This window comes from Pongo pygmaeus, chromosome 13 (genome assembly GCF_028885625.2).
Source record: "Pongo pygmaeus isolate AG05252 chromosome 13, NHGRI_mPonPyg2-v2.0_pri, whole genome shotgun sequence".
NCBI lineage: Eukaryota > Metazoa > Chordata > Mammalia > Primates > Hominidae > Pongo > Pongo pygmaeus.
Genome location: NC_072386.2, coordinates 82,989,006 through 83,133,184, shown reverse-complemented (window position 1 = coordinate 83,133,184; position 144,179 = coordinate 82,989,006). Strand labels below are relative to the sequence as shown.

At 41.3% G+C, this 144,179-nt stretch overlaps 2 protein-coding genes and 3 pseudogenes across 18 annotated transcripts; 3 read left to right on the top strand and 2 right to left on the bottom strand.

The window, feature by feature from the left end:
* The first annotated feature begins 25,210 nt into the window (after nucleotides 1–25,210).
* Nucleotides 25,211–25,307, top strand: LOC129044823 (small nucleolar RNA U13; annotated as a pseudogene).
* Nucleotides 25,308–53,202: 27,895 nt separating this feature from the next.
* LOC129043643 (putative monooxygenase p33MONOX) lies at nucleotides 53,203–54,420 on the top strand (annotated as a pseudogene).
* Nucleotides 54,421–71,627: 17,207 nt separating this feature from the next.
* Nucleotides 71,628–77,493, bottom strand: LOC129043515 (elongation factor 1-delta-like; annotated as a pseudogene).
* On the bottom strand, nucleotides 73,046–118,623 carry ZNF484 (zinc finger protein 484). Of its 12 annotated transcripts, none has more exons than XM_054500415.2 (6): nucleotides 112,304–112,499; nucleotides 109,525–109,569; nucleotides 96,911–96,936; nucleotides 91,069–91,195; nucleotides 90,688–90,780; nucleotides 73,046–83,396 (listed from the first exon to the last, which is right to left on the bottom strand). In XM_054500415.2, exons 4-6 carry the CDS (start codon nucleotides 91,100–91,102, stop codon nucleotides 81,073–81,075), a joined length of 2,451 nt encoding a protein of 816 aa, XP_054356390.1. In that variant the 5' UTR covers nucleotides 91,103–91,195; nucleotides 96,911–96,936; nucleotides 109,525–109,569; nucleotides 112,304–112,499; the 3' UTR covers nucleotides 73,046–81,072. The 12 variants fall into 12 exon arrangements, with proteins under 12 accessions (XP_054356390.1, XP_063505750.1, XP_063505748.1 ...); XM_063649680.1 differs by having other exon boundaries at nucleotides 73,046–83,415; nucleotides 112,374–112,499; XM_063649678.1 differs by having other exon boundaries at nucleotides 112,374–112,499.
* Nucleotides 116,917–128,496, top strand: LOC129043640 (putative spermatogenesis-associated protein 31C2). 6 transcript variants are annotated; one of them, XM_054500402.1, is made up of 6 exons: nucleotides 117,092–117,309; nucleotides 122,786–122,939; nucleotides 124,102–124,213; nucleotides 124,779–124,839; nucleotides 125,095–125,156; nucleotides 125,859–128,496. In XM_054500402.1, the coding sequence occupies exons 1-6, from the start codon at nucleotides 117,170–117,172 to the stop codon at nucleotides 128,273–128,275; spliced, it is 2,946 nt and encodes a 981-aa protein (XP_054356377.1). In that variant the 5' UTR covers nucleotides 117,092–117,169; the 3' UTR covers nucleotides 128,276–128,496. The 6 variants fall into 6 exon arrangements, with proteins under 6 accessions (XP_054356376.1, XP_054356374.1, XP_054356377.1 ...); XM_054500404.1 differs by lacking the exon at nucleotides 117,092–117,309 and having other exon boundaries at nucleotides 122,702–122,939; nucleotides 125,859–126,335; nucleotides 126,843–128,496; XM_054500399.1 differs by having other exon boundaries at nucleotides 117,085–117,309; nucleotides 125,095–128,496.
* Nucleotides 128,497–144,179: the final 15,683 nt, after the last annotated feature.

The window sequence follows — 144,179 nt, the reverse complement described above, 5'->3', positions numbered from 1 at the left end:
TAACTTCATTTTTACTATTTTAAAAATAAAGACATTTAACCAATTAGATACTAAAGGAAAAGTTGTAGTATCATTGATATTTTGATATATCATCCCCAAAGCTGGAGGTATATATATATATATATATATATAAAATATATATATACATACATATATATATATAGACATGTATACACACACACACACAAACACACACATACATTAGGCCATTTTTTTTGCACTGCCATGAAGGAATACTTGAAACTGGATAATTTATAAAGAAAAAAGGTTTTATTTTAGTTCATGGTTCTGCAGGCTGTATAGAAAGCATAGTACTGGCATCTGCTTCTGGTGAGGGCCTCAGGAAGCTTACAATCATGGCAGAAGGCAAAGGAGGAGCAGATGAGAGAGGGATGGGAGATGCCACACTCTTTTAAACAACCAGGTCTCAGATGAACTCATAGAACGAGAACTCACTCATTACCATTAGGATGGCACCAAACCATTCTCTAGGGATCTGCCCCCATGACTCAAACACCTCCCGCCAGGCCCCACTTCCAACATACGAGATTACAATTCAATAAGAGATTTGAAGGGGACAGACATCCAAACCATATCTATCAATCTATCTGTTATCTGTCTATTATCTATCTATCTATCTATCTATCTATCTATCTATCTATCTATCTACCTATCTATCTATCTATCGAGAGAGAGAGGTGGGTGGGGGGTGAACTTATTTTCAGTTGAGAAAGCATAGACACTGAAGCAACAAAGGAAATAGAACCATAGTATATACAAGAGTTTAAGAGAATTATGAGCTTTATGGTAAAAGAAAAAAAGTAGAAAACTTTTTATTCTTAAATTTGAAAATCTAGGAAATAGATGATTTTCTATTCAAACACAGAAACCTAAGCCAAACAAAGCTGCAAAACAGGTAATTTATTGTATTATATAACTGGGAAGTCCATGGCACTAATAGCTTCAGGCACGGCTAATCCAGCAGTCGAAACCACATTCGCAGGACTGAAAGTCTTCTTGTTTGCTTCTGCCTGGCTATGTTTGTTTCCTTCCTTGTTTCTTTCCTTCCTTCCCTCTTTCTCTCTTTTCCTTTCTTTTCTTCTTTCTGTCTCTTTCTTCTTTCTTCTTTCCTTCCTTCCTTCCTTTTCTTTCTTTTTCTTTCTTTCATTCAAGTTTTGCTCCTTTTGCCCAGGCTGGAGCACAATGGCGTGATCTCGGCTAAATGCAACCTCCGCCTCCTGGGTTCAAGTGATTCTCTTGCCTCAGCCTCCCAAGTAGCTGGGATTACAGGCATGAGCCACCACGCCTGGCTAATTTTGTATTTTTAGTAGAGCCGGGGTTTCTCCATGTTGGTCAGCCTGGTCTCAAACTCTCGGCCTCCCAAAGTGTTGGGATTACAGGCGTGAGCCACTGCGCCCGGCCAGACATGTACTCTTTAAATGACAGCGGTTTAACACAGGCAACTCCAGGCCTACAATGCTTTATAGCCGAAGGTCCTATGTTAATTCCCTTGTTTCAGTTATCTACGTTGTGTAATAAAGCTTCTCAAATTTAATGGTTTAAAAATATATTTGTTTTACTTACAATTCTACAATGTAGATAGGGCTCAGTGGAGACAGTGTACTTTTGCTCCTTTTATCATGAACAACGGCAGCTGAAGGCTGGGAGAGGGGATCACCTAGCTCATTTACATGTCTGGAGCAGGGGAACACTCAATAGCACAGCTCCTCTGGCTTCTCTGTCTCTGTGGGCTCTTTATGTGGTCTCTCCAATATGGTGGCTTGGGAGTAAGTAGCTGGGCTTCTTACACATCAGCTGAAGGCTTCTGAGGTGTATTTCCAGAGAGTGTGAGGTGGGGAAGTGTATCAATGCTTATGTCCTTGCCTGCGAAGACACACAGCATCACTTCTGCCACATTCTATTAATTGAGGCTGTTGCGGGGGCCTGTTCAGGTTTCAGAGGAGGGGAAACAGACCCACCTCTTTTTTTTTTGAGACGGAGTCACTTTGTCACCCAGGCTGGTCTTAAACTCCTGGGCTCAAGTGATCCTCCTGCCTCGGCCTCTCAAAGTGTTGAGATTACACTCACGAACCACTACACCCAACCCAAGCCCATCTCTTAACGAGAGAGTGGCAAGATTCTGGAAAAGCATGTGGGAATTGAAATACTGCTGTAGCCATTTCTAGGAACTACAGTCTCTCACAGTCCCCTTAAAGGACTATGGATTGTCCGTCCTGTTTGAGTCACATGTCTACCCTGTGATGTGTGGTGAGGGTTTAAGACCATCATAAAATCACATGGAGTTTGGGATGGTCAGTTCTCTAGAGAAGTGATGCTGTGTAGGCAAAAAAAAATTTTTAAAAAGAAAGAAAATGAAAAAGAAACATGTTCATTTCAGTGGAAGGTAGTCTTAATTCATTTGTGCTGCTATAAGAAAATATCCGAGACTGGGTAATTTATAACAAAAGAAATTTATTTTCTCTCTTTTTTTTTTTGAGACAGAGTCTCGCTCTGTTGCCCAGGCTGGAGTGCAGTGGTGCAATCTCGGCTCACTGCAACCTCTGCCTCCTGGGTTCAAGCTATTCTCCTGCCTCAGTCTCCCAAGCAGCTGGGACTACAGGCACGTGCCCCCACGCCAGGCTAATTTTTTGCATTTTTAGTAGAGATGGGGTTTCACTGTGTTAGCCAGAATGGTCTCGATCTCCTGACCTCGTGATCCACCTGCCTAGGCCTCCCAAATGCTGGGATTACAGGGATGAGCCAGTGCACCCGCCAGAAATTTATTTTCTCAAAGTTCTAGAGGCTGAAAAGTCCAAGATCAGGGTACTGGTATTTCTTCTACAATTTTTCTGAATAGCTTTTGCTAATTTCTATGCAACTATCTTTTATTATTTGTAGAAGACTCATATATTATAGACATTAATGCTTTGTGTTATACACTGTAAACACTTTCTATGAGTTATTTGTCTTTTTATAAAGGCCTTCTTAAAAACACACACAAAAAACATGAAAAGTAAATGTACAGTTTAGTGTATTACTATAAAGCAAACTTCTTTGTAACCACCACCCAGGTCAAGAACCAGAACTTTCCCAGCCACCCTAAAAGCCCCACCATGTTCCATCTCAGTCACAATTCCCTCCTCCCACATGCCTTTCTCTTCAAAGTAACTACTATCTTGACTTTTATAGTTATCATTTCTTCACATCTTTTTTTTCATTTTACCTTTTAAGTGTGCATCTACAGACACTATAGAATTGTCTGTTATTTACAAGTGATGTCTTTCACATCTCATTTAACCCACTTTCTCCCTCTCATTCATTTTCCTTATAATTTATGTGTTAGATAACCCAGACTGTTTGATTAGTAGAGTTATGGATTTTGTTGATTGCCTGTTTGTAGTGTGGTTCAACATGTTCTCCTGTCCTCTGTGTTGCCCACAGCTACGCAGCTGGATCACGAGACTTGATCATACTCGTATTTGATCCCTTTGGTGATGTTCTCATCACGTATCAGAAGCAATTGGCCCACTGTCTCCCCGGATTCCACATCTGTGGATTCATTCAACTACAGATAGAGCATTAAAAAAAGATATAACAATAAAACAATACAAATAAAAAGCAATAGTATAACAACTATTTACATTGTATTACGTATTATAAGTAATCTGGAGATAATTTTAACTACAGGAAGTTGTATGTAGGTTAAATGCAAATACCATACCATTTTATATAAGGGACTTGAGCAGTTCTTTAAAATTTAAGTTCCAGGATATACATGTAGGACGTGCAGGTTTGTTACATAGGTAAACGTGTGCCATGGTGGTTTGCTACACCTATCAACCTATCACCTAGGTAGTAAGCCCAGCATCCACTAGCTATTCTTCCACATGCTCTCCCTCACCCCGCCCCCGCAACAGGCCCCGGTGTGTGTTTTTCCCCTCCCTGTGCCCATATGTTCTTTGTTCAGTGCCCACTTATAAGTGAGAACATGTGGTGTTTGGTTTTCTGTTCCTGCATTAGTATGCTGAGAATAATGACTTTGAGCTCCATCCATGTCACTGCAAAGGACATGGTCTCATTCCTTTTTTATGGCTGCATAGTATTCCATGGTGTATATGTACCACATTTTCTTTATCCAGTCTATCATTGATGGGCATTTGGGTTGATTCCATGACTTTGCTATTGTGAATAGTGCTGCAATGAACATACACATGCATGTATCTTTATAATAGAATAATTTATATTCCTTTGGGTATATACCTAGTAATGTGATTGCTGGGTCAAATGTTATTTCTGATTCTAGGTCTTTGAAGAATTGCCACACTGTCTTCTACAATGGTTGAACTAATTTACATTCCCACCAACAATGTAAAAGTGTTCCTATTTCTCCATAGCCTCGCCAGCATCTGTTGTTTCTTGACTTTTTAATAATTGCCATTCTGACTGGCATGAGATGGTATCTCATTGAGGTTCTGATTTGCATTTTTTTTTTTTTGAGACAGAGTCTTGCTCTGTCCCCCAGGCTGGAGTGCAGTGGTGGAATCTCAGCTCACTGCAAGCTCTGCCTCCCGGTTCATGCCATTCTCCTACCTCAGCCTCCTGAGTAGCTGGGACTACAGGCACCCGCCACCATGCCTGGCTAATTTTTTTTTTTTTTTTTTTGTATTTTTAGTAGAGACAGGGTTTCACCGTGTTAGCCAGGATGGTCTCGATCTCCTGACCTCGTGATCTGCCTACCTCGGCCTCCCAAAGTGCTGGGATTACAGGCGTGAGCCACCGTGCCCGGCCTATTTGCATTTCTCTAATGATCAGTGATGTTGAGCTTTTGTTCATGTTTATTGGCCACATGTATGTCTTCTTTTAAGAAGTGTCCTCATGTCCTTTGCCCACTTTTTAATGATGTTGTTTTTTCTTGTAAATTTGCTTAAGTTTCTTGTAGATTCTAGATATTAGACCTTTGTCAGATGGATAGATTGCATTTTCTCCCATTTTGTAGGATGTCTATTCACTCTGATGATAGTTCCTTTTGCTGTGCAGAAGCTCTTTAGTTTAATTAGATCCCATTTGTAAGTTTTTGCTTTTGTCACAATTGCTTTTGATGTTTTCATCATGAAATCTTTGCCCATGCCTATGTCCTGAATGGTATTGCCTAGATTTTCTTCTTGGATTTTTATGGTTTTGGGTTTAAGTCTTCAATCCATCTTGAGTTAATTTTTGTATTTTTGTATAAGGTGTAAGGAAGGGATCCAGTTTCAATTTTCTGCATATGGTTCACCATCTATTAAATAGGGAATCGTTTCCCCATTGCTTGTTTTTGTCAGGTTTGTTGAAAATCAGATGGTTCTGAGATCGCTATTCTGTTGCACTGGTCTATGTGTCTGTTTTTGTACCAATATCATGCTGTTTTGGTTAGTGTAGCCTTTTAGTATAGTTTGAATTTGGGTAGTGTGATGCCTCTAGTTTTGTTCTTTTTGCTTAGGATTGTCTTGGCCATACAGGCTCTTTTTTGGTTCCATATGAATTTTAAAGTAGCTTTTTCTATGTCTGTGAAGAATGTCAATGGTAGTTTAATGGGAATAGCATTGAATCTATAAATTACTTTGGGCAGTATGGCCACTTTCACAATATTAATTCTTCCTATCCATGAGCATGGAATGTTTTTCCATTTGCTTGTGTCCTCTCTGATTTCCTTAGGCAGTGGTTTGTAGTTCTTCTTGAAGAGGTCCTTCACTTCCTTTGTTAGCTGTATCCCTAGGTATTTTATTCTCTTTGTAGCATTTGTGAATGGGAGTTCATTCATGATTCGGCTCTCGGCTTGCCTGTTGTTGGTGTCTAGGAATGCTAGTGATTTTTGCATATTGATTTTATATCCTGAGACTTTGCTGAAGTTGCTTATCAGCTTAAGAAGCTTTGGGCTGAGATGATGGGGTTTTCTAGATATAGGATCACGTCATCTGCCAACAGAGACAGTTTGAGACTTCCTCTCTTCATATTTGAATATCTTTTCTTTCTTTCTCTTGCCTGATTTCCCTGGCCAGAACTTCCAATGCTATGTTGAATAGGAGTTGTGAGAGAGGGCATCCTTGTCTTGTGCTGGTTTCCAAGGGGAATGCTTCCAGCTTTTGCCCATTCCGTATAATATTGGCTGAGGGTTTGTCATAAATGGCTCTTGTTATTTTTAGGTATTTTCCGTCAAGACCCAGTGTATTGAGAGTTTTTAACATGAAGCGATGTTGAATTTTATTGAAAGCCTTTTCTGTGTCTATCGAGATAATCATGTGTTTTTTGTCTTCTGTTTATGCAAGGAATTATGTTTACTAATTTGTGTATGTTGAAACAGCCTTGCATTCCAGGGATGAAGCTGACTTGATTGTACTGAATAAGCTTTTTGATGTGCTGCTGGGACTATAGGCACATGCCCCCACACCCAGGTAATTTTTAAATTTTATGTAGAGATGGGGTCTCACTATGTTGCCCAGGCTGGTCTCAAACCCCTGAGCTCAGGCGATCCTCGGCCTCCCACAGTGCTGGGATTATAGGTGTGAGCCACTGTGGCCAACCTAGGGCTTTATAGTGTGGTCTTTCAAGAGACTATAAGGGCTGTTTGGTGTCAAAGCAAGTCCAAACACCAAGAGATAAGAGATCAAAGGCTCTAAAAGCATAGCTAAAAGAGGGAGAAAAATAAATCAAGTGGGCCATGTCCACGGGCATAATCAAATAACCAGAGTTGGTTCTGCTGGATTCATAAGATTTCCCACCCCAAACTGACCAACTGATTCAGCATTTCTAGTCTTCTATCCAATTGTCTGGAGTCATATAGACCCAGTCATAATGCCAGAGAATAAAATCTTCTCTCACATAGGTCTCCAGTTACAGAGTCCTGATCACTGCAACTGGGAAAGCTGAGAACTTTCATTATCTAGCACATTTGCAAAATTCACTGGCCTTAACAAACTGTTCCCCAAACACCTGGCCTGTATGGTCTCCTCTAACCAGCATGTGGCTGTGTCATATTCAGAAAGTGCTTATAGGCTTTTACTTGCCTTGAAAAATACCCATCAACTATCAGAATAGCTATAACCTATCGTGGCTCTGGTAAAATGTTTACTTCAGGGAAACACACAGGCCAATTTGATCAGACTTAATGTTTTAACAAAATCCATCTATCTAAGGAATCTCTCTGGAAAAACAGAAGACTCTTACGAGCAGATCCAAGAAATGGTTCTCTTGGGAAAAAGAAAAAAAGATGTGAAATCCTCCATATCATGGTAGAAGGCAACATGAAATTGGAGTTCACAAATGGGGAACTTACATGTAACCCCAATCTAAAATGGTGGTTTCCAAATGTCTCAGAATTGTGAAACCTTCTTGGATTTTCCTCCCATGCTTTGTCTTTTTTTTTTTTTTTTTTTTTTTTTTGAGACAGAGTGTCGCTCTGTCGCCCAGGCTGGAGTGCAGTGGTGCAATCTCGGCTCACTGCAAGCTCCGCCTCCCAGGTTCACACCATTCTCCTGCCTCAGCCTCCTGAGTAGCTGGTACTACAGGCGCCTGCCACCACGCCTGGCTAATTTTTTGTATTTTTAGTAGAGATGGGGTTTCACCGTGTTAGCCAGGATGGTCTTGATCTCCTGACCTCATGATCTGCCCGCCTCTGCCTCCCAAAGTGCTGGAATTACAGGTGTGAGCCACTGCACCTGGACACTTTGTCGTAAAAGTAATCACATTTAAAACTCATGAACTCTTATTTTTCCATGGACAGGAAGGAGGACGGTTTAGGGATGAAACTGTTCCACCTCAGATCATCAGGCATTAGAGTCTCATAAGGAGCACTCAAACTAGAATCCTCAAATGCACAGTTTTCAAAATAGGGCTTGTGTTCCTATGAGACTCTAATGCTGCTGCTAGTCTGACAGGAGGCAGGACTCAGGTGGTCATGCTCGTTCATCCACAGCTCACCTCCTATTGTGCAGCCAGCTCCTAATAGACCACGGACAGGTACCGGTTAGTGGCCCTGGGGTTGGGGACCCCTGGTCTATAGTCTAGAGAAAAAAAAGAGCAGTGTATAGAAACTGACCCTGAGATGGCTCAGATGTTGAATTTCGTTTAAAAAATACTTTAAAGCAGCTATTTTGTTTTCAGGGTTGTAAGTAAAAATATCATCTTTCTGAGTGAACAGACAAGAAAATTAAAGAAAGGCAAACTACAAGAAAAAGAACAAAATAAAGACTCTAGAACTAAAAAGTATAATACAATTTAAAATTCACTAGATGAGCCTGACAATAGATTGGAGATAGCAGAAGAAATAGCTCATGAATCTGGAGACAGATAAATAGAAATTTTTCTGAAGAACAGAAAGAGAAAATCCAAGTTGAAAAATATTGAACTGAGCTGGGCACAGTGGATCACGTCTGTAATCCCAACAGTTTGGTAGGCCAAGACAGGTGGATCAGTTGAGCCCAGGAGGTCAAGACCAGCCTGGGCAACATGGAGAAACCCCATTATACAAAAAAATACAAAAATTAGCCAGGCATAGTTGTGCACACCTGTAGCCTGTAGTCCCAGCTACTTGGGGGACTCAGGTAGGAGGATCGCCTGAGGCTGGGAGGTTGAGGCTGCAATGAGACATGAGTGCACCACTGCACTCCAGCCTAGGCAACAGAGCAAGACTGTCTCAAAAAAGAAGAAACAAAGAAGGAAAGAAAAAAGAAAGAAAGAAGAAAAAGGAAAGAAGAAGAAAGAAAAAGAGAAAGAAGGAAGGAAGGAAGGGAGGAAGGAAGGGAGGGAGGGGGGAGGGAGGGAAGGGAAAGAAGGGACAGAGAGAGAGAGAGGGAGGGAAGGAAGGGAAAGAGAGAGGGAGGGAGGGATGGATGGGAGGAGGGAGGGAGGGAAAGAGAAAGGGAGGGAACAACATTTCAAAGGCCTATTAATATTTTAAAAGTTTAACATATGTGTAATTGGAGTTGCAGAAAAAGAAAAGAGAGGAATGAGGTCAGAAAAAAAATGAAAAACATAATAGCCTAAAACTTCTCAAGTATTATGAAAAAACGCTGACCTACAGATCCAAGACGTTTATCAAACCCCAAGAAGGGTAAATGCAAAGTAAACCATACCTAGGTACATCATAGGCAAACTGTTAAAAAACAAAGAGAAAGAGAAAATACTGAAGGCAGCCAGAGAAACAAGACACATTATATACAGTGGGGCAAGGATGATAAAAGGAACATAAACAGCCATGTGGGAAACACTGTGTATAGATGACTATGCTCCTAAGATTTTATAGGATCAGTATGATCAGTATGGCATTGTGGTCTGACAATGAGCTTGAAGATAATTGAGGTCACATGTCAGCTTACACCGGGAAAAACCTACACAGTATACAATTTGCAACCTAAGTACACGATTGGATGATGCTGGTGTCTATGCAAAGCTGTGGTGACTAAGTCAAGTCCAGCTGGTCCTTTAGGGGGCTGATGTGATGATGGCTTCTAGTTCTAGCTATATTTGGAAAACTATAATAATAGCTTAGTACCTTTGTGGTGCTTACTATGTGTAAGACTCTGTGTGCTTCACAGGAAAATTAATTTAGCAACTCTGAGTAATTTAGCAACTCTTTTGTGATAGATACTATGATTATCATCCCCATTTGACAGATGAGAAATTGAAGCAGAGAGAGGTTAAGTAAGCTGTGCAAGGTCACATTGGTAGTAAGTAGGAGAAACAAAGATTTAAATTAAAGCAATTAAATTCCAAGGCCTACATCCTTAACTGCTTTTCTACATTGTCTCACAAAAAGTATGAATACAATGGGGTTCTTTTTTTCTTTTTGGAGGGGGACAGGGTCTAGCTCTGTTGCCCAGGCTGAAGTGCAGTCGTATAATCATTGCTCACTGCAGCCTCAAACTCCCGGGCACATGTGATCTTCCTGCCTCAGTCTCCCAAGTAGCTGGGACTACAGGTGTGTGCCACCATGCCCAGCTAATTATTGTATTTTTTTGTAAAGGCAAGTTTTCACTGTGCTGCCCAGGCTGGTCTCAAACTCCTAAGCTCAAGCAATCTGCCTGCCTCAGCCTCCCAAAGTTCTAGCATTGTAGGTGTGAGCCACCACACCTGGCCTAGTGCGATTCTTTTAAAAAGCTTGGAGACTTAGACCCTGCATATATATCTGACATGATCATTTTCTTTTATGCCATTTCTTATTCTTATTGACAAAATGTCAAGCCATGATCAGTAATAACTAAAGACAATGAGTCCACCCAGGACCTGAGAGTAATCCCACCTCAATTAATTATCCTTCATTCAACAATTGTTTTCTGAGCACAATATTATGGGGTTTTCACTGTTTTAAGGGCTAGAAACATATGAGTGAACAAAAGCCATGCCCCTGCCCTCATGAACTAACATTTATACCTCAGTTAGGATTAATTAACTAATTAATTGGCCAGATTAGGAGAAGGAGACATAAGATAAACACCTGAAGAGGTAGAATTCCTGAAAGAGAAAAGGTAACAAGAAAGTAGAGATGAAACATGCCTGAAAAAATGTCACTTACCTTTGCTTTGGCAACAATTTGGAGCTCTATTATCTGTAATTAATTTCAGGCCTGAAGTTGCAGTGACTCTTCCCAGAAGGATGTTATCTGAGTAATACTGCAAAGGGGAACCTCATAGCTCAAGTGTACACTGGGGTGCTCAATGACACATCAATCATCTCCTTTAACACCACTGTTTCAAAATGTAGGTTTTCTTATTATTCATGTATGGTGAGGCCAACAGACCAGGAGATGATTGATATTGAACAGATAATTTGTTACTCACAGTTCCCAAGAGGAGGGGGCATGCCACACCACAGGGAGCCACATGGGGAAGCACCAGGGATGGTCAGGAGGCAGAGGGAGGGAGAGGAAAACATAGGCAAAAATCTTTATTGTGATATCCACAGGAAAAACAAGGTGAGGTAAACAGGTTTAGGATGGGCTAGTTTGAATAACGTTGGTGGGCTCTGGGGTATCTGGGCTGTGTCTGGCACCTAGTTCTGGGGTAATTAGGGCAAGGGATAGTGCCCAAAGTGTTAGAGCCCTGTGTGAGCCGAATAAAGGAGGTGGTTGGGGGTGCAGGCTTTCATTTGGTTGGTTTGCATATAAAAGGTGTGCTCGGGCCAGGCGCGGTGGCTCACGCCTGTAATCCCAGCACTTTGGGAGGCCGAGGCGGGCAGATTGAGAGGTCAGGAGATCGAGACCATCCTGGATAACATGGTGAAACCCCGTCTCTACTAAAAATACAAAAAAATAGCCGGGCGTGGTGGCAGGCTCCTGTAGTCCGAGCTACTCGGGAGGCTGAGGCAGGAGAATGGCGTGAACCCGGGAGGCGGAGTTTGCAGTGAGCCGAGATCGCGCCACTGCACTCTAGCCTGGGCGACAGAGTGAGACTCCATCTCAAAAAAAAAAAAAAAAAAAAAAAAAAAGGTGTGCTCTTGGGAAAGTCGTTTGCTATCTCTAGGAGCTAATTAATCCTGGGAGAGTCTGCCCTCCAGTTTTAGCAAGGCCCCATGATATATAGGCATCGAAAATAAAAAGGCACAATTAATATAACCATTGGCACTTCTGCTGATCTCTGATCTATATATGGTCCCAGCTCTGTCATGATTGGTCTTAGACAAGGTACTTACTGGCTCTGTCACTTTATCTGTTAAATGAGGTGTAATTACCCTTCCACTCTAATACTTGTGGACTCAAATAGTTAATATTGAGTTTATAAATTAATATTTTCTACTTTTAGAATTTAAAGAGAGAGAAAGTAAAATTACTAGTAAGTTACTACTTACATCTCAAAGACAGACCACTAAATCATACCCTAAGTAAAAGAATAATTGCTTTGCTAAATTAAACTCTCACAAAATAAAATAATATAAAATCTCAGTGTATCATACTTAGTGAAATAAAGTAATACGACCTTTCAGTGTGTCATGACATTCCTTTCCAACAAAGATATATCTTACTTGAGGTGACTTCTCAGTCAGCATTACTATCTTCTTTATTTCCATCCACACCTTCTTTCCTTTGACTTCTAATTCAGTAGTGACATGTTTTTCATTTTTGAAGCTTCACTAAATATAAAGGGGCAATGAAAAATTATAAGGAGACTTTTCAAAAAATTACATCTACATCGTTAATTCTTACAGATACCCTCAAAGAGCTACCGAAAAAGCTCAAATTGCATAATTATCACATATTTTCTAATACAATTTGAAACCATCTTCCTAGTAAAACAAAGTTAAACCTTCCCTAGAAGAACACATCTGGAGTCTCTACAACTTTCATACACATTATCTTGCATTTAATAAAAAATTACTACTCAAGCCAAGAGACAGGACTATAGACAAAATACAGAGAAAAAAGTTAAAGAAAACGATAGGTGATAGAGATATTGAAGTTATCAAAACAAAGACTTTAAAATAATAGATGAATGTGTTCAAGAAAATAGAGGAACAGATGACAACAATTAATGAAATGATTTTTAAAATGTCACCATAGAGCTATAATCAATAAAAATAAATCTAATTGCAGCTCTAAAACTAAACAATGCAATAGTTGAAATCAAGATTTTAATAAGCAGAATTATAGCAGAATAAGCTCAGAATAAAGCTGGATTAATAAGCTAGAAGTCAGGTTAATAGAAAATATTCACTTAGAAGTAGAGAAAGAAGAAATGATTTTGAAAATCAAAACTAATGTGGGTTGAACACAGTATAAAAATCTAACGTGAAATTCTAGAGGGGAAAAATACGGAATAGCAATTTGAAGAGGTAATGGACAATAGTTTCTCCAAACTGATGAAAAATATTAACCCACAGATTCAAGGATCTCTATGAGCCCCAGGCAGTGTAAGTGCAAAGAAAACCACTCTAATGCACACAACAGCAAAAATGCTGAAAAACAAAGACAAAGAGAAAACTATAGAAGGAGGCAGAGAAAAAAAGACAAATTAACTAAAGGAACTAAAGTTGAACTAACTTCTGAACATAACTAGTGGGAGCCAGAAGATAACAGAATGATGTTTTTAAAGTGCTAAAAGAAAATAACTCCCAACTTCTACGCCTATGCCCAGTGAAAATATCCTTCAAAAATAAAGACGAAGTCAAGATATTTTGAGACAAACAAAAAAATAGAATTCGACACTTTCATCTCTTCTCAAAAACAAATACTAAAGAGAGTTTTTCAGGTAGAAAAGAAGATTCCAAATAGAAACAGAGAAATAATAAAAGGAATGTGGAACAGCTGAAAGGGCAATACATTATTGAAATGTATTGTATTATCTAAGAATAACAGCAGATATAATAGAGGAGGCTCATTTATCTCTAAGAATTTGAATAATATTTTAATGGCTTACTAACCAAGCAGGAAATATAGGGAATCTGACTTTGGGTTCTTCCTACTACCAAAATGAGTTTAAGCTTTTTTTTTTTTTTTCTTAAAAACACTATTTTTAGAAATATTCTTCTCCAACAGCGGCTATTGTGTATAAATAAAAATATTATTCCAAATTGAAGTTTTTGAATGTAGAAGAAACTGAATGAGGATTAATATATTTTATTGACTCTCTTTCAACCTTTCTCCAAACATGTAAACCTGAAGTTTTCCACAATTTTAAAGACCTATTTCTCTAAAGAATGTTTCATTAAAATCTAGTTAATTCTCGTGTAGGAGAACGGGTTCCCCATCCAGTTACTTCAGAGTACATGTCCAGTGCTTGAACCCTGAAGGCCAGGCCATAAGCCAAGGCCATGGGGCCCAAATGACAAGCAGGTGTCCCTGAGAACCCAAACATCCCAGACCACATCTGAGAATATACCAAGAAAAACTGGTCTCATTGCATGCATTAGGCAAAGAATCAGAAAATCAGCTTAAAAGCAGCTTAGAGACAGGTGGCAGGGTGGCTTTCTGGAGACGTCCTCCTGTTGCCCAGGAGTGCCCCATATGTGAGTCAAAAACAAATAGTGGTCTCATTATACTTGGCCTGATTATTTGCATAAAGTATAGTGAGAACAGTAATTATCCACATGGACTCCTTTTAAGTTGGCTTTGCTAGAACTGTTATAAGGAATTCTAAAGTCAACTTTTTAAAAGCCTTGGGGCCAGAAGCCAAGCCAAGGATTTCCCATTAGACTGTGCTCTTAATATCTGTACCAATTCTTCTCTTTTCAAGTTCTCAAAATATCTTGAGGTTCCTGGGCCTATTAGAAAGTGTCATTCTTTATTTACCACAGGTCAGAAACCTTGTAAAGGAACATTTTAGTCAAGGTACTAGGCCAATCTTTCCAATGGGCTTTTTGTTGGCTCTAAAGTTGACCTCCATTCCTCAGTCTGGTCACTCCAAAACTATGCTGGTCCAATCAAAGCCATGGTAAAATAACCAGTGTCTGATTGTGTCCTGTTACAAAACAAAACAGATCCTTACTAAACTTATGCAAATAATTCTGTTTCCATAAAATATGAATACCCACAAATAGCTTCCAAATTTTGGAGAACTCAGGTAGAGAGAAGAGAAAATTTTGCTCACAAAATAGTTTACTCAATCCTTGTAAGCTATAAGTAATTCAAAAGAATAAGATTTTCTTGATTTTTCTTTAATCAGAATAGCAGCCTTCCAAACAGGATGTTGTTTGTTCACTTCTTCTTCTAAAGAAATGAGAGCTATTTATTGGGCATTGTAGAATCTAGCAGTTCATCACATAGTTCCAGAGGCAGTCCTAGGTTAAAAATATGTTCCCTGCTCATGAGTATCTCCTTCTTCCACTCTGCAGGTAGGCATATCCCATATAAATCATTTCTATCTCATCACGGAACTCTTTTGGGCACTGTTATTTCCATTAGCATAAGGGTAGCTTCAGTTAACATCCCATAGGAAGGCAGTAAATGCCCATCAAGTGGAAATTCTCTAGTCCAAAGTCCCAGGACTTGTTGGGAGGTGCCCACAGGCTTTTGCCATAAGCCCCTGTAAACACTCCACAGAGGGCTATTGATATAGAACTTTTCTCCTTAGTTCAGCTAAAGCAGGGTTCTTGTCACACAACCAGGAAAAGTCAGACACACAAACACTTTGAAGGGTGAGTGGAATGGAATTATTGGGCAAAAAGGAAAAGAAGAAAAAAACTCCCAGCCAAGTGAGAGGGAGTCCTGCTAACGGGTCTCCCACCTCATAGATTGATTCCAGACCACACACACATACAGGAACTGAAGAGACCAGGCTCCTCCCCGCTGCAAATGGCATGAACTTCCCATGGCCCCACCCCATTCTCCCAGTGTGCAGGCAGGTCACAGGTTCTCTGGGGACTCTCCCCCTTACCTGCCTCCTGCATCTATCATTCTCCCCATCTAACTGCCATTAGAATAAGCATAAGGATAAGGATAAGGATAAGGATAAGCATGAAGATCAATCTTAACTGCTTCCTGATGACAGGGGGCTCTGTTTTGGGAAAACACCATCAGATCTCCCTTAGAGGTCTATTTAAGGGTCCCTGGCAGAAGGGGTCATCGTCTGAGGTCATCTTGGGTTGCATGACCAATTGGAGTTTGATGGCCTGAAGGTGAGAAGAGACAAGCTGGATTATTAGAAAACATGTACCAAAATGCAGTAAGGTGGGGGAGGCGGTAAGGACAGTTCAAAAATCCAGAGGCATTTTGCCAGTTTGCACAGGGAGAGGGAGGCCAAAAGCCCGACTCATAAAAATACTTTTACTCCCTTGCTGGCATGTCAGGTTTCTGGGTTCCCTTCCCCCCGAGCCCAATCCTAAGCCAATGAGCTTAAGATTTTGGAAATTAACTCTTCCCAGTTTGGAGGATGCATCTGAGGGTAGTGTCCCATAGTATCAAGACACAATTACCAATCACCCCTGTGAAGAGAGGACAGGGGAGGAAGAAGAAGGCATTTTTTTCAAAGAAGTCTTAGAGGTTCAGGATGCATTTGAATGGGGTACATACTGAAGATGAATGGCTACCCATCTAGAAAGAGGGGAGTGAGTCAACCCAGGTTCCCTTCTCTTCCTAGCAAATACCCAGGGTATGTGAGGGAGAGAAACTGTGGCATTGCTCTTTCTCTCTTTTATCCATATATCTCTGAGTCCTGGCAATCATGACAGGGTGCTGCCCATGGGTGTCAAAGCAGCTTTCACCTATGTTAACAGGGTGACTAGGGAGTGGGAGCACCCACCCTTACCCACCCATATGCCTTATCTCCCCTCCTGTCAGTAGCCTTTGAATTCCCTAGACCTCGTTTATGCCATGGATACTAGAATGACCTTTATCCATCAAAGAGGACGCTTGGCTTAATTGGCAGGAATTAGTCATGCTCATTTGCACTGTATCTTTTAACTTCCATTATCATCTGCCTCTGGATCCCTCAGATCCAATTTTCTCTCCTAGGGCTTTGATCCGAAGCTTAGGATTGAGTTTGAAACCAAAAATGTGTCTTAGGGGGTTGTATAGACTCCTTACCATAAGCTGAATGCTAAGGGAAGCTGTGAGATTGAGTACTTCTCCAACAAGGGAGAGAAAAGGAAGTCTAGTGACACACCCAGATAACTGGTGGCTATAGTTATGCTTGCTAAGATTCAGGTGCATGGGGCTTGGCTTTGGTTAGCTCCCTTGGTCTTGTTTCCCAAAAGGGAAACCTCCAGGTGATAGGCATCCTATTTATTCCCATCAACTGCCAGGATTTGCAGGATAATTGCTCAGAACTAGAATACTGATCCAGATTTTTACATCACCCATCCCTTTTGTTCCTTCTGAGCTGCAGCTGGAGATTTCTGGTTGGTTCACAGGAATAAGTAGGGTTAGTCTAAAATGCAGGCAAAACTTAAAAACACTAATGAGTCTAGAATTTAATTACAAATGTATGACAAGTTTTGAAACATAATTTCTCTCCAGTCCTCATTTTTGTTAAAAACAAATCATGATAGAACTGAGTTGTTTGCAAAATAGACTTTAGTCTTATAATTCACCCAATTATTTGCATAAAGTACAGCAAGAATAATTATTTCTTTGATATTGGCTTTGATGGAACTCTGTTCCACAAGGAATCTCAGATAGGACTTTCTGAAGCCAACCCCAGCCATGGTTTGTACCCTCAAATACCTGTGAGTTGGGTAAACTCCCCTCTTCTTGAGGTCCCAAAAGGATTTTGTTCCTGGGCCTATCAGAAAGTGATGTTCTTGAGTTCATGTCCTTTGCAGGGACATGGATGAAGCTGGAAACCATCATTCTCAGCAAACTACGACAGGAACAGAAAAACAAACACTGCATGTTCTCACTCGTAAGTGGGAGTTGAACAATGAGAACACATGGACACAGGGAGGGGAACATCACACACCGGGGCCTGTTGTGGGGTGGGGGGCAAGGGGAAGGAGAGCATTAGGACAAATACCTAATGCATGTGGGGCTTAAAATCTGGATGACGGGTTGATGGTGCAGCAAAGCACCATGGCACATGTATACCTATGTAACAAACCTGCACGTTCTGCACATGTATCTCAGAGCTTAAAGTGTAATAAATAAATAAAAAAAAGAAAGTGACATTCTTCACTTACCATAGGTCAGGAACCCTGTACAGGGACTGTGTAGACAAGATATGAGTCAAGTTTTCCCAAGGGGCTTGTATTGGCTTTGCAAGTTGAGCTTAACTCCTTAAAGGGAAGCATGCCTTTCCAGTCAAAGCCTTGGTGAAACAACCAGTTTCTCCAATTGCATCCTGTTGCAAAAGAAAATGGATTCTTATTGCACTGATGCAAACAACTATATTGCCATAAGTTAAGAATACTCAAAAGTAGTTTCTAAATTCTGGAGAAGCCAGGCAGAGAGAGAAGTATGCTCCAAATTTGTTCACAGGAGTAGAGCTAACTTAATTATTAAAGGCCATAAATAGTTAAAAATAAATTTCCTTGACTCTGAAAAACAAAACAAGGATCAGCAACGTTCCAAGCAAAAGTCAGAAAAGATTGCTTCAGCTTTCTATTAGTTCAGTCCATTCAGTTAACTCTTGTTTTGCTTGATATTTGTGACACTTCAGCTCTTCATGAGTCCTGTACATTTTTTCTTTATTCCAATGTCACAATCTACAAACTTACCAGAAGCCTGCATTTGAGAGCACCTGTCAAAGTTCTATAACTGATTATAAACCATCTTTTCAAGAGGATCAAGACAACAATTGTCTATGAGCAACAAGATGTACAGGGTAGTTACAGTCAGAAACATGACTGACAAATAAATTTGGTTATCTCTGTGGTTTATAATAATGTAACAACCTTAATTATGATTGACAGCATATACTCAGATGTTAGAATTTTAGACGTCCCATACAGTTTTGGAACATAACTAATATTATTCCCTAAAATAAAACCTGAAGAAGATTAAACATCATTTTGGCAATCCCACGTACCCAAACATGTCAAATAATTCCGTTTACCTCTCTTCTGGATGCTCCAGGAGCCCTCTGTAGCATCCAAAAAGCCAGGTGTCAGGAAAGACAATTGTGAAACTGGAGTTTGATTTTGGAAGCCTCTTGAATATGTTAGAGGTTTAAAACACTTGATATTATGAAATAGAACTCCAGATTACCATAAATTATTTATTTTGCCAAAATGATGACTCAGAAATGTTTAAAAAGCAAAAATCTTTTATAATCCTTTACAAAGTTTTTCTAAAGAGCAGATTAGTGCCTTAAGAGTACCTTGTTGTGCTTTTATTTCAATGCTCAATGTACACAAAAACCATATAATACCCTTTTGAATTTACTTAATATGTTCATACACAAAATTTCTTTTGCAAGATTAATTTTTACACTCCTTTCACAACGTTTTTGAACTTTTAGCTTTATATTATCTAATTCAAAACAATCCTTTAACCTCGGGCAAATTTTACATTTTCACGGCATCTGCATTTTACCAATAATCTTTAAGGCTGTTTTTATTTCCCAAAGATTAAAGTCATGTGAACTGAAAGGTACCACAACTGTTATTTTCCCTTTAAAAAATATTTGATCCAAGTGCTTATCTTTCTTTAAGTCAATTAATTAGAGCTCCTTTTTTATAGACATCACACATACAACACATATGTAACTACAATGAACAGGCAGAAGAAAACCCAGTAGCCATAAGATTTTTCATTTGCCAGTCTCTTAATTAGATTATTGGCCTCCAGATGGAACCCTTTAAGAGACATGCAGCTTCTAAGGCCTAATAAACAGGCATAACTGGGAGGCAAATAACAGATTTTGAGAGGGATCTATCCATTTTTAATTCCTGGGGTTCCATGAGGAAAACTGGTTTCTTCCTCAAACGGGGTCAGTGGTGCCTTCTCTGTTTTTCCCAAGGAGTCTCATGCCCCTAGGAGTTATCCTAGGGCCTCTCATGCATGGATTAAGCGTGGCAAGACAAAATGGAGAAAAAGAATTCAGTTGACTGAGAAAAAACCCTTTTCCAGTAAAGCAAGATCCAATCAGAGGAAAACATATAGGCCTTTTAAATATATCTATAATTTGGATATCCACTTTTAATTATGCTGAATGCTCTTTAAGAAAATCCTTTTAAATCCCTTGGTATCTGACTTTAGCCATGCCAAGTGACCAATGCTTCTGGATTTCAGACTTTCCTAAAGTTTCAGAGAAAGGAAAATCCAAGGCGGTTTGTGGAGGGGAAGAGAATCAACAAGTGGCAAAGGTCACCCAGATATTAAACCAGAAAGGACTCATTTCCTAAGTCAGGACTGAACCTGGGCTGCCATTTTAAAATGGCAGAGGCTAAACAAAGCATTGCCACGTGGTTCCAAGTCATGCTTCCAATGATATAAAAAAAGATGGAGGCATGCAGCAAAGTTTGCTACTAACCATACAGAAAGACATGCAAAGAACACTAGATTGGCTACAGCTTAAGACCAACCTTACAAAAGGAAAAAAAAAAAAGGTTTAAAATGCAGGGTTGGAAAGATGGCTGGGAGAAGAACCTCTTATTCCTACCCAAAAAATAAGGAAAAGGCTGACATTTCTGAGTGATGGTGGGGAGGGAGGAATAATTTCTTTTACCCTCAGAAGTCTGAGGACAAAATGTCTTAGAAGCAAAAGGGAAAATGATTTTCTGGTTTGCATGTTACTCACCCTTTCTCTCATGCCCCACGTTGGGAACCAAAATGTTGCAGAACTTTGCTCCTTAGTTCAGCTAAAACCTGGTTCTTGTCAAGCGACCAGTAGAAGTTAGGCACACAGACACATCGAAGGGTGAGGGGAATGGAATTTATTGGACAAAAAGGAAAAAAGAAAAAAAAAAACTCTGAGGAAAGAGAGAGGAGTTGCTGCTAACAGGCCCTCATCTCACAGACTGATTCCAGGGCCACCACACAGGAACCGAAGAGGTCAGACTCCTCCCTCCTGCACACGGTACCAAATTCCTGTGGCACCCACCCCATTCTCCCTGTGCACAGGCAGGTTAGAGATTTTCTGGGGACCCTTCCCCTTATCTGCCTTCTGCATCTACTAGTATCCCAAAGACATATATGCACTCCCATGTTTATTCAGCCCTGTCCACAATAGACAAGATATAGAAACAATCTAAGTATCTGTCAACAGATGAATGCATAAAGAAAGTATGGAAGATTTTTTGAACTAATAGAAATGGAGAGTAGAATGGTGGTTAACAGCGGCTGGAGGGAGGGGGAAGTAAGGAGATGTTGGTCAAATGGTATGAACTTTCAACTATATAAGATGAATAAGTTCTAGATAGCTAATATATTCTGGATATACAATACTGTCAATGTAGTTAACAATACTATATATTATATATTTAAAATTTGCAAAGACAGTAAAGTTTCAATTATACAGATTAATGTGTTCTGGATAGCTAATATATTCTCCATAAACAACACTGTCAATATAGTTAACAATGCTTTACATTATATACTTAAAATTTTCTAAGAGGGTATATCTTAAGTGTTCTCATGAAAAAAAGAAAGAAAATGGTAACTATATGATATAATGGATATTAATTAGCATCATTTTGGTGATTATTTCACAATGTTAGTGTATATCAAATCACCAAATTGTACTCCTTAAATACACAAAATTTTTAACTGTCAAATAAAAAGTTATAAGTCTACAATTTAATAAATGAGAGCAATGGCCATGACAAATGTATAAGATTTTAATAGTTTTAAAATTACCACTATTACTTATTCTAATATATTTAAATATCTAGACAAAATTGTAACTTTCTAGTAAATGAAATTACTAGTATTGATCTAAAGAAAGCAGAAAATCTTATTAGGCCAATAATCCCCCATAATGTAAATTAAAGTTTAATACCTACCTCCAAGTTACTAAACCAAACATGTGGAAATAGAAAGTTAAAAATGTACACTAGTTAAGAAACTATTCTAGGACATTTATATATGTGAAAAGCTTGCCATCTCCCATGATAAATCTAGCTGTGGTGTTAAAACTTAACCTGATTTTTTTAAAAAAGGAAAATCTGACCTATTTCACTTATAAAAATATGTTCAGGTATCCTAAATATGTTAGCCATATAAATTGTTATATTCAAAGAATAAGCCAATACAACAATAGAGAATGTGACCTATTTTGGATTAATGATATTTACAGAGGTATAGCTAAGGCTCTAAGGACAAACAGTTTTAAAAGTTGCAGTCCAGACCCAGGAACTCCTAGATATGTTCCCTTGATTTGATTCAGAATTAGTGTTTATCAATTTTTCCATTTGTAGACGTTTGTCTTGTTTCTATCATTTGGCTACTGTAAATTGTGCTATTATGAACAACTGTGTACATGTTTTTATTTTTCAAATTGTTCTTTTAATTTTGGTGGTAAAATATGCATAACACAAAAGTTACAATTTAATCCACTTGTTAGCGTACAGTTCAGTAGCGTTACCACATTCACAGTGTTGTGTAACCATCGCCACTATCCATTTCTTGTACTTTTTCACTATCTCAACCAGAAACTTTGGATCCATTGAACAATAACTCTCCATTACCCCTTCTCCAGCTCCTGATGACCAATTCTACTTTCCGTCTCTATGAATTTGGCTATTATAAGTAACTCATTTTTTTTTAGACGGGGTCTCGCTCTGTTGCCCAGGCTGCAGTGCAGTGGCGCCATCTCGGCTCACTGCAAGCTCCGCCTCCCAGGTTCACACCATTCTCCTGCTTCAGCCTCCTGAGCAGCTGGGACTACAGGTGCCCACCACAACGTCCGGCTAATTTTTTGCATTTTTTTAGTAGAGACGGCATTTCATTGTGTTAGCCAGGATGGTCTTGATCTCCTGACCTCGTGATCCGCCCCCCTTGGCCTCCCAAACTGCTGGGATTACAGGCATCAGCCACTGCGCCCAGCCCTAAGTAACTCATTTTTTAAAATGTTACTCTGAGTCTGGATGAAAATCAAAGAATTTTATTATCAACTCCGCTGGTACCTTCTGTACCCAGAAGCCACCAGAGTCCCAGACAGAAGAGCACCAGCAGAGGATCCACCTGCATGAGTCTCCTTGGGGTAGCCAATCAGGGGGTGGATTTTAGGCTTCAATGACACAACACAATGGGAAAGTTTGAGGGTTTTTTAGTATTTGCCATGAAGCCACACACATGTAGCTCAGGGAGTGTAGGCAGACAGAGAGAGAGAGACAGGAGAGAGAGAGAGCACACGACAATGAGCAGTATACATTGGGAAATAGGGTGTGGGTCAATTAGTTCACAGGCAAATGTTTGAATGCTCCATTTAAAGAAAGTGATGGAAAAGCAGGGAGCCCAGTCTGCTAGCCAGGAGACACGCCTCTAACTTTTATCTCTGGCTACCAGCTTGAGTCATTTGAGTGTGTTGTAGAACTGGAAACCATGTCAAGGATGACTGAGTCTTGCTTCTTGCATGAGAAAGTTAAATTTATATTTAAAAATTGATGTTAAGGCAACATAAAATAAGAAGCACTCACTATAATTCAGCCCTTGATGTCTAAGCATCATATTTAAAAGTAAGGCAAGACAATCAGAGTTGAGTTGTGGACATCTATTGACTGTAAGGGGAAAGGCTGGTTGTGGTGGTTATGTTTGGAGATGCAGGGTGGGAGATTGTGGTGTCTGGAGGGTGGTAACAGAAAAAGACACTAAGGAGTGGGTGGTTCTCTCCCCTAGAGAGGTCACCAGTTGACTGATATGGGGCTGACGCTTCCTGGGGAAAGCAATAATCTTCACTAATTTTAGTAACTCTTTTCAGAGTTCCCTTTAGTGTGGACTTATATCTTTGAGCAGACAGCAAGAAATAATACCAGGATTATAGACTAAGGAGACAGGGAGTTTAGGAAGAAGAGTGAAAAAAAGTGTCAATTTCATGCCTTAGGTGAGAAAGTCAGTTTATGAGCATTTTTGGTAATGGCCTAATAGTTTATAATAAATGAGAAGATAGTGTTTGTTGACCAGGGCATCATTGCTAAGATGACTGCCTGAAGTTTTGGCCAAGGGGGTTGTTCCTGGAGCCCCATCCTTTATCTGGGACATGTTGGCTAAGGGATGGAAAGCAGCAACATTCTATTAAGCTCCATCATGTATGATGGTTACAGTGCCATTCACATAGACATCACATAAACTCCCATTACTGTTTACCCAGTTAATCCCAAGCAGCTTCCCAGGTAGTGAAGGTGTCTGGGAGAGGAGTGACCTCCTCCAGCACCCTGACATCTGGCAAGAAACTGAGGACCGGGGATGCCACCCCCTCCTGCAGGTGAAGTATACCAGAGGGCCCAGGTTTGGTTCCATCCTGTCTTAGGTAGGCCTTGGTGGCTATGTCAAGCTTGTGGGGCGCTGTTTCCATGGCCCAAAGCATAATGGGCAGCTGAGTGTGAGGGTCACAGGTTCAAGGTCTGTGAAAGCCTCTATCCAAGACAGCTTAGTAGGTATCCAGTTATTTGTGTTTATAACAAATATAAAACGTAAAGCATGAGGCCAAAAGGGGAAATACCTCTCATCGGAAGTCCTGGGGCAACTAATGGCCAAAATAATTGTTGAGAGACTCCAGGAGACACTACAAAATGCTGACAATCTCTACAATGAAGGGTTTTTTAATTTTGTTTTTGTTTTCAAGGGCACACACGGAAGTGCTTGGTGCAAATTAAGAAGTAAGATTTGTAAATGTTGCCACCAGAACCCCAAAGTACAAAGAAATATTGGTCTTAAGTGTCCTTAATGCATGTATCAAGTGAATATCCTTGAAGAATGTCTATGTAGTGTCATACCTGTGTTCCTGGAGGTGTATGTCTTTAGATCTTGTCTGCAAAAACTGTGTGTGATGACAAAGTAGTGGTGATCTCCCATGGGTAGCCTGGGAAGGTATATTGTGTCCCTTCAGAGGTGGAAGCAATTTGCAGCTGAGAGGCTGTTGAAATAGGCACTAAACAGAGCAACTCAGCCAATTCTATAAGAGCAAAAGATTTTCCAACTGTTAATCAGATGAAGTCAGTAATTTTAATATTAGGTGTTGAGTATGGGGGCCCTGATGGATGGAAACACCGCATTAGGCTTGCAGCAACTCATCATAAGATACCCTTCATATTTTTTTTTCAGATTTGGGAACAACAAGAAAATTGGGCTATTAGATGGATAAGCAGTGGCAATAACCATCCCTTTAATAATTAGGTTTTATATAATTAGTTTTAATCATTGAAGGCCCTGGTTCAGCTAGGAGCTCATGGAGTGCCATTTTATCAAGCCAAATTGTAAGCACCAAAGGCATTAATTTATTTATTGTGTCAGAGCACCTATATTCAACATAGACTGTTTTACAGAAATGGGTATATCACTAAGGGAAATCTAGGAAAGGCTACAGTTAAAGTGAGGCATACTCATTTTTTAAAATTTATATTTGGATACCTTCTCAAGATTATAGGAAAAAACTGTTTAAATCTAGTGAGATCCCCAGGTATAACTTAAGTCTCAGTATTGATCAAGTCCATAAAGTTTTGTAAATCAGTGCATTTTAACAAATGTTAAAGTTGAATTAAAACTGATATTATCAAGAGGCACAGAAGCCAATTAGTGCCCTTTAAGTCTTTTTGTAGATAAATTCTTTAGAATATAAATTAGTATATAAAACGTGAATTCCCAATTGGACCAAATTATGAAATATATATACACAATTTATTTATCATATATTTATATTAACATGTATCGATTCTTTTGTAGGTCATAAGTACGATGACTGTCTTCACACTCGTGTGAGATATGCCTCCCTCAAACCTTGCTATATTGGCACATTACCCGACTGACAAAAAAAACTGAATGTAAAATTTATTTAATTACCTTCTATTTTCCCACTGTATCTAGACGCTTGTTCACTAATCAGTAAGTAATCTACAGCTAGCATTATATTTGCTAGACCTGGCATTTCCTCAATACTTAAAGTTAAAATTTTTTGTTTTGTTTTATTTCAGGCTTTTAGCCACCTGAATCCAAGGTTCTCAGTTTCTGTCTTTGGTTCATAAGAGGAAAAGTGGGAGAAGGAAAGGGGCGTCGTGCCTTAGGCAATAGGCTGTTTCTAGGATGGTCCCACCACAAGGTAATCTGTCAATTTTTCCTTTTTTTTTTTTTTTTATAAGTACAACCTTTAGAATGGCTTGTATTTCTAGGTGGCTAAAATGTATTTTTTTCTTTATTGGCTCTCCTTGGATGTTTACCTGACAAATTTCTGGTGGTATCAAGTAGCTGTTGTTGTTGTGACCTGACAAATTGTTACTATAAAATGTCAGGGAAATCTCTGTGTATACCAGTCTTCTAAGTGTATTAATGACGATGAGCCAGAATTCATCTCCTGGATCCTTGACTCAATGCTTTTGCAGTCAAAACATTTTTGGAGAATCCTAGCTATCAAAATGTAACTTTTGTTTTAAAATGAAAAGTTACATTAAATCATATATTTAAGTAAGCATTGCCTGTATCTATGACCCCGTGCCACATGCTTCAGGAGGATATAAAACCACCTTTTCTCCCTTCACAATTTTACCATTCAGTGAGTTAGAACATAAACATTTATAGCACAAAATGTATTTAAATATAATTTTAAAAATAAACAAATGGGCCTGGTGCAGTGGCTCACACCTGTAATCCCAGCACTTTGGGAGGCCGAGGTGGGTGGATCACCTGAGGTCAGGAGTTCGAGACCACCTTGACCAACATGGTGAAATCCCATCTCTACTACTAAAAAAAAATACAAAAAATTAGCTGGGCGGCTGGGCGTGGTGGCTCACGCCCGTAATCCCAGCACTTTGGGAGGCCGAGGCGGGTAGATCACGAGGTCAGGAGATCGAGACCATCCTGGCTAACACAGACCTTGTCTCTACTAAAAATACAAAAAATTAGCTGGGCGTGATGGCGGGTGCCCGCAGTCCCAGCTACTCGGGAGGCTGAGGCAGGAGAATGGCATGAACCCAGGAGGCGGAGCTTGCAGTGAGCTGAGATTGTGCCACTGCACTCCAGCCTGGGCAACAGTGTGAGACTCCGTCTAAAAAAAAAAAAATTAGCTGGGCATGGTGGCGGGTGCCTGTAATCCCAGCTACTCAGGAGGCTGAGGCAGGAGAATCACTTGAACCCGGGAGGCAGAGGTTGCAGTGAGCCAAGATCGCACCACTGCACTCCAGCCTGGGCAACAAGAGTGAAACTTCGTCTCAAAAACAAAACAAAACAAAACGATCCACAGGCAAAAATACAGAGTGGGAGAGATCAAGTCAAAATGTAAGTACTGATTATGTTTGGATGATGGGACAACAGATAAGCTTTCCTTTTTCTAAATAGTGCTCTTAAATATCCTAGCACTCACTTCAGGAGGCCAAGGCAGGAGGATCACTTGAGCCCAGGAGTCTGAGACCAGCCTGGGCAACATAGTGAGACCCTGTCTCTGCAGAAACTTAAAAAAAAAAAAAAAAAATTAGCTGGGTGTGGTAGTACACAACTGTAGTTCCAGCTACTTGGGAAACTGAGATGGGGAGGAATGCTTGAACCCAAGAGTTAGAGGCTGCAGTGAGCCATGACTGTGCCACTGCAATCCCAGCTGACAGAGACTCTGTCTCAAAAAAACAAAAAATTCCAGCACTGAATCTAATCATTTGTGGGCTATGATCAATTTAATTAAACCTCTTGTCCTCAGTTTTATACATAATTAAAACATTTTTTGAATACATACTACACTAACATGTCCCAACTTGCAAACATACAAAAGAATATTGGGATAAAATGACTGCAGAAACAGCTGCAATTCTTCCTTCTTCTCTGTACTTGTACTTCTGTAACTGGGCAGCTTCTTTCAAGAGGTGAGGTTAACATTGCCACTTGTGAATCTGCATTGGCTTTGAACAAAGTGCTAAAAATGTTGAAAAGAGAAGTAGCAAATAAATAATAGTGAAGACAGAACAAAAGATGGAGATTCAACATTATGTAGCCTCTTTAGGAGCTATCAAGTCATTTTATTGTATTTGCTCTTATGAACTCATTTCTTAATAAAAATTCATCAGCTTCATTTTTGATTAAAAAACAAGCTTTTTTTTTTTTTTTTTGAGATGGAGTTTCACTCTTGTTGCCCAGGCTGGTGTGCAATGGTATGATCTCAGCTCACTGCAATCTCTGCCCCCTAGGTTCAAGAGATTCTCCTGCCTCAGCCTCCTAAGTAGCTGGGATTACAGGCACCCACCACCACGCCTAGCTAATTTTTGTACTTTTAGTAGAGATGGGGTTTCACCATGTTGGCCAGGCTGGTATTGAACTGCAGACCTCAGGTGATCCACCCACCTCGGCCTCCTAAAGTGCTGAGATTACAGGCATGAGCCACTGCACCCAGCCATAAAATAAGACTCCTATTGGTGTGACAAGTTAACATTAGATTTTAACATTATCTCTACACATTGACAGTGATACACTGAGCCATAATACTGATACTACTAGATCAATATTTCATGAATAAAACACTTCCAACTTAAACATTTGAAATTTATCACTATAATTGTTCACCTTGATTGACATTACACCAGAATATCCTTGCAATAGAGGCAGACCTCTTTCTTTCTACTTCTGGATCATCAGTGAGAAGAGTAAGTTATACTGAACTCATTAAGTCTCTAGGTAGACTATCAAAAATGCAAACATCAATTACTTAGCAATTGTTGCTGAAGGATATTGGTAAAGATTTAGTCATCAGTAATCATACTACAGTTAAGACTCATTGACCACGATAACATTATTGAGCTAAACTATTATTACACTGTCTTCTTGTTCCTTGATTGCTTCCTCTATCTGACCAGGCTGGGTCTCCGACAAGGCAATAAATCTTCCTTCCCAGAAGTGAAAATACATTTAATTGCCCAGAAAGGAGGTGACAATAAAAGTCATTTTGTCCATCTCCAAAGCTGATTTTTGTCTTTGAAAATGATTGTTTTGCAGTCTTGTACTTAAATTTCCCATTAGCATTGAAGGAGGAAAGTTAACTCTGCTTTGTTGCCTCATCTCTAGCTTCCTCATAAAGCTCTTCCTTCAGACACTTAGGCAGAGTGGGAACCCCACTTTCCAGAACCTGATTTGCAGTCACCAAGCTCTGAGGGTTCCTTGCTCCTTCTATTCTCTAAGGATTTCTTACTTTCTTACTGTGCTACTCTGGTGTGGGCTGGAAAGGTGCAGTTCCTCTGAAGCCAAAAGTTAATTATATTCTTTAGATAGAAGTCTTGCTTGAAATAAGAAATTAGGAGTTCTCTGATTATATTCATTCATACTAAGTTATTAGATTAAGCAACTATTATGTCAGACCCTGAGCTGTATATACGGGAAATGAATCCAAAGAGACTGATGGAGGAATAAATGACACTGCCTTAGTTTCTTGCACTCTCTGGCCATTGGAACTTTTACCACCTCAATAGATGTTAGGAGAATCTAAGAATCTTGGGTCTGGCTTGTTTTTCATTTTCTCATTTTTAGCAAACTAATAGAGCATCATGACAAATATTTCAGTGTTTCCTAATTTATTAGTGTTTCCTTATCTGCTAAGGTTTTTAGTGATACATGAGTGATTATTCCCTCCATTGCTTCCAAGCAGACCCAATGACCACAACTACTGCTGTCAGAATGCTGCAACAAACACTCTATTTACACCTGTATTTGGGAGATAGACTTCTTTCTTCTTTTCTCCCACTGATTTATCCTGGGGTTTTTTTTTTTTTTTTTTTTTGGCACCATTTCCTATCTCTATCTAGATAAACCTGAATTACACTACAGGTCAGGGGCTTTACTACAGTTTCAGAAATAGTCATGTACAAGGCTGTCAAGGTACTGCCCTCTGCTTACATTTTTTTTTTTTTTTTTTTTGAGACACAGTCTCATTCAGTTGCCCAGGCTGGAGTACAGTGGTGCAATCTCGGCTCACTGCAACCTCCACCTCCCAGGTTCAAGTGATTCTCAGGCCTCAGCCTCCTCAGTAGCTGGGACTACAGATAATGGACCACCATTCCCCACTAATTTTTGTGTTTTTAGTAAAGATGGAGTTTTGCCACGTTGACCAGGCTGGTCTTGAACTCCTGGCCTCAAGTGATTTGCCCACCTCGGCCTCCCAAAGTGCTAGCATTACAGGCAGGAGCCACCGCACCTGGTCCTGCTTACATTCTTAATAAGAACTAAGAAACATAAGACACACACGTACAGACACACAACAGTGACAAGTGCTATTTAAAAAAGCCCCACAGAAATAGGATTAAGTGTGGACGTAGCTTTTGACAACATGATGAACTATGTAGACTGAAAGACTCCTTGCAAAAGATTCCTACAGATGTACCATCTATAGAAAAAGCCCTTCAAAACATATCATGGCTTCGTAAGAGAATTAAGGAAAATCTTTTGAAGGAGGAAATGACATGAAAGCATACTATAGCTGTTGGAAGTCCCAAGGGGTATCTACCAATCTTTGGTTTCCTCAAGAATTTTTTTGTCACGAGAACTACATATCAGTAGGGAAAAAGAGAAAAGCCCTGAGGCCTACTTATGGCAAGTTTTTAGATAATAAAAATAAAAAACTAAAAAGCTAAAAAATAGTTATCCTTAGGGAAAGAAGGAAGCAGAAAAAAAAAAACCCATCCCACAGAGTAAGAGAGAAGTGAACAATATTTGCTTTTGCACTGGTTCTAAGTGGAGGAAAAAAGTCTCCCTGGAGAATTGGTGGTCACAGGTAAGCCCTCACATGGGTTTAGGAACTGAATACACAGTATTTGCAAGGTCTGAAAAACTACAAGGCATGAATTTTAACTTAAAATGAACTCATTGCTAATATCTCCAGGGAATGGTAGAAAAAAACTGCAAACCCTCTCTGAAAAAGCAAAAAGGATCTGAATAAAGGTCTATCCATATTCATTACACTTTAGAGTTTTCTTGCAAGCAATAAGAAACAAAAGGCTTTTCTATATGAATTAGACAGAAAGGATTCTCCACTCATCTCCAACACCTAATACTACTACTAGTGATGGTGATATTTTAACATTTATTGGGAACATGTACCAGACAACATACGGGTTAAAATATTTAATTTCTTCCAGTTCGCAAATGAATAAATGGGAAAAGGGCAGGTAAGTTACCTACTCAATGTTCCAGTAATAAGGGAATGGTAGAACCAAGATATGTAACGTATGTTTAAATTTTGAGGTAAGATGAATGACCTTTCTTACATTCATTCCCCCAAGCATGCATTTTCTTTTTTTTGAGACGGAGTCTTGCTCTGTCACCCAGGCTGCAGTGCAGTGGTGCAATCTTGGCTCACTGCAAGTTCCGCCTCCCAGGTTCACACCATTCTCCTGCCTCAGCCTCCCCAGCAGCTGGGACTACAGGTGCATGCTGCCACACCCAACTAATTTTTTGTATTTTTAGTAGAGACGGGGTTTCACCGTGTTAGCCAGGATGGTCTCGATCTCCTGACCTTGTGATCTGCGAGCCTCGGACTTCCAAAGTGCTGGGATTACAGGTGTGAGCCACTGCGCCTGGCCAGCATGCATTTTCTAATGTTGAGTAAGGTGTGAGCTCTGAATAAAGGCTTTTCTAAATTACAGATGCTTGTTGACTTACAATGTTTATGTTTATCACGATTATGTCCTGATAAACCCTGTAGGTTGAGGAGCACACTGAATGAGTATTGCTTTCACACACTGTAAGCTGGGAAACATCTGGTATTTATAGTCACAGGATTACTCAAAGTGTGAGTTATCTGTTTTGAAGTTGGGATTCGCCAGTACCTTGTTTACATTCATAGTTTTTTTCTTCCAATGTGAATTCTCTTATGCTGAGTGAGCTTGGCGCTCCAAATGAAGGACTTCCCTCATTCCTTACATACACAGGGTTTCTCATCAGCATGAATTTTCTGATGTCGGGTAAGATGTCATTGTTGAATAAAGGCTTCCCCACATTCCTTACATTTATAGCGTTTTTCACCACTATGAATTCTGTGATGTTGAACAAGGTGTGAACCATGACTAAAGGTCTTCCCACAGTCCTTAGACTCATAAGGTTTCTCACCAGTATGAGTTCTCTGATGCTGAGTAAGTTCTGAGCCACAACTGAAGGCCTTCTCACAATTCTTACAGTCATAAGGTTTCTCACCAGTATGAATCCTTAGATGTCAAATAAGGTGTGATAGCTGAATAAAAGCCTTCCCACATTCCCTACATTTATACAGTCTCTCACCAGAATGGATTTTCTGATGTCGAGCAAGCCGTGAAGCTTGCTCTGAAAGTCTTCCCACATTGTTTACATTCATAAGGCTTTTCTCCCATATGAATTCTCTGATGTTGAGTAAGCTGTGATCCACAGTTAAAGCCTTCCTACATTCTTTACATTCATAAAGTCTTTTGTTAGTATAAATTTTCTGATGTAGCGCGTGAGAATTCTTAGGTAGAGGCCTGTGAATGTGTGCTGTTGCTGGATGCTGATTAAAAGCAGGCATCTCTTCATAGGTGATTTTCTCTCTCCTGAAATATTCATCTTCAGTTATCTGTTGTCTTTCAAATAGGCTTCTGAATCTTGATCCATCAAAAGCATGGTTTTTAAATATTTCCATTATATACCACAGAAATGACCCTTTTTCAAAAATGCTTTTGAGAAATAATTCCTTAGTGTCACACATGCACTGCAAATCTGAAAAACGAAAAAACGATGATTTCCTGTTCCTTGAAAAATAAAATTTCTATGGCAGAAATAAGTGTAAATAATGCTTACTATAAATAAATGGATGAAAACATTCTCAGATATTAAGGACAGTTATCCAGAAAGAGGACTAGAAAAAAATTTGACACAATGAATAGGTCAACATTGAGTAGACGATAAACAGTATTCCACAAATACTATATAGTGTATTTACAGAAACTTTTAAACTGCTAAATGCTTGTACGATACCATCTTTGAGAAAAGAGAGGAGGAACTCAGAGAGAGTTCCAGCCCTGACAAATTAGAATGGGTTGGTTTAGAGAAAGGGATACATCACTAATGAGTTCCACATGGAAAACGACCAGAACACAATTAAGATCGGCCACATTTTCAGGTCCCACATTACCTTTATGTCTCAGGCAAATTACTTAACTAACTTGAGCCCTCAAATTCCAATAAGATAAATGAAGTTAAGAATATTCTCATGGAATTGTGAGGATTAAGACTCAAGGTCTTTGGCACAACAAAAACGCTTTAATAAGTAGTATCTATTATTAATTGTTAGAACTATGGAAGACTTTGGCAACTATGAGAATTATGCAATGAATATTACTTAAACTCATCTTTCACATTACTGCTCAATAAGTGGTAGTTATTGATCTTCTTATTACAGCATAATTGTGGAAAATATTGAAGGAATATGGATTAAGAACACTAAAATAGACTCCCCAGGGAGGAACACCAGCCAGTTAAATGTAAGTCATTTTACTATTCTACTGTTCTTGTCCCCAGTCTATTGGTATTATAACTTTTTCACAGTCCATTAGCTGTCTTGTTCTCATTTTTGCTTATTCAGCTTTCATTCCTTGATCTAGCACTACAGTTCTTAAATCAATCCCTAACTCTGGTTCAGCCCAATACCCTGCTTATTCTGTGCCTGCATGTGCGTGACTAAAAATAGCTAAAGAAACACACATCATGAATATTTAAAGTCCGATTTTCAATAACATACAGACACACAGACACACACACACATACACACACACAGAGATATGTATATGTAATTTACTTTTTTTCCAATCACCTTTCCCAAGTTGAACTTTTAACAAAAGATTTACATTCAGGGGAGTACACATACAGGTTTGTTACATGGGTATATTGCATGATGTTAAGGTTTGGGCTTCTAATGATCCCATTACCCAATAGTACCCAACATGTTAAGGTTTCAACCTTTCCCCCCTCCTTTCCTCTTCCTGTTTTGGACTCCCCAGTGTTTACTGTTCCCATGTTTGTGTCCATGAAGTATACAAATCTTAATCTTGGCCTCAGCACTGACCTGCAATTTTATTGTACATTTCCTTGATCAACTTAAATCAGTGAAGAAGTTACATAGGAGGTAACGTTGCCCAGTGAAATAGAAAAGAATCGAAGAGACCCAAGTTTTTATGGGATCTTGGTATAATAGAGAACTGGACTTCTAAATGATGGAGGAAGAGGATGGGATAGTCAAATAAATGGTGATGAGAAATTATCATTAAAAAATTATTTCCTACTTCATAGCACATACAGAATTAAGCTGCAGATGGATTAAAATCTAACTATAAAACTAAATTTAAAAAAATAAGTAAAACTTGTCAAGATGAAGATTTGTGCCAAAACCTTACATTAAAAAGTGACAAAGATCAGATAGTTGTAGATATGCGGCGTTATTTCTGAGGGCTCTGTTCTGTTCCATTGATCTATATCTCTGTTTTGGTACCAGTACCATGCTGTTTTGGTTACTGTAGCCTTGTAGTATAGTTTGAAGTCAGGTAGTGTGATGCCTCCAGCTTTGTTCTTTTGACTTAGGATTGACTTGGCGATGCGGGCTCTTTTTTGGTTCCATATGAACTGTAAAGTAGTTTTTTCCAATTCTGTGAAGAAAGTCATTGGTAGCTTGATGGGGATGGCACTGAATCTGTAAATTACCTTGGGCAGTATGGCCATTTTCACGATATTGATTCTTCCTACCCATGAGCATGGAATGTTCTTCCATTTGTTTGTATCCTCTTTTATTTCCTTGAGCAGTGGTTTGTAGTTCTCCTTGAAGAGGTCCTTCACGTCCCTTGTAAGTTGGATTCCTAGGTATTTTATTCTCTTTGAAGCAGTTGTGAATGGGAGTTCACTCATGATTTGGCTCTCTGTTTGTCTGTTGTTGGTGTATAAGAATGCTTGTGATTTTTGTACATTGATTTTGTATCCTGAGACTTTGCTGAAGTTGCTTATCAGCTTAAGGAGATTTTGGGCTGAGACAATGGGGTTTTCTAGATATACCATCATGTCGTCTGCAAACAGGGACAATTTGACTTCCTCTTTTCCTAATTGAATACCCTTTATTTCCTTCTCCTGCCTAATTGCCCTGGCCAGAACTTCCAACACTATGTTGAATAGGAGTGGTGAGAGAGGGCATCCCTGTCTTGTGCCAGTTTTCAAAGGGAATGCTTCCAGTTTTTGCCCATTCAGTATGATATTGGCTGTGGGTTTGTCATAGATAGCTCTGATTATTTTGAGATACGTCCCATCAATACCTAATTTATTGAGAGTTTTTACCATGAAGGTTGTTGAATTTTGTCAAAGGCCTTTTCTGCATCTATTGAGATAATCATGTGGTTTTTGTCTTTGGTTCTGTTTATATGCTGGATTACATTTATTGATTTGTGTATATTGAACCAGCCTTGCATCCCAGGGATGAAGCCCACTTGATCACGGTGGATAAGCTTTTTGATGTGCTGCTGGATTCTGTTTGCCAGTATTTTATTGAGGATTTTTGCATCAATGTTCATCAAGGATATTGGTCTAAAATTCTCTTTTTTGGTTGTGTCTCTGCCCGGCTTTGGTATCAGGATGATGCTGGCCTCATAAAATGAGTTAGGGAGGATTTCCTCTTTTTCTATTGATTGGAATAGTTTCAGAAGGAATGCTCACCATCACTGGCCATCAGAGAAATGGAAATCAAAACCACAATGAGATACCATCTCACACCAGTTAGAATGGCAATCATTAAAAAATCAGGAAACAACAGGTGCTGGAGAGGATGTGGAGAAATAGGAACACTTTTACACTGTTGGTGGGACTGTAAACTAGTTCAACCATTGTGGAAGTCAGTGTGGCGATTCCTCAGGGATCTAGAACCAGAAATACCATTTGACCCAGCCATCCCATTACTGGGTATATACCCAAAGGACTGTAAATCATGCTGCTATAAAGACACATGCACACGTATGTTTATTGCGGCATTATTCACAATAGCAAAGACTTGGAACCAACCCAAATGTCCAACAATGATAGACTGGATTAAGAAAATGTGGCACATATACACCATGGAATACTATGCAGCCATAAAAAATGATGAGTTCATGTCCTTTGTAGGGACATGGATGAAATTGGACATCATCATTCTCAGTAAACTATCGCAAGAACAAAAAACCAAACACCGCATATTCTCACTTATAGGTGGGAAGTGAACAATGAGAATACATGGACACAGGAAGGGGAACATCACACTCTGGGGACTGTTGTGGGGTGGGGGGAGGGGGGAGGGATAGCATTGGGAGATATACCTAAAGTATAATAATAATAAATAAATATAAAAAAAAGAAAAAAAAAAGTGACAAATTGTTGCATGTACTCCCACTTTTTAAATGAAACAAAATGGATGACAGACCATGTGAGAGCTGTGGTCAGCCCAGATGTAACAGGTAAGGCCCCAGACTTGCAAGCACGCCTATCACCGCAGCCTGGTCCAGATTGGCAAAAGTGCTCAACCTTCTCCAGATTCATTAGAAATAACAAAAAGCTGTTATTGCAAATCATTAAATTTTGGGAAAGTCTGTTATATAGAAATAGCTAATAAAAATTGGCACCCATAGTGGGATGTTGCCATAACAAAATCTAAATTTATGGCACTGACTTCAGGGCTGGATAGCAGCTGAGTCTGGAAAAATGAACTGCACTTAACAAAGACTTGGAAAATGGTGATTCTGTTATGTAGTGGTAGAACGCTGGTAAAACGATTGCTCACAGTAGTACGGAAAACAAAGTATTCAATAAAGTTTTGAACTTGGATAAAATTTTTGCCAGTCAGAAAGTTTAAAGTGTCAGCTGCTTGCTCCTAGTTTCACATGGTAAGAAACTGCGAAACAGAAGTGGTCATTTTGCAAACAAATTTAGAGAGCATAAAGAATGTTCAGGAATTGGTATGTTGAAAAATGAAGTTATATCTTACTCCAGCCTCTCAAGCCAGTAACAAATCAAATCCACATGATAAGAAAGACAAGGGCTCAGCATAAGAGCAAATCAAGGGTGTGGCTGCAAGATGATGTACTAAGACTTCTGGAAGTATTATGGCAGTCTTAGTCATTTTCAGTTAGATGAAAGGGATTTTTGGAAGATAAAAGGCATAGTCCTGCGGAATTTAATCCTCAAAGCAATAAACAGGTTTAGTAAGAGGGGCATTCCTCAAAAATGACTGATAATGAGTGTGTTTTTTGGAAGCATGGTGGGAACTATACCAAGTAAACAAAAAGCACGCAAAGTATTTAAATGATTGCACTGGTGAAGGTGCTGCCAGCCTTGATTAAAGAGACTGAGATTATTCCAATTGTCACAAGTTCTCTCAGCTCGTACTTTTATAGACAAGCAGCAGGCCAGGAAGCTCCTAACACAGGCTATTTCTTCAACAGCAGCAACAGGGTGATGGGAAAGGAAAGATGTCTCAGCAAATCCAAGGCCACAGCCAAGAACAGTGGAGATCAGTGGACTGGGAATCACCCTCAGGGAGCAGGACTGGAGGGTAATCAAGGAACATTTCTCACCATAAAGTTAGGGTACTTGGCAACACTTGCCCAGAGAAAATTGAGAACTACTCTGGAGCCGTGACAGTTATGCAGCTCTCTTTCCTCTTTTACAATGGGCTTGTTCACTGTGGCTGTCTGGCCCCCATTCCATCACTGTATGCTGTGTGTGTATGTGTAAGGGCCAGGGGGCAGATAATCTGTCTTTTAGCTCATAGGTCCCCTGGTCAAGAAAAGCTTCATCTGAGGATCAAATGTAGACCTATTGGAGACTACAACATCCTGGATGTTAAGCTGGGTGCTATGATTAGATGTTTGAAGACCCTGGGATAGGGTGAGTGGAGACTGCATTCAGGAGGCACATGGGTCATTGGGGCCAAAAGATGGACTGCAAAAGTGGCCCCAATTCTGTGTCCTCCTTTGCAATATGAATTTCAGCTCTTCCTATCAAAGGGTAATGTTTGTTTCCCACTATGGTCAAATCAATCAAATCTGTCAAATGGAGCACAAGTTCCTAGAGGCCTTGTGGACCCCTGCCCTCTCCTAAAACTTGCCTCTGCCACAATAAGAGCCCACAGCTGCCTGCTGGACGAGGACAGACCAGCAAATCAAAGTTAACTCAACCCAGCCTGGCCCAGATCAGGAGAACTGCTCAGCTGATCCTAGAATGGGGAAAGCAATAAATGTGTTTGTTGTTGTTGTTGTTTTGTTTTGTTTTGTTTTTGAGACAGGACCTGGCTCTGTTGCCCAGGCTAGAGTGCAGTGGCGTGATCACAGCTCACTGCAACCTCTGCCTCCTGGGCTGAAGCCATCCTTCCACCTCAGCCTCCCAAGTAGCTGGGAATACAGGCACTTGCCACCACACCTGGCTAATCCTGTATTTTTTGTAGAGGTGGGGTTTTGCCATGTTGCCCAGGCTGATCTTGAACTCCTGACCTCAAGCCATCTGCCACCCTTGGCCTCCCAAAGTGGTAGGATTATAGGTGTGAGCCATTGCACCTGGCCTAATCATTATTTTAAACCAATAGGTTTTGCCAATTTTATTTACCAATAAAAACTGGTAAAAGTTATGTCATTTTTGTTTCTTAAAAAAAAAGAACAAATCTTCCTTTTTTAAAAAAATATTTTTATTTTTTTTAGAGATGAGGTCTTGCTCTGCCACCCAGGCTAAAGTACAGGTGGTGTAATCATAGCTCACCGCAGCCGCAAACTCCCGGGCTCAAGTGATTCTCCTGCCTCAGCCTCCCAAGTAGCTGAGACTACAGGCATGCACCATCACGCCTGGCTTTTTAAATTTTTTTTTTTAGAGATGGGATCTTGCTATGCTGCCCAGGCTGGTCTCAAACTCCTGGCCTCAAACAATCCTCCTGCCTCAGCCTTCCAATTCACTGGGATTATAGACACAAGCCACTGTGCCTGAAAATATTCCTTTTAGTAAGCTGTCTCCAATGAGTAAGACTACAAGTTAACTTTGATTTTTACTTTGGGATTATTTTTATTTTTTGAAATTTGTAGTGTTGTTTGTTTTTGAAAATAGTGAAAAAACAAGCACTACTATCCCTACTCTGATCCCCCCCAACAAAAAAAGAAAAGGCAAAATTGTACTAAATGTTAAATACAGGCATTTATAAAGTGTAGCAGAGGTACAAGTGGAGATAGATGAATCAAATTGCAAAACACAGCTCTGAAACAGAAGTGTAAAGATAACAATTTATAGTAAAGAAATAATCTAAACCAATAAGTCTAGAATAAATTATTTATTAATAGTTGTGGTGTAGGGGTTAAAATTTGGGAGGGAGGTAGTCATCTCATAGCCAAGACACATTTGCAATAATCTTTTAAAAGTTATGTATAAAAACCATCAACTTGCAGGCAAACTAGAAAACAAGAGGTTAAATTCTTGTGGATGTTTTAGAGGTCAGATATGTTTCAATAACAGAAATAGAATAAATTATAAGGAATCTGTTTATGTAAAAATTGGTACTTACCAAAAAATAGAACCACTATGACAACGCATAATTATGTTCTTTATATAAACGGCCATAAAAAGAAAAGTATAAAGACAAAAATGCATACATATAGGTAAAGAACAAAAATAAAGCACAAGAGAAACCCTCACACATGTAAAAGAAACTGGGGGAGGCCGGGCACAGTTGCTCATGCCTGTAATCCCAGCACTTTGGGAGGCCAAGGTGGGTGGATCATGAGGTCAGGAGATTGAGACCATCCTGGCTAACACGGTGAAATCCCATCTCTACTAAAAATACAAAAAATCAGCCGGGCATGGTGGCGGGTGCCTGTAGTCCCAGCTACTTAGGAGGCTGAAGCAGGAGAATCGCTTGAACCCAGGAGGTGGAAGTTACAGTGAGCCGAGATCGCGCCACTGCACTCCACTCCAGCCTGAGCGAGAGTGAGACTCTGTCTCAAAAAAAAAACAAAAAAAAAAACCGGGGGAAAAATCTTCGCAAATAACAAAATTAAACCAAGGAGCCATAATCTTTTTTTTTTTTTTTTTAAGACTGAGTCTCGCTCTGCTGCCCAGGCTGGAGTGCAGTGGCGTGATCTTGGCTTACTGCAACCTCTGCCTCCTGTGTTCAAGAGATTCTCCTGCCTTAGCCTCCTGAGCAGCTGAGATTATAGGCATGCGCCACTACATCCGGCTAATTTTTGTATTTTTAGTACAGACAGAGTTTCGCCATGTTAGCCAGGCTGGTCTCAAACTCCTGACCTCAGGAGATCCATCCGCCTCAGCCTCCCAAAGTGCTGGGATTACAAGCGTGAGCCACCATGCCCAGCCTGATTTTTAAACCTATTAAATTTAGCAGACAGTTTTAATGAAAAATATCCCTGTCATTCTCAGTATAAACAGTGCTCTCCTTTCCTCTGTAGGCATCCTTACTTATCCTATCTGCTCCAAATGACTTCAGCTGTCACCTATCCATTAGCATGCAAGACCTGCGGACTTGTATGCCTATGAAGTTGTTAACAAACTTAACAAACTTGCAATATTTAAATTTATTTTATGGTTATATAATTCAGATATATATGAAATATGAGGCTGGGTGCAGTGGCTCACACCTGTAATCCTAGCACTTTGCAAGGCTGAGGGGGAGGGTCATTTGAGGCCAGGAGTTTGAGACCAGCCTGGCCAACATAGTAAGACTCCACTATGTCTCACTTAGAAAAAAAAGAAATATGAATCCAACAAGAAAGAATTGTTTCTAAGAAGACTAAACAGAATGGTTTAACTTGAAAAAAACCAGTCACTTTTCAACAGTTGTTAAATTATCTGAAAGCAAGATAACAGCAAAGAACTTCTACAGCAAAAACAACTGTAGAAGTTCTCCTTTCAGATAACTCCAGATATGTCTAAGTTCTCACTTCCTTTCAAAGAAACTGAAATAGAGATTTATAGATAACGCATTGTCATGGTTTATGGAAAAAACAATGAGGCAGAAGTCAAGTTAAATCCATACTCAAGTCCTTAGCCTGACATCAAAAGCTTGAAAAATGAATGTACAACTATCAATTTAAACTAAAATATTCAAGTTATATCTAATATTTTTTATTATTCTTCACTTCAAATAACTATCTGTCTATCTGTCTGTCTGTCTTTTAGAGACAGAGTCTTACTACGTTGCCCCGGTTGGCCTCAAACTCCTGGGCTCAAGCAATCTTCCTGCCTCAGCTTCCCAGTTAGTTGGGACTACAGGTACCTGCCACCACACCTGGCTTCAAATGACTTTTTAAGTTAACTGACAAACTACTGGTCTGACATGTGTATAAGGCATTTACCTTATACATTGTTAAGAACAAAGGTTGAAAGAGCTTTTTAACCCTTGGACCCAGGAGTGCAATATCTTAGAGCGAATCCTTTTTGGACCAAGGCATGCATTCCCCAGCTGTCCTGGGTGTTGACAGCCAACAACTCACAGCTGAGTCCACATCCAGGCCTTGTCCTTGGCATAAGGAGCTGCCTCACCTGAGGTTACACCCCTCCCAGAAGCAGCTGCCTCCAATGGCTGCTCAGGGTGAGGCACCAAGGTCTGACTCCCCTCCCTTATTTTGAGGCAACCTAAAGAGCTATTCCAGCTCTGGAACTCCTTGCACAATCACCCGGAGCCTCTGCTGTAACCGCAGGGCAGTTCAAACTGTCCTTCTTCACTCTGGTACAGGTTGGACACTAGCAGCACCACCCAATAAACTTCCTGGATGCAAATCTCCATTTATTTCTCCACCTATTTCTCAGGGAACCCAACCTAAGATTCTAAAATAATATGCAAAGATCCATGCAAATAAAAGATGTGTGTGTATCAGAGTAAAAATATATTAACAAGAAATTGCAAAGCAATCTTAAGGGACTATGATAATATATACTTGAATCTATATGAAAATACAAAGAAATATGGTAGTGCTCTACGAAAGAAGATAAAAAGTATAAATTCAATGATTAGAACAATATTATTAAAACATGAATGTTATTTCTGGAACTTAAAATCTCTTTTTTACAAAAAACATGAAATGAATCATCTTTTTCAAATTTCAAAGAAAAAAGGCATTCTTCATTGAATGACATTTCAATCTGACTTCTGCTCAAAAGAGAAAACTCACCAATGACCGCCTATCAAGGGTGCTGCTTCTTGCTGGCCAGGCTCTGTCTTCCCTGAGGTTAACCCCACAGTTGGTCCCCCAGTCTCCCCGCTGATGCTCCTTTCGCCTCAATGCAGACAGAAATCTCTTTCCTAGTTGCTTCCACATTCATATCTTGAGTCTTGACTTTCATCTAAGCCACCTACCGGACCATCTTCTGTGGCAGAGTCTACTTTAAGGGAACTGCTTATGAATCTATTCTAGTTTTCCTATAAGATAAAACATTTCTTAATAGTTTATTCACTTTAATTCCCCTAAATTTATTTAAGACTGATGTGAGTCTTAAATAAATTAAACATCAGCTGGGCACGGTGGCGCACACCTATAATCCCAGCACTTTGGGAGGCCAAGGTGGGTGGATCACCTGAGATCAGGTGTTTGTTACCAGGCTGGCCAACATAGTGAAACCCCATCTCTACTAAAAATACAAATATTAGCTGGGTGTGGTGGCACACGCCTGTGGTCTCAGCTATTTGGGAGGCTGAGGCAGGAGAATTGCTTGAACCTGGGAGGCGGAGGTTGCAGTGAGCCGAGACTGCGCCTTTGCACCACAGCCTGGGCAACAAGAGTGAAACTCCTTCTCACCAAAATAAAATAAAATAAAATAAACATTAACACATTTTGGACAAAGAGTGAATGAATAAAGCATCAATTACTGAATAAAGAAAAAACTTTTTAAAAAGGGAATAATTTACTGAATATTAAGTATTCATGTTTTTCCAAAATATGTTTTATAAGTGACAATATTTACACAGGTCTAAAAGACAAGGAGAAGCAGGGTAAGATTCCAACTTAATGTGTAAGTAAAAGAGGATGGGCATGGGGAAGGAGGACTCCTACCTACCTCACTGGGAAGGGAGAGAGAGAAGTTACTTTTCTCCCTATGTCTCAGGCCTTCTCTCCCTCTTCAGGCCTCGTCCTGGGAGCAGCACTTTCCAATAAAAATATCCAAGATGCTGCTGCTGCAAGGCCAGCTGGCTGTGGAGCCTGCCCTCTGCTCCTGAGCTCCCTCCCACTCACCTGGGCAAGGTCCTGCTGCCACGCCCCTAGTCATCAGCCAAGGCTGCTCTTCCTGCTCCAATAAGGAGACTGCATCTGGCTTTAAAATGGAAAGTCCTACATGCAAAAAAAGAAATGAAACAGAATCAAGCTGGAGGGTGGCAGAATTCAAATCCAGTTTTTGGTCACCAAAGAAGAGAGGCTGGCTGGGAGCAGTGACTCATGCCTATAATCCCAGCACTTTGGGAGGCCGAGGTGGTCAGATTGCTTGAGCCCAGTTGTTTGAGAACAGCCTGGGCAACATGCTGAAACCCTGTCTCTACAAGAAACACAAAAATTAGCCTGTGGTCCCAGCTACTCGGAAGGCTGAGATGGGAGGATCACTTGAGCCCAGGAGGTCGAGGCTGTGGTGAGTAAGCTGAGATCACACCACTGCACTCCAGCCTGGGTGACAGAGCGAGACCCTGTCTCAAAAAGAAGACAGACGGCCGGGCACAGTGGCTCAAGCCTGTAATCCCAGCACTTTGGGAGGCCGAGGTGGGTGGATCACAAGGTCAGGAGATGAGACCATCCTGGTTAACATGGTGAAACCCCGTCTCTACTAAAAATACAAAAAAATTAGCCAGGCGTGGTGGCGCACACCTGTAGTCCCAGCTACTCAGGAGGCTGAGGCAGAAGAATAGTGTGAACCCAGGAGGCAGAGCTTACAGTGAGCCGAGATCGGGCCACTGCATTCCAGCCTGGGCAAGACTGCATCTCAAAAAAAAAAAAGAAGAGAGATAATCATGAGACTAACAAGAGGGAAGTGTGAAAGTCTTCTAAAGAGTGTGTGCAGCAGAGATGCCTGTTCCACAACCACCAAGTACAGACTATTCCTTCAGTAGTGGGAAGCAGAAATTCAGACAACACACAAATCTGCAAGCATGAAGGCAGAACTTCTGAAGGGTGAGTACTGAATTATGTGCAAGTAAATATCCTTACTGACTGAGACCAGGTTGGTGTAGTTCTCCAGCATCACATCTCTGTACAAGTCCCTCTCAGCAGCATCCAGGAAGTCCCACTCCTCCTGAGAGAAGTCTATGGCCACATCCTGTGAAAAAAGCCAACATATACATTACCAAGTGAAATAAAAGACAAGTTTTCATGACGGAGAGAGAGAGGAAAAAAGGCATCAAAGAAAGGGATAGACATAGGCTGAGGCAAGAGGCACGAGTGTTGGGGGGACCAGAGCAAGGACCTCTCCCTCCCTATCAATGTCAAAACAAGCCTTTCCAGATGGAAGGGCTGGGAATGAACAAATACTGTGAAATGGGGTTTCCGAAGTAGATGAAACAGCACAAAGCACAGTTTCAAGGAAAGAAACCACAGACAAACTCATGGCCTCCATCCATCTTATGTCTTAAATTATATTTCTACCTTTGAAGTACAATTTGTACACAATATAATAATTTCCTGGGGACTCAGTTTCATCCTTATGTCAGAATATGAGATCACAAGCATTTTTCTTTGTCAAGATAAATATTAAATTTCTTATTGCCCAGTATATACTAGATAAGTGGTATGCCTTATGGTTATAACTGAATTAACCATTATTACACTTTATATTTTAGACATTTAAATTTTCCCAGATTTCTCAAGGTCTTCACAGATAAAAGTTATTATCTGGGTATCCCATCATGTCAAATTAAAAAACCCACTGGAAGAGATCACAGCTTTCTTATGTGCAAGCATGTGTGGCAATTCATCTGAGCCTTATTAAGCAATGATTTTGTAAATGAAGGCTTTCTTGTTGCCCTTAAGGGAATGTGCTCTATCTGCGTTGCTGGCTGAAAACTGGGCAAATAAAAGGTGTCCAATAATCTTCTGACTGGGTATTCAAGGAGAGGCTGCAGAGAAAAGGAGGGTTTAGGGAAGGTTCTAGGCCCTGTGGCCCAGCACTCACAACAATGGCAGATCTGGGAGCAGGTTTCTGGAAGACATTCAACAGGTATTTTTAGGTTAAACAATAAAAACACAGGACTATTCCAACTCACATGAGCCACAGCCTTTAGCATTCCAGGAACGATCTCTTTTCTTCTGGGAGATTATTCTGAGATGGCAGAGCTAGGCGGAAAAAATAAGTCAGGGGAGAGCAGGTTTTCCTCAGATATGCCAAACTGATCGTTACAATGATGCCTTCTCCCTCCCTCCCTGAGACTACAGACACAGCTCAGCTTCATCCCTAACTCAAAGAACTCTGCTACAGCAGAAATGACACCATCATGCTCCCATGCTTTTGCAGACAGTCTTTTTTTTTGAGATGGAGTTTCCTTCTTGTTGCCCAGGCTGGAGTGCAATGGTATGATCTCGGCTCACTGCAACCTCTGCCTCCCAAGTTCAAGCAATTCTCCTGCCTCAGCCTCCCAAGTAGCTGGGATTACAAGTGGGTGCCACCATGCCCGGCTAATTTTTTTTTATTTTTATTTTTAGTAGAGACAGGGTTTCACCATGTGGGCCAGGCTGGTCTCGAACTCCTGACCTCATGATCCACCTGCCGCAGCCTCCCAAAGTGCTGGGATTACAGGCGTGAGCCACTGCACCCGGCCAGGAAAGTCTTAATTCTGACCTTTCACAGGGTGTTGCTTGACTAGCCAAGTTTCTAGACTTTTGTATTTAATTCTGTTTAAAATCTCTCAGAGATTATTTTGGTATATTATCTATAATTTATAGTTTTCACTAAAGGATCAGTAAGGACATCCTAGTCCCTCATTACAATATATGGCAAGTGCCTCCTTTTGTTTTATTTTTAATTAACATATATTTTGGAGATAATTTTATATTAGTATATAAAAAGGTACTTTATTTTTATTTGGGCTACTAAATATTCCATCTCTCAAGTGACCCCTACTTATAATATTAGGTTATTTCCAAGTTATTTTATATTGTATTCCATATGCGCAAATGCATCAGTATGACAAATATCCACAAATAGAATGCAGGGTCTGTGTATTTCAAGTTTTGACAAGAGAGTTGCTAAACTGCCCACTAGACAGGCCCCATTATCAGGTATTACTGCTAAGAGCTTTGTGTATTTTATCAACTGCTAATCCAAACCCATATCCAACCTGCATATCCAAACTGTTTATCTGGGAGAAAGAAAATAATCCCAGTTGGAAGCATAGGAATGTGGAAAAACATAAAAGGTAAATAAGTACGTAGGTAAATTCAAATGAGAATTAGCCAAGCCAAAAAAATGTATGTTTAAATATATGTAGAATTAAAATTCAATACCAAGAAATACCAAGGGGTGGGAAAGCATAGGAGGTAACTGATAAATGAAATTTTAAAACTCCAAAGTTCTGTCAGTACTGGGAAACAGTAAAAATAATAATTTCTACTAAGATATACTACATCAGGTTGCATGTTGTAATCTATACGGTAATCACTGAAATAAGCATAAATGAATGTATACAAACTAACAGAAGAAAAACAACTGAAAGATAATAAACCTAACGATATAAGTAATTTTATTTAATGTAAACTGGATAATATAAGACAACAAAAGGGGAAAATTGGCAGACTATCCTTAAAAACAAAACTCAACTACATGCTGTTTACAGAAGACACCCTTTAAATATAAGGACAGAGAAAGACTGAAATTCAAAGGATAGAAAAAGCCACAGCATGTAAATACCAACCAAAATCCATCAGGTTTAACTACAGTAATAACAGTCAAAATAGACTCATGTCTACTAATTACTCTTGCCTTAAATAGAAATATTTTATAATAATAAGGATGTTAACCCAACAGGAACACCACAAATCTGCATGTATTCAATAATATAACTTCAATATATATATAATATAAAATTTGGCATAAGTGAAAGAAAAAAATAGACAAAATGCAAAAACAGAAATTTAGCACAACTCTTGCTATAGCAAATATGAGTAAAAAAAAATCAGGAAAGATTAAAGGTCAGGGCCTGGCGCAGTGGCTCATGCCTGTAATACCAGCACTTTGGCAGGACGAGGTGGGCGGATCACGAGGTCAGGAGATCAAGACCATCCTGGCTAACACAGTGAAACTCCATCTCTACTAAAAATACAAAAAAATTAGCCAGGTGTGGTGGCGGGCACCTGTAGTCCCAGCTACTTGGGAGGCTGAGGCAGGAGAATGGTGTGAACCCGGGAGGAGGAGCTTGCAGTGAACTGAGATTGCACCACTGCACTCCAGCCTGGGCAACAGAGCGAGACTCTGTCTCAAAAAAAAAACAAAAAAAACAAAAAAACTTCTGTTCATCAAAAGACACCACTAAGGCAACCCACAGACTGGAAGGAGATATTTATTACAATAAACATATCCAACAAAGCAGTCATCTCTAAGACATATATTCGTAAATCTCCTGAAATCAACCACAAAAATATACCCAACAGAAAAAATGGGCAAAATTTGAACAGACACTTCACAAAAGAGAATACCCAAGTGATCAATAAACAAAAGAAAATGTACTCAACTGTATTAGAAATCAGGGAAATGTACACCCACCAGAAGAGCTAAAATGAAAACATGATGAGTACCTGGGGAGGATGTGAAGGAACTAGAACTCATACACTGATGGTGGGAGTGCATCAGTGCAACTACTCTGAGAAACTGTTTAGCAACATGTACTAAGTGCAGCATTTACTCCCTAAGGGCCAGCAACTTCACTCCGATGTATAAACCCAAGAGAAATCCACATTTATCTGTCCCAAAAGGCACCTACTGAAATGTTCATAGAAGTAGCATTAATGAAAACTGAAAACTGTGCAAATGCATATTACTGTGGAATTGTTACAGTCGCACAACTGAATACTACATAGCAATAAGAATGGATGAACTATAACATATAACAACAAGCGATAATATGAATGTCACAAACATAAAACTGAACAAAAATAAGCCAGACAGAAAAGAGTACCTACGGTGTGATTCCATTTGGATAAAGTCAAAAACAAGGGAAGTCCATGATGCTGGAATCCAGGATAGTGGTCACTCTCGGCAGTAAAGTGACTCGGCAGGTGTGCAGGAAAACAGGAATGCTGGCAATGACCTCTTCCACCTCAGTCTCAGTGCTGATTACCTAGGTGTATTAGCTTTGTAAAAATTCACCGAGTTGAATATGTACAGTTTTCTACAGTATGCATATACTTAAGAAGCATTTAAAAATAAAATGCAAGCATAGCAAATCAGCAATATTAAAACAAAAACAAAAAAACCTCTGAGAACACCTGAGCATTATCTAAAGGTGTTAAAGACATTTACAACGTTTTAAAAAAGAAGACATACAGATCCCAACGTGTATTCCACAGAGGGATAAGGTCCCAACATCAACCCTCAGCAGCACAGAACCAAAGGACTGGCGCTCTTCACGATGGAGGTGAGTAGTCACGGCACAAGTCACATCTGCAAGTCCCAAACCACAGGTGACAGCCTCTTCGCCCCTCCTTCTCAGCAGGCCAGGCCCCTCCCTAATCGGGCCCGCTCCTGGTGACAGGCCGCGCCCCTAGACCTCGGCACGGCTCCCGGCCCCTTTCTTGTCCCACCTTCTCACACAGAGTAACGCTACACCATGGCCGCAACGCACGCACACATCCACTCCCGGACACACGTGCAGTCACCGTCACCCTCTTTAGGCCAAACCTGCACGGCAAGCTCCAGTTTCCTAATACGCGGGCCGGGAGCCTCCTCTGGGACCAGGAGCGACCGCTCGGAGCCGGCGCAGCCACAGCCAATCCACGTCAGGTAAGTCCGGTCGGGAAGGAAGCAGCTTCTGGCGCGCGGGCCGCCGGGAGTCGTAGTTCTGAGTGCCCGGGGCGGACCACGGAAAGTGTCAGCGAGGCTGAGCCCAACCCGTTCCAGGAATTACAACGCGTGTCCGACGCTTATAAGTTTATTCCAACCCGCGCGTCCCCGAGGGGCCAGTGCACTCTCCAGAGGTGGGCAGTTTGAGGCTGGGACTGGCGATGAACGCCGCAGCCCCTTTGGAAACCAAATTCGGAGCCAAGAAAGCCGCAGACCTGCCTCCAGGTCGCGGAGAATTCTGGCCCTGCCATGAGAGCTTTCCCCACCCGGGAGGAGTGGCATCGGCGTTCAAGGCGGCTTTCACCTTAGCAATGCAGTGTACCTCGGCCCAGGGCCCTACCCTTCAGGAAACCGCACGTTCTGAATTCTGCATGGGCGAACGTTGGCCCAGAGAAGTCAGGGAATTTGAGGCAACGTTCCCAGCCGACCTGCTGTCTCCCCATGTTCTGTTCACTGCCTTGTTCAGTGAGTTTACCGGAAGAGGCAACTGTTACCGAATGAGAGTCTGCTGTCAGCCTAGCACAAAACTCTGAAAATACCTCCTTCCTCATTTATTTATCTTATTTTATCTTTTTCTTATTATTTTTGTAGAGACGGGGGTTTCTCTCTGTTACCTAGGCTGGTCTCGAACTCCTGGACTCAAGTGATCCTCCCACCTTGATGTCCCAAAGTGCTGGGATTACAGGCGTGAGCTGCCGTGCCTGGCCTCTCATTTATTTCTATTGAAAACTTTTAACAAGCTTTTGTTTCAAGTTCTTAGAGGAATATATGCCAATTGAAAAATTAGAAACTGCATTTAAAGGAAAAGAAGATAGGCACCACTCATCATTCATAACCTCACTGACTTTAACCACTATTAGAGGTTATAGGCTTAGGCGGGGCGCGGTGGCTCATGCCTGTAATCCCAGGATTTAGGGAGGCCGAGGCGGGTGGATCACGGGGTCAGGAGATCGAGACCATTCTGGCTAACACGGAGAAACCCGGTCTCTACTAAAAATACCAAAAATTAGCCGGGCGTGGTGGCGGGCGCCTGCAGTCCCAGCTACTCAGGAGGCTGCGGCAGGAGAATGGCGTGAACCCGGCAGGTGGACCTGGCAGTGAGCCTAGATCCCGCCACTGCACTCCAGCCTGAGCGATAGAGCGAGACTCTATCTCAAAGGAAAAAGAAAAAAAAAAAAGTTATAGGCTTAACTTTTTATGTTCATATTTTTATCTACTGTTTTTTGGTTTCATTCATTCCTACCTAGATTTTAGAAGTCTTTCTACTCCCCCCCTGCATCTCCAATGCACTGATCCTACCACCTTTCCGTAATTCCTTAGCTAGGCCTTCCTCTCCTTCCTTCTTAAACTCCATAGTTGGTCTTTATACTCACTCACTTGTATACACACTTTTATAACCCATTTGTGTGTGTCTATGTGTATATATACATAGATCTATGTGTATGTATACATATACACACATATCTTTATACTAACTTGTATATACCTTTAACTTTATTGTCGTTCTCTGGCTTTGGTTAAATACAATCCTGGTTAAATAAAAACCTCTGCCTACTCTGCACCAGTACCCCTGCAGTCCAGCCGAATGTGGCTGAAACAATACAACCACACTGACAAATCTAACTTTAAAGAAGAAGCCAGAGTCTTAGTGTTCTTCCAGATCCTTTCTTTGTATTTCTTAACACTGACTATTTTATCTGACTAATGTTTGGATTTGACTGATGTTTCCTTGTGGTTAAGTTTAGATTATTTATGCTTTAGCAGGAGTACCACAAAAGTGATGCGGAATTCTTGTCAGTGTACCCTATCAGGAGACTGTTCGTGTTCATTAGTCCCATTCTGGCTCTGTCAACTTCGACTGCTTGATCAAGGTTAGTGCCTCTCAGATTTCTCCACTCTACAATTACTATCTTACCCTTTGTAATTAATAAGTCCTGGGTAGGGAGATACTTTGAGATGATGTAAGTATCCTGTTACTCTTTACATTTTTACACACTAGTTTAGTATCCATGTTGCTTCTTGCTTGAATCTATTATTATGATGGTTTTTCAATGGTGATATTGTTAATTCCCTCATTCCTTCTTCATTTATTAGTTGGAGTTATACTGAAATGAGGAGTTTTCCCTCCTTCAACTCATATTTATTCATTTCCTTTCTTGTATCACTGTGAATTCAGAGGTTCTTTATTCAATAGATTATAATCCTCTAACCATCTTTTTTTGGGCAGTGGGGAGGATGATCAACTTGTTCCAGATATTGGCCTGTAGGGGTCCCTTAAGGTTGTTTCTCCTGTCTTTTTGTCATGTCCCATCATTCTTTGAAAACTTCCCCACTTTTTGACACATTAAGAAGTTCCAGGCTCACTTTATGTTTTCCCTGTTCCAACCATGGAATTAGCTGTTTCTCTAAGGAGTCTTTTCTCTAATGGAGAATTGTATTGAGAAACCAAGGTTTAATCATTGATCCTGGAAGTATCATTGATTCTAGGTCTTTTCAGTGGATAGAGCTAGAAAATAGATGTATGCATATGCAGACATGCATACGTGTGTATTCATAAGTGCACTTACATATACCTGCAAATGCATCTATATCCATTTCTATAGCTATCTGTGTATATTAAAACCCACAAATTCCCAATGAAACATCTAATTTCAGTCTAATACCCTAGGTTTCATTCTGTCATTTGCTCTCACTTTCCAATATTTGTAGCTTTTTCCTCTTGACAGACTCCTGGCTCTCATTCTCTACACTATATTTAGTATTTCATCAGTCATAGAATTCACAGGGAGTAGTTTCAGAATTGCTGATCTGTGCCTCTGCAAAAGAAAAACCTAATAATGTTCTATATGGTTTTTAATTACATGAATATAGGTCCTTTCATGTGGACATAGTTACAAGTGGGTGTACATTGATTGTAATATTGTGCATGAATCTCATTTTGACACATCTCATTTTGACTCCTACTGACAAACCATGATGGAGGCCTGAAGCTTGTGTTCACAGTGATTTGAAACCATCAGTGAGCGTTAGGATCAATGGGGCTGTGGTGGAGTGATATTAGCAAGATGACAGACGGTGGCCATGGTGGAGTGTAGCAAGAGGGCAGACTAGGAAATTTTAGGCTGTCTTTGCTCCATGGAAACATCAAAAACCAAACCAAACCAGATACAGACTAAAATAACTTTATGGGAGCTCTGGAAGACAAAGTTCTACAGCAATCAAGCACAATGCCCATTTTCTTGAAAGCCACATTTAAAATGGTAGAAAATCTTGTGTTTTTTACTTACTCCTGGCCCAGAACATCTCTCCTGTTGCATGGTACATCACAGTGTGAAGGAAGTAGCAGCCACTGCCCAATTTGCTCCATCAAAATGGAGGGAGCAGAAGATACCTTACTTGCAACTTTTTAACCTGTCTTGGGCTACCTGAGGGACTGGTCTCTGTTTTGTTTGACTTGGAACTCAGGTGGAGAAAACTGTCATGTTTTCTCAGGTCTCAGGCTGGGAAAAGCCGTGGAAGCAGCAGGCACTACTCAGGAAAGCTATGGTAGGTTACAGACCCAGAGCTGCCTTGGGAAGAGATTACAGTTGGAGGATTATAATAGAACATCTAAAGCCCTGAAGTGAAATTGGGGTGACACTGCAGGAAATTAAGACATTTAAATGTAGCCACATATACAGGGCAACACACATACACAAGATGCATGCTCGGAGAAAACCTGAGGCAGCCATAACCCTTTATCCTGGGCTGATCAAAACACTCAGAATAGGCCCTGCTAGTTGCTGAAGGTCTTCACTGGCACAGAGCCAGTCTGCAAAACTAGAACAGGTGGACATTTTTTCAAATGCCCAGTTTTCACCCAAAAATCATAAGGCATACAAAGAAAACATGGCACACTCAAAGGAAGAAAATAAAATGGCAGAAATAGTCTCTGAAGAAACACAGGCTTTGGGTATAGTAGTATAAAAAATAGTAGACAAAAATTTTTTAAAAACTGTCATAAGCTTAAAGAGCTAAAGGAAAACACAGACAAAGAACTAAAGGAAATCAAGAAAATATTATGTGAATGAAATGAGAATATCAACAAAAACAAATTGTAAAAAGGAACCGAAAATATTTTGGAGCTGAAAAAATACAACAACTTAATTGAAAAATTTACCAGAGGAATTCAGCAGTAGATTCCAACAGGCAGAGGAAAGAATCAGTGAACTCTAAGCATGACATTTGAAATTATCATCTAAGGAGAAAGAATAAGAAAAGTGAACAGAGTTTAAAGGACTTATGGGATACCATCAAGTGGACCATGTGGTCCACTTTTTGGGAGTTCCAGAAGGAGAAGAGAGAGAGAAAGATTATTTGAAAAAATAATTACCCAAATCTTCCCAAATTTGAGGAGAGACATGGATCTATAAATCAAAGAACACCAAGTAGGATAAAACAAAAGAGACCTACACAGAAGCACATTATAATCAAACTGTCAAAAGGGAATGACAAAGAAAGACTCTTGAAAGCAGCAGGAGAAAAGTGGCTTGTAATGTACAAGGGATTCACAACAGGATTATCAGTGAAATTCTCAGCAGAAACCTTGGAGGCTTCTGGCCTCCAAGGTGAGATGATATATTTAAATAGGAAAAAAAAAAAAAACCTGTCACTTGAGAATCCTATGTATGGCAAAATTGTCTTTAAAAACTGAGGGAGGGGTCAGTGTTGCCTGGTGTGTCCTGGAGACCTTCACTGTTGCCGCTGCTCTCACCATGGCTTGGGTCCAGACTGCACCACAGCTTCTTGGGAGACATGGGCCCTTGGAACCTCTTTAGTGCCAGACTCTGGGCCACAGGCAGCCTTGTGGCAGCAGGATAACAGAAGCTCTGGATGGACTCTTCCTGGGAAGCTTTGCCAATTTGCAGCAGCTGGACCATGTTCCTCATTAACATCTGTCTGTCAGCTTAGTCATCACATCATTTCACTGTGCTCTTGAGGCTAGTGGGCCTCTAGACAAGACGTCCCTGCCCATCGGGATATACCACCAGGCATTCAGCTACGATGATGCCCTCGAGGACCCTGTGCCCATGACTCCTCCTCCATTGGACATGGGCAGTGTAACCTGGAAGTCAGTGATTCCAGAGCGCAAGTATCAGCACCTCACCAAGGTGGAGGAAGGAGAGGAGGCCAGTCTACTCTACCCTGCTATGACCCTGTCATCGGCCATTGACAGTGTGGACAAGGTCCCAGTGGTGAATGCTAAAGCTACCCATGTCATCACGAATTCTCTGATCACAAAACAGACCCAGGAAACAATTCAGCATTTTTGGCGACAGGCAGGGTTGAGAGATGCTGGCTACACACCCCACAAGGGCCTCACCACTGAGGAGACCAAGTACCTTCGAGTGGCAAACTAAAGCTACAGAGTGGAGAGAGAGCAAAAGAAGAGAGGCAGCCTGCATCAGCCCAGTCCACCCCAAGCACCACTCCTCACTCTTACTCTTCCCCTAAGCAGAGGCCCAAAAGCTGGTTCACTTCTGGTTCTTCCACAGTTTTACCTGGCCCAAATCCTAGCACCATGGATTCTGGAAGTGGGGATAAGGACAGAAACTTGTCAGATAAGTGGAGCCTCTTTGGACCGAGATCCCTTTAGAAGTATGATTCCGGAAGTTTTGCCATCCAGACCTACCGAGGAGCCCAGAAGCCCTCTCTAATGGAACTGATCTGTGCCCAGGCCAACCAAATGGCTGAAGATCCAGCAGCCTTGAAGCTGGCCAAGATGGACACCCCAGTGATGGAAGGGAAAAAACAGCCACCATGGACCGATAATCTCAAACCCCGTGACTTGAATGTGCTCACACCCACTGGCTTCTAGAGCCCTTTCTTTACAGGCATTCTGGTAAAGAGGGTTTCTTGTACCCCACTCCCCTTTTGCCTTGGCTCTGACATAGGAAAGGTATATTTTAAAAAACTGTTAATTGGCTGGGTGCAGTGGCTCACGCCTGTAATCCCAACACTTTGGGAGGCCAAGGTGGGTGGATCACCTGAGGCCAGGAGTTCGAGACCAGCCTGACCAATATGGTAAAACCCTGTCTCTACTAAAAATACAAAAATTAGCTGGGTGTGGTGGTGGGCGCCTGTAGTCCCAGCTACTTGAGAAGCTGAGACAGGAGAATTGCTTGAATCTGGGAGGCGGAGGTTTCAGTGAGCCGAGATTGTACCATTGCACTCTAGTCTGAGCAATGGAGCAAGGCTAAAAATAAACGAATAAATAAACCTGTTAATTTGAGGCTACAGCTGGAGACGTAATTGGTTTTTGACAAACATTAGTACAAAGCTCTCCCTTGTTGTGTGGAAGAAACCATTTTATACTGCTTTAAAGTTAGACTAAATATTCTCAGCAGTGGTGTATGGGGACCTCTTTACCTATTTTTTCATCATTTACCCTAGGTAAGAACTTCGATCATTGCTTACTAGGTAAAGAATGTGCTGTTCCAAAACCCAGGCTTCTTGTTTCCTTTACCACTATCCACATGAACATTGACAAATCATGGTGTAGAGGTGCTCACGGACTCGCTGAGACGACTCTGGCCCTGTTGACAGCTGGTGCCATGCTCCAGCCTTGTCAGTTAGGGGACGCAAGATCTGTTTGGGACATGGGTACAGGTAAAAGTTAGACTTGGCAGGGACCCCTCTTTCTAGGCTGAACCTTGAGTCCCCCTGCTTTTTGGTAGACCTAATGGATCACTGTCCTGCAGCCAGTTCTTCATGTGGGGCCTCTTAGGCCAGTGCCGGGGGAGGCATGCTCCTCTTTCTATGCCACAGAACAAACACTAGTCTACCAGAGCCTTTCTTACACTTTAAAGTGAGATTAATTTAACTCCAATTTGGTTAAAAACTTCCTAAGAGAAAATTCAGTCTACTGATTTGGTATAGGTAAATGGACATTAAAGTTTTTTAAAGTAAGGAAGATATTAGGTACAGTTAGATTATAGTCTTGAGGTTCATGTGAAACCAGTGGTGTTACCTTATTTTGATTTCCTTGTTCAGGTCGGGGACTGGAATGTCTGCGGGGGGAGGTGAAAGAATTCAAAATCTTCTGTATGAAAGCATTTTTCACCAAAATGAGCCTCATCCCTTTATGCAACACATAACCTTAGTGAGGAAAGGAAAAAGGGAAACCACCTTTTTATTTCTCCTCACTGTGTACAAGTTCAGTCATTGTCTTGAACACTGTCTTAAATACCCGTTTTTTGTTTTGGATAGTATCTTGTCTGCATAAGAAGCTGACCTTTCCATAGAGAGGCTCTGGAGTCTAAAATTATGAGAACAATTTATTTGTTTCTTCTATTATGAGTTCTTGTTTTGACAATAAAAATCCTTACTACTTTCTGAAAAAAAAAACTGAGAGAGAAATTAAGACATTTTCAGATAAAGAAATCTGAGGGACAAAATCTGTCCTACAAGAAATGTTAGTGGGAGTGCTTCAAGTTGAAATAAATGGATGCTAGACAGTAACTTGAAGTGATATGAAAATTCAAAGATCTCCAGTAAAGGTAAATACATGAACAAAATTGTAATTTTGTTTGTTACTTCACTTTTAATTTCCATAAAATTTAAAAGACAAATACATAAAATATAAATCTATGTTAATGGGTATATACTATTATATATAAAGATGTAATTTGTGACATTAATAACATAAAATGGAGTAGTGGAGAGCTATAAAGAAGCAGAATTTTTGCGTGTAATTGATGTAAGCTTGTGACACTATAAAATTGCTTGTTATAATTTTGGTTGTTATATGCAAACCCCATGGCAACCACAAAGAAAATATCTATAGAATACACACAAAAGGAAATTAGACGGGAATAAAAATCAACTAAACACAAAGGAAGGCAGTAATGGAGGAGATGACAGACAAAAAGCTATAAGGCATACAGAAAATGAGTAACAAGTGGCAAAAGTAAGTCCTTCCCTATCAATATTTACTTTAAATGTAAGTGAAATAAACCCCCCAATCGAAAGACATTGATTGCCAGAATGGATGAAGAAACAAGATCCAACTGTCTGCCGTTTACAAAAGGATAACTTATATTTAAGAACACACATATATTGGAAGTAAAAAGATGAAAAAATGATACAGTAGTCCCCCCATTATTTACACAAGATGGTTCAAGACATGCAGTAGATGCCTAAAGCTGCAGATAGTACCAAATCACACACACACACACACACACACACACATATATATGGTGTTTTTAAAATCTCATGGCTGAGATGGCTACTAAGTGACTAACAGGTGAGTAGTGTATACAGCTTGGATATACTGGAAAGAGGAATGATTCATGTCCCATGTGGGAACAGAGTAGGATGGCATGGGATTACATCATGCTACTCAGAACATCATGCAGTTTAATACTTATTAATTGTTTATTTCTGGAATTTTCCATTTAATGTTTTTGAATCACTGTTGACCAGAGTAACTAAAAGTGAGGAAAGCAAAACCACAAATGGAGGGGGGAATCACTATATTCCATATAAATAGTAACCAAAGAAGAGCTGAAGTGGCTTTATTAGTAACAGATGAAATAGAGTTTCATTTGGAACTGTTAAGAGACAGTAACATTACATATTGAAAAAGAGTCAATCTATCAAGAAGATTTAACAGTTAGAAACATTAACACACCAAAGCTCCAAATATGTGAAGAAAACATTGACAGAATTGAAGTGAGGAATAAACAGCTTTATAATAACAGTAGGAAACTTCAGTGCTTCACTTTCAATAATGGGTAGAATAGACAGAAAATTGAAAAGTAAATAGTGTGCTTGAACAACAACATAGGCTAGTTGGGCATAAAGGACATATATAGAACACTCCATCCATCAACAGCAGAATACACTATTTTCTCATGTTCATGTAGAACATTCTCCAGAATAGACCAATATGTTAGGCCACAAACAAATCCTCATAAATTTAAAAATACTGAAATCATATGAAATGTCTTTTCTGATCATAATGGAATGAAATTAGAAATCAATAGCAGAAGAACTGGGAAATTCACATATATGTGGAAATTGAACAACATATCTTTAACCAACCAATGAGTCAAAAGGAAAACATAGGGAAAATTTTAAAATATCTTGAGACAAAATAAAATAATATACAACATACCAAAATGTGTGGGATGTGGTTAAAGCAGTGTTAGGAGGGAAATTTATAGCCATAATAAATGCTTATACTAAAAAGGAGGGAGATCTCATATCAGCAACTTATTTTTATACGTCAATGAGCTAGAAAGAGAAACCAAACCCAAAACTATCCGCCACTGCTACCCCCCCACCAGCTGCATCATCCAGTATCGTATCACTTACCAGACTGGTATGAATACATTTGTTAGAATCAATGACTGTACATAGATGTCATTATCACACAAAGTCCATAGTTTACATTAGGATTCTTTCATGGTGGTGTACATCCTATGGGTTTGGACAAATGTATAATGACATTGTATCCGTCATTGTATTATCATACAGAAAAGTCTCGTTGACCCTAAAATCCCCTGTGCTCCACCCATTAATCCCTCCCTGCTATAACTGCTGGCAACAACTGATCTTTTTTCCCATAGTTCTTCCTTTTATAGAATGCTGTAGAATTGGAGTCATATAGTATGTAACCTTTTCACATTTGCTGTTTTCATTTAGTAATGTGCATTTAAGCTTCCTTCATATCTTGTCTTTGCTTGATAGCTCTTTCTTTTTATAATAGCAATCATTAGGATATGCCAGTTTATCCATTTACCTACTAAAGGACATCTTGATTGCTTCCAAGTTTTGGAAATTATAAATAAACCTGCTATAAACAATCACATGCATATACATTTTCAGCTTATTTGAGTAAATATCAAAGAACATTATTACTGGATTATATGATAAGAGTACGTTTAGTTCTTTAAGAAACTACCAAACTGTCTTCCAAAGTGACTTCCATTTTGCATTCCCACCAAGCAATGGATGAGAGTTCCTGTTGCTCCACATCCTAAACCAGCATTTGCTGTTGTCAGGGTTTGGGATTTTCACTATTCAAATACACGTATACTTGTATCTCATCACTGTTTTATTTTGCCGTTCCCTAATGACATATGATGTTGAGCATCTTTTTTACATGCTTGTTTGCCATTTGAATGTCTTCTTTGGTGAGGTGTCTGTTTAGATCTTTTGCCCAGTTTTCAATCTGGCTGTACATTTTCTTATTGTTGAGTTTTAAGATTCCTTGTATATTTTGGTTAAGAGTCTTTTACAGCTGGGCGTGGTGACTCACGCCTATAATCCCAGCACTTTGGGAGGCCAAGGCGGGTGGATCATAAGATCACAAGATCAGGAGATCGAGACCATCCTGGCTAACACAGTGAAACCCCGTCTCTACTACAAATACAAAAAATTAGCCAGGCATGGTGGCAGGTGCCTGTAGTCCCAGCTACTCGGAAGGCTGAGGCAGGAGAATGGCGTGAACGCGGGAGGCAGAGCTTGCAGTGAGCAGAAATTGTGCCATTGTACTCCAGCCTGGGCGACAGAGCAAGACTCCGTCTCAAAAAAAAAAAAAAAAAAAAAAAAAAGGAGTCTTTTACAAATCTTTTGCAAATATTTTCTCCCAGTCTGTGGCTTGTATCTTTATTCTCTTGACAGTTTCTTTTGCAGAGCCAAAGTTTTTAATTTTAATGAAGTTCAGCCCACCAATTATTGTCATGCCTTTGATGTGGTATCTAAAAAGTCATCACCATACATATGCCAAGACCACCTAGGTTTTCTGCTATATTATCATTTAGGAGTTTCATAGTTTTGTGTTTTACATTTAGGTCTATGATTCACTTCAAGTTACTTTTTTGAAAAATGTAAGGTTTGTATCCAGATTCTTTTTTTTTGCCTGTGAATTTCTAGCAGAAATTATTTACGTCTTAGAGTTCTCCAGAGAAGTAGATCAACAGGAGAGAAAGGTGGAGTGGGGAGAAATGGAGAGAGAGAGACTGACTCGACTGACTCAATATGAGTCTGAAGACCTAAAGGCCTGAAAGCCTGAAGGCCAGTTAACCAGTTGAGCCAGTGATGTAAATCCCAATCAGGGCAGATTCAATGTCTCAGCTTAAGCTGTGAGGCAGGAAAAAGGGGACAAATTCTTCCTTCTCTACCTTTTGTTTTCTTCATGTCTTCAACAGATTGAATGATGCCCAGCTACACTCAGGAGAAAAATCTACCTTCTTGAGCCATTGGTTCAAATGCTAACCTCATCTGAACGTAACCTTACAAACACACCCAGAAACAGTGTTTAATCTGGGCACTCCATGGCCCACTCAAGTTGACACAGAAAACTATCACATTTGAAAAGATTATCTTTTCTCCATTGTAGTCCCTTTGCTCGTTTTTAAAAGATTAGTTGTCTACATTTATTATATGCAGGTCTACTTCTGGGTTCTCTATTTTGTTCCACTGATCTATTTGTCTGTTCTTTTGCCAACACCACAATTTTTTCATTACTACAGCTTTACAGTAAGTCTTGAAGTCGAGTAATGTCAGTCTTCTGACTTTATTCTTCTCTTTCAATATTGTGTGGGCTATTCTGGGTCTTTTGCCTCTCCATATAAAGAAATAGTTGTTGATATCCACAAAATAACCTGATGGGATTTTCACTGTGATTGCATTGAGTATATAGATCAAGTTGGGAAGAACTGACATTATGATACGATTTAGTCTTCCTATTTACAAACATGGAATATCTTTCCATTTATTTATTTCTTCTTTGATATATTTCATCAAGGTTTTATAGTTTTCCTCATATAGACTGTGTCCATATATTGCTATATTTATACCTAAGTATTTCATTTTTTGATGCTAATGTAAATGCTATTGTGTTTTAAATTTCTAATTCCACATGTTCATAGCAGGTTTATAAGAAAGAAATGGGGCCGGGCGTGGTGGCTCACGCCTATAATCCCAGCACTTTGGGAGGCCGAGGCGGGTGGATCACGAGGTCAGGAGATCAAGACCATCCTGGCTAACACAGTGAAACTCCGTCTCTACTAAAAATACAAAAAAATTAGCTGGGCGTGGTGGTGGGCACCTGTAGTCCCAGCTACTCGGGAGGCTGAGGCAGGAGAATGGCGTGAACCCAGGAGGCAGGAGCTTGCAGTGAGCCGAGATCATGCCACTGCACTCCAGCCTGGGTGACAAAGTGAGACTCCGTCTCAAAAAAAAAGAAAAGAAAAAGAAAGAAAGAAATGGGTATTTGTAGATTAACCTTGTATCTTGCAACCTGCTATAATTATTAGCTCCAAAAGAAGCTTTTTTGGTCAGTTATTTCAGATTTTCCACATAGACAACCATGTCATGTGTGAACAAAGACAGTTTTATTTCTTCCTTTTCAATCTGTATACCTTTTATTTCCATTTCTAGTGTTCTGCATTAGTTAGAGCTTCTGGTATGATGTTAAAAAAGGAGTGGTGAGAGGGGATATCCTTGAAGTTTTATTTTTTTTTTTTTTATCAAATTAAGAATGTTTCCCTCTATTCCTAGTTTGCTGAGTTTAAAAAAATCATAAATGGAGATTGGATTTCATCAAGTGCATTTTCTATTGATACGTTTATGTGATTATTCTTCTTTAGCCTGTTAATTTTCTTTAATAAATTTTCAGTCATTTAATCAAATTTGCATACCTGGATAAATCCCACTTGGTCATGGAGCATAATTCTTTTTATACATTGTTGGATTTGACATGCTAATATTTTGTTGAGGATTTTTGCATGTATATTTATGAGTGGTATTAATCTGTACTTTTCTTGCAGTCTTTATCTGGTTTTGGTATTAGAGTAATGCTGGCCTCATATAATGAGTTAGGAAGTATTCTAACTCATGCTTCTATCTTCTGGAAGAGATTGTGGAGAAATGGTAAAATTTCTTCCCTAAATGTGTGGTAGAATTCAACAGTGCACTCACCTGGGCCTGGTGCTTTCTGGTTTTGGAAGGTTATTAGTTACTGATTCAGTTTCTTTAATAGATATATAAATATTCAAATTGCCCATTTATTCTTTTGTAGTAACTTATAATTGGATGCCAGACATTATAAATGTTACCTTGATGCTGAATATGTTTGTGCTTCCATTATTATATATATATTTTGAGACAGGATCTCACTCTGTCGCCCAGGCTGGAGTGCAGTGGCATGATCATAGCTCACTGCATCCTCAAACTCCTGGGCTCAAGTGATCCTCCTGCCTCAGCCTACCGAGTAGCTAGGGCCACAGGTGCATGCCACCATGCCCAGCTAATTTAAAGAATATATTTTTTTAAGAGATGGATCTGCTCTGTTTCCCAGGCTGGTCTCAAAGTCCTGGCCTCAAACAGTCCTCCTGCCTCAGCTTCCAAAAGTTCTGGGATTATGGGCATGAGCCACCGTGCCTAGTCTCATTAATATTTTTGAGGTTTGTTCGGGAATGCAGTTCAGTTACTTGAAAACATTTTGATCCATTAGGGTCTTTCTTCTGAATTTTGTCAGGTAAAAACAGAGCAGCATTTGGCATAGGCTAAATTTCCCCCACTCCTGAGGAAAAATCTGTCTGAGTGCTTTCCTTAATGCTGCACAAAATATGAAACTGTCTACTCTCGCTGTCCAGAATAGCAACCATTTTCAGCCCTGTGCAATTTGTGTGTGCAGCTTTCTCCCGTCTCTTACTGTGCTCTGAAATTCTAGCCATTTTGACCTCTCCAGACCCATAGCCCATCTCCTCACGCAGTTTTCAAAATAAGCTTTATTTTAGAATAGTTTTTGATTATCAAAATTTTCTAAAAATAGTACAGAGTATTCCTGTATACCACACACCTCATTTCCCCTATTATTTACATCTCACACTAGTATGGTGTGTTTGTCACAATTAATGAACCAATATTGATACATTGTTACTAATTAAAGTTCATACTTTATTCATATTTCTTTACTTTTAAAATCTAATATCCTTTTCTGTGTGTCCCAGGATCCCATCCAGGATATTATATTATATTTAGTCATCCCATCTCCTTAAGCTTCTCTTGACTGTGATAGTTTCTCATATTTTACATGTTTTTTGATGATCTTAACTGAATGTAATACATGATCTGGAATTTTTTTTTTTTGGTAATAAAGGGTGTTATTTGAATAAGTGACAAAATTTGATTAAGGTCAATTAGGTAATAGCACTAAATCAATGTTAATCCCTGCTTTCATAATTTTACATGGTTATATACGAGAATGTCTTCGTTATTAGAAAATACAAAAGGAAGAATCTGAGGTCAAGGAGAATAATGTTTGCAACTCACCCTCAAAGGCTCAGAAAAAAGTAATGTGTGTTTGAGTGTGTGTAAATGCACTTATGTTAATGGGCAGAGACAGCAAAAAAAACTACCATCAGAGTGAACAGGCAACCTACAAAATGGGAGAAAATTTTTGCAACCTACTCATCTGACAAAGGGCTAATATCCAGAATCTACAATGAACTCCAACAAATTTACAAGAAAAAAACAAACAACCCCATCAAAAAGTGGGTGAAGGACATGAACAGACACTTCTCAAAAGAAGACATTTATGCAGCCAAAAAACACATGAAAAAATGCTCACCATCACTGGCCATCAGAGAAATGCAAATCAAAACCACAATGAGATACCATCTCACACCAGTTAGAATGGCAATCATTAAAAAGTCAGGAAACAACAGGTGCTGGAGAGGATGTGGAGAAATAGGAACACTTTTACACTGTTGGTGGGACTGTAAACTAGTTCAACCCTTGTGGAAGTCAGTGTGGCGATTCCTCAGGGATCTAGAACTACAAATTCCATTCGACCCAGCCATCCCATTACTGGGTATATACCCAAAGGACTATAAATCATGCTGCTATAAAGACACATGCACACGTATGTTTATTGCCGCATTATTCACAATAGCAAAGACTTGGAACCAACCCAAATGTCCAACAATGATAGACTGGATTAAGAAAATGTGGCACATCTACACCATGGAATACTATGCAGCCATAAAAAATGATGAGTTCACGTCCTTTGTAGGGACATGGATGAAATTGGAAATCATCATTCTCAGTAAACTATCGCAAGAACAAAAAACCAAACACCGCATATTCTCACTCATAGGTGGGAATTGAACAATGAGAACACATGGACACAGGAAGGGGAACATCACACTCTGGGGACTGTTGTGGGGTGGGGGGAGGGGGGAGGGATAGCATTGGGAGATATACCTAATGCGAGATGACGAGTTGGTGGGTGCAGCGCACCAGCATGGCACATGTATACATATGTAACTTACCTGCACATTGCGCACATGTACCATAAAACCTAAAGTATAATAATAATAATAATAATAATAATAAAAGAAAAAAAAAAAGAAAAAAAAAATGGGCAGAGAGTTGAAGCAAATGTAGTAAAAATGTTAACATTTGGGGAATCTGTGTGAAGGATATAAGGGAATTTTGTAATCTTCTTGTAAATTTAAGACTGAAATTATGTCAGAATACAAATTTAAAAGAAAAAATGCACAGTTAAGTATATCACAACAAAAATCAATACATAAATGACAGATTCATAAGAAATATGTGTAAGGCACATGACAAAGGGATTATTTTATAAATATATGAAATCAACAAAGAAAAGATAGAACAGTAAAGCAATAGGAAAAGAAAACAAGCAGACAATTCACCATAAACAAAAATGGCTTCTAAAGCACTCATGCAGAAAACTCTACCACAACCATATTAGAATATAGTTAAATATATGTATATATAATTAGTCTTTTCAGTTATCCAGCTGCCAGAAAAATATTAGCCCTTTAATGTCTTTGATGTATAAAATTAAAATTTCTCCAATGCAAAAATCCCAGTTATAAATACTATGCACTTTGAAATGTAAGAATACTAGCTAAAAATAAATGGCCATCAGTAGGGGCTTGGGAAAATGATGGCACATCCATTATTAATTCATATAGTATATCTACAAATAACACTTACAAAATAAGTGACACAGATATATGTGTACTAATATAGACTAGTCACCAAGGTATGCTAGGTGAAAAAACAAAGATGTATGTGTGTAAATATATATCTACACAACTTCCCATGCCTATTTTCTGCTTATTTTTGAAAGCTTATAATTGACAGAGGAATGTGGGAACTGTCAGATAGTGGTGATAGAAAGATAGCATTTACTGCATATTTCTTTGTAATGCTTTAAATATTTGAATCAAGCATATATATTATCAATAAAAGATGAACGAAACTTTTCACAAAATGTAATGCCTATTTTATTTTATTTTATTTTATTTTTTTATTTTTTTTTTTATTTTTTTTTTCTTTTATTATTATTATTATTATTATCATTATTATACTTTAGGTTTTATGGTACATGTGCGCAATGTGCAGGTAAGTTACATATGTATACATGTGCCATGCTGGCGCGCTGCACCCACCAACTTGTCATCTAGCATTAGGTATATCTCCCAATGCTATCCCTCCCCCCTCCCCCCACCCCACAACAGTCCCCAAAGTGTGATGTTCCCCTTCCTGTGTCCATGTGTTCTCATTGTTCAATTCCCACCTATGAGTGAGAATATGCGGTGTTTGGTTTTTTGTTCTTGCGATAGTTTACTGAGAATGATGATTTCCAGTTTCATCCATGTCCCTACAAAGGACGTGAACTCATCATTTTTTATGGCTGCATAGTATTCCATGGTGTATATGTGCCACATTTTCTTAATCCAGTCTATCATTGCTGGACATTTGGGTTGGTTCCAAGTCTTTGCTATTGTGAATAATGCGGCAATAAACATACGTGTGCATGTGTCTTTATAGCAGCATGATTTATAGTCCTTTGGGTATATACCCAGTAATGGGATGGCTGGGTCGAATGGAATTTGTAGTTCTAGATCCCTGAGGAATCGCCACACTGACTTCCACAAGGGTTGAACTAGTTTACAGTCCCACCAACAGTGTAAAACAACCCCATCAAAAAGTGGGCGAAGGACATGAACAGACACTTCTCAAAAGAAGACATTTATGCAGCCAAAAAACACATGAAAAAATGCTCACCATCACTGGCCATCAGAGAAATGCAAATCAAAACCACAATGAGATACCATCTCACACCAGTTAGAATGGCAATCATTAAAAAGTCAGGAAACAACAGGTGCTGGAGAGGATGTGGAGAAATAGGAACACTTTTACACTGTTGGTGGGACTGTAAACTAGTTCAATGCCTATTTTAAAACCTCCTGTTAACATAGTCTACTTTTAATTATTTACTCTCAATATTTATATTAATACTTGTATTTTCATAGTACTTTATATACCATATTTTCCAATATTGAGTTAAATAGTTACAGTTCCAGTGGGATACTCTAATTACTGATTTTAAAAAAATAAAAAACAGGATCTCACTCTGTCACCCAGGCTAGAATGCAGTGGTGTGACTACAGCTCACCACAACCTTGAACTCCTTGGCTCAAGCAATGCTCCCACCTCAGCCTCCTGAGTAGCTGGGACTACAAATGTGTGCCACCCACACCTGCCTAATTCTTTAAAAAAAAAGTTTTTGTGATGACAGGGTCTCCCTATGTTGCCCAGGCTGGTCTTGAACTCCTGTCCTCAAGCAATCCTGCCATGTTGGCCTCTCAGAGCATTGGGAGTACAGGCATGAGTCACTGCAGCCAGCTCCTAATTAGTGATCTTAATTATCTTCATTATTTCCATGTAAAATATGTGCTCTTGTGATGAAGGGCTTCAAGACGTCTGACTAGAAGCATCTAGCACTTGCCTCCTCCACAAAGAAGAACCAAAATAGTGAGTAATCACACTTCTAATAGATAATCTAAAAAAGAATACTGGAATTCAACGGAGAAGTAACAGGAAACACCTAACGCAAGGAAAGAGAGGGAAGAGAGGCAGCCTGCTTGGCTAGGGTTGGCTGGGAACCTCAAAGAGGCTCCACAATGTGGGAAAACGTTAAGTAAGAGACCCCCATTGGTCTACACTCCCACCACAAACTCCTGCAATTCTAGCCACAGGAGAGCCCCTTGACACTCATGGGCCCTAAGACTTACATAGGGAGCTGCCTGGAGACTGTGTGATGGCACTGCTCCAGAGAGGGAGCCTATGCTGCATTGCATACATCTCCTGAGCTCTAAGGAGCCATTTTGAGAGTCCAGCCATCACCAGACTGCGTCCTGCTCTGGAGCCCAACAGTCCCTGCATTTTCACATCCCTAGAGATCTATTGACCTCCCATATCTACAGCCATTACTACTGCTGGCTACTGCCATCAGAGCTGAAGTGCGAGCCACTGGCAGCAATCCTAACACTCCCAAGCAGCAGGACCACCACACATTTACAAGTGCCCTGCTGGCTACCCCACCTGCAGCCACCACCTAGAGCTGACACATGTGTCCCCCAGCCACCTGCTTACAGTTGCTGCCACTGAAAAGAAATGAGGAAGTCAAATTGTCCTTTTTTGCAGATAATATGATCTTATATTTAGAAAAATCTAAAGACTTCACCAAAAATCTCCCATCAGTAAATTTAGTAAAGTTGCAGGATACAAAATTAACATACAAAAACCAGTTGCCTTTCTATACACCAATAATGAAATAGATGAGAAATAAATCAAGAAGGCAATCCCATTTCAAATAGCTACAAAAACCGAAATACCTAGGAATAAGTTTAACCAACAAGGTTAAAGACTCTACAAGGAAAACTACAAGACACTGATGAAATAAATTGAAGGGACACAAACAAGTGGAAAGACATCCCATGCTCATGGATTGGAAGAACTAATATTATTAAAATGACTGTACTGCCCAAAGCAATCTACAAATTCAATGCAATTTCTATAAAAATACTAATGTCTTTTTTTCACCAGAATAGAAAAATTACTAAAATTTATATGGAACCAATAAAAAGCCCAAATAGCCAAAGCAATTTTGTGCAAAAAGAACAAAGCTGGAGGCATCACACTACTTACCTTCAAAGCATTACAATGCTGTAGTAACCAAAATAGCATGGTATTAATACAAAAGCAGACACAAAGATCAAAGGAATAGAATAGAGAACCCAGAAATAAATCCTCGTATTCACAGCCAACTGATTTTCAAGAAAGGCTCCAAGAACATACATGGGGGAAAGGAGAGTATCTTTAAAAACTGAATAAGTATATGGAGAAGAAAGAAACTAGACCCTATCTCTCACCATACACAAAAATCAAATCAAAATGGATTAAAGACTTAAGGGGGTCTAAGAACTGAAACTGTAAAACTACTAGAAAAAATGCAGGAGAAAAACTTGAGGACATTGGCCTAGGCAAACACTTAATGGCAAAGACTTCAAAGTACAGGCAACGAAAACAAAAATAGACAAATGTGATTATATTAAACTAAAACCTTCTGCACAGCAAAGAAAACAATCAACAGAGTAAAGAGACAACCAGTTGAATGGGAGAAAATATTTGCAAACTATTTATCTCATAAAAGACTAATATCTAGAATATACAATGAACTGAAACAGCTCAACAGTAAACAAACAAACAAACAAACAACCCCTGCCCCCAAATAACCTCATTAAAAAGTGGGCAAAGGAAAGGGATATTTAAAAATGCTCCAGGTGTGGTGGCTCATGCCTATAATCCAAGCACTTTGGGAGGCCAAGGCAGGTGAATCACATGAGATCAGGAGTTTGAGACCAGCCTGGCAAACATGGTGAAACCCCATCTCTACTAAAAATACAAAAATTAGCCGGGTGTGGTGGTGCATGCCTGCAATTCCAGCTACTCAGGAGGCTGAGGCAGGAGAATCGCTTGAACCCAGGAGGTAGAGGTTGCAGTGAGCTGAGATCGTGCCACTGCACTCCAGTCTGGGTGACAGAGTGAGACTCCGTCTCAAAAAAAAAAAAAAAAAAAGCTCAACACCACTAATCATCTGGGAAATACAAATCAAAACCACAATAAGGTATCATCTTACCCCAATCAGAATGGCTATTATTAAAAAGACAAAAAATAGCAGATGTGGCAAGGATGTGGAGAAAAAGAATAGTACAGCCACTATGGAAAACGGTATGATTTCTAAAGCAAACTAAAATAGAACTACCATTCGGTCCTGCTGTAGGGGTTTAGTCAGGATGGTGGGGAAAATTATAAGCCACAAACCTTCTTGGAAGGCCTGAAGGGTTTTGCAAAAGTCTCAGGATAAGGTTATGTCTGAAGGCAACCTAATCCATACCTTGAGTAAATAGCTTAAAGTGGGTACAAAGGAAGGTAGAGTAGTTTACCTAACTAGTTTGTTGACTCATGTGGTCCTAAGACTAACCTTTGATCTACCACAGGTGCTTGATTGCTTTCTACTCAGGCAGTCCGGGAAGTCTGCAATGTCAATTACCCTCTAGTGGTGTTTACTCACGACCTTTGTCAATTAATCTTTACTGAATAAATGCAAGTCTTGCTGACTGATCAAGGCCGTGGCTGCGACTAAGTGGCCTGGACGCTAGGCTGGACTGGCAAAGCAGAACATGTGTGTCAGTGTACTTTATTCATCCATCGTTGGGTCAGGGTCTGGAGGACAGACTCCCACATCCTGCAGTTTCATTAATGGGGTTTTATTCAAAGGAAAAGAAATCGGCATATCAAAAGTATACCTGCATCCTCATGTTTATTGCAGCACTACTCACAGTAGCAAAGTTATGGAATCAACCTAAGTGTCCATTAATGGATAAATGGATAAAGAAAATGTATATATTCACAATGAAATACTATTTGGCCATAAGAAAGAATGAAATCATGCCATTTGCAGCAACATGGGTGGAACTAGAGGTCATTATGTTAAGAAAAATGAGCCAGACACAGAAAGACAAATATCACATATACTCACTCATATGTAGGAGCTAAAAAAAGTTGATTTCATGAGGTAGAGAGTGAATTGTAGATACTAGAGGCTGGGAAGGGCGTGTGGGTTGGGGGAGGTACGAAGGGAGGTTGTTTAATAAGTGCAAACATATAGTTAAAAGGAATAAGTTCTAATGTTCAATGGCAGAGTAGAGTGACTATATTTAACAACAATTTATTGTATATTTCAAAATTGCTAGAAGAGAACATGTATTAATGTGTTCCCAATACATAGAAATGATAAATACTCAAGGTGAGGGATTCCCTGAATACCCTGACTTTATCATTACACATTCTATGTATTTAACAAAGTATCACATGTACCCCATAAATATGTACAAATGTCATTCATCAATTTAAAAAAATTCAAAAAAAATTGCTGTTGCATTTAGTTAAATAATTATATTTAGGTAATCTTCTACCATGCCTATTTTATTAAAAATGCTGAATTAATAAAATACCTTTCAGTAATTACTGATATAAATATATTACCTTCTCTTTTAATTTATAGTAGTAAATTATTTCAATTTCTTTCTTTCTTTTTTTTTTTGAGATGGAGTCTCACTCTGTTGCCCAGGCTGGAGTGCAATGGCATGATCTCGTCTCACTGCAAGCTCCACCTCCCAGGTTCACGCCATTCTCCTGCCTCAGCCTCCTGAGTAGCTGGGACTACAGGTGCCCGCCACCACACTCGGCTAATTTTTTGTATTTTTAGTAGAGATGGGGTTTCACCATGTTAGCCAGGATGGTCTCGATCCCCTGGCCTTGTGATCCGCCCGCCTTGGCCTCCCAAAGTGCTGGGATTACAGGCATGAGCCACCGCGCCCGGCCAACCTCAATTTCTTGGTAGTCTATCACTTTTGAATTTTAGAATTAAAATCATTACTAATTTTCAAATATACTTCAATATTCTATTCACCACAATGTTATTTGGAATTTTTGCATCTGTGGTTATAAATGACCTGAGTCAATAATTTCTTGTTTTTTTTTTTTTTTTTCCTGTACTTACTATGATGGTCTAAGAGTGATGATGTATTTTAAAGTTGCAATGAAGCAATTACAAGAAATAAAATATTGGTATATATGTCTCTATAACTTGAAATGATTTCAATTAATAAAATGATCTGACCTTTAAACATGAACTATATTCAGATATGGATCTATTTATCTTCTGTATTTTAAAAAATCAACTTTAGCAAGATATTATTTACATACAATAATTGTACCTATTTAGTGTTCATTTTGACAGTGTGTGCACCCATGAAACCACCAACACAATAAAAATACAGAACATTTTTATCAACTCTAAAAGATTCCTTGTGCCTCTTTGCTGGCCATCCCTGTCTCTGGCCTTAGCTTCAGGCAACTGCTAATCTGAATTTTGTTACTTCAGTATTAGTTTGCATTTCTAGAATTTTATATAAATACAACCATATGGTACATAATACTCTTTCATGTCTGGCATCTTTTACTCAAAATGACTGAAATTCATCCATGTTGTCACATGTATCATTAGTCTGTTCCTTTTTATTGCTGAGTAGTTTTCTAGTTATGGATACACCACATTATATCTATTCACTTTGATGATAAACATGTAGGTTGTTTCCAGTTTGAGGCTATTGTGAATAAAAGTCTTGTCAACATTCATGTACAAGTCTTTGTTTGGACATAAGTTTTCATTTCACTTGGGTTAAATACTGGAGTGGAATGGCTGGGTTGTATGGTAGCTATGTGTTTAACTTTTTAAGAATTTGCCAAAGTATTTTACAAAGTCTTTGTGCCATTTTACATCCCTACCTGCCACGCATGAGTTCCAGCTGCTCAACATCTTCCAACACTTGGTCCTGTCGATCATTTTAATTTCATTAATTTTAATGAGTGTGTAGAAGTGTCTCATTATGGTTTTGATTTGTATTTCCCTGGTGGCTTATGTTGAAATCCTTTCTTGTCACTATTGACCATTTCATATCTTATTTTATGAATTATCTCTATTGAAGTATATTGTCATTTTTATTGAGTTGTTCTTTTACAATGGGGTTATAAATTTCTTTACATTTGCAGGAAACAAATCTTTTGTCAGAAATTTATTGCAACTATTTCTTCCCCTTCTGAGTCTTTCCTTCTCACCTTCTTAAGTGCTTTCAAAAGACAAGAGTTTTTAATTTTGAAAATTATGATTTCTGTCTTTTATAGTTCATTATTTATGTGTACTACCTTAAAAATCTTTTTTTTTTTTGCCGGTCTCAGTCTTGAATCCTGGCAGGGATTCACGGGCGCACACACACACACTCAGGCTTCAGATCTTGTTGAAGGCTGCGATATCGACACTCTGCACGTGCTCCTCAAACTTGGTGATCTCCTCCAGCAAGTCTGTCCCCACCTTGTCGTCCTCCACCACACACTGAATCTGTAGCTTCCGGATACCGTAGCCCACGGGCACCAGCTTGGAGGACCCCTAGACCAGCCCGTCCAGCTGGATGGAGCGCACACAGGCCTCTAGCTGGGCCATGTCAGTCTCATTGTCCCAAGGCTTGACATCCGGCAGGATGGAGGACTTGGCCACCAGTTCAGGCTTCTTGGCCTTCTTCTCTGCGTATTGCTGCAGCCGCTCCTCCTGCAGCTGTGCCGCCTTCTTGTCCTCCTCCTTATTGTCGCTGCCAAACAGGTCAGTGTCATCATCGTCGTCATCCTCTGCTGGTGTGGCTGGCTTCTTGGCCGGGGGCTCCACTTGGCGCATGGGAGACAGGTGCTGGGTCTGTGGGGCCGTGGCCCGGTGGCCAAGGGAGTTCTTCTCCAGCACGTTCAGCTGGGCCTGCAGCTTGGAGATGACCTGCTGCAGCTCCTGTACCACACTGCGCAGGCTCTGTTTCTCCACTTTCAGACTGGCGATCCGGACCACGAGCTCGCTGTGGTCTCCGCTGGGGCCACTGGAGGCGCCAGGGCCTGAGCTTCCGGCCAGGGATTTCTGGATGTTCTCTCTGGCTCTCGCAATGTCACGGAGGATCACGCTGGCGCCGTTCTCCTGGCGGGAGACACCGGCCACAGGCCCATTCATCTGCTCGTAGAATCTCCTTTCTGCGTCGTCATATTTGAACTTGTCGAACCAGATCTTCTCATGTACTAGGAAGTTTGTAGCCGTTTTTCTGACGCCCGCCAAGGACGCGGCGACCAGGGAGGAGGAATCGGCGGACGCGGGACACCTGAGGAAAGGGTACTACCTTAAAAATCTTTTCCTATAGTCTTGGTAAATTTTAAATGATAGCTCTGTAAATGATGTTTATAACTTATTTTATGGGTTTTTTTTTTTTAGTTTTTCATTAATTTTGATCAATTGTATCTTCCTAGGAAATCACCCATTTACTGTAGGTAGTATTCTCTTCCGATCCTATGAAATGATTCAATATCCATGTCTCCTTTTACTCATTACAAATCTTACATAATTTTGCAGTCTCTTATCTCTTTACCTTACTCGGGTTTATGTGAGGTATTTAGTTTACTAAGGTTTTAAAATATTTTCATATTAATTTTAGTAGGAAAAGGATGGATTATTTTATAAATTTCATTGCCTGAATAAGTTTAGTATGGTTTCGGGTACAATAAGAAAGACATAAAATGGAATGGTTTATGCCAAACATGTTTATTTTTATCACACAGCTAAAGTCTGTAGTTAAGTTGCTGGTACTTTTGAGTCAATAACATCAAGACCAGTGTTGGTGAATCTTTTGGTCTTTCCCCAGTGCTTGAAAGAAGATCACCACTGCTGGAGGCATAATGTACAAGGCAGGAAAAGGGATGGAATTGATGGTAACAGCTAAGTCTGTCTCTTTTCTTAGGAAATAAAGGTTTTCCTAGGATACATCTAAGTGTTTTGCTTCTCTTGGGCTGAGGCAGGTCATTTGGCCACTACCAGTTTCAGACGATGATGATCTTACAGCACTATTCACAATAGCAAAGACATGGAATCAACCTAAATGCTCATCAATAGTAGACTGTATAAAGAAAATGTGGTACATATACATCATGGAATACTATGCAGCCATTAAAAAGAATGAGATCCTGTCCTTTGCAGGGATATGGATGGAGCTGAAGGCCATTATCCTTAGCAAACTAACACAGGAACAGAAAACCAAACATCACATATTCTCACTTATAACCAAACACCACATGTTCTCACTTATAAATGGGAGCTAAGTGATGAGAACACATGGACACATACAGAGAAACAACACACACAGGGGCCTACTGGAGGGTGAAGGGTGGGAAGAAGGAGAGGATCAGGAAAAATAACTAATGGGTTCTGGGTGATGAAATAATCTGTAAAACAAGCCCCCATGACATGGGTTTACCTGTGTAACAAACCTGCACAGGTACTACTGAACTTACAGTAAAAGTTAAATTTAAAAAAAGATAAAGTAGGCCGGGCGCGGTGGCTCATGCCTGTAATCCCAGCACTTTGGGAGGCCAAGACGGGTGGATCACAAGGTCAAGAGACTGAGACCATCCTGGCCAACACGGTGAAACCCCGTCTCTACTAAAAATACAAAAAATTAGCCGGGCATGGTGGCGGGTGCCTGTAGTCCCAGCTACTCAGGAGGCTGAGGCAGGAGAATCACTTGAACCCAGGAGGCAGAGGTTGCAGTGAGCGGAGATTGCGCCACTGCACTCCAGCCTGGCGACAGAGTGAGACTCCGTCTCAAAAAAAAAAAAAAAAAAAGATAAAGCAGTGAGAGAGGAGTTTGGGGATTGCACGCTGGTTCAGCAAAGCAACATTTTCCCAAAAGATACACAAACTATACAGAAGACCACTTTAAAATATTATATGTGAAGCTTAAGTCTTAAGATTAAAAATTCAGAAACTGTAAAAGAATACACATTTAAACACATAGAAAATAAAATTATGTGAATGGGATACTATCACATGCAAAGTCGAGACAAGGAATAGATGTTTTTTAAAAAAGGAGTTACTCCCTTTAACATAAAAAGCTGTTTTAAATTAGTAAGATAAACAATCCAAAAAGAGAAATGTATAAATAAATGCTTTATAAAGGCAATTTACAGAATAGCAAATTCAAATGGCCAAGACACATTTGGAGGCATATTAATAAACAAATTATAATTAGTTATCACTTGGAACTTGTAAAATTTCTCAAGGTTAAAGAGTAACAGCAGCTGGCCACAGTGGCTCACGCCTGTAATCCCAGCACTTTGGGAGGCCGAGGTAGGTGAATCATTTGAGGTCAGGAGTTTGAGACCATCCTGGCCAACGTAATGAATCCCCATCTCTACTAAAAATACAAAAATTAGCTGGGCATGGTGGCAGGCGCCTATAATCCCAGCCACTTGGGAAGCTGAGGCACGAGAATCGCTTGAACCCAGGAGGGAGAGGATGCAGTGAGCCAAAATTGTGCCTCTGCACTCCAGTCTGGGCGATAGAGCAAGACTCAGTCTCAGAAAAAAAAAAAAAAGAGTAACAGCTACTTTTAGTAGGGGGAAAGAGGTATATTTATACACTAATATTGGAAACATAAAAAGCTACAGTCTTAGGACAAATAAATCTGGCAACATCTGTTAAAATAAAATAACACATACCATTTGATCAGTCCCACTCCTACAAGCATATGCTACAGAAAAAGATAATCTCCAGTATATAAGGGCATGATTATCCTTGTCCAATTGATTATCTGTTGACAGACTGTTGGAGTGGTTGGAATTGCTATGAATGGAAGTTCAAAAATCAAGAAGACATAAAATACATTATAAAAGTTACAGTTAGGCCAGGTGTGGTGGCTCATGCCTGTAATCTCAGCAATTTGGGAGGCTGAGGTAGGAGGACTGCTTGAGGCCAGGAGTTTGAGACTGACCTGGGAAAAATAGCAAGACCCTGTCTCTAAAAAACTAAAAAAATTATCAGGTGTGGTGGCGTGTGCCTGTAGTCCCAGCTACTCGATAGGCTAAGACAGGAGGATCACTTGAGCCCAGGGGTCGAGGCTGCAGAGAGCCAGGATTGTGCCACTGGACTCCCATTTGGGTGCCTGGGCGACAGATTGAAATCCTGTCTCTAAAGTAAATAAATAAAGTCACATTTATGCCAAGTTATATATGTATGCACGTGTGTGTGTACGTAAATATTTATTTTAATAAAAAGAAAGGCAAGTGTTGGTCTGTTTTTCTCCACTGGTTTGAGACATGGGCTTGAAGTTAAATCAGTAAACAAAATGAATTACATTTATTATGAAATCTGCTTCTATAGGAAGACCTTTTCCAATGTATCAAATAGAGCTTCTTCTCTATTTGAATTTTATGGCATTTAATAAAATGATATATTCTTACAAAACCTATTCTTAACAATTACTTGTCTGGTATACAGTAAGGTGTGACTCACGGACAAAGATTTTTCCATATACAATATATAATGTACAGTAATCACAGGGCTTCTCTGTAGCATGAGTAATTTAAAACTGGTTCTGACTTCTGTGAAAAGACTTTCTCACTTTCAAGAAATACAGTTTCACTCATGTGTAAATACTGAAGAATACTAAAACCTGATTTCTGTGTGAAGCTACTGCCACATTTGCTCTTAACACTGTCTCCTTCTGGTAGAAACTTTCTGATATATTCCAGGTGAAGTGTTTTCCAGTCACTGTTCTTACAGGCTTTGTTCTCCAAATTGTGTTTTTAGTGTATAATGGGATTTGAATTATTTTTTCTCGTGTGAATTTACTATGTTCAGGTCATTAACTTTTCAGTGGAAGATTTCCTAGTCATCATATTCATAAATGACTCTCCAGCATGACTCTCCAGCATGAATTTTCTGATATGTAATGAGGTATGACTTGTAAAGAAAACCCTACCCACATTCAGTACAAACAGAAAATTACTCTCTCTTATGAATTATCTGATGCATACGTAAATGTTTGAGTGTATGTTTTCGTATATTTTCTGAATACACAGTATGATTCACTTTTTAAAAATTAATTTAAAATGCATTTTTGGCTAGGTGCTGTGGCTCACATCTGTAATCCCAGCACTTTGGGAGGCCAAGGTGGGAGGACTGCTTGAAACCAGGAGTTTGAGACCAGCCTGGGGAACAAAGTGAGGCCTCATCTCTACCAAAAAAACAAAACAAAACAAAAAGGGCTGGGCATAGTGGCTCACGCCTGTAATCCTAGCACTTTGGGAGGCTGAGGCAGGTGGATCACCTGAAGTCAGGAGTTCGAGACCAGCCTGACCAACATGGTGAAACGCTGTCTCTACTAAAAATACAAAAACAATTAGCAGGGCGTAGTGGTGTATGCCTGTAGTCCTCACTACTTGGGAGGCTGAGGCAGGAGAATCGCCTGAACCCGGGAGGCACAGGTTGCAGTGAGCCAAGGTTGCAACATTGCACTCCAGCCTGGGCAACAAGAGCGGAAACTCTGTCTCAAGAAGAAAAAAAGCCAGGTGTAGTGGCACATACCTGTGGTCCAAGCTACTTGGAAGGATAAGGCAGGAGGGTTGCTTGAGCCAAGGAGTTCAAGGCTACAGTGAACTATGATCATACCACTGAACTCCACCCGGGGTGACAGAGTGAGACCCTGTCACTAAAAAAAAAAAATTAAAATTAATAAAATAGAATAAAATGAATTTTTATTAAAATATTTAAACTGTAAAACTGTCTTAAAATAGTTTGCTGTAAATGAACTATAATAGAGTGCTAGCATAAAAAGATATGGCTGGCTGGGCCATGCCTGTAATCCCAGAACTTTGGGAGGATGAGGTGGGTGGATCACTTGAGGCCAGGAGTTCGAGACCAGCCTGGCCAACATGGCAAAACCCTGTCTCTCCTAAAAATACAAAAATTCGCTGGGCGTGGTGGTGCATGCCTGTAATCCCAGCCACTTGGGAGGCTGAGGCATGAGAATCGCTTGAACCCAGGAGGTGGAGGTTGCAGTGAGCCAAGATTGCCCGCCATTGCACTCCAGCCTGGGTGACAGAGCAAGACTCTGTCTCAAAAAATAAATAAATAAATAAAAAAGATATGGCTAACCTACAGTGTTTTCCCTAGTAAAATCTATGTTCCACATGCTTCCAATCTATACTGACCTTTGAGTTCTACTTAACATTTAGCTCTCCCAATTCACTTATAGTTTTCCACCATCTATTCCTCAATCAGTTCACAAGTGCCCCTTGAGATGCAAGAAATCTCACAGAAGAAAGTCTTTCTTTCTTCTAGAGATTAATACTGTGTTGACAAAACGTCAAGTAGCTCTTTTATAGTTTCTTCTTTTTCTTGGGAGTATAACATTCTATTTTTAAAAATGTGCCTGAGAATAAAGGTTGAGAATCACTATCTCAGTTATCCTACTAAATTAATTTTTCAAACCCTGGGACTCTATACCAGTCTTCATTAACCCTATTTTCTATTAATTGTACAAAGGAAAAACCATAGTATTAAAAAAGACATCTGAGAAGCTTTTAGTGAATCTCTTCCATTTGCTAAATTTGGCAGCTACCACAATAAAATTTGAAACCACCAGAGGTAATTTTCTCTTATGTATCAAAGTTTGTAAAGGTTTTTTTTTTTTTTTTTTTTTTTGAGATGGAGTCTCGCTCTGTCGCCCAGGCTGGAGTGCAGTGCTGCGATTTTAGCTCACTGCAAGCTCCGCCTCCTGGATTCACGCCATTCTCCTGCCTCAGCCTCCCGAGTAGCTGGGACTACAGGTGCCCACCATCACGCCTGGCTAAGTTTTTGTATTTTTAGTAGAGACGGGTTTTCACCATGTTAGCCAGGATGGTCTCGATCTCCTGACCTCGTGATCCACCCGCCTCGGCCTCCCAAAATGCTGGGATTACAGGCGTGAGCCACCGCGCCTGGCTGTAAAGGTTTTAACAAATGGGTGAATGCCTTAAGACTTTTAGCAACAAAAGATTGGAATAAAGTAATGCTGCAAATCTAAGCATTTTCATTTACAAGTCAGTAATTTTGGAAATTAAGAAAATATATTTTTGGTCTTGATACTTCTTAAATACAAGTAGCTATCTCAACGAATTGAAAACATCTGCCAGTGGCAGAGTAGGTGGTACAGACTAGTACTTCCTTTGAGAACTAAAAAAGGTGAATGAAAATATTAAACACATTTAATTTTTTGAAGGCATAAGAAAGCTACCACGGCAGTGAGAAACTGCAGGAATAAAATTGGAGACAAGACATAAAGTCTCATATTTGGGACGTAATGTCTGAAACTGTTTATTACTAAGAGGTATTTGCTAATTCTGACAGCAAATACTGGGCAAGAGAGGCTGGAGAGAATTTTTGACAAATTCAAGTGACCGAAGAAGAAATACTAGAATTCAAGTCTTTCCAAAGAGGAGGGGCCTGATGTACCTCCCAAACTCATAAGTCCTAAAAGTATCCTAGAAATAAGGTTTAGATGTTCACATTCTGAACATATAATAAAATAAGATGAGTCTTCCAGAGACTCAAGCCCAGTTTCAAATAATCTTAATACATGACTGGATGAAGGCAATCAGGGATTACTAGTGATCATAGCCTAAGAAGCTACGTTAGAAGCTATGGCAAATCCTCTCTGGAAGAAGATATTATCCAGACCATCTTATTACCTCTAAAATTTTAATATATATTGTCTGGCAAGTGATATAAAAATCACCATATGAGGAGACAGGACATCAGCAAAACTCAAGAAAAATAACCATTAGAAAACAGGCCAACAGAACTGGGTAATAAGGCTATCCCTAAAAGAAGCAGAGAAGGAGAATGAGGCAGATGCATAATTTGAATAGATAATAGCTAGGAATTTCCCCAAATGCATGTGTGCACACACATGCACGCACACGTGCACACACACACCCCAAAACCACTAAGCCACAGATTTAAAAAACATTATAAACTCCAAGGAGGATAAATACATGGAAAAATTACACCTAGGCATATCAATGTGCAACTGTTGAAAAACAAAGACAAATAGATAAATTTCAAAGGAGACAGAAAAGCAGATTGCCTGCAAAGGTAATTATATAAAGCTTCTCAATAAAACAATAAAAGACAAACCAAAATAAAATATCATCAAAATACTAATAGAAAACAACTTTCAACTTAGAATTCTATATTCAGTAAAAGTATCCTTCAAAAATGAAGGCAAAATAAAACACTGCCAACAAATGAAGAACAATTTGTCACCAGCAAACTCACAGTAAAAGACATACTAAAGGGTGTTCTTCAGTAAGAAACAAAATAATTCTAGAGGAAAACTTAAAGGACAGGAAGGAATAAAAAAGTAATTAAAATGATAAATATGTGGGCTAATTTAAACGGATATTGACTCAAATAATGATTGGCTGTGTTCACCATATACAGAATCCAAATATACAAAATTAATACCATATGAGAGACAAATAAATGAAATTAATGTTATAACTTCTCCCCTTGTCCAGAAATGTTGTTAGTACTAATTTACATTAGCTTTTAATCCATATGTATATTAGTATCTGACATAGTACATTTAAGGCAAAAAATTACTAGCGATAAAAAGAAACATCTAATAATGATAATGTGTCAATTAACAAGGAAGATTACAACAATTCTAAATTGTATGTAAAATCAAAGACAATGTATAAAGCAAAAATTAGTAGCTCTAAAGGAGACAAATTCACAATTATTTGTAAAATTACAACACATTTCTTTCAGTATTTGATAGAAGAAAAGACAAAAAAGTCTATTCAAATACAGAGAATTTGAAAAACAAAATTAATTAAGATTAGTTTGTAGAAATTGTGAGGAGATAAAAGGAGAAGTCTTCCAAATGTTCAACTACATTTTATCTTCTAAGGACACAAACTAAAATTCAAGATGCTTGTGTCTCATGGTAATCTAGCAAGTAACGAACATGTAGAGAATGTACTAACAAAATTAGTGGGAAAAAATTTTAGGATTTGATATCCATTTTCTTAATTTGTCCTATTTTTCAAACAGGAGTTGGTAACAACAACATCAAAAAAGTGCAGGTTTCTGTGGTGAAAGCTGAGGATCTAAAGTGCTGCTATCTTGACCTGGGTCCCTGTATCTAAGTTCCATGATCTTAGGGCCAGTTCTAAGGTAATAATATAGACTTTTGAGAAACAGGCAAAGAGCAATTTCAGACCTCTTGGCTAACCGCTGCCCCAGCATACGCCAACAGATATAACAATAAATAATGGTGACTTCCCAAAGAAAATTTTAAAAAAAAGTAGAGTCCTTTCTTTCTGTCTTTAGTGTTTTCACAAAAACTGCTGATTCACTTTCATTATAGACCTAAATTGCCCTCCCTTTGCCTTGATCTCAGTGTCCTTAGGCTGCTTAGACAATGTAAAATTATCTCATCATACTACTCATTATGAATTTTTTGGGGTCAATATTGAATAGTTGTGGTACTCAGAACATGAAAAACTCAACAGCCCTGAATTTATAAAACTGTTTGCCCAAAAAGTGAAACAAGAAAGACTGCCAATCATCTCCTTGCACATTTACTGTTATTTGCAGGAGCTTGACAACACCAACATCAAGTAACCAAAGATGGCCACTATACATTGCTTAAACACTCTCAAAAGTGTCTCCCCATATGCGTAACTACACATCAGCTATATGATCCAGATGTTCATAATTCTAACTAGATAGAAGAAAGTTGGCCTTGGTCACCTTCTGAGTCCCCACACCATAATTGTGGCGTGGAGCACTCTACTTCCCCAGTGTCAGATTTCTGAGGCATACTGAGTTGTGGCTTCCAGTTTAAGGCTTTCCCCAAGTCACTGCACTTATAGGGTTTCTGTTTAGTATGAATTTTCTGGTGTTTAATAAGATTTGATCTGATGGTGAAGGCCTTTCCACACTCAGCACATATATATGGTTTCTCTCCTGTGTGAATTCGATGATGCTCATGGAGTTGTGATTTCTTAATGAAAGACTTCCCACAGTCACTGCATTCATAGGGTTTCTCTCCAGTATGAATTCTCCTGTGTCTATTTAAGTGTGACTTCTGGATGAAGGATTTCCCACATTCAGTACAAATATAGGGTTTCTCTCCTGTATGAATTCTCTGATGCATAATTAGTGTTGATTTTCTTGCAAAGGCTTTCCCACATTCACTGCACTCATAATGCCTTTCTCCAGTATGGGATTGCTGATGTATATGGAGACCTGACTTCCTAGTGAAGGCTTTCCCACAGTCACTACATTTATAAGGTTTCTCTCCAGTGTGAATTTTCTGGTGTGTAAAGAGATTTGATCTGTCAGTAAAAGCTTTTCCACATTCGGCACATCTATAGGGTTTCTCTCCTGTGTGAATCTGCTGATGTACGTGGAGCTGTGATTTCTTAGTGAAGGATTTCCCACAAATACTGCATTCATAGGGTTTCTCTCCAGTATGAATTCTCTCATGTGTAATAAAATGAGATTTGTGGAAGAAGGCCTTACCACATTCAGTGCAAACATATGGTTTTTCCCCTCTATGAATTCTCTGGTGCATACTTAGTGTTGACTTCTGAATGAATGCTTTCCCACATTCACTGCATTCATAATGTCTCTCTCCAGTATGACACTTCTGATGTATCCTGAGCCGTGACTTCCAGGTGAATGATTTTCCACAGTCGCTGCATTTATAAGGTTTCTCTCCAGTATGAATTTTTTGGTGCTTAATGAGATTTGACCTGTCAGTAAAGGCCTTACCACATACAGTACATATATAGGGTCTTTCTCCTGTATGAATTTTCTGGTGTATAATGAGATTTGTCTTGTGAGTAAAGACCTTCCCACATTCTGAACATATAAAGGGATTCTCTCCTGTGTGAATTCGCTGATGCACATGGAGTTGTGATTTTTTAATAAAGGATTTCCCACAGTCACTGCATTCATAGGGTTTTTCTCCAGTATGAATTCTTTCATGTGTGATAAAATGTGACTTCCGGATAAAGGCCTTCCCACATTCAGTACATACATAGGGTTTTTCTCCTGTATGGATTTTCTGATGCATACTTAGTGTTGATTTCCTTGTGAAAGCTTTTCCACATTCAGTACATTCAAAGTGTTTCCCTCCAGTATGAATTTTTTTATGTATATTAAGGTTTGAATTCTGAGGGAGGTTTTTCTCACATTCACTGTACTCATAAGGTTTTTCTCCAGAATGAATTCTCTGGCATCTGAACAGATCTGACTTCTGGATAAAGGCTCTTCCATAGTCACTGCATTTATAGTAATTCCCCTCATAAGGAGTTTTCTGATGGTTTGACTTGAGGGAAAAATCCTTCTCATATTCAGTGCATATTCCTGCATAAACCCTCTGACTGCCATCAAGCTGGGACTTCCGAGTGAAGACTGCCTCACATTCATGGCATTCATGCTGCTTTTCTTCAGCACAAATACTCTCATGTGCAAAGGCATGTGACTTCAGGGAGAAAACATTTACATAGTCAGAAAACAAATAGAGGCTGTCTCTAGTATGAATTTTCTGATGTTGAATGAGAGCTTGCTTATGATGCAGAGGTTTCCCATATTGGTTACATTCACAAGCAGTCACTTCTGTATGAGAATTCATATGAGTGAAAATATCACCATCTCCAATAGTCTTATCAGAATTTTCTGTTGCATTGTTTCTATTATATAAGGTTACGATAGGCTCCAAATTCTTTCCACATGAGTTACAGTTATGGGGTCTTTTTCTTGAGGAAACCAGGTGTGTGTTTACATGAACTATTTCCCCAATGTCCTTATATTCAAAAATGCTGTCATTAGCTAGTGTTTTCTTGTTAATGAAGGCAACACGACTTAAAGGTTTGTTCTGCTTTTCTCCACATTTTCTTGTGTGTTCATCGTCTTTCCACAATTCTTCTAAAATGGAATATGGGTCATCTCTTGTGAAGAGATTAATATTAATCTCAGACTGGAAAGAAACTTCTTCAGACATCCTCTGTTGTAAAGGTCCAAAACCAATGTCCCCATCTAAAAAAGAAAGAAAAGACTGACAAAAAGGACAATTAACAGAAAAAAAGGCCAGGTGTGGTGACTCATACCTGTAATCCTAGCACTTTGGGAGGCTGAGGCGGGCAGATTACTTGAGGCCAGGAGTTTGAGACCAGCCTGGCCAGCACAGCAAAACTCTGTCTCTGCTAAAAACACTAAAAATATTGTCTCTACTAAAAATTAGCCAGGCGTGGTGGCACATGCCTGTAATTCCAGCTACTCCAGTGGCCGAGGCAAGAGAATGGCTTGAAGGCAGAGGTTGCAGTGAGCTGAAATTGCGCCACTGCACTCTAGTCTGGGTGACAGAGCAAGACTCTGTCTCCAAAATAAATAAATAAATAAATAAAAATACAATAGACCTTTGATTCAGGCCGGGTGTGGTGGCTCACGCCTGTAAGCCCAGCACTTTGGGAGGCTGAGGCAGGTGGATCACCTGAGGTCGGGAGTTGAAGACCAGCCTGGCCAACATGGAGAAACCTCATCTCTACTAAAAATACAAAATTAGCCGGACATGGTGGTGCATGCCTGTAATCCCAGCTACTTAGGAGGCTGAGGCAGGAGAATCACTTGAACCCAGGAGGCAGAGGTGGCGGTGAGGCGAGATCTTGCCATTGCACTCCAGCCTGGCAACAAGAGCGAAACTCTATCTCCAAAAAAAAAGAGTTGATTCAAGGCAAACACAGAGATATGAGAGAGGCTATATAAATATAACAAATGTACATAAGTATTTTAAATATACATAAATATATAGGTACAATAACTCATTTATATATAATATGTAATACAATGATGTAGAGTAATAATATTAATACTTACATTACATTTATAACATGATAAACAATATCATTTAGATGTGCTGTTCTAAGTTCTATATTAATTCACTTAAACTTTATCACGGCCATGTGTGGTGGTTCATGCCTGTAATCCCAGCACTGTGGGAGGCTGAGATGAGAGGATTGCTTGAGCCCAGGAGTTTGAGACCAGCCTGGGAAACATAGTGAGACCCCCATCTCTACAGAAAAACAAACAAAAAAAAACAATTAGCTGGGCCTAGTGGCACATGCCTATAGTCCCAGCTACTTAGGAGGCTGAAGCAGGAGGATCACTTGAGCCCAGGTGTTTGAAGCTGCAGTGAGCTCTGATCGCACCATTACACTCCAGCCTGGGTGACAGAGTGAGACTCTGTCTCTCTTTCTCTTTTTTTTTTTTTCTTTTTTAAGACAGGGTCTCACTGTGTTGCTCAGGCTAGAGTGTAATGGCATGATCAGAGCTCACTGCAACCTCCACCTCCTGAGTTCAAGGGATTCTTGTGCCTCAGCCTCATGAGTGGCTGGAACTACAGGCATGTGCCACCATACCTGGCTAATTTTTGTATTTTTATTAGAGACGGGGATTCACCATGTTGGCCAGGCTGGTCTCGAACTCATGACTTCAAGTATCTGTCCGCCTCGGCCTCCCAAAGTGTTGGGATTACAGGCGTGAGCCAGCAAGCCTAGCCGAGACCCTGTCTCTTACAAACAAAAACAAAAACAAAAAGCACTTTATTGCAACCCTTTGCTGTTGGTATTATTATTGTTTCTAGTTTACAGATGAGGAAACTGAGCCACAGAAGACTTTAGTAATTTGCCCAAATCAAATGTTTAGTAATTGGGGAAGAAGAGATTGCAATTCAGTGCAAATGTAGTAGAACTACATGGTGAGTGAGGTGTCAGAAGAACAAAGTGATAAACTCTGTGAAAAGAAGTATTTCTGCGTCTAGATTCTTTTCCTTAATCTGTAAATCCTCACAATCTTCCTGTTTTCTCTTTTCCCTATGATCCACTGTGCCCTAAATACCAATGTATTTATGTTTACAGTAAAATTACAATATCTTAGTCATCCTAACTTGGCCAAACAGAAAAATTTATATACATTTGTTATATTTATATAGCCTCTCTCATTTCTCTGTGTTTGCCTTGAATCAACTCTATATAACAATTGGTCTATTTTCTTTTGAGATGGAGCCTCACTCTATCACCCAGGCTGGAGTGGCTGGAGTGCAATGGTGCGATCTCGGCTCACTGCAACCTCCGCCTCCCCCAGGTTCAAGCAATTCTCCTGCCTTAGCCACATGAGTAGGTGGGACTACAGACATGTGCCGCCATACATGTATTTGTAAAAATACAAATTTTTGTATTTTTAGTAGAGATGGGGTTTCACCATGTTGGCCAGGCTGGTCTCAAACTCCTGACCTCAAGTGATCTGCCTGCCTCAGCCTCCCAAAGTGCTGGGATTACAGGTGTGAGCCACCGTGTCTGGCCTATGGTTCAATTCTTCATTCCTGGTTTGGGGTACTGATGTGATAAATGCATCTGGTAGAAGACATAACAGGAAAGAACCAGACATCAGAAGAGGAGACTGAAAGTTGTTCATCAAACCTGTGCCCTTCCTTCACAATATTAAGCTTGTAGCCAAGCACATGGCTGCCTCACAACACTAGGTTTGTCCAGCTTCATTTGTCACTAGGTGGCTCTGAGTAACTCTTTTTCACTAATCAGTGGGAGTGATAAGGCCAATGTCTTAAGAAAGTGGGTTTGTCTCCCACAAACCTCTTCTTTTCCCACCAGTATATTCCAACTTGGCAGCACCCAGTTCTATGAAGCTGGCAATGCCCTAGGGCAGGGGTCAGAAAACTGAAGCCTTTGGGCCAAATCCAGGCCTCTACCCAAAAGCTAACAGTGGATTTTACATTTTTAAATGGTCAAAAAATTAAAAGAAGAATACTACTTCACGACATGTGAAAATTATATGAAATTCAAATTTCAGCGTCCATAAAGTTTTTATTGGAACACAGCCACACCCATTCATTGATGTACTGTCTATAGCTGCTTTGGGGCTACAACTGCAGAAATAAGCAGTTGTGACAGTAGCCATATGGTCCACAAAGCCTATTTACTTTTGTGCCTTTACAAAAAATTTGTCAGCCCTTGCCCTAGGGGATGGTGATACAATGACTTTTTAGAAACTTTGTCCCTGAATGGCCATGGAAACAGAGTTGCCCGGTGTTATGGCCATTGAAAAGGGACTAACACACATCTTTCCATTAGTCACTGCAGTCTATTTTATCAGTGAACCCAAACATACAGTCTTTTCATTTTCTCCATTTAAGCTTCCTTTTTCTGATCTTTTGTTTCTATTGAAAATTCATTGTTGTTCATTAATCATTTGGGGTTCTCTGCTTTAAAAGCTAATTTCAAATTTCACCACAACTCTAGAGAGGCTGTCTTTTAACTTAAAAACAAACAACAAAAAGGTACTCTGAACCACTCATATTTATATTTGAATTGGCACAGATGTGCATGTTAACAAAAGTGTAATGCACAAAGACTGAAATTTTCAAGATTTCATGCAGTTATCCTCTCTTTCTAATTAGTTTTTCTAGCCCTTTGAATTGCTCCTAAAAGAAAAATTTTAAAGTCTTTCTGAAATAGAGCAAAACGACCTCCTCTGCTTATAACACAAATTCAGGAATTTAATTTCACTATTTTCTACAGAAACTTTGCATTTTAATATACAAGGGTAAAAGCCTCAGTTATCATGTAATTTAATGTAGGTTTCTCTGAATTTCTGGAGGTTGTATGCTGCAATAGGTCAAATTCAAGGAGTAAGTGAAAGCTGAGCACAAAATATGTGTATTATTTGGTTTTTTGTTTGTTTGTTTGTTTTTGTTTTCTGAGATGGAGTCTCGCTTTGTTGCCCAGGCTGGAGTGCAGTGGCACGATCTCGGCTCACTGCAAGCTCCGCCTCCTGGGTTCACACCATTCTCCTGCCTCAGCCTCCCGAGTAGCTGGGACTACAGGCGCCTGCCACTATGCCTGGCTAATTTTTTTTTTATATATTTGTAGTAGAGACGGAGTTTCACCGTGTTAGCCAGGATGGTCTCGATCTCCTGACCTTGTGATCCACCTGCCTCAGCCTAAAGTGCTGGGATTACAGGCGTGAGCCACCACGCCTGGCCTTTTTTTTTTTTTTTTTTGAGACGGAGTGTCGTTCTTGTCACCCAGGCTGGAGTACAGTGGCGCGGTCTCGGCTCACTGCAACCTCCACCTCCTGAGATCAAGTGATTCTCCTGCCTCAGCCTCCTGAGTAGCTGGGATTACAGGCGCCTGCCACCTTGCCTGGCTAATTTTCATACTTTTAGTAGAGATGGGGTTTTGCCATGTTGGCCAGGCTAGTCTCAAACTCCTGACCTCAGGTAATCCACCCACCTCAGCCTCCGAAAGTGCTGGGATTACAGGCGTGAGCCACCGTGCCCGGCCAAAATATGTGTATTATTTGAATACGCAGATAGATAACATAATAATCAAAGGGCTCGATGAAAAGGGAGAATTAAAGAAAATCTTAAAATAGGGTAGAAATGGTTGTGGAAAACAGGGACAAATGTGAATTGCAAATATGAGGCCATATTCTTTCTCTAGTTTACAAACCTACTGAGAGGAGAATCTGTCACATGTTAGATATTAAGTAGTAACTTTAGTTTTGTTCCATGTAGCTATGACAGAATAAACACAGCACACAGTGTTTTAAGTAGTGAAATCTATCAGCAGCATCTGAAATGAAATAGTGAAAAAGAAAAAAATGGGATTATCACATACAAATAGGATTAGAATAATCTAGGCATGAGAAAATACAGACATGATTGTAGGTGATATGACTGGGAGGTAAGAAAGAGGCTTTTGTAAATGAGAAAAATAAGTAGAAAAGCAGAATGAATTATCTGAGAAGATGGATTAGAGGGAAAAGTAAAAAACTCCAAGAGAAGATGACAACATTTTGAAAGGCAAGCCACCTGCTTTTACACGCTACATTGTATCTTGTCTTCCTTCACACAAACAGCCAGACCCTTAAATGCAGACAGTATTGGTCTTTCCCCTGAGTGCTGTATACAACAGGGCCAATGCCTGACTGAGACACACAAATAACAGTCACAGAGTAAAAGTTGTTCCCATGAGCCAATTATCACTCAGAGCTTATGCTGCAGCTGAGACACATAATCTAGACACAGATTATGCTGGGCTGAGACACATGGCCCTGGGAAAATTTAAGGAGGGCCCAAAGCCCTTACACCTGCCTCTAAATGTCCACGATAACTTCTAATATAGGTTAGTTATGTATTGGACAGAGGCAAAGTGCATACTTGCCAGCAGGCAGTATAACCAGTTGGGAAGAGAAGAAAGACCCCTGTGGGGGTGGTCATGCCTTGACATCCTGCTTATTGCCCCAGCTGTAAATGACCTGCAAGGAGAAATGGACCCCACCCCAAACTTGGTTCAGATTTCAAGAGTGATGATGAGACACACACAATAAGAGGGTGTAAAAAGATTCATTACTCACATAATGAGGCTTTCTGGGGACAGCTCCAAGCAGGTCCAGATGGGGCTAGAGTGAGCAAGGAAAGGACTGTCTTGGGAGTTTATGGCAGGGGCGGGTGGGGCTGGGCTAACTACTCCCTTATGTAGTTGGAATTTCCCAGCACCAATGGAGGGAACCCATGGGCTTTTTTCTCAGTTTGTCCAGGAAAAAAAGAGAGAGAGGTGAGGCTTAGAAAACATCAGCAGTTGAACATCAAAAATGAAGGATACAGAATGAGATGTTCAAAGTATTTTATTAGGGAAATATAAATTAAATAATAATTAGAAATTAAAACCCATCAGATTAGCCAAAATATTAAAAATTTGGATAACATTAGGTATGGGTAGGGATGTGGGGAACTAATACCCTTGTACAAAGTTCCAGGGACTGTAGAGTGACAGCCAATCTGGAAAATAATGTGCTTATACCTCATCATATTCAATATTAGTATGCCCAATGATAAAGCAATTCCACTCTTCTTCCTTAAGAAATTCTCATTTCCGGCTGGGCGCGGTGGCTCACGCCTGTAATCTCAGCACTTTGGGAGTCCAAGGCAGGTGGATCACGAGGTCAGGAGATCGAGACCATCCTGGCTAACATGGTGAAACCCCGTCTCCACTAAAAATACAAAAAATTAGCTGGGTGTGGTGTCGGGCGCCTGTAGTCCCAGCTACTGGGGAGGCTAAGGCAGGAGAATGGCATGAACCTGGGAGATGGAGCTTGCAGTGAGCTGAGATCACACCACTGCACTCCAGCCTGCGGGACACAGCGAAACTCCATCCCAAAAATAAATAAATAAATAAATTCTCATTTCCAGTAAGAATAATTCATGAAGAAATGTATTGCAGTGCTGTTTGTAGTAGCTGAAAAACTAGACAAGTAAAATGGGGTATATATGTACACTACAGAATGATATGTAGAAATTAGAATAATGCACTGCAACATGGACCAATTTGAGAAAAAAAAACTTGAGTAGGATATGTAATACAGTAGCATTTCTACAAATTAACAATGCCAACATCTCAGATTTTACAAATATCCCACAAATTCAAGGATAAATGGCATAACATGTCAAATATATTAGAACAGTTGCCTCTTGGAAGGATAAAAATGAGTATGGAGACTGAGGATTAAAAAGAATAAATAAGAGGGGAGCCTTAAACACATTGATGATGATATTGACAAAAAACTAAGGCTATAATTATTAACTCAATCTTCTGTACAGGATATACCTGTACACAAGATAAAAAAAACTTTGTGTAAGATATGAAAATAAATAAATTAGAAAGATCAAGTCAGTGTTGCATTGCACTAGCCAAGTAGGAAGAAAATGTCAATGGTACCCTCAAAGTCAACAATCAGAGAAGAGGCATGGGGGGACTTCAGATAAGCCCATCTCTAGATGACAACCGTGAGGCACTAAGGGGAAAGAGACAAAATGAGAAGAAACAGCAGGAACTGAAGTTGTAATGCACAGTAATGTTTTAAGAAGGTAGATCTATGAGTATTTGAATGCATAAGGAAATGATCTAAGACCCTGATGGAGGCAGAAAGAATAAAACTTTTCTAGGGAAAGAGAGAAAAAAGCAAGAAAACAGGACCCTAGAAAGTAGGGTGTGACATGATCCAAAGAACCAGTAATTATAGCATATTCCCTCCTAAAAAGCCAAGCAAAGAAGAAGGCATTGATATGAGAAGGGATCTTAAGTGGGGTTAGCATTTAGCTATCCAAGGGTCCTTGTCTAATAACTGCTCTTCCAAGCAGTTCTAAAAGTCATTATTAATGACACATCAAAGTTGGGCAAAGTTGTGCACAGCTTCTCCCAGTACAAATGCAGCTGAGTCATACTGTCTACCATGCTCTTGGTTCCCTTCTCACCTGGAAGGCTCTGACTGGGGATCTCACCATCCAACATACATGGCTCTTCTTGTTCCAAGCTGAAGATGACTTCTGGTTTGGGAACTTGACATCCTGTTAACAGGGGATGATAGAGGAGATGATTTCAGAGGCCATACAGTGAAGCATCCCATTTTTTTTCCAAAAAAGTTCACTGGGAACAGAAGAATATTCACACTACCCAAAAGAGATTATTAAGAACATGGGACGATATAAGGACAAAACCATTACACACTTTAGATGTCCTGCAGTCTTTAGAAGTCCCACATACCTCAGAAAACACAGACTTCAGCAATTCTACTAAGAAGAAAAATATACTCAATTAGGTGCAGCCTACTGTATACCCAGCAGAGCTGTGCTTACCCACTGAGATCAAGTTGAAATAGTTTTCCAGCATCACTTCTCTGTACAGGCTTTTCTGAGCAAGGTCTAATTGTTGCCACTCATCCCTACTAAAGTCTACAGTTACGTCCTTGAATGACACTGATTCCTGTTAAAAAAAAAAAAAAAAAAAAAACCTTTCAATGTGAAGGAGTGATACAATATACTATAAAGAACTTCTACAACTCAACAACAACAAACAAAATAATTTTAAAAATGGGTAAAAAGCTTAAATAGACATTTCTGCAAGGAAGATATACAAATATTTAACAAGCACATGTAAAGATGCTCAGCGTCATTAATCACTAGGGAAATGCAAATTAAAACTACAAGATATTACCTCACACCCATCTGGATGATAAAGAAAATGTCTAAAATTGATTATAATGATGGCTGTACAACTGAGTGAATATTCTAAAAATCAATACATGGTACACTTTTTTTTTTTTTTTTTTGAGACAGAGTCTTGCTCAGTCGCCCAGGCTGGAGTGCAGTGGCTCGATCTCTGCTCACCGCAAGCTCCGCCTCCTGGGTTCACGCCATTCTCCTGCCTCAGCCTCCTGAGTAGCTGGGACTACAGGCGCCCGCCACCATGCCCAGCTAATTTAAAAAAAATTTTTTAGTAGAGACGGGGTTTCATCGTGTTAGCCAGGATGGTCTTGATCTCCTGACCTCGTGATCCGCCTGCCTCAGCCTCCTAGAGTGCTGGGATTACAGGCATGAGCCACCACACCCAGCCTACATGGTACACTTTAAATGGTAAATTGTGTGGTGTATGAAGGAGAGGGCTCTTTTTCGGCACTGCCATTTCCAGATGAGATGCAGTAGCTTGGCAGTCCAGTGCTTCCTTCAACAATGAACTGTAAATGCCAGATCCAATACCTGAAATCATCTGTTTCAAAGCACTGGAAAGCTGCTGAGGTAGCAAGAAATATAGGGGCTAAGACTGGAGAGGAGAGAATATTAAAGATTGAAGCTGACTTATTAAGTCACTTTGACAGTGGGAGCATTTACCAATTCTGGGTATGGACAAAAGCTGAGAATCCAGCTTTTGTCCTGGATTCTCATTTTGTCCTGTCTACTGGAGAATGCAGTAGAAGGCTGCAGCTGGGTGACAGAGAAACCAACATAACTCAAACACATGGCCATTTTCCCCTCAGGATATTTGCTGAATTCTAGGGTATATAGGGCAGAAGACTAAAAATGTAAGCAAACAGCCTTTGAAGAGCAGAGCAAAAGTCTAGTATCTGTTAAGAAAATAGTTGGGCATCTATCAGGAAGAGGGTCTTTAGAGGACAAAAGGGCTCTCAGCTGAAAATTCTCAGTAGCCAGGGTGATCCAGAGGTAAATTGAGTCTTAGCAGAGCTTCAACCCGGCCTTATTTCAACATCAACAGTGCCTGACTGGATGTACGTGTTCTCCCTTCCCTCCATTTGCTGACATAAGGAAAGATGAATCCTCTGTGGAGAAAGATTTTTTTTTTTTCTTCTGAGACAGGATCTTGCTCTGTCATCCAGGCTGGAGTGCAGTGGCACAAACACGACTCACTGCAGCCTCGACCTGGGCTAAAGCAATCCTCCTGTCTCAGCCCCACAAGTAGCTGGGACTACAGGCACATGCTACCGTGCCCAGCTAATTTGTCTATCTTTTGTAGAGATGGGTTTTGCCATGTTGCCCAGGCTGGTCTGGGACTCCTGAGCTGAAGTGATCTGCCCCCCTCAGCCTCCGAGGTATGAGCCCTGCCTACAACTTATTATACACAGTGTTTAAAACAAATAAAAAAATCCTACACATCCAAAAAGATAAGACCACATATCCAAAATCAGAGAAGGAAAAAATTCAATAGAAACAGTCACACAGAGAATTGGAGTTAGATGAAAAGAGGACTATCTTTAGAGAGTTGGTTCTTATAATAAAGAATCAAATGAAAGTTCAAAAATTGAAAAATCTAAAACTAAAATTAAGAAGTCCTTATACAGGTTTAACAGCAAAATACAGAATTTCTGAAATGGAAGACAAGTAAATAAAATATCCAAACTGAAACAGAGATTTTTTTTTTTAAAGAAAAAAACATAGGAGCATTAGGAACATGTGTGACATAGTAAAAAGGTATAACCTATCAGAGTCTGAGAAGTTAAAGAGGAGAGTGCAGGGAAGAAGCAATATTTGAAGAAGTAATGGCTATGAATGACATCACCCCTTAGGATTCAAGAAGCTCTTCAAATACCTCTTTACAAAACTGCAAGTATTGACTATGCAAAACAGTAACAGTACTATTCTGGGAGGTTTAAAATGTATGCAAAATTTAAATTAATGGAAATAATAATGCAAAAATGGGAGGCAGTAAATAGAATTAAAGTGTTTTAGTATCCTAGCATTATTAGGAGATAAAATAGTAACTTCAAGATGGATGTTTTAATATCTGGGGTAACAAACAGTAAAAGAATTATAACAAGTAAACAAAGGAAAAAATTAAAGAGTAAAAAAATCATGTAATATAAAAAGTCAAGAAAGGAATGAAAAAATAGGTGGTTCAAATAAAAACTAGGCCGGGCGTGGTGGCTCACACCTGTAATCCCAGCACTTTGGGAGGCTGAGGCAGGCGGATCATGAGGTCAGGAGATCAAGACCATCCTGGCTAACACGGTGAAACTCCGTCTCCACTAAAAATACAAAAAAATTACCTGGGTGTGGTGGCAGGTGCCTGTAGTCCCAGCTACTCAGGAGGCTGAGGCAGGAGAATGGCATGAACCTGGGAGGTGGAGGTTGCAGTGAGCCAAGACTGCACCACTGCACTCCGGCCTGGGTGACAGAGTGAGACTCCATCTCAAAAATAAAATAAAATAAAATAAAAACTAATAGTAAGGTGGTATATATAAATTCAAGTATATTAGTAATTACATTAAGTGTAAATGCATTTAACATTCAAGTTAAAAGCAAAGATTGAGACTTCTGGTTGTAAAAAACAAAACAAAACAAAAAAAGAGTGCATTCCACCCAATTCCTCCTGCTAATTACCTAAAAATCTAGAAAAATACATAAAGCATCTATCAGAAGACTCACTGGTGGAGAAAAGAAAGTAGAACCTAAGGACTTAAAAAACAACACAGTAGTGAGTTCCCTAGAGGGAACTTAGAGGGAGAGAGGGAGCTCCTACATATTGCAAAATGAGTACTAGAGAAGCTTGCAACCTGGAAGAACCAATGAGCACAGACAAAAAAGGCCTCCCCAAAGCATACATTTTCCAGCCAAATAATTTGAAATAGGGCAGCACTGCAGGATGGGACCTTTTGACTACACATACCTACAAAGTTCAGAAGTACCCAAGAACACCCTCACTTCTGACACCTACTGCAAGCAGAGGGATTTCCCAGGATCACCTGTACTTCTGACACCAATTCCAAGTCAGGGGTCCCCAAGACCACCCTCAGGTTCCACAATTCGCAGAAGAACTCACAGAAATTAGAAAAGCCATAATACTCGTGGCTATGGTGTTATATGGCGGCTTTACAATGAAAGGATACAGATCAAAATCAGCCAAGGGAAGATGTGCTTAGCGCAGGGTCAATGAGAGTTCCAGGTGTGAGCTTCCAGTGGTTTTCTCCCAGTGGAGTCATATGGACAGCACTTACTTCTCCCAGCAATGATGTGTGATGATAATATGCATGGAGTATTGCCAACTGGGGAAGTCCACTTGAGCCTTGATGTCCAGAGTTTTTACTGAGACTTGATCATGTAGACATGAATGACTCCCACTGTGGCTGATCTTAGTCTCCAGCCCCTCCAGAGCTGATATTGCATGGCCAAAGGTACCCCACTATAAACCACATGTTGGCATAGACTATTCAGTGTGGCCCAAAGCTCCCACCATAAATCACACTGTCATTATATACTATCTTGCATGGCCCAAGCAAGGCCTGCAGGACATTCCAAAGATTTAGAGGTTACCTCCCAGGAGCTGAGTGCAAAACCAAACCTCTCTTTGTGCAAAGTTAATCCTTTACTGCACAACAGTATACTTGAGGCCAGGCACGGTGGCTCATGCCTGTAATCCCAGCACTTTGGGAGGCTGAGGCAGGCGGATCACAAGGTCAGGAGATCGAGACCATCCTGGCTAACATGGTAAAACCCCATCTCTACTAAAAAAAATACAAAAAATTAGCCGGGTGTGGTGGTGGGCGCCTGTAGTCCCAGCTACTCGGGAGGCTGAGGCAGGAGAATGGCGCGAACCCGGGAGGCGGAGCTTGCAGTGAGCCGAGATCACGCCAGTGCACTCCAGCCTGGGTGACAGAGCGAGACTCCATCTCAAACAAAAACAAAAACAAAAACAGTATACTCGAGGTGAAAACTACAAAAGATGCATCCTTTGCCTTCTTCACAAACAATGTGACTCCAAAGATGGTGGGGTGGAGCTCTCTCAACCATCCCAACTGCATTAGCTCAAAGAGAGGTAGCACCCCTCTTGCCTCTCCAGCAGGCATTATATAGACTGTATTGGCTAACCCTACCCCAAATTAAGTGAATGACAGCAAAGAAGAAGTAGCTACCTTCTCCTTCCAATAGAGAGTGGAGGACGGATTATGGAGAAAGTTATAAAAAGGGTTCTTTAAATACGTGTATGATGACCTGGGCACACCTACGAGCAGCCCATGTAAAAAATGAATCAGAATCAACATAGAAAAAGCTTTCAGGGCTGAACTAGGGTGTGGGATACTGTCCAGGTTTCAAATTGGCTTCTGGGTAGCACAAAAATGAGGGAGACCAAAATAGAACTGCAAAGACTTTCAAAACTAAGTTGAATTTGAAATACAGCCCACAAAAATAGACCAAGACATGCACTCTAAACCTAAATGTGTTGACAACTGCTAAAATAGAGGATTTGAAGAGAAAACAGAATCTCATAACATGATATTCAGAATGTCCTGAATAAAGCCAAAATTATTCATCATCTTAAGAACCAAGAAAATCTGAAATCAAATGAGAAAAGAGCATCAACAGATAGCAACACTCAGATGAATCAGATGTGTTGGAATTATTTGACAAGGATTTAAAGTAGCTAACTAAAAGTGTTGCAACAAGCAGCTGTAAATAGTGTTGAATCAAGTGGAAATATATAAATTCTCAGCAAAGAAATAGAAGGTATGAGGAAGAACAAAATGAAAATTTTAGAACCAAAAAATACAGTAAGTGAAATTAAAAACCTCACTGGATGATCTCAACAGCAGAATGGAGATCCAAAGAAAAGAATCAGTTACCTCAGTTACCTGTAAGATAGATAAATAGAAATTATCCAATCTGAACAATAGAAAAAATAATTGATGAAATGATTGTTTCATCAATTCCCTCAGGCTGTATTCAGCCTAAGGGACCCAGTGGGACAATAACAGAACAGCCAACAATCATTTCAGCAGTCCTAGAAGAAATGAAAAAGCAGGATGGGAAACTGGAAAAAGATTTGAAGAAATAATAGCTGAAAACCTCCCAAATCTGGTAAAAGGCATAAATGTACAGATTCAAGAAGCTGACCAAATCTCCAAAAGGAAAACCTCAAATAAATCCATGTCTAGATACATTGTAAGATTTATAAAATCCAAATTTAAGAATAGAACCTGAAAACAGTCAGAGAGAAATGACACATTACCTGTAGGGAAAGGGCAATTTGAACAAGAATGACTTTCTCATTAAAAACCACAGATGTCAAAAGGAAGTGGGACCATATTTTTCAAGTGCTGAAGGGAAAGAACTGTCAATATTGAATTCAATATCCACTGAAAATAAAATAGGCTCTGTTTAAATTCTCTTAAACTTAATTCTGAGGAATTACCTGCCATTGGTAGTTGAGAAACAAGTCTGAAAAAAAAAAAAAAAAGGAATTAACTGCCATACATTTATTAAGCATAATTACTTAGGTAATTCTTAGGATTTACCTGCCATATATTTACTAAGCAAGATGTTCAGAACTTTATGTTGTGAACATCTTCACAACTTTACACAATATGCTTCAAGACATCAAAGAACGTACAACAATTTTCTAAGATATTATAAAGGGCATAAGAGATGTGCAAAGCATAGCATGACCCCAAATAGAGAGAATAAAATTCTACATGGAGTGTAAGACTAAGTTCTGTAGAGTTGATGAAACTTAAGCTTAATCTTGGGAGATGACATGTTTAATGCAAGCAGAGTAGGGCAAAGTGATTTTTAGAAGGGAGCAGCATGAGCAAGGTATAAAGACAGGAAAATACATGATAAATTCAGGGAACCACAAATTAGTCTGCATAATGAGAGGTCTGTATGCAGTGAAGGAAAGGTGTTTATGAGGAAATTTCAGTAGAGGTATGCTGGCATGAGATCATGCAACTATCTATTTTTCCTCCAATAGATAATGGACTGCCATTAAAGTAATTTATATGTAGAGAAAAGATGATTAGATTTGTGTTTACAACTGCCAAGAAGATGCTTGCCAGGTTGTGAAGAAATAGGAACGCTTTTACACTGTTAGTGGGAATGTAAATTTGTTCAACCATTGTGGAAGACAGTGTGGTGATTCCTCAAAGATTTAGAAGTGGAAATACCATTTGACCCAGAAATCCCATTGCTGTTTATATACCCAAAGGAATAGAAATCATTCTATTATAAAGATACACGTATGCATATGTTCATTGCGGCACTATTCACAATAGCAAAGACATGGAATCAACCCAAATGCCCATCAGTGATAGACTGGATAAAGAAAATGTGGCTGGAATACTATGCAGCCATAAAAAGGAATGAGATCATATCCTTTGCAGGGACATGCAGGGATCTGGAAGCCATTATCCTCAGCAAACTAATGCAGGAACAGAAAACCAAACACTACATGTTCTTACTTATAAGTGGGAGCTGAACAATGTGAACACATGGACACAGGGAGGGGAACAACACTCACTGGGGCCTGTCGGGGAAGGGTGGGGGGTGGGAGAGCATTAGGGAAAAAAGCTAATGCATGCTGGGCTTAATACCTAGGTGATGGCTTGATGGGTGGAGCAAACCATCATGACACACATTTCCCTATGCAACAAACCTGCACATCCTGCACACGTACCCTAGAACTTAAAATAAAAAATAAAAAAAGACTATCAAGAAACAGCAGGGAGAATACATTTGAATGAGCAAGAGTGGAAGTCCAGGCAATATTTCATGTGAAAGAATTAAAACACCTAAGTTAGGGAGAAAATATTATTTAACAGGAATATAGAAAAAGAAATTGGTGTAGATAGTAGGCAATTAGAATCGATAGATGGAGTAAGAAAAAGGAGGAACTAAAGTGAAATTCTCAATTATTCGTTTTGTATACTCTGAGATTATAGTGTCATATACTGAAGTAGAGATTGATGAATGGAAAAGGTTGGAGAAAGGGAACCAGATAAAATCACTTATGTTTTGCACATATTGAGATTACAGGGATTAAACATGTAGGCAGGCATATTATAGGACGTTAGGCAGAGGCCTAGAGTGGAGATAAAGATTTGGGAGTCACCAGTAGATAATTAATAACTAAAATCATCTGAGTAAATGAGACTGCTTGAGAGGACACCTGATAAAGGAGAATGTAAAGGAAAGAATCTGAAAAAGTTACCAGCATTGAAGAAGAGGTGTCAGCAATAAAAACTGAGAAGTCAGACAGAGCCAGGAGACGGTAACGTCTTAGAATGTATACGGGGATTAGCTGATGGGGTTGAATGCCAAGATGGATGAAAAAAGCAAAAGACAGATAAATTTTGGCTTTTGTATTTAGGAGATGTGACAGTGATAGCTAGTTGTCTTCCAACATTCACTCATCCTTTCTTCCCTAATAACAGAACATGAATTCTTAGCTGGATACTCTGAGTAAGACTCTCTTTTCCCAGCACACCTTAAATGTAACCAGGAAACTATACTTTGGCCACAGAGATACAGGCGATACTTCTGAGATGGCATTTTTTAAAGGAGAAGGTGTGAGTGCGCCTTTCCTCCCCAACCTCCCCATGCTGCTGGCCTGGAACGCTGACTCAGTTAATGCAACCCCAGCAAATCTTGGGAACCATTAAGTGACATGAGGTTGAAAATCACAAAATGAGAATGACATAGAGAACAACAAAAAAAAAAAAACGGTGTAGGAATTTGTGAAGACACCAGGCCCTGAATGAATACTTTCAGACTTCTTTTGCTTGAAAGGATAAACTCTGATTTGTTTAAGCCCGTAATTTTTACATTTCTGTTATACTAAAATGCCTTTTGCCAGACAATTCTAATAAAATAGGAACTAGGTTGCAATTACAGACTCTTAAGCTTTTAAGCAAAAAATTCAGTACCACGTAATAGCAAAAAGATCAGTACTCCAGGAAAATATAATTCATATTTTGAATGACAATCTAAAATACATAAAACAAAAGTTGACAAAATTACATGGAGAAATTGATAAATCTACACACGCATGGGAAACTTCCCGACTCCCCCTCCCTACTCTGAGAGATTTTAACCAGATTACATTCATTAATCACTAGATATAGCAACAAAAATTTGGCACGTATAGGAAAATTTCTGCAAGAAAATTGACAAGCCAGTTACAAAGGAGATGAGATCTCATACATAAAACAAATATGCAATAGTCAAAAAATAAGGATTATAGAGAAGATCTGAACAACACAAATAAGCTTTTTGTGATGTAGACAGAAATCACACACACACAGAGAGAGAGAGAGAGAGAAAGAGAGAGAGAGAGAACGAGAGAGAAAGAGTATATTCATCATTATATTAGGGAACCATACATGAATGACAGTGTGATAGTACACAAAATGTATAAAGAACATAAATGTAAAAAACAGGCTGGTTGCAGTGGCACATGCCTGTAATCCCAGTACTTTGGGAGGCCAAGACAGGAGGATTGCTTGAGTCCACGAGTTTGAGACCAGCCTGGGCAACATAGTGAGACCTTGTCTCTATAAAAAACCAAAACAACAACAACAACAACAAAAAGCAATACAAACTACAGACAACTCAGTTAAAAAAAGGGGGGGAATGAATCAAGCAATTCTCAAAAGAAGTGTATATGACAATGAAATTCTGAAAAACTGTTCAATCACATTAGTAACCAGGGAAGTGCTAATTAAATCCAAAATGAGATATCGCTGCAAACTCCCCAAGATGGCTAAAATTGTAAAGATTGAAAACACCAAGTACTGGTAAAGATACAAAGTAGAAAACATATCTGCACACTACTGGTAGGAATACAAATTGGCATAACAACTTTGCAAAGCTGTATGACATCATATACTAAAGTTGGAGAGAGGCCAGGTGCAGTGGCTCAGGCCTGTAATCCTAGCACTTTAGGAGGCCAAGGCCAGGAGGATTGCTTGAGACCAGGAGCTCAAGACCAGCCTGCGCAACATAGCAAGGCGCCGTCTCTACAAAAAGAAAAAAAGAAATTAGCCAGGCATGGTGGCATGCGTCTATAGTCCCAGCTACTTGGGAGGCAGGGGTAGCAGGATCACTTGAGCCCTGAAAGTTGAGGCTGTAGTGAGCTGGGATCGCAGCATTGCACTCCACTCAGCTTGGGTGACAGAGCAAGACCTTGCCTTTGGATAGAAATAACTTCTGAAAGAAATGTTCACAAGAGCATATTTCATAATGCATTTTATATTTCTCCATAGTAAAGGCTTAAAAATAAATGAAAATAAAATCATAATGGTACAGAAATGCATATGGTATACCATCTTCTGTGGAAAAAACATAATACTTTTCCTATTTGTTTTTGTCTATATAATGACACTTTGAATACACACTAAAAAAATTAGTTATCCAGATTGAGGACATGGGCTGATAGGAAAAGAAAGAGGGAGATTTTTCACTATGTACTTATTTTCTTACTTTTAAATCATATGCATGTATTACCTATTCAAAATACTCATCTGACAAAAGTCTAATATCCAGATTCTACAGAGAACTTAAAAACACATTTACAAGAAAAAAACAACCCCATCAAAAAGTGGGCAAAGGATATGAACAGACACTTCTCAAAAGAAGACATTTATGTGGCCAACAATCATATGAAAAAAAGCTCAACATCACTGATCATTAGAGAAATACAAATCAAAACCACAATGAGATACCATCTCATGCCAGTCAGAATGGCTATTATTAAAAAGTCAAGAAACAATAGATGCTGGCGAGGCTGTGGAGAAATAGGAACACTTTTACACTGTTGGTGGGAATGTAAATTAGTTCAACCATTGTGGAAGACAGTGTGGCAATTCCTCAAGGATCTAGAACCAGAAATACCAGTTGACCCAGCCATCCCATTACTGGGTATATACCCAAAGGAATATAAATCATTCTACTATAAAGACACATGCACACGTATGTTTATTGCAGCACTATTTACAATAGCAAAGACACAGAACCAACCAAAATGCCCATCAATGATAGACTGGATAAACAAAATATGGTACATATACAACATGGAATACTATGCAGCCTTAAAAAGGAATCAGATCACATCCTTTGCAGGGACATGGATGAAGCTGGAAACCATCATTCTCAGCAAACTAACACAGGAACAGAAATCCGAACACTGCATGTTCTCACTCATAAGTGGGAGTTGAACGATGAGAACACACACACACAGGGCAGGGAACAAGCCACACCAGGGCCTATCGAGGGGTGGGGGAATAAGGGGAGAGAAAGCATTAGGACAAATAGCAAATGCATGCAGGCTTAAAACCTAGATGATGGGGGCCGGGTGTGGTGGCTCACACCTGTAATCCCAGCACTTTGGGAGGCCAAGGTGGGTGGATCACCTGAGGTCGGGAGTTCGAGACCAGCCTGACCAACATGGAGAAACCCTATCTCTACCAGAAATACAAAATTAGCCAGGCACGGTGGCTCAAGCCTGTAATCTCATCACTTTGGGAGGCTGAGGTGGGTGGATCACGAGGTCAGGAAATCGAGACCCTCCTGGCTAACACAGTGAAACCCTGTCTCTACTAAAAAATTTTAAACAAAATTAGCCAGGCCTGGTGGCAGGCGCCTGTAGTCCCAGCTACTCGGGAGGCTGAGGCAGGAGAATCCCTTGAACCCGGGAGTCGGAGGTTGTGGTGAGCTGAGATCACGCCATTGCACTCCAGCCTGGGCAACAACAGCGAAACTGCATCTCAAAAAACAAAGCAAAACAAAACAACAACAACAAAAAAACAAACCTAGATGACAGGTTGATAGGTGCAGCAAACCACCATGGCACACGTGTACCTATGTAACAAACCTGCACGTTCTGCACATGTATCCTGGAACTTAAAGTAAAATTTTAAAAAAAGAAAATATTGCACCCATGAATATTAGAAAGATCATTCAGAAGTGAAGAAAAGAGTCCTTGAAATTAAAAATACAATATTAATGAGAAACTCAGTAACCTGAAACTTTCCATCATACTGCACTGAGCACATCTTCTCTGGCTGATTTTAATCCACGTCCTCTTTCTGAAATGAACTATAAGCATGAGTATAATGGCTTTCCTGAGTTGCGTAAGTCCTTCTCGTGAATGATGGAAACTGAGGGTGGTCTTGGAGACTCCTGAGCTTGCAGTTTCTGTCATAAGTGAGGGTAGTCTTAGAGACGCCTAAATAATTTTACTTGGGCTTGTATCTGAGTGTCAGTAGGGCTGTATTCCTTCTGGAGATTCTAAAGGAATATCAATTTTCTTGATTTTTCTAGCTTCTAGAGGCTACCTGTATTCTTTGGCCTTAAAACAACACAAATTTGTCACTATTCTGGAGGTCGTATGTCCAAAATAAGTCCTGCTGGGCTGCACTCCTTCTGGAGACTCTACAGGACAATCCATTTCTATGCCTTACCCAGCTTCTTGAGACTCAAGAGATCTAACATTTGAGAAACATGAGGAGAATTCCTAGTATCATGTGGAAGGGACAGCCCATGCCAGTAGCTGAGTATCAGATAGAGAGTAACTATGAGCAGGTCGACGACTCCAAGAGGAGTTTCTTTAAAGAGCTGAAATGAATAGCATGTAATCTAGAGACAACGGCCTGGGTCTTATTTTCCTGGCTTCATCATTCAGGAGCTGCATGATCTTGGGCAAACTCCTTCTCTGTGTAACAGTTTTCCTCGTCTGTAAAATGAGAATAATGATTATAGATAGCTGTCTTTGTTTACTGTTACTATAAAGGAATACCTGAGCCTGGGTAATTTATAAAGAAAAGACGTTTATTTGGCCCATGGTTCTGCAGGCTGTGCAAGAAGCATGGCATCAGCATCTGCATCTGGGGAGGGCCTTCAAGCTGCTTCCATTCATGGCAGAAGGGGAAGAGAAGCCGGTGTGTGCAGAGATCATATGGCAAAAGAGGAAGAAAGAGAGAGAGAGAATGGGAGGTAGCAAGCTCTTCTCAACAACCAACTCTCACAGAACTCATAAGACTGAGAACTCACTACCTCCCCAGAGAGGGCATTAATCTATTCATGAGGGATCTGTCCCCATGACCCAAACACTTCCCATTATGCCCTACCTCCTACACTGGGATCAAACTTCTCTTTTATTTTTAAAATTTCTTTTTATTTATTTATTTTTGTAAGAGACAGGGTCTCGCCATATTACCTAGGCTGATCCCAAACTCCTGGCCTCAAGTGATCCTCCTCCCTTGGCTTCCTGAATAGCTGGGATTACACACAAGCCACCGCGCCTGGCTTGGGGGATCAAATTTCAGCATGAGATCTGGAGAGGATAAATATCCAAACCATAGCAATAACTCGTAGGGGTTGTAACTGAATTAGTTAATAGAGAATGCTTATAGTGCCTGGTATATAGTAAGCACTATATTAGTGTTTATATTATATTACTGTTATTATTTAATATATTTTAATATATTGAGAAGGTATTTATATACCTGGGAAGACTAGAGATGAATTACTGATATATATAATATATATTATACATATATGTATGAAGAACAAAACAAATGATTAAGCCAGACACTTGTAATTTCAGGTAAAACAAAAAGCACTGCATAAAAAGTAAATGGCTCACTTGTGAATATTGTTAAAATAATCATCATAATAAAATGCAGCCTATTGATTTACCCCAAATTATGATATACCCATATTAGGCTGGGCGCGGTGGCTCATGCCTATAATTCCAGCACTTTGGGAGGCTAAGGTGGGCAGATCGCTTGAGCCCAGGAGTTCAAAGACCAGCCTGGGCAACATGGTGAAACCCCATCTCTACTAAATAAATAAAAAATAAATAAATAAAATACCCATATTAGACGGAGGGTATATGAGAAATGTGTACATGAGTGTCAAGGGCCTGAGTGTCTGAAAGAGAGCTAATTCCTTCTTTCCATTGTGTTGTCTGTAGATAACTGCTTAAAACTGAAAGCCTAGAAATACCAGTACAAACATGTTATTTAGACATATGAAAGTAAACAGCAAAAGATACTAAACTGAGTTCAAAGTGACTACCTTTGAGAAGCTGAAATTTGAAGAGGAAGAGAGCAGATGACAACTGTTTTATTCTAAGAAACCACAAAGAACAATTTGACTAAGTAAATATAGGTAAAACTTTCATGACATTCAAAATGAAATACTTATTTTTAAAAGTTCAGATGCAAAGGACAAAGAGGCAGTTATAACTGAACAAAATATATAAGACTATGCTTAATATATGAAGTCCTCTGTTCAAACTCAATAAACTGGATTCCACTCCTGGAAAGAAACAGTAGATGCACTTGTCTCTATTCATCCTGTTAAGTTCATCTACAAACCATAGACATTATCCATCAAACCAACATACAGAGACTCTGAAAGGTTAAGAAAAATAGGCACCCTGGCTAGGGGCCTCAGGAACCAGGGAAGTAAACAGTAATGAGCTCTCTGTGTCTTTCGGCCTCATATAGATAGCTCTGACCAGGTGTTCGAAAAACCTACAATCCAGAAACATCAACAAGTATATACAAAAAGGCCTGGAAAAAAGTGCTTTCTCTAGCTAAAAGACCAGGAAAGGGGCAACAGAGAAAAATAAAAAACTTTTAGACAAAACCTACTCCAACCAAATACCACAGATTATAAAACAACAAAAAACTGTGGGCTTGATTCATCTCTCATCAGCAAAGACTCAGTGGGTAGCCTAGACTCCTGTATTTGCCTGGCTGCCTGGGGATGCCCCTCCACTGCAATAGGGTAGTATGAGAAAAAGCCAACTGGGGAGCTGGGACTTTCATCTCTGCACAGTGGTAATGGGTAGCTTTCCTGCCATGCCAGTGGGAGCCACCTCAGGGCTGGACTTCCATTCCTACCTAGCAGTAATGTGACACTCTTCCCATCATGACAGGTGTGGGGTGAGAGGATGCCAAATGAAAATCCAAGACCTTCATCACTCTGAGAGGTAATGAGGCCCTATCCAACCTAACAATATCAGAGAAGACAGCATGAAGAGCAGAAACAAGGTACCCTCTCCTTTCAGACAAGGTGATGTCACCAGAGGTCTACTGGGGAGCCTGAACTGCCAACCCCAACTAGCAGTAATGAGGTGTCTCTCTCCCCACAGACTGTCAACAGAGTTCAAGTAGGGAACCTGCAAATTCACATCCACCTGGCAGTAGTACAGCAAGGCCCCCCAATTCCCACACTGGCCCAGAGGATGCCTGCTAAAAAAGAGGACTCAAATAAGATCTAGAGTCTCATAATGCCCAAGGTTTCCACAATACATTACAAAATCATTTGTAAAACCAAGAACCAGGAAAATCTCAACTTGAATAAGGAAACAACCAATCAACTGATACTAAAACTGAAGTGATGCATGTATCAGAATTATTTCATAAGGATTTTAAAGTAGTCCTCATAAAAATGTTTTAACAAGCATATGAACACACTTGAAACAAAAAAACTTCAACAAAGAAATAGAGAAGAGATGAAAAAACCAAATGAAAATTTTAGAATTAAAAAATAACCAATATTAAAAACTCAATAGATGGGCTCAAAAGAATAGAGACAACAGAAGAAATATTCTGAGTACCTGAAAATAAAATAGAAATGATCTAATCTAAAGAATGGATAGAAAACAGACTGAGAAAAAAAGGAACAGAACCTCAGAGACATGTGGGACAATAACAAAAAATCTAACATTTGTGTCATTGGAGTTCCAGAAAAAGAAAAAGAAGAGAAAGGAATGGGGGCTGAACAAGTATTTGAAGAAATAATGAATGAAAATTTCTGAAACTTCCCGAAAGATATACACTTACAGATAGAAGCTGAGCAAATCCCAAAAAGGATAAAACCAAAGAAATTCACACTAAGAAAGAATTATAGTGAAAAAAATATAGAGAAAGAAAACTACAGACAAAGAAAGAATGCTGAAAGCATTCAGAGAGAAACTACACATTACCCACAGGAGAAAAACAATTTGAATGACAATGTGAGATACTAAGAACCATGGCTCCCCAAAGATGTTCACATCCTAATTCCCAGAAATTGTGAATATGTTAGGTTGCATGGCAAAAGGGAATTCAGGTTTCAGATCAAATCTAGGTGGCTAAATCGGCTGTCCTTAAAATAGGAAGATTAATTATCTTGGATTATCTGGGTGGGCTGAATATAATCACAAATTTGCTTAAAAGTTAAAGCAGGAGGGCCAGGCGCGGTGGCTCATGCCTGTAATCCCAATACTTCGAGAGGGCCAAGGCGGGCGGATCACCTGAGGTTGGGAGTTTGAGACCAGCCTGACCAACATGGAGAAACCCTGTCTCTACTAAAACATACAAAATTAGCAGGGCGTGGTGGCGCATGCCTGTAATACCAGCTACTCAGAAAGGTGAGGCAGGAGAATCACTGGAACCCGGAAGGCGGAGGTTGCAGTGAGCCAAGATCGCGCCATTGCACTCCAGCCTGAGCAACAAGAGCAAATCTCTGCCTCAAAAAACAAACAAACAAACAAAAAAGTTAAAGCAGAGGCAATAAAAGAGTCAGAGAAAGATGCGACTACAAAAGAGTGGTCAGAGAGATACAATGTTGATGGCTTTGACGGTGGAGGAAAGGGCCACAAACTGAAATGTGAGCACCCACTAGAAGCTAGAAAAGTCATAGAAAATAGAAACAGATTCTTTCTTACAGCCTGTAGAAAGGAATACTGCCCTCTTGACACCTTGGTTTTAGTTCAGTGAGACCCATGTTGGCCTTCTAAAATATAGAACTGTTAAAAAAAAAAAAAAAAAGTGTTATTTTTAAGCAACTAAATTTTTGATAATTTATTTCAGCAGCAATAGAAAATTAACATGCAGTTTTAACTAATATCTCATCAGAAACTTTGGAGGCCAGAAGGAAGTAGCACATTTTTCAAGTGCTAAGAAAAAAAAAAAAAGAACTATCAACTTAGAATTTTGGATCAGGCAAAAATATCCTTCAGGAGAATGTGGAAATCAAGACATTTCTCGGTCCTCCAAAAATTCATATGTTTAGGCTGTAACCCCTAATGTAACTATATTTGGAGATAGGGCTTTTAAGAGGTAATTACGGTTAAACAAGGTAGGGGTCCTAATCTGATAAGACAAGTGGCCTTACAGAGAGAGATTCTCTCTCCATAGGCAGGCAGTCACTAGGGAATGGCCTGTGAGCACACAGTGAGAATCTAGTTTTTGTCTACAAGCCAGGAAGAGAGCCCTCATCAGAACCTGACCATACTTGCACCCTGATCTCTCAGTTCCAGCCTCCCAGAACTGTGAGAAAATAAATTTTTGTTGTTTATTCCACCCAGTCTATGGTACTTTGTTATGGCAGCCTGAGCTGACTAAGACAACTACTAACAGCTCTGCACACAGAAATTTGACAACTTAGATGAAAGGGACCAGTTCCTGAAAACACACAAACTACTACAACCCTCTCAATATTAAATAGACAATGTGAATAGCCCTGTAACTCTTAAAGAAACTGAGTTTGTAATCTTAAAACTTCCAAAAAAGAAATCTCTAGGCCCAGACAGTTTCTCTGGAGAATTCTACCAAATATTTGAAGAATTAACATAATTAACATAAATTCTACACAGTTTTTTCCAGAAAACAGAAGAGAAGGGCATACTTCCCAGTTTATTGTGTGAGGCCATGATTTCCCTGACACAAAACTGGACAAAGTATAGAAAAGAAAACACAAACTATACAAAATCTCTGGCAGAATAATCAATATAAAGGAACACATTCCAACTTATTTTATGAGGCCAGGGTTATCGTGATACCTAAACCAGAAATAGTACCAAAAGAAAAAAAAGAAAGAGAGACAGAATGAAAAAAAAAAAGCGATATCCTTCATAAATATGATACAAAAACCCTTAACAAAATATTAGCAAATACAAATAATTTAAAAAGTATATACCACAACCAAGTGGAGTTTATTCCATGGATGCAACACTGGTTCAATATTAAAAAATCAATCAATGTAATCTACCATACCAACAGACTCAAGAAGTAAAATCACATGATCATGTCAATTGGTACAGAAATAGCATTTAACAAAATTCAACTCCCATTCACGATAAAACCTCAAGGTTGTTTCAGAAGGTGGTCCTTGGACAAGGAGCATTGATGTTTTGTGGAAATTTGTGAGAAATAAAAATTCTCATATCCCATCCCATAGCTACTAAATCAGAATCTGAATTCAAATGCAAGTGTCAGAAGCACTGTTCTATAAGACAGCAACAGAAAAACTGTTAGTGCACGTTCTTTCTTTCTTTCTTTTTTTTTTTTTTTTTTTTTGAGACAGAGTTTCGCTCTTGTCGCCCAGGCTGGAGTGCAAAGGCGCAATCTCGGCTTACTGCAACCTCCGCCTCCTGGGTTAAAGCAATTCTCCTGCCTCAGCCTCCTGGGTAGCTGGGATTACAGGCACCTGCCACCACACCTGGCTAATTTTTGTATTTTTAGTGCAGACGGGGTTTCACCTTGTTGGCCAGGTTGGTCTGGAACTCCTGACCTCATGTGATCCACCTGCCTCGACCTCCCAAAGTGCTGGGACTACAGGTGTGAGCCACCGCGCCTGGCCTGTTAGTGCACTTTCAGTAGGGTTGCTGTTGAAGACTGCTCTGTCATTAACCATCTGAAGATCTATCAAAAAATTTCTCAGACATCAAGAACCATGAAATCTTTACCACAGATGAAATAAATTACTTGTTAATTTTATAAACCATGTATCCAATTTCCATTATTGCTATGTCTTTCAGGAAGAGCAGAGACAATTTAACAGTTCAAAGTTCATGACTGTGTAAGACCATATATTCTAAACTTGATTTGGGGTTGACAGTCTCTTCTTCATTTTATCTGATCTTAGTTTTTATTTAGTCTTGTCATCTTACTATAGGGATTGTTAGATGTCTCCTAAAATCCACTAAAAGTAAAAGAAAGCAACAAATAAACAGATGAACAAATAAGAACTCACCAGGGACTTGGTCATTTTTGGCTCTTCGGACAAAGGGGCAGAGATCTGAGAAAACAGATGGGTAGAGGTACCCATGAGAGAAGGAACTGTGCCAATGTCACACATGGACACATACATCATTTAGTGCCCTTGCACCTTACTCAAAAATTTATTTCTGGAACTACCACATTAAAATATCATCCCATCCCATATGGTACAAAGATTTAAGTGCAAAAGTTTTACCATAACATGGTTAATAAAAAAGAAAGATTAGAAACGTTTAGATATTCAATAATTGTGAATTGCTTAAATACTTTATAAAATATCCAAAGGATATACTGTTCTATTACGTTATTATACTATCTGATTTCACAGGCCCTTCAAGTTATCATCAACCCTGGTAACTAACTCCTCACTACCACTCTTCAATCTGCTCTAAGTGTCAATTGGTGCCCAGAGACTACTCCCAGAAGCCATTACTGAAACCTCAGATTCACTGAGTTCCATGCCTTGCTGCCCATGAGCCCTGCATCACTCATCCTACAATACCTGATCACAGAGTCTTCAATTCCTCTACCCTAATGGTCTTGGCTCTCTACCCAATCAATCCCATGTCCCCATGACTGGCCTCTATGCCTGTATGTCTACCCATCATGCATCTCCATCAGCCATCCCAAGAGTCCCAATCCTAGGCACACCTGTACCTGCACTGGGGCCTTAGCACACAGACACATCTCCCACCACTGACACAACTAGGCTATAAACTCCTCCACATACACAAACAGGAATTCAATCAATGAACAAATCGGGGGAAATTCTTGAATGTATAGAATAAATTTATAAATAGAAAACACTTCTAAATCTAATTGTGAAAAACCAGACTATTTACAGAGGAAGAATGAAGGAAATAAGAAAATTCTTCATCTGCAGTACTGAAAGCTAAATGATGTCGGAAATAGCATCTAAAAGACCACTTCTCTGTCAGGGCCAGAGAGACATTTTCAGAAATAAAAGCACTTGCAGAGTATCTCTATCTTTGAGAGAAACACTGAAAGAAGTAGTCCAAATAAATGTAAAATGAACCACACAATAAATCTTGAATAGGAAAATATTATTTAGCAATAATTCTTGCAAAAGATATATAATTATAAAAAAGGACAATGTGACAATGTGATAAAGAGGCCAGTAAAGAGAAAATTAATAATACCCTACGATAAAACATTCCTAATAATCTCAGGAAAAAATAAATAGAAAAAATGGGGTGCAGAATGGAAACAATGAGCAGAAATTTCATCAATCCAATGAAAATATTATGTAAAGAAAAGGCAGAAAATAAAAAGAGCTAAATAGTAAACATCAAATGGAAGGCATAAAATCAGATAAATCATTATTACACTAAACTGAAATGTAAAATTCTATCAACAGAGACTATAAGTTGGATTTGAAAAAAGCAAAAGCATCTATTGTAAACAAATAGGTAATCTGACACAGAGACAAATAGGATATAAAATAAAGCTCTGGGCAAAGACATCATCCAAATGCAATAAAAGTAAAAACAAGGGTGGCAATGTGAGTATCAAAGTGGAATTCGATGTTAAAAAGTGTTTTTCTTTTTTCTTTTTGGTTGAAAAAAGGGATCCTATAATAATACCACTTAATACATGAAAAAGGATAAAAAATGCACTAACCATTAAGTGTATGTATGCCCATCCCTCAGATGCACAAATAAAATTAGCAAAAAAGCACATATAACTGCAAAATGAACTATTAAAAGTGATTTTTATTGTATCTCTTCCAGAATATGAAACAAGTAGATCAAAATTAGGAAAGATAAAGATTTGAAAAATACCAACAAGCAAGACTTAATTAAACAGAATTTTGGCCCATACAACAAAATATAATTTTTCTTTTATATCTGTTGAACAAAGTTCATTGAGTAACTTGGCTTCAAGGAAAATCTTGATAAATTGTTAAAAGTTGAGACTTGATAGTCTGCATTTTCTGACAATACAATAAAATAAGAAACAGCTAAAACATACTTTAATAATTTGGGAATGAAGAAACTCTCCTAAATAACTAAGAATCAAAGGGAAACATCAAAATGAACTTATGCATTTCATAGATAAAGATGTACTTAAAGAAACTTTACAACCCTATATGTATCCAGCATAAAACTTAAGAAAATAAGGGAAAGAACAACAAATTACATCAAAAAGTGGGAAAAAGAGAAAGTACCTAAAAAGAAAAAGAGAAAAAAATTAATATTAAAAGAGTAGGGAGTATTTTATTGGACATTTCAAAATGTCCAATAAAACAGATAAACCTTTCGGACGCTTGATTCTTTTTAAATAGAGAAAGAATGAAATATAAATATAATAACCATAATGATAAAGGAGCTACTAGTCTGGATATGAAAGACAACAAAATGGAAATGGAAACATGCAATTCTATGTAACATATTCTTTAAATCTTTAGCAAAACATATCATGATAATGAAACAGAAACGAAAATATAAACAGATCGGTACGTATAAAAGAGAGGAAACTAATTAAGATGTGCATCATTCACACTCCTCAGATCCCTCCTTAGTCCCCACAGTCATCCTCCCCCACAACCCCACAGTCCGCCCTCACTCCGCCCTCAGATCCACCACCAGACAGAGACCCCCAGTCCGTCCTCACTCCGCCTGCAGATCCACCACCAGAGACCCCTCAGTGCTCCCTCACTCCTCCCTCAGATCCACCATCAGAGATCGCTCCGACTTCCACTATTCCATCCACTGACCCTCCCCATCACTGACCGGAGGGCTCACGACAGACATCAGAGATTCTTCTTGTTCAGTCCACAGATGCTTCCATGCCTCTACTCACCTGCCCCTCACCCACGTCCTCTCAGGACAGTGGTCATTTGCCTCGGGCGGTGACTATAGTCGCAAGAACGAGAACAGGACCCACTTCCTTTTTCTCAATGCCTCCCAGGCCTAGAGGTACTTCTTACAGCGCTGCCTGGGTGTGCGCATGCTCAGCAGTCTTCATGGCCTGAAGGTTGCCAGTAATCAACATGGCGCTTTGCCAAACACTACCGTTTCAGCAGCTTAGGCTGGGCGCCAGTATGGCGGCGCCCATGTAGACACTCTGGCGTGTGGGCGGCCATGTTGAGGCGATGTAGAGACTGAGGGGCTGAGGGTTGTCCAAAGGAAAGGAAGCAAGCAGAGGTGTGTCCCATCATACTAAGCCAGGACACAATCAAAGCCTGTCACCTCAGGTTACAGTCTTTCTCCAGTGCTTCTGTGGACACAACAACACTGTTAATCAACAGGAACTAATCAGCATTTATGTAACACCGCAAACGCAGCCAAATACACATTTTATTCGTGTCGATGGGACACTTAGCAAAATATGAAGTAACCTGGGCAATAAAACAAATCTCAGCAAATTTAAAACAACTGAAATCATACAGTTTGTTCTCTGAACACAACAGAATTAAACTAGAAATCAATAACAGGAAGATAAAAGGAAAATCTCCAAACACGTGAAAACACATGCTGAATAATCCATTTTTCAAAGAGAAAGTCTCAAATTTTTAAAATACATTGAAATGAATGAAAGTGAAAGTGAATGAATTTTTAAAATACATTGAAATGAATGAAAGTGAAACACAACATATCAAAATTTGTGGGATGTGGCTAAATCAGTGGTGAGAGAAAAATGTATACCACTAAGGGCTTACATTAGAAAAGAAAAAAATTTCAAAGCAATAACCAAGCTCTCTCACATACTAGAAAAAGAAGAGCAAAATAAACCGAAAGCAAGTGAAAGAAAGGAAATAATAAGGATAAGAAGATAACTCAATAAAATGTAAAAAGAAAAATAGAGAAAAACCGATTAAACAAAAGCTGGTTCTATAAATGTTAATAAAATTGACAAGCCTGTAGAGGAGACACAAAATATCAATATCCAGAATGAAACAGGAGATATCACTGTAGACCATGACGAAATCAAAAGAATAAAGAGAATACTACAAACAACTCTACAAACATAAATTTCACAACGTAGATGAAATGCATTAATTCTTGAAAAAGCACAAATTCTCTCTTACAACATGAAATAGTTATGTTGAATAGTCCTAGAACTGAAGTCATAATTTGAAATATCTGAAAAAGAAATCTTCAGGCCTGGATAGCTAGATCAGAGAATTCTAACAAACATTTAAAGGTTAACACGAATTATATCCAGTCTCTTCCAGAGTAAAGGATAGAAAGAAGACAACAGAAAGATATTCCAACTCATGAGGCCAGTTTTACTCTGATATCAGAGCTAAAGACAGAAGAAGAAGAAATCAGTATTCTTCATGAATATAGATGGAAAAATTCTCAACCAAATAATAGCAAAAATAATTCAACAATATATAAAAATAATTACAAACCATGAACAAGTGATATTTATTCCAGGAATAAAAAGCTCTTTTGGTATTCAAAAATCAATTCGTGTAACCCCTCACATTAGCAAGCTAAAGATAAGCATGTTACATGATTATATCAATGCAGGAAAAGCATTTGAAAAAATTCAACACCCATTTATAATGAAAAAAAAAAACTTTCAGGAATTAGGAACAGAGGTAAACTTTCTAACTTTTAAGTTAGAAAAAAATCTACAGCTAACATCAAACTAAAAGATGAAAAAGACTGAATGCTTTCCCATTCAGTTTGGGAAGAAGGAAAATATGTCTGTGCTCGTCATTTTTATTCTACATAGCTCTGGAAGACCCAGCCAGCTGACAAAAATTCTTTCCATAACCAGACTCTAGCCATGCTCCTTTGAACTCTCTTGTCAACTAAACCCTGGCTTTTGGGCTTTTGTGTTGTCTATGAATTGCCCAATATTAGTAAGAATCCTAGCAAGGCAATTTAGTCAAAATCCTCCATCTTCATATCTAATCACCATTGATATCTAATTGGTTTTCTTATTGTCTACCATCCCCAGGTGATATCTGATCACTCTGGCATGGCTTCAGCAAGAATTCTGTGAGGTCAGTTTAGCCAGATTCCCTCTTATTAGTAATTTTCCATACACTACCACACCTCCACCCTGCTCTGTGGCTATAAAATTTCTATTCAGAGAGAAACCTGAATATATGGAAACTGGAGATTACTGCAAGACCCTATTGCAGTAATCTCTATATCTATTGCAATAATCCCTATGAATAAAGTTTGTCTTACTATTTTTTAACAGGTGTCACGAATAGTTTTTTCTATAATACAGCTCAACAAAACGAGTCTGAAATAGAAGAATAAAGTGGGAGGAATTATTCTACCCAATTTTTTAACTTTTTACATAGCTACAGAAATCAAGACAGTGTGGTATTGGCAGGGGTATAGACAGTTCAATAAAACAGAATTGAGAACTCAGAAATATTTCCATACAAGTACAACAAACTGACTTTTGAAAAAGGTGCAATATCAATTCAATAGTACAGTGGTTCTGGAGCAGTTAGATACCATAGACAAAACAATGAACCTCAATCTAACCTCATGTCTTTATTAAAAAAAAAAAAGGATCAGCCAGGTGTGGTGGCTCTCGCCTGTAATCCCAGCACTTTGGGAGGCCGAGGCAGGCAGATCACGAGGTCAGGAGATCGAGACCATCCTGGCTAACAAGGTGAAACCCCGTCTCTACTAAAAATACAAAAAAATTAACTGGGCCTGGTGGCAGGTGCCTGTAGTCCCAGCTACTGGGGAGGCTGAGGCAGGAGAATGGCGTGAACCCGGGAGGCGGAGCTTGCAGTGAGCCGAGATGGCACCACTGCACTCCAGCCTGTGCGACAGAGCGAGACTCCCTCTCAAAAAAAGAAAAAAAAAAGATCATAGATCTCAATGTAAAAATATGAAATTTAATGATAAATTCTTCAGGTCCTAGGACTTGATGAATAATTATTAGACATGACACCAGGAAAGCACAATCAATTATAAGAATTTATTAATTGGGTGTTATCAAAATTTATCAAAATTTAAAACTTTTGCCCTGCATAAGAGCCTGTTAATAAAAAGACAAGGTAAAAACTGGGAGAAAACTGCAAACCACACCTGATAAACCATATCTGACAAGGAGGTCATATCTAGAATATTGTTTAAAGTTTTCAAAAGTCAACAACAACAACAAGGAAAAACAATCCAATTAGAAAATGGGCTAAAAGCACGAACAGATATTTCACTGAACAGGATATATTGATGGAAAATGAGAAAATAAAATAACTTTTATCAGAGGAATGCCAGTCCTTTTAAATTATCGAGCCCAGAGAGACATTAAAATAAGATAGCAGGCCCCACGCGGTGGCTCATGCCTGTAATCCCAGCACTTTGGGAGGCCAAGGCGGGCGGATCACGAGGTCAGGAGATCCAGACCATCCTGGCTAACACGGTGAAACCCCGTCTCTACTAAAAATACAAAAAATTAGCCGGACATGGTGGCAGGCGCCTGTAGTCCCAGCTACTCTGGAGGCTGAAGCAGGAGAATGGCGTGAACCCAGGAGGCAGAGCTTGCAGTGAGCCAAGAGCGCGCCACTGCACTCCAGCCTGGGCGATAGAGTGAGACTCTGTCTCAAAAAAAAAAAAAAGGAAAACTGCATGTCCTGCACATGTACCCCGGAACTTAAAATAAACACATAAGTACATAAATAGAATTTTAAAAAAATCTTAATTGTATGTGGGTAGGTCCCTTTGATTGAAAGTGAGATAGAAGGCTGGGTGCAGTGGCTCACGCCTGTAATCCCAGCACTTTGGGAGGCCGAGGCGGGCGGATCACGAGGTCAGGAAATCAAGACCATCCTGGCTAACATGGGGAAACCCCGTCTCTACTAAAAATACAAAAAGAAATTAGCCGGGCATGGTGGCGGCGGATGCCTGTAGTCCCAGCTACTCAGGAGGCTGAGACAAGAGAATGGCTTGAACCGGGGAGGTGGAGCTTGCAGTGAGCCGAGATCAGGCCACTGCACTCCAGCCTGGGCAACAGAGAGAGACTCCATCTCAAAAAAAAAAATAAATAAAAATAAAAAAAGGAAAGTGAGATAGAAATAATTTTTTAAAACTTACTATTCAAAATTTGCAAAACTAAATAAGAGTAAAAGAACTTTACATTTTGTCCTTGGATTGATATAAGACAAAAACATTGTGTGGGAAAGCTGGAGTTGAGGACAAATGAGATTCTGAGAATAAAAATCCCTGGTACATAGCCAAAATTTCAGAGTCAACTTCAGATTTTCGAAGGCCATAAAATAGGTAACCTCAAGCCACCGACTCCAACAGATAAAAGGAACCAGGTAATATCTGTGTTCCAGGGAGAAAGAATAGAAAATTGGCTGAATTCTATCACTGACAAAACTTAGGGGGAAGGAGGGATCTGGAAGGTGGGAGGGTGGAGGGATCCCCGGCTTGGGGGGTGGGGAGGGGCTGTGCTTCAGCCTCCCCCTCCCACTGCCCCTGCCCGCCCACTGCCCCTCCCCAACAAAGGAGCCCTTTGTGATGTGAAGGCCCCAGCTCTGTGATGCAGGCCTGGGCCCCAGTCCCTAGTCTCCATGGGGATGCCCAGAGCTCAGTTGCTTGAAAGCAATGCGCCTATTCACATGGAGAATCTTCCCTTTCCTCTAAAATTACTTAGTGCCTCATCGCTAAATGCCCCCAGCTCCACACCATGGGCGTTGGATATCTTCCTCACCTTGGTGTTCGCCCTGGCGTTCTTCTTCCTATTACTCCCCTACTTATCTTACCTCCGTTGTGACGACCCACCCTCACCATCATCTGGGAAGAGAAAGGTAAGGAGCCCTCAGTCCGGACCCACAGAGCTTGATTCTCTCCTTTCTTTTTATTATTAGTTCCACTTTTCCAAATCCAGTGGAGAGACTTCTGCGATGGGAAGCCTCAGGAGAGACCAGAACATCATCCTTCCAGGGAGAGGCAGGGCAGCCAGGGGTTGGTAGAGGTAGATCGTGTACAGGGATTTCCATCCCAAGCTCTCAGTCCATCTGTGGGGGAGAGCAGGAGGCATCAAGGCAAAACCAAACCAAAAAGAGACAGCAGTCATTTTGAGCTATGTATTCATCTCTTGAAACTGCTTGCTATTGCCACAAGTAGCTATAAATTAACTTAATAATGCCATACTGGACATGGTAACCCACATCCTAGAGCTTAACAATTTATAGCCAATCACTAATTAATGTTATTTCTTTTTCTTTCCTTTTTTTTTTTTTGAGACAGAGTCTCGCTCTGTCTCCCAGGCTGGAGTGCAGTGGCACAATCTTAGCTCACTGCAAACTCTGCCTCCCGGGTTCACGCCATTCTCCTGCCTCAGCCTCCCAAGTAGCTGGGACTACAGGCGCCGCCACCATGCCCAGCTCCACCACGCCCAGCTAATTTTTTGTATTTTTAGTAGAGACGGGGTTTCACCATGTTAGCTAGGATGGTCTCGATCTCCTGACCTCGTGATCCGCCACCTCGGCCTCCGAAAGTGCTGGGATTACAGGTGTGAGCCACCACGCCCAGCCAATGTTATTTCTATAACCAATGAGAATTCCTGACAAATCGCTTTGTATCAGCCCACTCCTTGTTTCCCTTTTCTGTTTCTAATAAAGGCCATATAGAGTTCCTATCCAGGGTTTCTTGGGTCTGAGTCTTTTGGGCAGCTGTCCTCACTTTCCTTTATTGTTGTTGTTGTAGTTGTTGGAGAGACAGGATCTTGCTCTGTGGCTCAGGCTGGAAGACTAGAGTGCAGTGGTATAATCAAAGCTCACTGTAACCTTAAACTCCTGGGATCAAGTGATCCTCTCACCTCAGTTTCCCAATTAGCTAGGACTACAGCATGCACTACCACGCCTGGCTAATTATTTTTGGTTTTTGTAGCGACGGAGGTCTCACTATGTTGCCCAGGCTGGTCTTGAATTCCTGGCCTCAAGCAATCCTCCTGCCTTGGCCTCCCAAAGTGCTGGTATTACAGGTGTGAGCCACAGTGCCCAGCCCAGCCTCTTACTTTTAGGTCAACAGAAATAAGCACATTAAAAGATCTGGTTCCACTCCCATATGTAAAGAGCCTGGATTCTCCCACACTTACATGAGTGTTACCTCCAGGAGCCCCACCAGGTGCTCATTGTGAACAGAAAATAAATTCCTTCGTGCACCTGACAAGGAGAGAGGGAAAGTTACCATTTGACATACAACTAGAACATAGGGCTCTGTTTAAGAAAGACCTGTCCTTAAAAGGAAATACTTAACAGACCCAGGGGAAGGGCAATTACACAATTCAGCCCACATTAGACTTCCTGTCTCACATAAAGGGTTAAAAAAAATGGCTAAGAAATTCTTCTGAAAGTCAGAGCTCAGGGACTCAGGTGCACTAGAAAATGGATATGTAATCATAAAATTACACACTGCTTTCCCTCTACAATGCCTTACCACCACATCAGCAAGGTTCCAGTATAATAACTGTGAATTATAACTAAGAGAGCAGTGATTGTTCATTTAAGAGGCACCTTAAAACAACAATATCAAAATATTCCTACCATTCAGTAGTCTATTTAATGGGTATGAGGAGACCTCAAGCACAATTTGGACTCGAATATTGCATCCTTAAAATATTATTTAGCTAAAGCTAATGTAAAATATGAGAAACTATCTCCCTAAACAACATCTTTAGACAATATTCCAAATTAGCTCCCAATGTTGACAGTTTCAGTGCCCCTTGGACATTTTTCTTGATGGCCTAAAGCAAGAAGTTGCAAACATGGTATGTAAACAAAAAATTGAGTGAAAAAATTATCCCATTGTATGAACTTCAACATTTTGTAAACATTTTAAAGAGGCTGCACCTAACAAAAACAAACAAACAAACAAAAAGCCCTCATAAGAAAATGTTTATCCTCTTTGTCTAAAAGAGAGATCATTTTGGTTAACGTGCGAGGCACCCTCTACTTCATCTCCCTATTTGGGGCATTAATAATTCTGGCTTTCTTACTGAAGTAAAATATACATAACAAAACTTACTATTCTGGCCATTTTAAAGTGTGCAGTTCAGTGCTGTTAAGTCTAATATGTTAACATTGTTGTAAAACCATCACCACCATCTGCATCCCAGACATTTTTTTCTTCATCTTCCCAACAGAATTTTTTCATGTTTCCAACTGAATCATACCTATTAAGCAATAATTCCCCATTCCTTGTATACCCAAACCTGGCAACCAACATTATGCTTTGTCTCTAGAATTTGACTACTCTAGGTACCTCATATAAGTAGAATTATACGGTATTTCTCTTTGTGTATCTGGCTTATTTCATTTGGCACAACTTCTTCAAGATTCATTGATATCGTAGCATGTATCAGAACTTCATTCCTCTCTATGGCTGAGTAATGTTCCCTAGTATTTATATACCTCCTTTTGTTAATCCATTCACCGTGGATGGACGTTTGGGTTATTTCTACCTTCTGGTTATTGTGAAATGCTGCTATAAACATTGATGTGCTAGTAATAGTTTGAGTTCCTGCTTTCAATTCTTTGGTGGTATATACCTATCTAGAAGTGGAATTGCTGGATCATATGGTAATTTGATTTTTAAATTTTTGGGGAACTACCAAATAGTTTTTCACACCAGCTTCACTATTTTACATTCCCACCAGAATGCACAAGTGTTCCAATTTCTCCACATCCTCATTAACACTTGTTGCTTATTTTTTTCGGATAATATACATTATAATGGATATGAAATGATATCTTATTGTGGTTTTGAATTAAATTTCCCTAAAGATTAGTGATGTGGAGCATCTTGTGCATTTGTGTATGTTCTTTGAAGAAATATCTATTCAAATCTTTTGCCCATTTTTGAATCATCTTGTTTGTATCTTTTGTTGTCAAGTTTTGGCAGTTCTTTATATATTCTCGATATTAATCTTGTATCAGTGTGTATGATCTGCAAACATTTTGTTGCAATCCATGAGTTGCCTTTTCACTCTATTGATAGTGTCCTTTGATGCACAAAGTATTTTTATTTTGATGAAATCTATATATTCTTTTATTGCCTGTGCTTTTGGTGCCTTTGATCCAATAATCATTGCCAAACTGAAGTCAAAAAACTTTTCCTTTATACTTTTTCTTCTAAGACCTTTATAGTTTTAAGTCTTATGTTTAGGCCTTTGATCCAGTTTGAGTTAATTTATGTATATAGTATACATAAGGGCCCAATGTCACTCTTTGTATATGGATACACTGTACCCAGCTTTCTCAACACCATTTGTTGAAAAGATTGTCCTTCCAAATGGTCTTGGCACCCTGGTTGAAAATCATTTGAACATAGGTACAAGGGTTTATTTCTGGGCTCTCTATCCTGTTCTTTTGATTTATATGTCTGATATCTGTCTTCCTTTTTTTTTTTTTTTTTTTGAGACAGAGTCTCACTCTGTCACCCAGGCTGGAATGCAGTGGCACGATCTCGGCTCACTGCAACCTCCACTTCCTGGGTTCAAGCAATTCTTCTACCTCAGCCTCCTGAGTAGCTGAGGCTAGAGGCACGTGTCACCATGCCCAGCTAATTTTTGTATTTTTAGTAGAGATGGAGTTTCACCATGTTGGCCAGGCTGGTCTCAAACTCCTGACCTCAAGTGATCTGCCCACCTTGGCCTCCCAAAGTGCTGGGATTACATATATATCTGTCTTTATGCCACACTGTGTACCATGCTGTTTTGATTGCTATAGCCTTAAAGTAAGTTTTGAAATCAGGAAGCATGAGTCCAACTTTATTCTTCTTATTCCAGATTGTTCAGGCTATTTGGACTTCCTTAATACTCCTTATAAATGTTAGGATACATTTTTTGATTTCTGCAAAAAACATCATTAGAATTTAAATAGGGATTGCATTGAACCTGCAAATTGCTTTGGAAAGTATTGCCATCTTAATATTAAATATTGTAATCCGGCTGGGCACCATGGCTCAAGCCTGTAATCCTAGCACTTTGGGAGGCCAAGGCGGGAAGGCGGGTGGATCATGAGGTCAAGAGATCGAGACCATCCTGACCAACATGGTGAAACCCCGTCTCAACTAAAAATACAAAAAGTAGCTGGGCGTGGTGGCGCATGCCTGTAGTCCCAGCTACTCGGGAGGCTGAGGGAGGAGAATTTCTTGAACCCAGAAGGCAGAGGTTGCAGCGAGCCGAGATCGCACCACTCCACTCCAGCCTGGCAACAGAATGAGACTCCGTTTCAAAAAAAAAAAAAAAAAAAAGGGAAAACTGCATGTCCTGCACATGTACTCTGGAACTTAAAATAAATACATAAGTACATAAATAAAATTTAAATAAAAATCTTAATTGTATGTGGGTAGGTCCCTTTGATTCAAAGAAGTGAGATAGAAGGCCTGGCACAGTGGCTCACACCTGTAATCCCAGCACTTTGGGAGGGTGAGGCAGGCGGATCACGAGGTCAGGAGATCCAGACCATCCTGGCTAACACTGTGAAAGCTCGTCTCTACTAAAAATACAAAAAGAAATTAGCCGGGCGTGGTGGCGGTGGACACCTGTAGTCCCAGCTACTCAGGAGGCTGAAGCAGGAGAATGGCTTGAACCCAGGAGGTGGAGCTTGCAGTGAGCCAAGATCATGCCACTGCACTCCAGCCTGGGCGACAGAGAGAGACTCCATCTCAAAAAAATAAAAAAATTAAAAAAAAAGGAAAGTGAGATAGAAATAATTTTTTAAAACTTACTATTCAAAATTTGCAAAACTAAATAAGAGTAAAAGAAATTTACATTTTTGTCCCTGGATTGATATAAGACAAAAACATTGTGTGGGAAAGCTGGAGTTGAGGACGAAGGAAATTCTGAAAATAAAAATCCCTGGTACATAGCCAAAATTTCAGAGTCAACTTCAGATTTTCAAAGGCTATAAAATAGGTAACCTCAAGCCACTGACTCCAACAGATAAAAGGAACCAGGTAATATCTGTGTTCCAGGGAGAAAGAATAGAAAACTGGCTGAGTTCTATCACTGACAAAACTTAGTGGGAAGGAGGGATCTGGAAGGTGGGAGGGTGGAGGGATCCCCGGCTTGGGGGGTGGGGAGGGGCTGTGCTTCAGCCTCCCCTTCCTACTGCCCCTCCCCAACAAAGGGGCCCTTTGTGATGTGAAGGCCCCAGCTCTGTGATGCAGGCCTGGGCCCCAGTCCCTAGTCTCCATGGGGATGCCCAGAGCTCAGTTGCTTGAAAGCAATGCGCCTATTCACATGGAGAATCTTCCCTTTCCTCTAAAATTACTTAGTGCCTCATCGCTAAATGCCCCTAGCTCCACACCATGGGCGTTGGATATCTTCCTCACCTTGGTGTTTGCCCTGGCGTTCTTCTTCCTATTACTCCCCTACTTATCTTACCTCCGTTGTGACGACCCACCCTCACCATCATCTGGGAAGAGAAAGGTAAGGAGCCCTCAGTCCGGACCCACAGAGCTTGATTCTCTCCTTTCTTTCTATTATTAGTTCCACTTTTCCAAATCCAGTGGGGAGACTTCTGCGATGGGAAGTCTCAGGAGAGACCAGAACATCATCCTTCCAGGGAGAGGCAGGGCAGCCAGGGGTTGGTCGGGGTAGATCGTGTACAGGGATTTCCATCCCAAGCTCTCAGTCCATCTGTGGGGGAGAGCAGGAGGCATGAAGGCAAAATCAAACCCATGGGCTCAGCAGCCAGGACCGGTCATGAGATGGGGGAGGTCTCTGGTCATGAGACGGGGGAGGTCTCTGGTCATGAGACAGGGGAGGTCTCTGGTCATGAGACAAGGGAGGTCTCTGTCCGAGGCCAGGCCCTGAGCCCTGGCTCATCAGCCCCTTCCTGGGGCAGGTGGCTCAGGGCCCAGCCTCCTCTGTGTGGGGTGATATGGGGCCTGTGCTGGGACCCCGAGGGCCTCCTCCTACCGGGGCCTGGCGTCGCCTCTGGTCTCCTGGCAAGCAGAATCCTACCTGACAGCTCAGTTGTGCCTGCAGGCCTGAGCCTGGGTGTTCCTGGAGCAGAGAAACAGGGACTGATGGCATCCATGGTGGAACTCATATTGAAAATCTGTGTGTGTGTGTGTGTGCGTGTGTGTGTGTTTGTGTGTTATTTTTATTTGTTTTATTTTTTGAGACGGAGTCTCGCTCTGTTGTGCAGGCTGCAGTGAAATGGAGCGATATGGGCTCACTGCCACCTTTGCTTCCAGAGTTCAAGCTATTCTCCTTAGTGTCCTGAGTAGCTGGGGATTACAGGCGCCCGCCACCACACCTGGCTAATTTTTGTATTTTTAGTAGAGGTGGGGTTTCACCATGGCCAGACTGGTCTCAAACTCCTGACCTCAGGTGATCCACCTGCCTTGGCCTCCCAAAGTGCTCAGATTATAGGCGTGAGCCACCGCGCCCAGCCCCCTCTTCCTGTTTTTCTAAGAAGAAAAGCAGTTTATCATCCATTTAAACATGAGTGGGAGGAAGCACACAGAGCTCCTTGGGCAAGACAGAGAGAGCCATGCGGTTCGTGAGTGCAGTGTGCTGTGGCTGGACTGGGGGGCGAAGAGGGAGAGCCGGTCCTAGCTCCTCGCCGTTTCTTGTCTCCCAGCGTCATCTTGTCTCCCCTCATCATCTTGTCTCCCCACGTCATCGTGTCTCCCAGTGTCCAGTAGGGCGGAGGGGGAGACCCAGAGGCAGGATGAAAAACCACAGTCTGAGAGGTAAGGCTCTGCCAGGGCACACTAGAGTTAATTTGATCTCATCTGTCCGGGAGGGAACTGACTCTGAAGAAGTCAGTTGAAGAAACCTGAGGTGGGGGCTTCTAGGAAGGAAATCAGAACCCCCGGGTCCTTCTCAGATTCCATGCCGGAATGAAGCCATGGTGGGCCAAGGACTGAGTGTTACCCAGCAGGGGACAGTGTGTGTGTCCTGGGGAGACCAATGCCTGCCTGGATGTGGAGGGGGGTGAGGGGCCTCCCGCTCCCTGGGAACAGCTGTTCAACTCTGCTAAGGCTGATTCCTCTTTGAGACCACCCCAGTCCTTTCTCCCCACAGGGCAGTTGTGAGGACTGTGGGGGTGGAGGGTCCATGTGTGGAAGCCCTTTGTGAATGACAAAGCCCTGTTCTCTATGCCTTGCTATTACCGTAGGGGCCATGTGGCTTTGGACACAGATGGGTGGGTTCCAGGGTCTAATTCCCCATGGTCTTCCCTGAAGAAACGTACACTCAGCCTCCTGTGAGATCCCAGGCCCCTCCCTCACTGCCCTAACCAGGTCTGATTTCCAGCTTGTAGAGAGTGCCCAAGAGGCCTGGAGGAGACTTTGGACCTGCTTTCACAACTGCAGAGGTGAGGCACTTCCCCTTCCCTGCATCCTTCCTACCAGGGCTAGGATGCGACCCCAGGGCCATAGGCAGCCTGGAGCTGACCTGGGATGGGGAGACCAGGGGGACAGAGGATGGGAGTAAAACCCTGGGGCAAGGAGTAGCAGGAGAATTGGGCGGTCAGGGTGTGGGGTGGTGGAGGGGCTGTGGCCCGAGCACCCACTGTGCCCTCCAAACCCACCTGCTCCTGGCTGCAGCTTTTGCCTCCTGTCTCCTGCAGCCTCCTGGGGCCACACCTTGACAAAGGTGACTTTGGTCAGCTCTCCGGTCCAGACCCCCCAGGTGAGGTGGGCAAAAGAACACTTGATGGAGCCTCCCGGTCCTCTCATGAGTCTATGGAAGACGCTGCTCCCATTCTCTACCCATTAGCTTCCCCGGATCCTCGAACCAAGCATCCTCAGGATCTGGCCTCCACCCCACCACCAGGCCCAATGACCACCTCAGTCTCCTCCCTAAGTGCCTCCCAGCCACCACCAGAACCTTCCCTTCTCCTAGAATGCCCCTCACCCGAGCCACCTGCACTTTTCCCTCACCCACCACACACCCCTGATCCTCTGGCCTGCTCTCCGCCTCCTCCAAAAGGCTTCACTGCTCCTCCCCTACGGGACTCCACTCTGATAACTCCATCTAGCTATGACTCAGTGGCACTTCCACTGGGCACCGTCCCTCAAAGCTTGTCTCCACGTGAGGATTTGGTGGCTTCGGTCCCAGCCATCTCAGGCCTTGGCGGCTCAAACAGTCAAGTTTCTGCCTTCTCCTGGTGGCAGGAGACTACCAGAACCTGGTGCGTCTTCAACTCATCAGTCCAGCAAGATCATCTTTCCCGCCAAAGGGAGACTACAATGTCCCCACTGCTTTTCCAGGCCCAGCCCCTATCCCACCTGGGACATGAGTCCCAACCCTTTATTTCATCCAAACCCGAATTCTGGCCCACACCTATGGCTCAGACCAAGGCTCAGGTCCATTTTCAATCCTCTTTTCCAGTCCTATCTCCTGCTTTTCCATCCCCGATCAAGAACACTGCAGTAGCTTGCCCTGCACCGCAGAATAAAGTGCAAGCTCTCTCCCTACCTGAAACTCAGCACCCTGAATGGCCTTTGTTGAGGAAACAACTAGAAGGTGGGTTGGCTTTACCCTCTAGGGTTCAAAAATCTCAGGACGTCTTTAGTGTCTCCACTCCTAACCTTCCCCAGGAAAGACTGACATGCATTCTGCCTGAGAACTTTCCAGTCAGTCCTGAACTCCGGAGACAACTGGAGCAACACATAGGGCAACGTGGAAGGATCCAAGAGTCTCTGAATCTGATGCAGCTTCAGGATGAATCACCAGGGACAAGTCAGGCCAAGGGCAAACCCAGGCCCTGTCAGTCCTCCACGTCCACAGGTGAAAGCAGCAAGGAGGCACAGACGGTGAAGTTCCAGCTAGAGAGGGACCCGTGCCCACATCTGGGGCAAATTCTGGGTGAGACCCCACAAAATCTATCCAGGGGCATGGAAAGCTTCCCAGGGAAGGTTCTGGGGGCGACCTCTGAGGAGTCGGAAAGGAACTTGAGGAAGCCCTTGAGGAGTGACTCAGGAAGTGATTTATTAAGACGCGCAGAGAGGAATCATATAGGAAACATCCTGAAAGCCCACATGGGCAGGAAGTTGGGCCAGACCAAAGAGGGCTTGATCCCCGTGCGTGTGCGTCGATCCTGGCTTGCTGTCAACCAGGCTTTTCCCGTGTCCAACACCCACGTGAAAACCAGCAATCTAGCAGCACCGAAAAGTGGGAAAGCCTGTGTGAACACAGCCCAGGTGCTTTCCTTCCTTGAGCCGTGTACTCAGCAGGTGCTGGGAGCCCATATTGTGAGGTTTTGGGCCAAACACAGGTGGGGTCTACCCCTCAGAGTCCTCAAGCCCATTCATTGCTTTAAACTGGAAAAGGTTTCATCCTTGTCCCTTATACAGCTTACTGATTCCTCCTCAGACACCTGTGAATCTGGGGCTGGCTCAAAAGTTGAGGTGGCCACGTTCCTTAGAGAGCCACCAATGGCAAGTCTGAGAAAGCAGGTGCTGACCAAATCATCTGTTCACATGCCAGAGAGTCTTCAGGCCTCCTCACCTGCGTGTAAGCAGTTCCAGAGGGCCCCGCGAGGGATCCCATCTTGGAATGATCATGGGTCCTTGAAGGCTCCTACAGCTGGACAGGAGGGCAGGTGGCCATCTAAGCCCCTCACATACAGCCTCACAGGCAGCACCCAGCAGAGCAGGAGCTTAGGAGCCCAATCTTCAAGGGCTGGAGAGACCAGGGAGGCAGTGCCACAACCCACAGTCCCCTTGGGAACCTGTATGATGGCAAACCTCCAAGCCACAAATGAGGATGTGCATGGTTTCGAGGCTCCAGGCGCCAGCAAAAGCTCTCTACTCCCTAGAATGTCTGTCTCCCAAGACCCAAGAAAGCTGCGTCTTATGGAGGAGGTTGTTAGTGAATTTGAGCCTGGAATGGCCATGAAGTCAGAGACCCAGCCTCAAGTGTCTGCTGCTGTTGTGCTCCTTCCAGTTGGGCAAGCATCTGTTCTGCCCCATGCTTCAAAGAATTTGGCTTCTCAAGTGCCCCAGGGCCATCTCCAGAGCATGGCTACTGGGAACATGCGGGCTTCCCAGGAGCTACGTGACCTCATGTCAGCCAGAAGGAGCAATGTGGGGCACAAGGAGCCCAGAAACCCAAACTGTCAAGGCTCATGCAAGAGCCAAAGTGCATTGTTTCCCCCTACTCACAAGAAGGAGAACTCTAGGAAGCCCAACTTAGAAAAACATGAAGAAATGTTTCAAGGATTGAGGACTCCTCAACTTACCCCAGGCAGGAAGACAGAAGACACCCGTCAGAATGAAGGCGTCCAGATACTGCCATCAAAGAAACAGCCTCCTTCAATAAGCCACTTTGGAGAAAACATCAAGCAATTTTTTCAGAGGATTTTTTCAAAGAAAGAAAAGAAGCCAGCACCAGTCACTGCCGAGAGCCAAAAAACAGTAAAAAACAGATCATGCATGTACGGCAGCAGTGCTGAAGCTCAGAGGCTCATGACAGCTGTTGGACAGATACTGGAGGAGAAAATGTCACTTTGCCATGTGCGCCATGCCTCGAAGGTAAATCAGCACCAACAGCAGTTTCAAGCCCCAGTCTGTGGGTTTCCCTGCAAGCACAGTCACCCGTTCTACTCAGAACCCAGCAGAATGCTGAGCTATGCAGCCAGCAGTCAACAAGCCACTCTCAAGAACCAGAGTTGTCCCAACAGAGACAGGCAAATCAGAGATCAGCAGCCCTTGAAAAATATCCGGTGCAACAGGGCCTGTGAAATCCCCAACTCTTGCTCCTCAAGAAAGCTGTATCCTCAGTCAGTCCCCCTCAGCACCGGCTGAAGACACCTGGTGCCTCCAGCCACCATCACCACTGCCCAAGGCACTGTCTTTTTCAGGCAGGTATCTAATTTGGTCAGTCACAAATTCCTTTTTAGCCTTCCCTAGAGAAAAACAAGTCACCAAGAAAAAATTCACTCTATGTAGAGAAAAAGTATTTTCTCTCGTGTTAGTACACACAGAAAACTTAATATTCCACAATATATATGGTTTTTTATTCATAAGAGGGTGATGGCTTTTATTTGTGCTGTGCTTGGTGTGGGCTTGGTTTCTAGAAGCGACAGGACATGGAGGGATGCTGACAGTGGTGCTGTAAGCCCATCTTCATCCTGAGTTCCTTCACTGAACCTTATGTTTCTGTAATACCATCTTTACACAAACAACAAAAAATTCTAAAAACAAGATGAGAAAAACCTATGAAGATCCCACTCTGAAATAAGGTTCAACCCATCTTTCCACTACTTACTGTCCACCTCAAACTTTATGCAGCTGTAGGGAGAAGGTTTGCAGAGATGTCACAGGGCTGAAATCTCCATGCAGGCTCCAGGAAGTGCCACAGCCCAGTAGCTTCATGTGTCACAAAATAGTGGAAGTTTGGGTGGGGCAGTGCTGGACCCTGAGTTCAGAAGTAGGAGAAGTCTTGACTCTGGATATCCTGGTGGAGAATAGATAATGTCTGCTCCCGGGAAGCCCCTTCTCTCCCTGACAAAGGCTGGGATGGAGATGGGCTCTCTTAGCTCAACCAACATGCAAAGCAGAGAATCCCCATCCCACTGCCTCTCCCTTTCTCTCACTCTGGAGTAGTGGTGGGGACAGCCTTCCAGCTCTGTGCATGTGTAGGTGGGGGTTGGGGGGCTGGTGGGGCGGCCTTCATGGAGGCTGCTGAGGGCGATGAACTCCCCTGCTCCAGATGAGTGAATGACCCTGCCGGGAGGTCAGACCCTGCAAGGGCTGTGGGGGTATCAGGTGGAGTGGGCTCCAGGTACACCCTCAATGCACTGGGCAGGTCTCAGGCCAGGCTCCCTGGACCCCACCTGGGTGATGTGGTCACTCCCTGGGGGACTGCTGTCAGGCCCCGGCCACCCACCCTGGGCAGCACTGTCCCATCGCAGGACTGGACTTTCTGAGTCCTGAGACAGGACAGTGCTGCCCAGGCCTGACAGACTGGGAGGACCTGTTAAGTGCTCCATCCCTAGACCAGCCTCCCACACAGCACAGACAGTCTCTTACCTTTACCTTCAGGAATGATCCTTCTCGCTCTCAGGCAGCCAAGGCAGAGCTGAGGACCTGTGCCAGCCTGGGAGTCAGTCCCCTCCCTAAATGGGCCTGAGGGAAGCACCATCCCTGTCCCAATGCGCCTCAAATTTCAGCCCAGGTACACATAGGGAAGGGAGGATGGGGCCTCCCTGCTGGCTGACACTGGAAAAGCGGGACGTGGGAGAAGAGGGAGCGCAGGGCTGGCAGGGGATGCTCCAGGCCCATGGAGAGCTCGGGCTGCACCATGGGGCTGCCCCTCCTGGGCTGGGGGCTGTACCCTCTGCAGGATCTGAGAAAGTCCAGTCCTGAGATGACACAGCACTGCCCAGGGTTGGTGGCCGGGGCCCAGCCGCAGTCCCCCAGGGAGTGACCACATCACTCGGCCAGGGTCCAGGGAGCCTGGGCCGAGACCTGCCCAGTGCACTGAGGGTGCACCTGGAGCCCACCCCACCTGACACCCCCACAGCACTGAGAGGGTCTGACCTCCCAGCATGCACCTGCCTCTCCCTGCACCCCAGCTGCCCACCCTGCCTGTTCCCTGGCTTCCTCCATCCTGTGCAGCCCATAGACTGTGACCATCTCACCGGCCACTCTGGCCCTCCCTTTGCATTTGTCCTGTCAAAATCTCTGAGCAAGATCTCCCAGGTCCATCCAAACACCTGCTTTGTCCACTTTTGACTGGGCCTTTGGGCACCACTGGCCCATCCGAGCTGTCCACTGGGCCTTCGATAATGTGCATTGCATCTGGCATCTCCCAGCAGTGCTCAGCAGCCCCCGCACCAGGTCCCTGCTGACCAGATCCCGCACCTCAGGTCCTCCTTGACCACACCCTCACTGATTAGAACCCCATGACCACGCCCCACTAACCAGGCCCTGCTGCCAGGCCCACAGTGACCAGGACCCTACTGACCAGGACCTCACTGACCAGGACCTCACTGACCAGGTCCTTACTGACAAGGCCTCATTGATCAGGTTCCACCGATCATGACCCCATTGCCTGGCCCCACAGATGAGGTCCCACTGACCAAGCCTCTGGGGAACAGGCTGCCACTGACCAGGCCCTTATTAAGCAGGCCCAAGGTGACCAGATACTTCTGACTATGACCCTAGTGAGTAGGCCCCACTGAATGGGCACCCACTGCTCAGATCCCCGCTGACCAGGTCACCCCATAGACCAGTGCTACAGAAGCCACCACTGACCGCGCTCTCTCTGAACAGGCCTCCACTGATTAGGTTCCACTGACCAGGCTGCCCTGATCAGGGCCCCACTGACAAGGGCCTCACTGATGAGGACATGGCCACCAGGCCCTGCTGACTAGGTCCCCTGTGACCAGGCCTCCACTGAATAGCACCCGTTGACCTGGTCAACAGTGACCCAGCCCATGCTGACAAGGCCACCACTAAGCCCCAGCTGACCAGGTCTCCACTGACAAAGCCCTGTAGCCTAGTTTTACACTGACCAGACACCAAACAAGTGGCTGCCACTAGGTCCCCACTCACCAAGATGCCCACTACTAGATCCTCCTAATGAGACCCTCTCTAAGCAGACACCTGCTGACCATGCCCCCAGTAAATAGGCCTCACTGACCAAGTCCCAACTGACTAGGTCCACTGACGAGGCCTACACTGATCAGGGCCCTCCTAACTATACCAGAAGGCCAAGCGACAATGAGATATTTCATATGGCAGGAGTAGGAGCAAGACAGAGAGAGGAAAGAGGTGCTACATCCTGTTATACAACCAGATCTCATGAGAACTCACTATCAGGAGGATCAGCATCAAGAAGATTAACCATTGGTGAAGGAACCACTGCCCATACCACCACCCACTGTTTCCAGGCAGAAGCCTCCTGCAGAGCCAGAGCCTCTTGGGAAACTTCCACTATGGCAGTGCAGAAGGAAAATATGGGCTTGGAGCCCCCACACAGGAGGCCACCATCCTCCAGACCCCAGATTCATAAGCCCACCAACAGCTCACACCCTCAGTATGGAAAGGCTACAGGCACTCAACACCAGCCCAGCCCATGGAAGCAGCCATGGGGGCTGAAGCCTGCAAAGCCACAGGTTCACTGTCCTAATAGAGGTTTTCCACAAGCCTCTGCCTCTACAGCAGACTACTCCGCCTTCCTGCTACCCCCCACCCTCCCACCACCCTACTGCCAACCTACTCCCCACCCTACCCACCCCTTTTCCTTCTAACCCCAACCCCCTCTTGCCATGAGTAAATCACCTCCCACCAAGTCTCACCTCCAACATTAAGAAGTACAATTCACACGAGTTTTGTAAAGAAACACAGCCAAACCATACTATTCTGACCCTGATACCCCAGAATCTCACATCCTTCTCACAGAGCAAAATACATTCATGCCTTTTCAAAAGTTTCCAAAAGTCTTAACTCATTCCAGCATTAACTCAAAAGTGAAAAGTTCAACATCTCATCTGAGACAAGTCTACAGTCCCTTTTGCCTATGAGTCCCTGAATTTAAAAGGATGTTCTTTTCTTTCAGGGTACAATTATGGTACAGGCATTGGGTAAGCTTTCTCAATCGAAAGGGAAGAAATTTCCCAGGAAAAAAACACAAATAGGATCACAGGCCCAATGCAAATCCAAAACCCAGGAGGCCAGTATCCATTCATCTCACAGCTCCAAAATCATGAAGAAAACTCACTATCATAAGCACAGCAATAAGGAGGTGGTGTTTAATCATTTGTGAAGAATCCATTCCCAACCACCACTTTTCACCCTTCACCCCCACCATAATCCCCTCATTCTCCCTACCCCCACCTTCCAACCCCTACTCTCCACCATGATTAAATCACCCTCCACCAGGCCCCACCTTTAACTTTATTATTCTGTCCCTGGCTCCCAAATCTCATGTCCTTCTCACATTGCAAAATACAATGATGCCTTCCCTACAGCCCCTCCAAATCTTGTATCATTCCAGCATTTATACAAATGTCCAAAGCTTAAAGTCTCATCTGATACAAGGCTACAGTCCCTTAGGTGCATGAGCCTCTGAACTATAAAGCAAGTTAACTACTTCCAAGGTACAATGCTTGTGCAGGCAATGGGTAAGCATTCTCAGCTGAAAGGAAGAATTTTGCCAGAAAGAGCAAAACACAGGACTTACAGGCCCCATGAAACTCCAAACCCAGAAGGCTAGTCATTCAATCCTACAGTTCCAAAATCATCCTTTCTGAAACATTGTCCCACATCCAGGGCACAGGGATGTGAGGGCTGGGCTCTAGAGGCCCTGGGCTGCTATGCACCTGTGGTTTTGCAGGGTTTATGCCCCATGGCTGCACTCATGGGCTGGGCTGGTGTTGCATGCCTGTAGTTTTTCCCAGCTGATGGTACAAGTTATTGGTCGGTCTATGAATCTGGGGTCTGCATGACGGTGGCCTCCAGTATGGGGGCTCCAACCCCATATTTTCCTTCTGCACTGCCCTAGTAGAGGTTTTTTATGAGGCTCTGCCTTTTTGGGATGCTTTTGTCTGGTCACCCAGGCATTTCCATACATCTTCCAAAGTCTACAGAGAGGCTTCCAAGCCTCTAGTCTCATGATCCGTCCACCCAGTGGCTTAACACTATGAGGAAGTTACCAAGGCTTCTAGCCTGCACTCTCTGAAGCAGTGACCCAAGCTGCATCTGTGCATTTTCAGCCATGGCTGGAGCTGGAGCTGCAGGGATGCAGGCAGCAGTGCCCTGAGGCTGCACATAGAGGGGGGTCATAGGACTGGCCCAGGAAACCATTCTTCTCTCCTAGGCCCCAGGGCCTGTGACAGGAAGGGCTGCTGCAAAGTTCTATGAAATGCCTTCAAGGCCTTTTCCCTATTTTCTTGGCTATTAGCACTGGGCTCCTTTTTATGCAAATTTCTGAAGCCTTCCTGAATTTTCTCCCTGAAAATCAGCTTTTCTTTTTGACCACTTGGCCGGGCTGTAAATTTTCCAAACTTCTGAGTTCTGTTTCTCATTTAATATAAGAGTTGGGACTTGTTTAATATAAGTCCCATCCAGAGGTCATTTCCTCAGTCACACATCAGAGCACAGGCTGTTCAATGCAGACAGGACACCTCTAGAGATTTGCTTCCTAGAAGTTCATTCCACCAAATATGCACTAAGTCATCACCCTCAAGTTTAAAGTTTCACAGATCTCCAGGGCAGGGTCACCGTGCCACCACATTCTTTGCTACAGCAAAACAAAGGTAACCTTGGCTTCTGTTCCCAGTAAGTTCATCATTTTTATCTGAGACCTTCTAAGTCTGAATTTCACTGACCATTTTCCTGTCAGCCTTCTGATCACAAGTATTTAACAATTCTTTACAAAGATCCAAACTTTTCCTCATTTTCCTGTCTTCAAAGCCCTTCAAACTCTCCCAACCTCTATCTGCTACCCTCTTCTGAACCTGCTTCTACTTTATCAGCTATCTTTGTCACAGCCTGGCAATGTGGTAAAGGAAGGCAAGTCCATTTTCAGGGGGAAAATTCAAGAAGGCTTCAGATATTTGAATGAAAAGAAGCTGAGTGCTGGATTGCCAAGACAACAGGGAAAAGGCCTTGAAGACATTTCATACATCCACTTTCCAGTACTAATTTTCTCTATGATCATAAAGAATCTCATGATTCTGCAGGCTGTAAGGAAACATAGTGGCTTCTGAATCTGGGAGGACTCAGGAAGCCACCCAATCATACCAGAATGTCAAGGGGCAATGAGATGATTCATGCGGCAGGAGTAGGAGCAAGACAGAGAGAGGAAAGAGGTGCCACACCCTATTACACAACCAGATCTCATGGGAACTCACTATCACAAGCTCAGCATCAAAAAGATGGTGCTTAACCATTGGTGAAGGATTCGCCCCCCACCCCCAACTCCCACTGTTTCCAGGCAGAAGCCTGATGCAGAGGCAGAACCTCTTGGAAAACCTCCCCTAGGGAAGTGCAGAAGGAAAATATGGGCTTGGAGCCCCCACACAGGATACCACCATCCTCCAGACCCCACAGTTATAGACCCACCAACAGCTTCCACCCTCTGTATGGAAAAGCTACAGGCCCTCAACACCAGCCCAGCTGTGAGAGCAGCAAAGCCACAGGTGCACTGCCCTAGTAGAGGTTTTCCATGAGCCTTTGCCTCTGCAGCAGGCTACTCCCCCTTCCTACTACCCACCACCCTTGCACCACACTACAGCCAACCTACTCCTCCCTACCTTACCCACCTCTTTGTACTTCCAACCCCACCCCTCTCAAGTATATTAATAAATCACCTCCCACCAGGCCCTACCTGCAACATTTGGAATTACAATTTCCCATGTGTTTTGGTAGGGACACAGAGCCAAACCATATTATTCTGACACTGATCCCCTGAATATCATATGCTTCTCACGAGTAAAATACAATCATGGCTTTTCAAAAGGTGCCAAAAGTCTTAACTCATTCCAGCATTAACTCAAATGTAAAAGGTTCAACATCTCATCTGAGAAAAGGCTATAGTCCCTTTTGCCTATGAGTCCCTGAATTTAAAAGGGAGTTCTTTTCTTTCAAGGTACAATGATGGTACATGCATTGGGTAAATTTTCTCAATCTAAAGGGAAGAGATTTGTCAGGAAAATAACACAAATGGGATCACAGGCCTAGTGCAAGTCCAAAACCCAGCAGGACAGTATCCATTTAATCTTACAGCTCCAGAGTCATCACGGGAACTCACCATCATGAGGAAAGCATTAAGGAGATGGTGTTTAACCATTTATGAGGGATCCTGCCCCAACATCCACCTTTCACCCCTCATCCCCACCATAATCCCCCCATTCTCCCCAATCCCCACCTTCCAACACCGACTGCCCTCCATGATTAAATCACCTTCCACCTGTCCCACTTTTAACCTTTCCAATTACAATTCCACATGAGTTTCTGTAGGGAACACAGCCAAATCTTATTCTGTCCCTGCCTCCCCAAAGCTCACATCCTTCTCACTTTGCAAAATACAATGATGCCTTACCTACAGTCCCTCAAGGTCTTAACTCATTCCAGCATTTACTCAAATGTCTGAAGTCCAAAGTCTCATCTGAGACAAGGCAGTCTCTTCTGCCCCTGAGCCTCTGAAATACAAACAAGTTAGCTACTTCCAAGGTACAATGATTGTCCAGGCATTGAGTAAGAATTCCCAGCCAAAAGGAAGATTTTTGCCAGAGAGAAGAACAAAACACAAATGAGACTTACAGGTCCCATTAAAGTCTAAAATCCAGCAGGCCAGTTGTTCAAACCCACAGCTCCAAAGTCATCCTTTTTTTATCCTTGTCCCATATCCAGGGCATAAGGGTGTGAGGGCTGGGCTCCCAAGGCCTTGGGCAGCTCTGCACCTGTGGCTTTGCAGGGTTCAGCCCCTGCAGCTGCCTTCATGGGCTGTGCTGCTGTTGAGTGCCTGTAGTTTTTAACCCATGGAGGGTACAAAGCTCTTGGTGGGTCTATGAATCTTGGGTCTACTTGATGGTGGCCTCCAGTGTGGGGGCTCCAAGCCCATATTTTCCTTCTGCACTGCCCTAGTTGAGGTTTCCCATGAGGCTTTGCCTTTTTGGCAGCCTTCTGTCTGGACACCTAGGCACTTTCATACATCTTCTGAAATATATATGGAGGATCTCAAGCCTCTGGACTAGTGTTCTGTGCACCCACTGGCTTAACATTATGTGGAAGCCACCAAGGCTTATAGCCTGCACCCTCCGAAGCAGTGACCAAGCTATACCTGTGCATCTTTGAGCCAAGGCCAGAGCAGTAGCTGGAGCTGCAGGAATGCAGGCAGCAGTATCCTGAGGCTGCACACAGCAGCAGGGCCATGGGGCTGGCCCAGGAAACCATTCCTTTCTCCTAGGTCCCAGGGCCTGTGACAGCAAGGGCTGCTGCAAACATCTCTGAAATGCCTCCAAGGCTTTTTCCCTCATTGTCTTGGCTGTTAGCACTGACTTTCATTTTATGCAAATTTTTGAAGCCATCATGAATTTTCCCTCTGAAAATCAGCTTTTGTTTTGACCACTTGGCCAGCCTTCAAATGTTCCAAACTTTTGAGCTCTGCTTGTCATTTAAATATAAGTTCCAACTTTAGGTCATTTCCTCAGGCACACATCAAGAGCACCGGCTGTTTGACACAGACAGGATACCTCTTGAGATTGCTGCCTAGAAGTTCATTCCACCAGATACACCCTGAATCATCACCCTCAAGTTCAAAGTTTCACAGATCTCCAGGGCAAGGTCACCCCGCAGCCACGTTCTTTGCTACAGCAAAACAAAAGTAACCTTGGCTCCTGTTCCCATTAAGTTCCTAATTTCCATCTGAGACCTTGTAAGCCTGGCCTTCACTGTCCCTCTTTCTGTCAGCATTTTAATCACAACTATTTAACAAGTCTCCACAATGGTCCAAACTTTCCCTCATCTTCCTGTCTTCTTCCAAGTCCTCCAAACTCTCCACCCTCTGGCTGTTAGCCACTTCTGAACCTGCTTTTACATTTTCAGCTATCTTTGTCACAGCCTGGCAATGTAGAAGGAAAAAAAAGGCCATTTCCGGGGCAAACTTCAAGAAGACTTCAGATATTTGCATTAAAAAGAAGACCAGTGTTAATAGACAATATGATGGGGAAAAGTAATTGAAGGCATTTCATAGCTTCACTTCACAGTACTAATTTTCTGTATGATCATAACAAAAGGGGTTTAGTTGGCTCAAGGTTCTGTAGGCCATAAAGAAAGCATAGTAACTTCTGCTTCTGGGAGGATTCTGGAAGTCTCCCCATTATACCAGAAGGACAAGTAGCAATAAAATGTTTCATATGGCAGAAGTATGAGCAAGACAGAGAGAGGAAAGAGATATCACATCCTGTTATACAACCAGATCTCATGAGAACTCTGTATCACAAGGTCAGCATCAAGAAGAAGGTGCTTAACCATTGGTGAAGGATCCGCCACCCCACGTAACTCCACCCCCCACTGTTTCCAAGCAGAAGCCTGATGCAGAGGCAGAGCCTCTTGGAAAACCTCTACCAGGGCAGTGCAGAAGGAAAATATGGGCTTGGAGCCCCCATGCAGCAGGTCACCATCCTCCAGGCCCCAGATTCATAGATGGACCAACAGCCTGCACCCTTAGTATGGAAAAGATACAGGCACTTAACATCAGCCCAGCCCATGATAGCAGCCATGGGGGCTAAAGCCTGCAAAGCCACAGGTGCACTGTCCTAGTAGAGGTTTTCCACGAGCCTCTGCCTCTGCAGCAGGCTACTCCCCCTTCCTACTACCCACCACCCTCCCACCACCCTATGGCCAGCCTACTCCTCCCCATCCTCCCCACCCCTTTCTCCTTACACCCCCACCCACCTCCCATCCATGATTAAATCACTTCCCACCAGGCTTCACAACCAAAATTCGGGATTACAAATCCACATGAGTTTTTCTAGCAAAACACAGCCAAACCATATTATTCCGACCTTGACCCTTCCAAATCTCATGTCCTTCTCACAGGGTAAAATACAATCATGCCTTTTCAAAAGTTTCCAAAAGCCTTAACTCATTCCAGCATTAACTCAACTATAAAAAGTTCAAAGTCTCATCCGAGACAAGGCTACAATATCTTCTGCCTATGAGTCCCTGAAGTTAAAATGGAGTTCTTTTCTTTCAAGGTACAATGATGGTACAGGCATTGGGTAAGCTTTCTTAATCCAAAGGGAAGAAATTTCCCAGAAAAATAACACAAATGGGACCACAGGCCCAATGCACATCCGAAACCCAGCAGACCAGTATTCAATCTCACAGCTACAAAATTATGAAGAGAACTATCAGAAGGACAGCATTAAGGAGATGGTGTTTAACCATTTGTGAAGGATCTACCCCCACCCCTGCCTTTCACCCCCAAACCCTGCCATAATTCCCCCCAATTCTTATTCTGTTCCTGCCCACTCAAATCTCATGTCTTTCTCACATTGCAAAATACAATGATGCCTTCCCTACAGACCCCCAAATCTTAACTCATTCCAGCAAATGTCCAAAGCCCAAAGTTTTATCAGGGACAAGGATACAGTCCCTTCTGCCCATGAGCCTCTGAATTATAAAGCAAGTTAACTACTTCCAAGGTACGATGATTGTACAGGCAATGGGTAAGCATTCCCAGCCAATAGAAGAAAAATTGCCTGAAAGAAAAACAAACACCGATGGGACTCATAGGATACATGAACATCCAAAACCCAGCAGGCCAGTCATTCAATCCTACAGCTCCAAAATCATCCTTTTGGAATCCTTGTCCCACATTCACGGCACAGGGGTGTGAAGGCTGGGTTCCCAAGGCTTTGGGCAGATATGCACCTGTGGGTTTGCAGTGATCAGTCCCTGCTGCTGCCCTCATGGACAGGGCTGGTGTTGAGTGCCTGTAGCTTTTCCATGCAGAGGGGGTAAGCTATTGGTGGGTCTATGAATCTGCAGTTTGGAGGATGGTACCTCCCTGTGTGAGGGCTTCAATCCAATACATCCATTCTTTGCTGCCTTAGTAAAGGTTTCCATGAGGCTCTGCCTCTTGGAAAGGCTTCCGCCTGGACACCCAGGCTTTTCTGTACATCCTCTGGAGTCTAGACACAGGCTCCCAAGCCTCTAGTCTCTTGCTCTGTGAACTTGCTGGCTTAACACTATGTGGAATCCATCAAGGCTTGGAGCCACCTCTGAAGCAGTGACCCAAGCTGTACCTGTGCAGCTTTCAGCCATGGCTGGAGCTGGAGCTGGAGCTGCACGGATGCAGGCAGCAGTGTCCTGAGGATGCACACAGCAGGGAGGCCATGGAGCTGGCCCAGGAAACCATTCTTCTCTACTAGGCCCCAGGGCCTGTGACAGCAAGGGTTGCTGCAAAGGTCTCTGAAATGCCTTCAAGGCCTTTTCCCCATTGACTTGGCTATTTGCACTGGGCCCTTTTTCATGCAAATACCCTAATGTTCTCTAATTTTCCTCCTGAAAATCAGCTTTTCTTTTTGACCATTTGGCTAGGCTGCAAATTTTTTATATTTTTGAGTTCTGCTTCTCATTTAAATAGAAGTTGCAACTTGAGGTCATTTCTTAGGTTGCACATAAGAAAACAGGCTGTTCGACGCAGACAGGACACCTCTGGAGCTATGCTGCCCACATGTTCATTCCATCAGATACATCCTAAATTATCACCCCCAAGTTCATAGTTTCACAGATCTCCAGGGCATGGTCACCGTGCAGCCACGTTCTTTGTTAAGGCCAATCAAATGTAACTGTGGCTCCTGTTCACAGGAAATTCCTCATTTTCATCTGAGACCTTTTAAGTCTGGCCTTCACTGTCCATCTTTCTGTCAGACTTCTGATCACAAGTATTTAACAATTCTTTTCAGTGGTCCAAACTTTTCCTCATCTTGCTGTCTTCTAAGCGTTCCCAACTCTCCCAACCTTTGTCTTTTACCCACTTCTGAACCTGCTTCTACATTCTCAGGATATCTTTGTCACAGCCTGGTAATGTGGTAAAAGAAGAAAAGTCCATTTTCAGGGGGAAAATTCATGAAGGCTTCAGATATTTGCATGAAAAGAAGTTGAGTGTTGGTTGCCAAGACAATGGGGAAAAGGCCTTGAAGGCATTTCATAGCTCCACTTCACAGCACTAATTTTGTGTATAATCATAAAGAAAAGAGGTGAAATTGGCTCACGGTTCTGCAGGCTGTAAAGGAAGCATACTGGCTTCTGCTTCTAGGAGGACTCAGGAAGCCTCCCAATCATATCAGAAGTCCAAGGGGCAAGGAGATGCTTCATATGGCAGGAGTAGAAACAAGACTGAGAAAGGAAAGAGGTCCCACACCCTGTTATACAACCAGATCTCATCAGAACTCTGTATCACAAGGTCAGCATCAGGAAGATGGTGCTTAACCACTGGTGAAGGAACGGCCCTCCCACTCCCACCTCCACCTCCCACCATTTCCAGGCAGAAGCCTGCTGCAGAGGCAGAGCCAGATTCATAGACCCACCAACAGCTTGCACCCTCAGTGTGGAAAAGCTACAGACACTCAACACTAGCCTAGCCCATGAGAGCAGCTGTGGGGGCTAAAACCTGCAAGCCACAGGTGCACTGACCTAGTAGAGGTTGTTCATGAAGCTGTGCCTCTGCAGCAGGCTACTCCCCACTCCCACTACACCACACCCTTCCACCACCCTACAGCCAGCCTACTCCTCCCCACCCTACCCACCTCTTTTCCCTTCCACCCCTACCTGCCTCCCATCCATGATTAAATCACTCCCACCAGGCCCTCATCCTTCTGTCATTCTTTAATCCCTCCAAACCCTCCCAATCTTTGTTTGCTACCCACTTGGAACTTGCTTCTACTTTTTCAGGTATCTCCATAGAAGGTTGGCTATGTAGTAATAACACAAAACCCGGTTTAAGAGGGAAAAATTCAAGATTTCATAAATTTGCATATAAAGAAGCCCTGTGCTAATAGCCAAGACAAATGGAAAAAGGCTTTGAGGACATTTCACAGCTCCTCTCTGCAGTTCTAATTTTCTGTATTATCGTAAATAAAAGAGATTTCATTGACTCGGAATTCTGCAGGCTGTGAAGGAAACATAGTGTCTTTTGTTTCTTGGGGCGAGTCAGGGAGCCTCCTAATTATACCAGAAGGCCAAGGGACAATGAGCTGTCTCCTATGGCAGGAGTAGGAGGAAGACAAAGTGAGGAAAGAGGTTCCACAGCCTGTTAAACAACCAGATCTCATGAGAACTCACTCACTATCAGGAAGACAGCATCAAGGGGATGGTGCTTTATCACTCGTGAAGGATCTTCCCACACCATTTTATGACTAAATTTTTTTCCACCTAGGCCCCACCTCTAATGTTAGGGAGTATAGTTCCACATGAGTTTTGATAGGGACATAGAGACAAACCCTATTATTCTGTCCCTGACCCCATGAACGTCATGTCCTTCTCACATTGCAAAATACAATCATGCCTTGCCAGCAGGAATCTTAACTCATTTCAGCATTAACTCAAAGTTACAAAGTCCAAAGTCTCATCTGAGTCAAGGCTATAGTCTATTTTTCCTATGAGCCTCTCAAATAAAAAGCAAGTTCACTGCTTCTAAGGTACAATGATTGTACAAGCATTGTGTAAGCTTTCCATATCCAAAAGGAAGACATTTCCCAGAAAGCTTCTTATTTCTATCTGAGACCTCCTCAGCCTGGCCTTCAATGTTCATGTTTCTGTCAGGATTTTTGTCACAACCATTTAACCAGTCTAAGATGGTGCAAACATTTTCTCATCTATCTGTCTTCTTTTGAGCCCTACAAACTCTTCCAACCTCTGTCCATCACCTAGTTCCAAAGCTGCTTCCACATTTTCAGGTACCTTTATAGCAATGCTCCAGTCTTCATTTGCCATTTTCTGTATGATTCATTTTGAAAAAGAGGTTTAATTGGCTCATGGTTCTGCAGGGTAGACAGAAAGCACGGTGGCTTCTGCTTCTGGGAGGCCTCAGAAATCTTTCAATCTTTGTGCAAGGTGAAGAAAGAGAGAGTTGTCTCACATGGCAAGAGGAAAACACACAGAGTAGGGAGGTGACATAGAGTTTTCAATGACCAGGTCTCATGAGAAGTCACTCATGATTGTGAGGACAGTAGCAAGAGGATGGTGCTAAACCATTCATGAGAAATTTGCCTTCAGGATTCAATCACCTTAGACCAGGATCCACCTTCAACATTAGGAAATATAATTCAACATGAGATTGGGTGGGGACACATATTCGCATTGCATCACCAATCTTGGAATATAAAGACATCCACAGCAGGCTTTATCCAGCCAGCTTCTTTGAGACTCTTCACACGGTTTGAGGTCTACAGCATATATACTAAAATATTCATCCTTCAAAAAGCAATAAAATAAGTGGTATAATTCTTCCAAAAGTTACAATGGTAGTGTAGGCATTCATAGCATGATTTAGTTCATGTTTGCTACTCTTTCTATTCTATCACCATATTAACTGTTTCCTACACAATTCTACATTCAGCTGAGTTTCAGTTGAGAACAAAATCATCCTTGTACCACCAATAGCTGGCACTAGCTCTTTGCTAGTGTTATTATTCTGCTGTAGAAAGTATCCTTGAACTGGGAACAGTCCACAGTGGAGTATCTAGTCATTCAACACTATCAATTCCTGGATGACTTTTTGAAAAACTAGTATCTCTTGTTGCAAGAAATCCTGCATCTGTGAGTTCATGTCTCTCACTCAAATTGGATGGAAGTGGTGAATTTCAGCCAAAGTGTCCCAAAAAATCCTGTTCCTGTGATTCTGACATTATCAGCCTCTGCACCTCTGTCTTCCCTTCTGCCACATGTTGCCTGCTCTCCGTGACTTTGGCAAGAGCTTCCTTGTGTATGTGGATGATGTCTGGGATGTTGGCCTGGTGTCCCTGAGACAGCATTAACAGGTCCATGACTGGGTCCAGATCCTGGCTGGGCTCACTGGCAAAGAGCTCACTGATGGTGTTGAAGGCATCTCTGGTGAAGTGATGGCCTGTTCCAGCTCCAAGGCCTGGCTGAGGTGGAAGAAGAACTGGCTGCCTTCTGATGCCTTTCTTAAAGCCTATGACCATCATCAGCTTGCAAGTCAACTCATTGGCTGTGAATTTGAGCTGAGTGCCCTGTTGTCCATCTTCTTGATGAAGCACTCGAAGCCATCAATTTTGCTCTCCCACTCCTAAAGGTTGAGGGCCACCCTGGGGGTGGGCTCAGGGTCAGGAAGAAGCTGGAACTCACCACCTCATCCTTCTCAGCCTTCCTCTTGCCCTGTCTCCAGGCTGTCTTTTCAGCACTGGGGGGGCACATCAGGAAGTGATGGAAGATGTGGCACTGTGCCTGCACCCAGAAGCTGGCCGTGTGGTTCATCCACCAGATTGGGCCCTTTCTGCACTTGAACATAGAGTCCTCCTCAAAGATGGCCTGTGGTCTGCCTCTTGGCACCCAAGAAGCCCACAGTGCTGCAGGAGCCCTGATGCATGGATTGGAGCCCTAAAGGCAACGCACACCCTGCTCCTGAGCCTGCTGCTCACTTCCTCTATGTGGCTCCATTTGTAGCACAGCTGTTGCACTGAGGCCTGTGCATGCCAGGCAAAGCCAAGCTGGCTCAAAGAGCAACCAGCCACCTCTGCAAGGGTGTGCCAGGAGCAGGTGGAACAGCCACCAACCTCACTCGCTACCAGTCAGGGTAAATCAGTTATTCTGCCCTGGAGGTAGGGCCCCAGTGCCCTCTGCTTTTCCTCAGGCCTCTGCTCCATCAGCCGTCAGGTGGCAGCCACTCAGGCTGTGGGAACCTGGACACCCCTGCTTCCTTGAGTGGATGAGGCTGGTGGCTGGTCCACCTGCTCCAGGCACACCCTTGCAGAGGTGGCTGGTTGTTCTTTGAGCCAGTGTGGCCTTGCCTGGCATGCACAGGCTGTGGGTACTGACACACTGCTCTGAGCAAGCTTGTCCTGTCTTGGGCCAAATTCTAAGTCTGGCCAGGGCCACAGAAGGCTGAGTCCCCTGGGCGGTAACCCTGACTGCTGCTGGAGGAACCATGATGCCCCTCTCCTCCTAGGGCCCAGGATGAGGCCCAACTGGGCCAGGACGCTTTGGGTATGGATCTTGTTTCCCAGGA

Bases quoted from the DNA above. Each gene is read 5' to 3' on its own strand.
- ZNF484 (XM_054500405.2), bottom strand. From the start codon at position 112,324: ATGTCTGTCGTGAGCCCTCCG. The intron at 109,570-112,303 runs GTCAGTGATGGG...CTGTTTTCTCAG, and splicing joins TGTCTGTCGTGAGCCCTCCG to ATCTCTGCCCCTTTGTCCGA. The intron at 83,397-90,687 runs GTGAGAAGGGAA...TTTCTTTTTTAG, and splicing joins CCCCAGTCAGAGCCTTCCAG to ATGGGGACATTGGTTTTGGA.
- LOC129043640 (XM_054500399.1), top strand. From the start codon at position 117,170: ATGCCCCCAGCTCCACACCATGGGCGTTGGATATCTTCCTCACCTTGG. The intron at 117,310-122,785 runs GTAAGGAGCCCT...AAAATTACTTAG, and splicing joins CATCATCTGGGAAGAGAAAG to TGCCTCATCGCTAAATGCCC. The intron at 124,840-125,094 runs GTGAGGCACTTC...TGTCTCCTGCAG, and splicing joins CTGCTTTCACAACTGCAGAG to CCTCCTGGGGCCACACCTTG.